Genomic DNA, 115,842 nt, shown 5'->3' with positions numbered 1-115,842 from the left:
TTCCTAACTCTTCTCTAAACCCCTACACCCTGATCAGAGTGGCGGTGGATCCAGAGTTACTCAAACATGTGAACAAATTCATATATCTAGTCCACCTACCATCATGTGTTTTTGCACTGTGGGGGAAATGGAGGGAGAGGGAGTGTGTGTGTGTGTGTGTGTGTGAGAGAGAGAGAGAGAGAGAGAGAGAGAGAGAAAGACAGATTCTAAGATGTTCACAGAAAAGTGTGCTGTGAGTAGCAGATCAATGCTCACAGACCCATATCCCCAACCTCCACTGCACAGAAGAGGTGTGTGGATAATGACTTTATTGATCAGTTAAACACCTTTTCACCAGTCATTCTCCACCACACAGCTTGCTGTCATGCTTACCTGAGTATGTTTGGGTGGGTGATGTATGTATGAGATATATATATGCTCAAAATGACATCACATACACACAAAAAACACATATGCACGTAAGTGATATATATATATATATATATATATATATATATATATATATATTAACACGGCCTTCACCAGATTGTATGTTTTCATATATCTGTTAAATTATACTAATGGTAAGAACAATAAATATGGAATTTCATACACAATTTTTGCTCACACCATTTATTAATTCATTCATTCATTATCTGTAACAGCTTATCCAATTCAGGGTCGCGGTGGGTCCAGAGCCTACCTGGAATCATTGGGCGCACAGGGCAACACACACAGTCACACATTCACTCATACCTACGGACAATTTTTGAGTCGCCAATCCACCTACCAACGTGTTTTTGGAAAGCGGGAGGAAACCGGAGCACCCGGAGGCATGTGAAGACTCCAAGCTCAACACGTTTGGAGAAGAACGCTAACCTCCAAACTTTATGTATAACAAATGCCCCGCCTGCTAGATATATGATAAGAAATAATATTTTGAAATTAGCATGTTAGTGTTGGTTATGTCTATGATCAGTTGGTGAGCAGTCAATCTGAAGACCATTACAACTCTTATTTAAACATGTAAAGTATATTTAAACATGTAAAAATCTGAAGAGCTGGATTAAAAAGGGCTCCTTAATAGACTGGCAGAACATCTTTAACATCTAGCACCAGAGAGCAGTGTAATGCTATTTGCGCAAAGCTTCTCTTTCGCCTTAACTATGTCCTTAGCAAACTGAAATCAGTCCCTTTCTGGCTTCCAGAGCTGTAAAATCTCAAAATGAAACACTCACTGAGGTCACAGTCATCCAGATGGCAAGTGGAGCTCAGAGAGTGTTAAAAGAAGATGAGAGAGAGAGAAAAAGGCAGAGAGACACCAAGTCCAGCCAAACACATTCTCATCTAAAGCCTGTCTGCAGGTATCATTCTCTCTCTCTCTCTCTCTCTCTGGCAGTGAGTTATAGGACTTTATGGCTGCCTGTTCAGCGAGAGAAGCCATTTGGACGTGTTTGTCTCTGAAATCTGTCGTCGTCAGCACACACAGTGAGAGAAAGAGTGAGTCAGTGTGGTGTGTGGTGTTCCACAGGCCTCAGTAGCTGGAACGACGTGGACAGTTATCAGCTGCTTCACATCAAAACCAAAACACTTTTGTTGAAGTTTTTTCCTATCATGTAGCAGGGCCACTCGTCTGGGCGAGCCAAAAGCACCTTCTTCCCATACTCACAAAACCATCCACCACTGCTTTTTAAGTCAATCATTATAACTCAGCCTTCTTGACAGAAGCCTAATGTTTTGACAGAGTTATGTACTAGCATATTAGCATGTTGCTAGTGCCACTTGACTAGCCAGAGGTTGCATTGATTTTGTTTGCTGTGGACACCATATTGGGGACGTAATGGTTTCAGAGCGCAGCACTAATGTATGCACTGGATAGTAAGGTTTGGTGTTATGAACCTTTCTGTGTTCCCTTTTGTTTTAGTTGGGTTTTCTTGTCTCTGTTCTTTGTGCTTCCTTGATTTGTTTACATTCTACATGTGCTTGCCGGTAGTCACACCTGTCACATGTCTGAACCATCCCCAGGTGCTTTCTGTTCCTTAATGGTTTGTATTCCTGGTTCCTTGTCCGTGTCTTTGTCGGCCATTCAAGGTTGTTTTGTTTCTGGTGGTAGCGACTCATGTTTCCCTAGCTTTTTCTATTCTGGCTTTTGCTGTGTCCCCATATTTCTGTCCCTCTCTGTTATGGTTTATGTTAGTTATGCTCAATAGCTGTGTTAGTATTTCTTTGTTTGTATTCTATGTTATAGTTATAGTTTACCATTTATAATGTAACTGATGATTTTGTCTTTGGTTCCCTTAGATCTCTCTGTTATTTGGTCTTGTTTGCATTTAACTTTAGTTTATTGTTTTGTCTGGACTTAATGGTTTATTATTTTACTTCATAGTTCCCTTAGACTTTATTCTTTATAGTTATATTATTATCTATGGTATTAATAAAATATCTCAGCTTTCTCAGCTTCCTCGTTCCTTATACACTTTGCGACAGTCCTACAACATACAGAAGCCCCATTGCTTCAGGGGATTAAGTATTCCATAGTTTGCATAACGAGGAGAACAAGACTTTTATCTAGTGTTAGCCATTTTAGCATTTTCATCATAGGATACTGTTAGCATGTTAGAATCCTGTGCATTTCTCTTCTCTTGTTACAGAATCTGTGTGAGTTATTCATATGCAGATCATATACTGTCATATGTATTTGTGTTATTTTAATCATGTTATGTTTTAGTGTGTGAGAAACTACTGACACAAGCCATGTATTATTTTGTCTCATTTTTTGGAGTTGGTCAGATACAGCCATTGACCAGATTCAACACAAGTGTAAATATGGTGTGGTTTTATATCTGCAAATAATCATATATACTGTTTTGACAAAACCAGACAACTTGGGAATTGTTCTGTTTGCTGAGCTTGTAACAAGGCATCACTGTGTATACTGTGACTCTCTTTTCTGCTGCTACAGCTCGACACAAATGTGTACTTTTTTCACAAAAGCCATAGCTGCACTTCTTCACAAATTGAGCTGAATATCTGACATCATATGCAAAAAAAAAAAAAATGTATTCTGTATGTGTATAAACCTAACACACTTCTTTCCCACCAATCCTGACTTCCTTCTGGTGTTCCAAACCCTTCTGGACTGTGGTGGAGCCGACCAATGCCCAAATCCCTGTGGCTGCAGCACACAGCCTTCTCCTCTGCTGATGCAGAATGTTCACTGTCTGTTTTAAACAGGCTCTTTTGTTGTTTGTAGCATGTAAAACACTGGTAATAGCGGAAACTTTCACAGTGGGAAGTGAAATGGAAACAACGTATGTGTTGACAAGTTTTAAATGGGAAAACTGGTCAAACTATGGACACTAAGTGTAAACAGCGGTTTAAATCATGTCACGTAAGCTCACCTGTTAGTCCTTGAAATTCTGAATGTGTTTAAAAAAAAAAAAAAAAAGTAAATGCACTGAACATGACCCTTCTTGGCCACTTGTGACCACTTTCCACTTTCCTCTGGACTCTGTGGTATCATTATACTTTCCTCCTCCTCATTCCATTTCACCACAGAAGTGGCATGGAGTTCATGACACATACTGCTATTTGGATATGGTGAAAAGTGAATTAAAAATGATGTTATTCCTTTAACATATTTCCACTTCATTTTTCGTTTCTTGCACCACATGCTGTGAGTTATGAGGTGAGAAGCTGGACCTGTAAACTGTTATGGCTGTCATGCTCTTCTGACCTTCATGTCCTCCCTGTTGTGTAAGTGTCTGTGTATGTATGTACACGAGTTCATATGTGTAGGTAGTTAAATGCATGTGTACTCAGCCAGTGTAACAAATCCAGTGGTGCAACTGTTAACTGTGTCGTTAGGAGCCTTCTAATTCAATCCAAGAGTCCAAGAAGCCTATCTATGAGTGGCTAAGTTTACCATCCCTTTCACCAGTCGCTCAGCAAGATGCTAGCTAATGTTGGAATTTGTTAACTAATGTAACAGAGTTGAGTTTTCTAAAGGCAAATTAGCCTAAAGATGAGCAAAACTCTCTACAGCTTAAGAATGTTTTTTGAATATTAAGATGCTTTTGGAAAGGCTCTAGGCAGTTAGCATTCTCCTACAAGCGTACTGAGCTGTTGAGTTGGCAACCTTTTAAAATAAAATAGTTGCTGGCTTCCCCAGTGGCTCTGCTATCGCTTTAAAATTCTGGCACTGCCCCACATAGCTGAGTTTTGAGTTTCATTCTGCTCTGAAACACCTGCTTCAGCTAATGAAGAACTTGATAATTAGGATAGATCATTAGCAGATGATAATAATGTGATGTAGCACAGTGCATGGCTCCCAGAGCTAGTTGCTGGTTTGCTAAGCCCTCACTGAATGTTGGCTGTCAGTATTATTGTCAGGATGATGTTTGTTTACCCTGTGTGGTTATAATAATCCTTTCCCAGACAAAAAATGACAGTCGTGAAAGAATTCGGAGTTGAAATTGGTGGTGTTTAAAAGTGTAATGTGTCAGGGTTCATCGTGGTCCATTTGTGTGCTTTTGTAATCAAAGACATCTGATGATAGAAATTTAAAAGTATCAGACAAGGAAGTGTAAGACATTTTAGGTCACAGTCTACCAATAGCATGCTGAAATGTAATCATCTCAGTTCCTGGGTTTAGGCAGAACTGTATGTGTGAATGCAAACACACACAACGTATGACTTTATCCTGCTGGCGCCCTGTGCATGTGTGAATAGAGCTTCTAATGTCCCAGAGTATCCCCTGCATGCACTGCACATGTGCCACCCCATACCTAATGCATGTGGAGCATTTCCCACAGCGAAAATGCATCTGACAGAAAGTCTGACACTGTTCTACATGTGTGAAAGGAACACTCTGGGACATCTCTGAATTTTGAAAGGGGCTATAGAGTTTGGAGGTGAGTTCAACTGCAGCATATCATACGAGGTCTCTTGCATTACTCATGTAAATATCACAGTTATTACTTGTGTATTACAGTGCATAAAAGGCTGTAATGTTTACTGTCAAATCTTTTAGTCAACAAAATGTAATTACTGAACATTGAAAGCGCAGAATTAAAAGAATTATAGAAAAAAATGCAAAATGCCAATCAAGAAAATCTTTAAGCACCAGGTAATGGGAACAGACTGAACCACTGGAAACAGGGATCATACTGAAGCACTGAAGGAACAATTGATTTCCAGGACATTCTCTGGAAAATGTGCTGAAACCTCTCTCTCTCTCTCTCTCTCTCTCTCTCTCTCTCTCTCTCTCTCTTACTTTCTCATTTATCTATCAAAATTTTTTTTCCTTCACACCTCAAAAAGATCTTTGTGTGTGTGTGTGTGTGTGTGTGAGAGAGAGAGAGAGAGAGAGAGAGAGGGAGAGTGGGGGAGACAGAGAATGTTGTGATTCTTTCAATAGTCACGCCAGTAAATGAGCAGTAGAAAAGGCTTGAGGTTCCAAAACACACACAGAATACAATTGAGATGTGGTTGTAAGGTGAGTTTTTGACAGATATTTGGAAGATCTGTGCAGGACCAAAATGATCTCTCTCCCTGCGTCTATCAATAAATCGTGAAGAGCTCCTTCTAAAATCTGAGTTCATATTATTTTCCCTTACAAACGTAATCTACGTACATTTGTGTGCGTGTGTGTGTGTATGTTTATGCTCCTAACGTTGCATAGTTGTAGCATACAAGAAGCAACATTAACTTTTAAACAGCCAGGATACTCAGAAATACAGTACTGGACAAATGTCAGCTTTGGAATATTTGTGTTTCTGACCAAAGCACAACAAAAGTAAATGTTGTGAACAGGGAGTCATTCATTGTCTGTAGCTGCTTATCCAGTTCAGGGTCGTGGTGGGTCCGGAAGCTACCCAGAATCACTGAGTGTGAGGTGGGGACACACACTCACACGTTCACACATATGGGCACCTTTGAGTCGTCAATCCACCTACCAGCGTTTGTTTTTGGACCGTGGGAGGAAACCGGAGCACCCAGAGGAAACTCACACGGACATGGGAAGAACACAATAAACTCCTAACAGCCAGTCACCCAAAGTTCCTTATATGGGATACCTTCAGAGGTATGTGGTCTTCAGAGGTATGTTTTGGAATGTTAACATAATAATGTAAAATAGGAAACTCCCAGGTCAGTCACTTATGTTCTCTTTAATTATAGGTTCCCATCACATGGCATCTTAAATTAATAGATCTGTCGATTTAAACTGAATGTCTTAGTGCTGCTTGTACAGCAGAGCATTAGAAAACAGCGTTTCCTTGAACTGTCTGTGTTGTGATGTTAAAGCCCAGGGAAGTGGTTCTGCTGATGTCAAGCTGTGGGTGCGGCTGGCCTGTGCTGGGCATCAAGAGACACTCTGCAGAGCAGGAAGTGACCTCATAGCCCCTTCTCTCCAAGGAGTAGGAGAGCAAGAGATTGACATCTCCATCTCGCCTTCAAAACATTCCTCTGTGGCCTGGAAGAGCTGTGTGGCTCTGGAATAGTTTCAGCATTATGACATTCAGAGCTGGCTTTTCCCAGGCCTGCTGTGACCTCACACTCAAACACATGTGCTGCAGAAACACATAAACACCAACGCTGCTAAAAGCTTAGGGCTTTCACATAAGCTTAGAATTCTGTTGCTCATTATGAGAAAGCTTAGAGGAGGGTATTCTGTTCTCAGTTTGTATTCTGTACTTGGTATTGTAAATAGAACTATCTGTTTAGCAATCAGCAACAGCAACCAAGCCACAGTAACCAAGCAACAGCAACCAGGCAACAGTATACAATCAACTGTAACCAGACAACAGTACGCAAGCAACAGCAACCGATCAACAGTAACCAGACAACAGTGTAAAAGCTACAGCAGCCATGTAACAGTAACCAAGGACCTTATTATGACTTCATTTTAAGGGAGCATAGGACCCATCCTCAGTCACAGAGGCAGCACGGCAAGAGAGACTTTAATTTGGAATATGTCTGAAATTGTTTATTGTTGATTTTCCTTCTCAGTGGGCAAAGGAAGCTTTGTATAAGAATAAAAATATTATAATAATGTTAATATATAATAAGGGTGGCACAGCAGGTAGTGTTGCAGTCACACAGCTCCAGGGACCTGGAGGTTGTGGGTTCGATTCCCGCTCCGGGTGACTGTCTGTGAGGAGTTTGGTGTGTTCGCCCCGTGTCAGCGTGGGTTTCCTCCGGGTGCTCAGGTTTTCTCCCACAGTCCAAAAAAAACCACATGTTGGTAGGTGGATTGGCGACTCAAAAGTGTCCGTAGGTGTGAATGTGTTGCCCTGTGAAGGACTGGCGCCCCCTCCAGGGTGTATTCCTGCCTTTTGCCCAATGATTCCAGGTAGGCTCTGGACCCACTGCGACCCTGAACTGGATAAGCGCTTACAAATAATGAATGAATAATATATAATAACATTATTAGAATATAGTTTAAATAATAAATGTGCAGGAGCAGAATCCAGTCTTTAAACTCTGAGGTGATTGTGAGCTGAAGGGAGTAAACTCTGAGGTGATTGTGAGCTGAAGGGAGTAAACTCTGAGGTGATTGTGAGCTGAGAGGGGAGTAAATAGCTATCACACAGCTCCAGGGTCCTGGAGTTGTGGGTTTGAGCCTCACTTCTGGTCTCTGTCTGTGAGGAGTCTGGTGTGTTTTCCCCGTGTCTGTGTGGGTTTCCCCTCACACTCCAAATACACGTGTAATGGCCATGCAAAAGTGTCCATAGGCGTAAGTGAGTTGCATCCCATCTAGGGTGTGTTCCCTCCTTGCAGACCCAGGGTCTTGGAGATGCTGGCCTGAATCCTGCTCCGTTGACTGTCCGCAAGGTTTTTTTTGTGTTTTCCCCATGTTGGCATTGGTTTCCTCTGTGTGCTCAGTTTCTTACCACAGTCCAAAAACACACATGGGTAGGTGAATTGGCTACTCAATGGTGTCCATAGGTGTGACATTGGGTTGCCTTGCAATGAACTGATGCCGCCTCCAGGGTGTGTTCCTACCTTGCATCCAGTGATTCCAGGTAGACTCCGGACCCACTGCAACCCAGAACTGGATAAGCTGTTGGATAAGCAATGAATGAATGAATGGTCAGATATTTATAAATAAGGAATGTTGGGCACATTTCTTGAATAAGTAATTCATTTTTACGGCTTTGTGCTTTTGTGTACAAAAATGTATCTCCATTTTTGTTTATTTTTAAATTTACTGCATAATTTTAACACAGCAGCTGTACTTCACATTATACTAAAATGTCATGAAGAATGGACCAATAGAAATGCTCCAGAATTACTTTGAATTAAAAATGTTTACAGTGATTTTCATTGAAACTTTAGAAGGTTTTTTCCTGTTCCTGTGTTACTATTTTTTCTCATTGGACAGTGACGATTTATATAGTTTCACTATGATTTCATATTTTTCCTCACACATATTTTACCATCGCCCACTATATCTTCTCCCCACCCTTATTCTTTCTCTCTCTCTCTCTCTCACCCTCCCTCCATCTCCCTTTTCTCCTCCTCTCACTCTCCCACCCTCTCTCTGTGTAATTGTGTAATGGGTTTTCCTAAGTCTCTGTGCTGGGTTCATTCCCCAGGGTCACTTTAGCCACTCCTCTCACTCGCTCTTTTTTTTCATCCTTTCATCCATCATGGCTGATTTCTTCCTTTCTCTTCCCCGTCTCCCTCTCATCACCTTGGATGTTTTGTCCCATCCCTTTCCCACCTGTCTCTTTCTTTCATTTTTTCTCTGTCTTTCACTCTCGCACTCCTTCTCTCATTCTTTCCTCACAGCTCTCACGCTCCCTCGCTCTGACCTGTCTTTTCACTCCCTCCACATTTCTGCCTCCTCTGGTCAAATCTATTTTCATTTTTACTTTTCTTTCATTTCTACTCTCGTTCTTTCTCAGTATCAATTGCACAGCATTTCTCTTTCTTCCCTCATCTCTGACACTTGTGATTCTCCCTCAATATCCCCCTGCTTTATCTTTCATTTTTGTTTTCTATCTCTCCTCCGCAAAATGCCACTCTCTTTCACAATTTGTTACTTCCTTCTTTTGGAGTTTCGCCCGATTTCTCTCTCTTATTCTAGTAGTGTTTTTACTTGTCTCTTCCTTCTCCTTTTCTTTTTTTCTTTCTTTATTTCACACTGTATTTTCTCTTTCTGTGTGTGATACTCTCCCTTTCCCCTTCACTTCTCTTTCATTCACTGTTTCTCTCTCTCACCTTCTCCATTGTTCTGTGTCTCACCTTTCTCTTCTTTCCTCCTTCCTTGCTATGTCACTCTTACACACACACAAACAGTGTCTCTCACTCTCTCTCTCTGCCCCTTCCCCCAGTGCAGTGGGTGCTGTGTGCCGTTGGTGCAGATGGTGTGGATGGAAGGTTGTGAGGGAGTGAGAGAGTGAGGAAGCGAGGGGTAGGTGATCTTGGTCGCCCCACAGCAGGGCTCTCTGTCCTGGGTAGCTCAGCACCAGCCTTCATGTTTTAACTGCTGAAACACCCCCCTACATACCCCAAACCCCACCCTCAACCCCACGACTGCCAGCATTAATCTACTAAACGATCCGCCAGGAGGAGGATCAATACTCATTTACAGAGACGCAGTCTGATCCCTTAATGTAGAGCATGGGGACGGCTCTTTGCCTCCAAACCTAGCCCCTCCCCTCCAGCCCCCCACCATCTGTGTGCTTCCTCCTATATATTACACACAAGGAAAATGTAAATAGAAAGAGACGGGAAATGAAACAGACATTTGCTAAGTCACCCACTGTACACTTCTTTACAATTCTTTAAAAGAGGGCATTTTATTACAAAACCTTTACATTATGGGCAGTTTCTTTTAGCCATAGCCTGTGTCTGCAAATCCCAACAGGACACTGCTGGTCCCTTGTGTGTCCCGTGATGGATCTCAGTGTTGAGCTGTTAATGAGAAATGAGGACTAAAATTGACACCTCTCCATAAAAAGCCCCACCTCTCCAGGTTTTGGAGAATAATTACTAGTAATACTAGAACAGAAAGAGCAATCTTAAATTAACAATGCAAAAATTGTTAATTAACACATAAAAAAATAACACCTAAAATCATTTTTCACTAATGCTATTTGTATTTATTGCGTGGGTGTCAAAGCTAATGTGTTAATGCAGTTATGTTCTAAAGAGCCCAGAATAACTGGGTTCAAGGCAGGAACACACCCTGGGGAGGGCACAAGTCCATCACAGAGCATCACACACTCACACCTATGGACTTTAAAATAGCCAATCCACATACCAGCATGGTCGTGCACAATGTTAAATTTAATGGCTCAGGGTAAAAATGCTAAACGTTCTAAAGACGCTCCAATGTCTGTAACTAAATGCACTTTCTTTAAACAGGAACATCTACCCAATAAACATTTAGCCGTTGATTCAACATTGAAATAACGTAATGACTGCCGTCTAATCAACGTTCTCTTAAGGTTGAAAATGAATGTTGAAAAGACGTCCAAACAACAGACATTGAAAAGACGATTATTAGACGTATTTTGGACGTCCACTGACGTTATTAATTGGTCTCGAAATAAATTACTTGTATAAAACGTGTTTTGGACGTCCATTGACGTTTAAAATATGACCTTGACAGACAGACTACTTTTAGACCTATTTTGAACGTCCAGGGACGTTCCTTGTTTACTGGGTAATATCTACATAAAAACACCTACTGCTCAATCGTATATATATATATATATATATATATATATATATATAACTAAATGTCCTCAAATTTTTTTTCTTTACAGAATCATTTACTGAGCTCCTAAGGCATATTTTTCCATGGTGTCGCTCTAAAGAATCCCTTCTGGAGCCTGTACTTTTACAAGTGTTTATGAACTGAATGGGTAACAGCCATGGATTGATCAAAGGTTTGTCACTGACAGATCAAACAGATCACAGTTTTAGTAACAGAGAGCAAAAGCGAATGGAACCAAATGAAAATAAAAATGGGAGGATGAGGGAAAGGAGAAAATGACAGAGGAGGATAGGAGACCAGTTCTCCTGCATTTTAACTTAACGCTGGTCAAAAAATAAGACTTTGGTCAGTGAAGTCATGGAGTGGCATCAACCTGCTGCTTTGTGTTTGCCCTGCACAGTGGGCTCAGGAGTACTTGGACAGCATGTCTAGTAATATTTTGGTCTTTTTGGGTGGTCCCGTCATCAACAGCTGTAAATAGAGGTCTCTGACATCTTGACTAGCACTTTAATAACCCACGGGATGTCTATATGCAGTTTCATATTTGTGGCGGCATTATTTTTACTCTTTGTTTTCCATCGGCAGAAAGAAATTATGACTTCATGCTAAAACAGCTGCGTCCAAGGAAAATGGGAAAAGACCGGACTTTCCATTGGATAATGGCGGTGTCTTTTTCCAGTCACTACGCTCTGTTCTAGCATGAAAGTAGAAATGAGAGTGTGTGTGGTTTGTGAAACACCTCCACATTGATCTCTTATGATGCCACTCTTTACCATACCACCTTTCCACTCGTTTCTCTCAGGGCCAGGAAGTCTGTTTTTCTCCTCTTGTGTTTTATGCCTATTGGCGGTCAGGCTCCAGGCCTGCTTCAAGGACCACTGCTCTATCTGCTGTTCTGCCCGCAGTCGAGCCCGTTGGACCTAAGCAGAGGCAGTAGGCTGCTCAGCAATGTAGCCACTGTGGTCAACTACACTACAGCTTCACCAAACTCCACTGTAATGGCCTTTACTTGACTTCCATATTTTCTTGTTTTGCTAGGTTGGTAAGTTTTAATGTAAAAGTAATGAATCTAAATTCATTAAAAGAGTGACATACACTGCTGGTGTTGGTACATTTTAGGTCATTGTTTTCCACTTGCATTTGTGTTAGTATTCCTGTAGGCCTCCATATGTGGTCAGTGTCTGTCAAAATTCCGGAAAGCTTTTGTGTCTGGTACATGTACAAATGCAGCTCTTAACATGCCACTGCCTTAATATCTGCACTGAAGTGGACCTGTGTTGGTATATTTCCATTAATACGTGACGAAGTGGGACTCAATCATATATAACCATATCAACCATTACAACCATTATAATTATAAGACTATTATAAGCATAATAAATCATGAAGGGGTTTCACATTTTCCTCCCTGAACCTTCACTGCTGAACTGCTGCTGAGCAAGGCATCGAATCCCCAGCTGCTCTCCAGGCACTGCAATAGCTGTCCAGTGTGTGTACTCACTGCTCATAATCACACGTGTGTGTGTGTTTTCACGGTCACACCCAGATGCTAAAATTCATTGTAATTCTAAATTGCTGAATAATAAAGGCATGGTCCACGACACATGAAATAATCTTGATACTAAATATTGCAACAAGTGGGATCTACTAAAACACATCAGCATTTTCATGGTAGACAAAATACAGCAACATCACCTGAGGTAAATTTACATGATCCTGAATTAATGATACAGAATTTCATACGACATCTCATTAGAAACCACTAGCTACAATAAAGAATAAAAAATAAATTGCCAAGCAAGCAGAATTGTATCACGAGTTTGTAGATTCAGACACAGGGAGAACACACCAGGAGCGGGATTTGAACCCACAACCTCCAGGAGCTGTGTGAGTGTGACACTACCTGCTGCACCACCGTGCTGCCCTATTAAAGGGATTTTCATATTAAATATGGTCTTCTCAGCCTTCTGTATAACTCTTCTGAGGTTTTACACAGCAAACTTTGGAACATGGCCATGCAGGTCTAATGACTTCCAGTGACATAAACATGGCCAAGATCCATGAACCTTAAGCTCATGTGTGGCTACTCCACTTCACATTCTACTGGTCAATGGTTTCTATAGAGTCAAAAACATCTCCATTTCTGTCCATTTGTAGTTTACTACATTATTGGAGCACATCAGCTCTCCTTCATACTGTGTAAACATTTAATGATGAATGGACCAAGAGAAATGCTTCAAAATGATTCATTCAATCATTCATTCGTCATCTCTAAACGCTTATCCAGTTCAGGGTTGCGGTGGGTCTGGGGCCTACCCGGAATCACTGGATGCAAGGCAGGAACACACCCTGGAGGGGGCGCCAGTCCTTCACAGAGTGACACAAACATTCACTTACACATATGGTGACTTTTTGAGCCATCTACTAAAGTGTGTTCTCAGACCCTGGAAGGACACTCGAGCACCTGGAGGAAACCCACAAGGACACAGAAAGAACACACAAAACTCCTCACAGTCAGTCACCAGGAGCGGGACTTGAATCCACAACATCTTGGTCCCTGGAGCTGTGTGACTGCAACACTACCTGCCGCCACATGCCGCCAAATTCCAAAATTAATTGGAAATAAATATTTTGCATTGACTTCCACTCAAATTTATGAAGCTTTTTCATTCTTTTGTAAAGCTGCTTTTTTGGAGGTACATGTTTTTCAGTGGACAGTGATCTTATGATATATGCCACACCAGTACAATTTAAGTCATTCATTCACTGGGTTGGGTTGTACAGTAATTAAACAGAAAATGTTCCTGACCACTGACAGGCCAAAGCATTAAAATCTTTGAAAAATTGATCTTGTAAAGGCACAATGGCACACGAAAGGGCAACACCTTCATTTGTTTCAGCCTCCATGGCTTTAAGCCAACTGTTATGTCTCTGTAATAACCGTGTCTCTAATAACCTAATAATTCAAAGGCTGCAGAGCGATCCAGCAGTTTAAGCATTAGCTCTGTCTTTGGGAGATAGCTGATTAGATCCCTGGTGCTGCCTCAGCCATCAGAAGCCAGGAGTCCTAAAAGGTCAAAAGTCCTAAGACAGCACAACTGGCTTCACTCCCTGGGTGGCCTTCCCCTCATCACATGGCATGGTACCAGCCAGCACAGGTGTCTGTCAGCTGATGTGACAAACCTGGACACTTGGGCCTATAGATAGATAGATAGATAATCTCATCCCATTTTTGTAGAATATATATATATATATATATATATATATATATATATATATATATATATATATATATATATATATATATATATATATGTGTGTGTGTGTGTGTGTGTGTGTGTGTGTGTGTGTGTCCAGTTTGGGCAACAATGAAAGGAGGTTGCCGTGGACAAAGAGCAATAAGAGACTTTATCAGAAGCTCAGAATGTTAATGCTCATATTATCTGTACTTTCAGACCACAACACAACCACAGAGCACTTTGTTCTGTTGAATTATTCACTGTGTGCAGCCACAGGCCTGGGAGAGCAAGGAAATGACGAGGGGACAGCCACCTTCCTAAGCCCCTCAGAGAGCTCCTGGACAGAGCTCCTGGGGAAAAAAAACTGGAAATAGCATCTGGACAGAGTGGCTGGATTGAGCTCCTGAATAAAAACCAGAGAAAGAACTGCTGGAGTTCCTGAGCAGACATTCAGGACAGAGTTACCACAGTTGGGAGTGAACCTGTGAGTGTGTGATGCCCTGTGATGGATTGTTGCCCTTTCCAGTTTGTGTCCCTGCTTTGCACCCAGTGATTGCAGGTGGGCTCCGGACTCACTGCGACCCTGAACAGAATATTACAGAATATGAATCGGTGAAGGAATGTTCTATAAAGGAATAGGACCATACTAGATATTAACCACATGGAAATAACTGACTAATTATGCTACATAATTAATTAATAGGTTCCAATTTATTGTAGTAGCACTCTTCTGTAATGGCTTTATAACATTAAATAAATAAATTCTATATTACAAATTTTACTCAGGTTAATCCCAACAGTATTAAATCGCTCTAAAGCAATCTATGTTCACTTCATAGAACATTGGCCCACATGCCAGTGTTTATGGGTGTTATACCACACTATCCCAGGCATGGCATTGAGCATGATGACCGTAACTCATATAAAGTTGCACACCTGTGTCAGCAATGGGTGCACAGTTAAAAATATATGGAAATCTCCCTTTAGAATTTGTGCCCTCACCATATGGTGTACTGAGCTGAACTCTAATATGGTAACTGTACAAAGAGAAGGCAAAAACGTTATGTATTTAACGTAATATACAAAGAGTTTCAGAGCAAGTATAGAACATTTGACCTAGTTCAAACATCTTATTAGTTAGGGTGACCAGACGTCCTCTTTTACCCGGACCTCTTTTCAGACTTACAAAAATGTCCGGGCGGAATTTCACAAACGTCCGGCATTTTGTTTTTCTAGAGTTTACATAGAACTTCGAGAAGCGTTTCGTTCACAAACTAGTCCCGCCCTCCCCTACTCCGATTGGTTCGCTTGAGTGAGAAGGGGGTGTTCTGAAGTAGCCTAAAATCTTCTGATTGGACGGTCTGACTGTAGAGCTACCGTTATTGGTCGATAACCTTCTCTATAAACATTTAATTGGTCAGTCTGCACATCAGTAGTTCTTGTTTACCTCAGGCAAAGCTCATGTACCTACCCTCATCTCGAGCAGCTATGCCGAAACGTAAATGTAAGTTTTCGGATGAATTAAATAAGAAATTCCCATGTTTTCCCATGTGTAGCAGATAAAGGTGTAAAGGACCTAAAAGCTCATTACGACCCCCCCACCCACCCACCACGCCAGCCCACAAGCCGAGACGTGTCTTCTTTTTCACCATCTCAGATCTGGTCGCCCTATATTAGTATGAGTACAGCTGACAAATTCAGTTTACGTCAAAGTGCTTATGGATATATTCTAAAGACAGCTACATACATTTTTTTTGCCCTTCTTCCATTTTCCTCCCCACTCTCCTTTCTTTGTATTTATGTAGTGTTCACACTAGGAACTAAGAACTGTATATGACACACTCTTCAATCTGGGAAAGAAAATCTTGAGTCTTAAGAGTGGAAAATAACAAAATACAAGTATTTACTTCCAACAGATTCAATATTTGTTCCTCCCAATCAATAAGGACTATCCACTGTAGACATGTACCACGCCCAGTTGAGGTCCGGCAGAAACCTGATAGTCATCAGCAGGTACAAGAATAGCCCAGCGCTGCTTTAGCCAGCACCACTCTGCTGCAGCACATGCTTTTGTGACCTGTCAGAGAAAATGACCGCAGACCTGAGCAACTTATAACTTCATACAGCACATCTGTTCCATTCCCATATGAACTCGCTCTCTCAGGTCCTGCCCGGACACCTTCATGCTCTCGGCATGTGACCAGAGGCTTGTAAAACTTTATCGAGGAATGTGTGTGTGAATATTTACATGAAAAAATCCTGGGTGTGCTATTGGACTTTGCAGTTAAGCGTTCCTGGCATCATGTCCTTCTAAATCCTCATCATTTTCTCTTTCTTTCTCTTTCTCCTTTTAGGTGACTCTCCCTCTCTTTCCCTTTCTCTTTGTCGTTTTCAACTCTATTCCTATCTGACCCTTTCTTACCTCTTGTGTGGAGTTTCTCTTGCTTCATCATTCCTCTACTCTAATCATTCTCTCTCTCTCTCTCTCTCTCTCTCTCTCTCTCTCTCTCTCTCTCTCTCTCTCTCTCTCTCTCTCTCTCATTCCTGTATCTGTCTCTTCTTGTGCTTGGGTGCAGCAGCATAAACAGTCCCTGAGGAACAGCAAGCCCTTTCTTTGGGTGGAGGATTGAATCATTGCAGAATGGGTCCCATGATCCTCCTTGTGCCTTGGGATACATCTCGCATTCCTCTTCCTCCAGACACACTCACACAGTCTGACCCACAAAACACTCACACAGTCTGCAAAACACTCCTAAACACGTAAATGTTTCATTATTGATGATGTATGTTGTACAGAATCAATTTAAAGGCTCATATCCCATATTTATTTGCAATTCTATTTTTCCCTGAGGTCAATTTACAATGTCTTATGTTTATATATATATATCTCAGTACTGACTGACTCCTTTTTGTCATACAGCAGTCTAACTTGATACACGTATAACTTTAGCATGAATGGGCCGGGCCTAACTGCTGCAGACTGAATAGACGGATGTATTGAATTGAGTTTGTTTTCATTACATTACAAAAACAACTCATTTCAGAACAAGCTGTTTTTGCAGCTTAGCTTACACACTACCAGGCGCTCACACTGTAACCACCTCTAGTCATTGGGAAAGGCTTTATAATAGGTTTTGAACGAATGCTGTGAGGATTTGCATTTAGGCCCCAAAACATGAGTGAAGTCAGGTACTGATGGATCAGAATGATTAACCCTGAGCCACAAACGCCACTCCATCTCAATGTAAAGGTAAAGATTGAGCTCCATCTCTCCATTGCTCCACTGCCCAGTGATGCAGAGTGATACATTTTTGTTGGTCGTAGGCTCATGTGCTTCTGTGCTTTTATGGGGAATATACCAGCTGTGTCAATGCAATTGAACTGTTACCTGTTAAAAGTGTCAGTAATGCACAAATATGATCAGAAATAACTCATTAGGAGAAGTGTCCATATGTATAATTGATTTCACGCAGAACATCGTCTGAACCTTTCAATCTGTTTCATTCTTTGCCAGCTGGGTGTATCAAGTGACTTTTCATTATACTTTGTAAATCCTACATAGATCTAACTTTGCAACTTTCTGTGTGTTCTTTAGCCTTCAGATGTCAGAAATTACCAAACTTTTACCGTATGTTTAAAAACACAAGCTGGAGAAATCAAAATGAGCTGAGATCCAAGTTAATAATTGATACATGAATGGCAGCACTTTGAAGTTCTGCCCACGTTCCTTCCATCTGAATACAGTCTAAATAAAAAGTTAGTTAGTGTAAAATTTATAAGATCAGGGGAATTCAAAGTGTCCAATAAAAGATTAAACCAGTCTGTAATATCCTGTCAGTTTCAGACATGTACTGTTACACTCTTCTTGAAAGCACAGGCCTACATGAGGCTTACCTGTTGTATTAAATGACACTACACGGATGCTTAAAAATGTCCGTGACAGTTCTGGCCTGAGCTGGGCCTAAGCTCCTCCGTCACGTTGTAATGTTGTGTTTAGTTCTTCTGGTTCAGTGTGCAAAGCCTTTTGTGGAATAAGTAACAGGCAGTGCACTGGGACTTAAATGGTATTTTGGCAAAGGAAAATGACTTTTAATCAGTATATATATTTTCAATTCCTTTGTGAACAGGGATTCCAAAATATTTTGCCTAGGGAGACCAAACTGTAATGTTTGTGGTGGGCTAAGGACCAAAAACCATATGCAAGTGCAGAAGGTAGGTAGTCAGCATAAGTCTAGTGGCCATCTTACCCAAATACAGTACCTTTTTAAAATAATTAAAGGACTGTACTGTATTTTGAACTCCAAGCCACAGAGGACTGCGGTATCACATGAGATATTTTGACCTATTGTGACCCTGAGGAGCTTCAACATGACTGTTTTAATCAGCACAAAATTAAAGGTGTGCCATGTAATGGGGACTTTTATACCTCTTTTCCACAGGTTTACACAGTTCTGAAAAATGTCTGTTGTGAAAATACTACAAGGATCAAGCAATCACAGGGGATTTCTTACCCTCAGCATCTGTTCCTCTATATTAGAATGAGCTTTCATTTACTCTGAATGTGAGGCAGACATGCAATGAGCAGAAATGCTTTATTTAATTGTTTATGTATTTGTAGGTGCTGCAGATCCCCACAAAGTTATAATATTTCACATTTAGAAGAGGTAAGTTATAAATATTACAGTAAAACTATAATAAATTAGCACCTTCCTAGATATTTTCAAATTATACTCAAGTGAATCAACAGAATTTACTTATCACTCGTTTGTCTCACCCTTACTCTATTAGAGTGTCTGAACTGCTTTTGACTGGACACACTGTTCACCCCTGAGTTAATTTAAATGCGCCCTCAGTAGATAAACATGGTCTGTAAAATCTAATTGTATATATTAAATCAGTATATAGAGGGAACATCTATGATTGGTGGGATTCACTGTTCTCTACGTTAAGAAACACCAAGATCTTTTAACGTGAAACAGTATATCTGAGGGGAAAAAATCAACTGTTTTTGTATGTGGCTGAAGAACTCATCCGTAAGTTTCACTATTAAAATTACCACAGAAACTCATTTGTAAATCGAGTTGTTTTATTTTTAACCATTTTCAGTCTGTGTTTTTACTTTAATGCCGTGAGCACTCTTATGAATTTAGAGTCAGTTCCATTTACAGCAAAAATACGTAAATTACACATGGAGGGACCAGGAATAGAGCAATATCCTGATCTCAGTTCATGCTTTTCAAAGTTTGGAGGGTTCTTCGCTGTCTAAAATGCTGTTTTTTTTGTTTTACCCATTTACAGACACTACAGCTTTGCACACACATTAGGCCGGTTTTGAGCACACACAAACTAAACGGACAGCTATTAAATGATGAGGAAACATCCTCAGAATTTTATAAAAATGTGTTTTTTTTTCATCAAAATCTCAAACATAACCTTTAAGGTGGAATATATTCACTTTCCCTGGGAAAAAAATGCATACTTGGCAGTTCCTTCAATTAAAATAATAATATAAAATGAAATACAGGGACTAAAGTTACTGACGTGCATCTGAATGTAACACTCCAGTGATATTGCCTGTATTCTAAATTGTACAGTGTTTATTTTTCCTGAGAGTGAAATGTACATCAAAGAGAAAAGTAAAGAAACTTGAGTTGCTGTGCTGCTAGATGCTGGGTCCACTAAGACGTTCCACTGCAGCTGTAAAAGTTTCACTACTCTTAAATGGCCAGGACCTAACTTCCATAGACAAACGTAATTAAGGCAATACAGTCATTTGCTCATTATATGTCTTGTATCATATAAACTAATTTAAACACAAGTTATTTTTCAAAAAGTTAATTTTACTTCATCATTTCACCATATATCTTTCTACAGCAGCACTTCTGAATTAAGGTGGAGCTGTGCAGAGTGTGGCCCAGGAGTGAGTACATAATTGGCCCAACACATTATTCTAATGTCATGCCAACCCCTTACCCAGTGACAGAACAAAATATTTTTATAACAAGTTAATAAAATACAGTAAATGTAATAATGTTATAAGATTTAATAAACTTGGAAAGCTACGTGCTTTCTTTCAGTTTTTAAGATACAGTACATTACCTTTTCTTGGGAGAAAGTTACTTTTAAAGCTTTGATTTTCAAAACAGAGGACTACAATGAAAAGTTCTAAAAGTTTCTGAGAAATTAAACGAATTCCACTGACTTTTTAATATTTCACTGACTTTTTAATAATCATTCATTCATTCATTATCTGTAAGCGCTTATCCAATTCAGGGTCGCGGTGGGTCCAGAGCCTACCTGGAATCACTGGGCGCAAGGCTGGAATACACCCTGGAGGGGGCGCCAGTCCTTCGACTTTTCAATATTTAATAGTTAAAACATAAATAAAGTCCTTCAGAGTAGTCCAAATAAAAAAATATAATGTGGCTGTATTTGCATTGGCAGTCGCAGTCACACAGGGACCTGGAGGTTGTGGGTTCGATTCCCGCTCCGGGTGACTGTCTGTGAGGAGTTGGTGTGTTCTCCCTGTGTCCGCATGGGTTTCCTCCGGGTGCTCCGGTTTCCTCCCACAGTCCAAAAACACACGTTGGTAGATGGACTGGTGACTCCAAAGTTTCCGTAGGTGTGAGTGTCTGAGTGAATGTGTGTGTGTTGCCCTGTGAGGGACTGGCACCCCCTTCAGGGTGTATTCCCGCCTTGCTCCCAATGATTCCAGGTAGGCTCTGGACCCACCGCAACCCTGAGTTGAATAAGCAGTTACAGATGAATGAATGAATGAATGAATGAATGAATGAATGTATTTGCATTAAGGATGTTGTGATGTCTGGTTCCTATCACTACCACTATAAATACATCCTTAATAGTCTTTAAAGAGAATCAATTCACATCAAATCTCTATTAATGGATTGTTTACAACAACAGAATAATACCACAACGTTTTAAATAAGTGATTTTCTGTTGGGTCTTTTGTTAGGGGATTGGACACACAGGTTAGGGGACCCCCATGTGTTCTCTGTTTCTTGGAATGTATGTTATCTTGTACATGAGAAAGTACAGTACTTTGATTTGAGTATGGCTTTAGGCAGCTTTACTCACCTCTGATATTTAACCATTCACTGACACAAAGGGAGTGAAATGGCATTTACTGATGAATCTATGACCCTCTGAATTATGACATTAATTAAAGCATATGCCTTTCATATTAAAGTGTGTGTGCGTGTGTGTGTGTGTGTGTGTGTACAGGTCCTGCTACATGTGCGCTGTGTGTATTAGAGCGCGTGCGCGTGGGGTCTCGGGGCGGAAGGAGCAGGAGCGCGTGGTGTGTAGGGTGAGGGGGGTAAATGAAGAGGGGGTAGGTGTAGAGGGGCAAGAAGGTAAATGTCGCAAAGCGCAGTGTCGTAAACCAGGTGCGGGAGGAGGGGAGGTGCAGCTGAGGGAGGGAGGGAGTGAGGGAGGTGTGTGGAGGGAGGAGGAGGAGGTGTGTGGGGGGCGAGAGGAGGTGACTCTCCGGCGAGCGTTTACACACACACAGCGAAAGGATCATGGCGGATGGCCCCAGGTGTAAGCGCAGAAAGCAGGCGAATCCGCGGCGAACGAACGGTGAGTTAAAAAACACGGTTCTCGGCTCTGTCTCCTATCACACCGACTTATTTCACCGGGTCCTGGAGGTCCGAGGTCCGCGCGCGCCTCTGTGTGCCCGATTGTTTTCTTTTGACTCAATTCAAACTAGTGGAAAAGTAGCGCTCGCGCTGGTACCGTTATACCTGCGGACCGTTAGACGGAGCCTCCGGATAAAACCGGCGCTGCCGTTCAGCTCCCTTTTCCCTCTTTTCTTTTCTCCTTTTCACTTTTAAAATAATTCAGCACTAAATCTATACTCGCCTAATGACTGCTGAACATGTTCATGTGTATTTTGGTCGTTTTTTCTCCTTCACTCAAAACTTGTTCGCTTTAATCATACCTGATTGTGGTCTACGCCCTGTAGACGTTACATACGGAGTTAAGAGGGTCAGTGTTGTCAACGGGTTTGTTTTAACGACTCGTTATTTAGTTGAACTTGTGCCGTTTTTGCTCTGTATAACTTCTCTATAACGGGGTGTTCCGCTGTAGCCTGCGTGGTAGCAGGTAACGGTAACATTAGCTAGCGAGCTAGCTCCCAGCCACTGTTCAGGGGAAACGACACTGGGTCCAAAAGATTCTCAGCGTTTCACTTAAGTTATTTTATTTACGCTATAAATAAAAGGGGCTTTTTCCGAAGTCGAAAAACATGCGTGTTTTCCCCTCGAAACCTAAAAGGTGGCTTTTTTAGCCGAGCCTCAGGGAAGGTTGACTGTTAACTGGTGTGAGAGATAACGGACACGCGTTGCTGCCGCATTGAAAACACAGAACAGCCAGAAACAAGAAGCAGGAGAGAAGAAAAACTCCGCACTGTGTTTATGTCAGACTGGAAAGTTTGTAGAAAGTTTTCGAAGCGACATAAGGGCGTGTTTGACACCACGCGCGTGTCTTTAAGCATCTTTTAAGCCTCTAAAGTGAGGTATATGCGAGAAGGCAAGCAACCTGTATTTCGTGGGCTGTAGCCTGCCACATTGCTGGGTGGTAACACTGGGGAGGGAAGGACTGAGTGTCCAAGAGCAGCAGCCTATATAAGGAATGCATCCATACTGATGGATCACACTCAGGCTTGGGCGAGGAGAGGCTCTTACAGCTGGACTCCGAACACTGCCATTACTGAACTTGGCTTTTCCTTCTGTTTTTTTTTTTCTTCTTCTCTGCTTGCACTCAAATCTGGCGTTCTCGCAGCTGCAGCTGTCGGCTCTCTCGGTTTAACTGTTGTGCTCTCACTATCCTTGACTTATTCTGCATTGTTTAAAGTTTTTGAGATTTGATGAGTCAATGCTTTGTTTCCGACTGCATCTAAAACCACATACAACACTAAAACCACATACATGACTTCTGAATGACGTGCTATTTTTGAGTCCATGTGTAATGAGCTAGTGCGCTGTTTTGTACGCGGCCGTGTTGATGTTGGTTATGCACAAGTTATTTGGAGGTGTATCGCTAGAATGAACTGCACATTTCTTCACCGCCTCTTTCGCGCTAAGGTGTCGCGCTCGTGCTCGTGTTGTCTTCACGGAGCCGTTCCGATTATATTTTTGATTACACACTTTCTTTTAAATCCACTTTCGGATTTTACACGTGATATGTTTCGCTCTTTCATCGATTTCGTGATTTCTGTTACTTTGTAAACGGGGATTGTTGTGAGAAGGCGACGAGCGCGCGGACTGCGTGCACCTGATCGGAGGGAGGTAACACCGCGGATGAGGGAGGGAGGTGGGGGTGGGGGTGTTCAGGATAACACATACACACACACACACACACACACCTACAGCACATAAAGCACCGCCAACACACTGCAATCGATTTTTGCTGCAGCTGAACTCACGGACGAAGGATCGGTTTCTCAGAAAGCTCGTGTTGATTTGTTTTGGTTTTTGCATTTTGCGTTTTCCGGCAGCTGGAAGGCGTCCATCGCGCCTTGCACCAATATGTCAACTTGTGCAGGTAGAAAGAAAATCGCGGTGTTTGGTGTATTTCGCATGCTGTCAGTCGCTGGTATCAGTGGTATCGTGTAATGCATCTGCTACTGAAAGGGCGTGCGGTTCGTGCCTGTTTAAAGAAGCTTTTACAGAACGCAGAGAGCGCTGCTTTACTGTTCATCCGCCCTCTTTACCTGCAGCTGGCGGTGAACGGAGACATGCTGGAGACGAGCGCTCCGAAGAGGAGGAGGGGGATGGAGTTAGCATGATGCACTTTAGCAATGCTGCGGTTTGGGTTCCTCCCTCAGTGCTTTTACTGTGCGGTTAAGCTGGGCAGTGGACATAGAAAGGGCTCAGGTATAGAGATGCACCTGAGCTATGCAAAGCACCTGATTGAGTAGTGCTATTTAAGAGCCATTTATCTAGACTGCAGTTTACTTTCATATATGACTGTTGAAAACTTCATCTTCCTGAAAGTGCATTTCATTTTCAACTTAGCAGAAATACACCCATTTTATTGCAGTTTCCATGGGGCTCTTGCATTACTTAAAAATATGCAACTTAAATAATGAAAAAGTGAAACTTTATTATTTTATTTATTTTTAATGTCAGATTTCTACTGGCCTGTGCCTCAAATCAAAAGGCGGAGCTGACATCTTTGGTTAAACCTCGGTTGTGTCTTTCCCTAATTAAGATAAACCCTGGAATGAACAAAAGGTTGCTGTGTGAGAAGTGTCCCTGTGTGTACATGGGCTTTTTTAATTTCTGTAATATTATTTTCAAACCTCAGAGTAAAACACAAAATTAGGGTAATTTACCATTGGAATTTTTTAATGGAGCTGCCAGATGTTCATAATCATATTGAACGGTGCAAGAATTAGAATTACAATACAGCCCTGAACCTTCTCAAAAAAAAGTCATAAGATCCACAAAGCCCATGTGTTTGTTGGTTTGGTGGACAGTGGGCAGTGAGAAAAACACCTCCCAAGCTCTCACAAGTGGTCACACCATGGCTGACTGAGCCTCAGGAGGGGTTCTGGGGTGTTTTGAGCTGTGTGCTGACAACTGACCATCTGATTCCCATTTGAAAACAAATCCTCCTTTAACCAATCCCAGGTCTCAATTATCTGGCGTAGTTTGCAGCATATATTAACAAGACCTTAATGCCTTACTTGTATTATTCGCCCAAGGTGGATCCTGAATTAAACTGTTAGTGGTTTATTATTCAAATTTTTGGAAGGTTATAATTGTAACTCTTGTCACAGAAATCCTTGCTAGAAGCAATTGAGGGAAAAGAGTAGATGGGGGAGGGGATATTGGTCCATTGGTGCTGAATCTCTGGCCCAAGCGAGAGTACATCTCCAGATTGAACAGGAGGTAGCACTTAGCCACCAGGTGAAAAATGTCTGGTGTGGTCGTTGCTTTGTGTGAGGAAAAGCTGTTTACCCTTATTTAGAGACTTGGGGCTGTTAGGCCACAGGTGAAGAATTTTTCAGCATGGAGAGACTTCATTAGAGCAGACTGTGGGAGTGCCACTTCAGGGTGTTCCTCGCACATTTCTAGTCCACCTGAACCACTAAAGCATTTTCTCCAAGCTCCACAACAGAAAGTGAAGCGCTATGAGCAACAGCAGACATAAACACTCTGTGAGACTGGATGATGTTTATGAAACTGAAAGCGTCTGTCAGGGTGTCATTATGACTGATTCAGAAACTGTAAAGGAACAGAAGGTGCTGAGTTAATTCAGCCTTGTTGGAGGTGCAAAGAACAATCAGCTGTCAACATGTGGACTTTCTGTTTTAGGGCTGAATGCTGAAAACGTCCTATTAACAGAATTTTAAGTCACTCCACTTGAAGTGTCCTGTGGAATTCAACAGTTTATTTCTGACGGTGTAGATATGCCTTCAATTAGGTTTGGTGCAATAAGGCCTAAGCAAGTCCTGCAGTTTCAGTTTTTTTTTCTGCTTGTAAAAAAAATTCTGACATTAGAATTAACAAATAATGATCATGTCCAAACCAACAAGATTTTCTTGATTGCAAAGTAGTTATTGATATCTATTTTTCTCAATAAGGCAGTGCCCACAACTCAGCTGCGCACATACCAGCTTTAACTTAATTAAGTATTGATTAGCTAGTTATGATCAATGCTTTTTTACTTATTATTTATATGTTAGTGGTTTTCTGGGCAAAAACTGCTTACTGTTCAGATAAATATATATATACACAAAGATCTGCCATTACATTAAAATGAAAGCCTTGTTTCTATCTGTTACATTTTATCATTTCATATAGGTGCACTTGTAGTTCTAGAGTTACAGGCTGAAGTTCACTGGTTGCTCTGCATACGTCACTAGCCCCCTTTCACTTCATTGGTTTTGACCTGAACAGGAACAGGAGCAGGTGATATTTGGGTGTTGCATCATTCTCAACATTGCAGTGACATGGTGGTTTATAAGTAAGTGTTGTGCTTTTACAAGTGTATCAGACACAGCAGTGCTGCTGGAATTTAAAATGTTGTGTCCACTCCTTGGCCACTCTATTAGACATTCTTATTAGCTCATCTGTTGCTGTACAGTTTGTATTCATCATCCTCAGATGCAGCAGTGATATGGAGATGTTGAAAAACTCCAGCAGCACTGCTGTGTCTGATCCAATTATGTACACCACCACCATGTCAGTCTCATTTCATTGCTGAGAATGATGCACATCCCAAATCTTACCTGCTGTGCGATGGTCCTGTGCGTGTCCTGATCATTACAAACAGGTTAAAAGTTCAGACAACAGGTAAACTAGAGTCTCTAAGTGGGCAGTTGGTAAAATGGATGGTAAGTATAGAAACAGGCAGGCCATTTTAATGTTTAGGATTATGTATATATATATATATATATATTCATAAACATTATAATGGGCTACCTGTTTCTATACACACCATCCATTTACTAACTCCACTGACCATTTACAGACTGTAGTTTAACAGTTGCTCTGCATACATTGTTATTGAACTTTTATTCTATATATATTTAGAAACATTTGAATCACCTGGTAAATACATACATATACACACACATATATGTTAGTATGTCTATATATGTATTTACCAGGTGGTCTGGTGGCACAATACTGTATGTATTCCATTAGCACCTGTCAGCTCATCTCATCTCAGAGCTGTTGGCATTTCTGACCATTTGGCCTTCCCCAACCACGTGATCTGAAAGGCAGGCAGAAGCGCGAAGCGTAACGTGGAGGTGCTAACGGTTGGCGAGAGCGACAGGTGTTTGTCGTTCATGGGGCAAAGCGCACTTCTTTATGCTCCCTTCCCTCCTTCCTTCCCTCCTCCACCTTCACGCTTGCAGGAATACCGCAGGGCAATCTGAAACCTCCCAGTTTGGAGCAGAGGAATGTGGCTGACCGGTATTAGCATGGCTAAGAAAATAAACAGGGCAGCTCTCCATGGGCGTGCTGCTCTTTGTAGTGGCTTTGCAAAATGAAGCTTATGTTTCAAAGGAACTTTAGCGAGGCTGTAGGTTTTTGGTATAATTTGAGATGCTATAAAGCCTTGCATTTCCACCTCTGACCTGAAACATACAATTTGACTCAATTGCTTTCACACATGGGAGCAACAACAGGTTCACAAACACCTACAAAAGCTCACCCACATTAGTTTTGAAACAGTTATTCTGTTTACTGCTGTTTGTTTTGGAGAGCCAATAGGTATGATGGACTTTATTTGGCTGACAGATTTTCATAGATTACTATGTTTGAATGCAGTACATTTCCCACCTGAAGTAAGAGCATGTAAACATTCAGGATCTAAAACTATAGAAGACAAAGAATTTGTCTTGAGGTTTTGTAATTGTTGAACTACAGTACTAGGCAGACCACTCTGAATGTAGGGCCAGAAGTTGTAGGTTGTATCATAGTGCTGAGAAAAGTGTGTATTTATCACTCTGTGTGTCATGAAGACTTTTGGGAGTGTTTTTAGGGGGACGTTTGTGTAAGATGACATGCTGTTTGAACATTTTAAAAGCCATCTGTTAACATTTAAAGGGTCTCCCCCTGGTGTGTGCAGTCAAGCCATGGAGGAAATTTTCATTTATCTGTTGCTTTCAGTGACTTCCTCCACAAGTCCATCTGAAATCTGCCGAGTCAGGAAAAGAAGGCTGACTCTCCATCCCCCTATTGCCAACCCACTTTTTTTTCTGGTCTGTTTTCACTCTGCTCTAACGTTTTTTCTTCCTTTCTTCAACAGCTGTCAGTACTGATGATGTTAGTAATTGAATCATTTACTGCTCTTATTAATGGTGAGATTGAATTAAAGGGACTAAACTAAACAATAGCACACCATGTATAAACCTTTAAAATTGAGGTCAGTATCTATATCTATATAGATTCAAAAGCTTAAATTATTGAAAATGAGTTCAGACAAATTGAAAGTATTTGTGCAAGAACCTGCACACAGTCATAGTTTTTTTTGTTTGTGTTTGCGATTTAGTTTGTGAGAAGAAAGGAATGCATCAGTGTAGATTTCCCAAAGCAGTTTAATATATTTAATTAATTTTGGGCTGCAACTGCTGTAATACAGCTCCAGGGTCCTGGGGTTGTGGGTTAATCCCCACTTTAGGACAGAGTCTGTGAGGATTGAAGTGTGTTTTCCTCGTGTCTGCATGAGTTTCTTCTGGAAACACATGTTGGTAGAGTTGGCTATTTAAAGTGTCCACCAGTCCGGGAGCGTGCTTTTGCCCTGTGCCCAGTGATTCCGGGTAGGTCCCAGACCCAACCGGGTGATGTCATTTTCAATAAATGTTGGGATATTATTTTATTTCGACGGGGAACTGTTGCACGGTGTTGAAATATGAACAATAATAAATGAATGAATGATTTTATTTATTAATTAAATTATAACAGATAGCCCTCTGCCCATCACTTCTGTCCTCATGTCTGACACAGTAGCAGGACCAGGCTGAAGTGACCTTTGCCATGGGCGGCCATGCATTGCCTCAAGTATGACTTCACTTTCTCCCCCTGTGCCATTGTGAGGCGTCCAGCGTAACAAATTGGCTGTGTGTTAAGGCTCCCAGCATGCGTGCACACACACACACACACACACACACACACACACACACACACACACACACACACACACACACACACACACACACACACACACTGTGGCTGGGTCTCAGCTTGGGGCAGACTCTGTTTTTCTCCTCTACTTACTGCCTTACCCCATTCAGTCCACCCCCTCCAGGGCAGCTCAGCGGTATGGAGGTCAGGAGGGGGAGGGCCTGCAGGAGGCAGGGGGTCAGTTTTTTGGAGGCCTGCTGAGGTGTCATTGAAGGGCTGTTGTAAACTGGCAGGCTAACTCCTCTCTCTTCCTGCGTTTTGCATAACAACATGGACGCCCTCTCGAGAAAGGCCCGAGTGTGAGAATGTGTGAGGCTGTGTTTGTGGAGAAGTGTAAACCTGAGAGCGCTGAGCACTGCAAAAAAGCTTGCTGGATGAAGTTCAGATTTGTATTCGGACCTTTGCGTATCGGCCCTTGTTTTGACTCACTTTAGTGTTTTGAAGAAGGAAATGGGCACCTTTTGTTTTGTTAATTAGAGTTGCTGAAAAAGGCCAGAAAGGGAAATGGGCCTCAACAAAGCTCCATTTCTCCAATGCCTAAGGCTAAAGCAATACACATTAGGCTACGCTAAGAGCTTAGATAGTCAGGATGATGTAAAGCTGACTTAATGTGGCCATGTGTATGCGTAAAGTCCCTGCTGCAGGTAGGGCTAATATCAGGCTCTGCTATAGCTCTTCTGTTTGCAGGAATTGGGCCTGAGAAGTGTTTTTGGAGGTGAATAGCACTTCAGCCTTGCCTGTATTTTGCGAATAGGGATTAATGATTAGCCCCGTTTCGACTCTCATGGACAAGGAGCAAGAAACCGTGCAAGAAAAGAGCTTTATTTCTCTTTCTCTCTTCCACATTCCCTCTCTCTCTCTCTACCTCTCTCACTCTTCTACAAAAGGGCCCACATCTCATGAAACCCCTTTTAGCTGTGCATGGTTGTGCTTTATTGGCTGATGTGTGTGTTTGTACGTGTGTGTGTGTGTGTGTGTGTGTGAGAATGCTTAAGTGAGCTATTGTGTATTAAGGCTTTAGAGAAGAGGAGAGAAAGGGGTCTCACTACCTATGCAGTGGGCCACTGGCGGCCATAGAGAAGGCTCAGCGGCGGAAGAAAAGCTCTATTGAAAGAGTGTGGAGAGGGGAGGAACACTCTTTCTCTCTCTGCCTGTGGGAAACTGCTGCCCATGCCGGGACGCCCATTTGCATATGACCCATTCTCTACAGCAAGTGAGCTTGGAATATGGAGGTGCTCTGATGTTTGCGTGTGTGTGTGTGTGCGTGTGAGCAAATATGCACAGGTGGATATTACAGTAATTATTTGCCCTTATTTATTACTGGCTTAGATTGACTTTGAATGTCTCCATCATTCCATCATTGATTCAGATGGACAGGATTTTGGAAGGAATGGATAGAAAGATGGTGGTGGTGTGACAGATACAAGTGAGAATAAATGACATTACACACATTAGTTGGCTCATAAACTAACATCCAGCAGATGAAATATATAAATGATTAGGTGTTTGGGTTTGTCTGTCAAACTCGACTCTGATAAGTAACAGAGAGATTAATGTAAATTCAGTAAAGAACACTGACTGAAGAACACGTTGGTTGGTTTTGGGGTGATGTATTCATGGATTAAGGAGTGTAACATATGGGCACACACACAACACATAGCTATAGTGAGAAACTCTTTGGTGTGAATGTACATTAGCCTTAGTTCATCATGCTCAATGCCAAACATTGGCTTGGAGGGCAGTGGTAATTCAGTTGCTGGAGTGGTTCTCTGGGACACTCAGTAATGCTTGTATGGCTGAATGCTATTAAATCGTCACAGCAATGTACCAACCCTTAGAGTAAAGCCTTCCCAGAGGCATAAAGATCTGCCAAAAACTGTGAATTAATACCAACTCTGACTGCTGAAAGTGTATGTTACTAGTTAGCCTGCATTATTAAATCCCTGTTTTTTATTTGTTTAAGAGACTTTGTGTGTGTGTGTGTGTGTGTGTGTGTGTGTGTGTGTGTGTGTGTGTGTGTGTGTGTGTGTGTGTGTGTGAGTGAGAGAGAGAGAGAGAGAGAGAGAGAGAGAGGGTGTATACCTGATAGAGCATTTAGTTTCTGTGTGTAGAGAGACTTCTCTCTGCTGTCAGTGTGACTCATATGGACAGAGGTGCATTACTTCATCTAATATAATCAGCCTTCCATCCTCCAGTGTGTGTATGTGTGTGTGTGTGTGTGTGTCAGCCAAGGTCGCAGGGTCAGTGCCACACCACACAGGAAATTAAGACTTCACCCCCCCCACCCCACTCTCAATCTCTCTCTCTCTCTCTCTCTCTCTCTCTCTCTCTCTCTCTCTCTCTCTCTCTCTCTCTCTCTCACTCCTAAGGGATGATATTAAGTTTGTGTGTGTGTGTACACCTGTCTAAATGACTCTGTTCTTTGGCTGACAGCTTAAGTGGTATACTCTTGAGGGGAAATGTGTGTGTGTGTGTGTGCACCTGTTGGTTTTTTTTTTTATTGAGTACACCTGAGAGAATAAGTAATTGCCCGTTGTGAGGGGTAATTTAGCGCACGTCTGTTTTGCTGATACACTCACTGTTTTTAATAATGTTTCCAGGGACTGAGCTTCAGCGCTGAACAAGTCCCTAAAGGAATCTCTCTCTATCTCTCTCTCTCTCTCTCTCACACACACACACACACACACACACACACAAACACCCCCCCCCACACACACACACATTCACTCGCTCTCTCTTTCTCTGTCTCACTCTCAGTCTCTGTTTTTATTTTTCTGTTTTTTTTTCCTTCTCTCCCCTTCAATCCTGTTTTAGTCTTATTTTTTGTTTACCTTTATTCTACTCTCTCCATCTTGCCCCTTTTATCTTTCCATCCATTATCTGTAACCACTTATCCAATTTTAGGGTCGCGGGGGGTCCAGAGCCTACCTGGAATCATCGGGCGCAAGGCGGGTATACACCCTGGAGGGGACGCCAGTCCCTCACAGGGCAACACAGACACACACACATTCACTCACACACTCACACCTACGGACACTTTCGAGTCGCCAATCCACCTGCAACGTGTGTTTTTGGACTGTGGGAGGAAACCGGAGCACCCGGAGGAAACCCACGCAGACACGGGGAGAACACACCAAGTCCTCACAGACAGTCACCCGGAGCTGGAATCGAACCCCTTTTATCTTTCATTCTTACTATTTCTATGTCACAGTGTCCTGTTTTCTCTCTTTTCCTCTCTCTGTCTCTCGCTCGCTCCTTTTTTCCTTCGTAATTAAGAGTCTGTTAGTCCTCCTCAAAACACAATTATTCTCATTTTCCCCAATCTTTCTTTCTTTTCCTTACTCATCTGCTCTTTGCTAGAAGTGGAGCAATAAATAAAAGCCCCTTTACAACCTCTATGTGTGGACCATGCCAAGATGAGTCCTTGGCACACACTTATCATCACCTTTCCTGTTGTCTCTTATCTCCACGTCAGGCTACAAGGAGAGTCAGTGAAAAAAACCACACCAATCTTATCACAGCATCATACGTATTCGAGGCACACACACTATGTTTTCCTACTCTTGGTTGAATTGGATAAATGAATGAATGAGTGAAAATTGACCATGCTGTCCTTCGGTTATGAGAGCCAGTGTTTGTGAAGATAGAAATAACATTAACACTAACAAGGTTTTCAGATGTTCTAGTGCTGTAAAGCAGTACCCCAGAGTTTTTCAAACTCATCTGCATCTACTGGACCCACTTTGGTGCACCGTAACAGCTTCTGATCTGTTGGAAGGCTTTACATCACTTGTTGGATTGGTTCTGGATCACAAAATTCACTCCAATTTATTCTAAACATATTGAATCGTGCACTATCACTCCAATGCTCCACAGAGCGATGTTGAGGGGCTCTGTACCCCTCTAGCTGACACGTGACATTGAATATGGAGACTTTAGTCTGGACAGATAACATTTTGTACTGGCCTCTTGGGTCTTCTGGCCATAATGTTGAAAATCTGGTTATCTTAGGTTGTATGTTTTATAGACAAACATGAAGCAGGCTTATTAAATTACCAAAAAGTCACATGTTGCTTTTTCTCAGACTACAGTAAGCCAGACTGAAGATTTGTATCATCCAGTTGACCCACGTCCGCCTTCATAAAGCTTTTAAGCAGTTGGCCCCTTGTTTTTTGTTTTCGTTGAGGACCATAAACACTATAACTTTGCTAGTGTTGAAATTTGCAGCTGCCATCATGGCCAGCAATGAAAAATACTCAAGTGTTGTAGAAGTTTACTTATGGCTAATGGAATGTGCTGGAAAATTTGCAGTTGGCAATTTCAGAAAAAACCTGCACTTATGTTTTTAGTTCTGTGTCCAGTAACTTGTGCGGGGTTTTAGTGAAATATCTGCTTCGTTGTTAACATTTGTGTGTATTTGTGAATGTTTGTAAATTTCCCAGGGCTGTTGAAAGGGTTGGAGAAGCGGTTACAGGCAAGAGGACCCTTATACAATCTTTGTATTTTTAGTGACCAAAATGTGAAATCATTTTTGTGGTCACCAGGCAAATTGTTTTTAGGCATTGTCAACAAACGTGTGGATATAAGTGTACAGGAGGTCCTCGGGTTACATGAGTCCTGAGTGACGATGTTTTGTGGTAACGACACATCTCCCATTTACTGTATAAAGCCTTGTTTCGACTTAAGTGGTTTTGCGTCGTAAACGTCGTAACGCGAACTTCGTGTTTGGTGTGGAAGAATACACGGTTACGCGGCTCGGGACCGAGGAGGATAGGTGTTAGGATAGGATAAGTGCTTAGAGTATGTTATTTACGTACAGTATGTACTTATATTCTGACTTTTTACGACGCGACGTAGGAACGGATCAACTTCGGAGCCCTTGTATATGAAATGGCACAGTGACACTGTCTGTTTTATGCAGGCCATCATTGTCACAGTATTACCACTCATTACACTGTTACACCCCTAGCATTTTGAATTTGAGAGTCGGGGTAAACCTGTTACAGAAGATGAATGAATGAAGTTTACAAGGAAGCACATGTAATTATTGGGTGTGTTTCAGTACCCAATTAGCCTCATTGCTTCCTGTCGCCTTTGTAAGGACCTCTGTAGCTTGCCAGCTTTTTAACAAAATCAAAACTGTCTAGTTGGACCGTGATTTAAATAAGCAGTCCATTACACCTTCACCTTAGTTTTCTAATCACCAAGCACAAGCCAAAAATGTGTTGGTTAGGATGCTAGTTGAAATAATAGCTAGTGTGGTCAAAGTGTCCAAATACATAACAAATTATAAAAATTAAATCAAATTTGATGCAGACCAATGGTGCCAAAGAAATCCGTTCATACTGGTTTTCACACAGGGATTGGATGCATCAGATAGGACAAAATATTAAGCGGTGAAATAATTAACAAAGTCAAATATTTGTTTTGCTTTTGCAGCTTCAAACTTAAGATAATGTCCAGTGCTGTGTATTTAAGAGGACAGAAGAATATCAGTACAGTGAAGTATGTGGTGATAAAGGTGGCAGGGTGGTGTGTTGTTGCTGTGCTGTATGAATAGAGCTCTTCTGGAGTGGAGGAGGAGGTGAGCTGATAAGGTAATATATCACTGTGATGTATGAAACGTCAAGGGAACAGCAGCTTTACTCTCCACCTCTGAGCACACATGTTACCTTTTGTCTAGAAACCAAAAAAGGGCAGTCTACTTTAATAATCTCTCACTATGAGAGACCTCCTGGAGCAGCGCAAGTGTGTGTGTATGTGTGTGTGTGTATCCTCAATTCTCTGGATCCCCAGAGGATTGAGTGTGTGAGTAAAATCTTAGGTCAGACTGTGATGCAGAGGATGCAGACACTGCTGTGGAAGAAACACTTAGTCACTGTATGTGTGTGTGTGTGTGTGTGTGTATGTGTGTGTGTGTTAGTCACACAGTGCAAGGCTTGCTGCTATGCTGATTGTCAGAAGCAGTAAACATCTTGAGAGGCTTGATGAGTGCAAAAAATATAGCCTGAGAGAAAAGGGGAGAGAATATGCTGAATAGGCCATACATATACGTATAGACCTGAGAGGGAGAGAGAGAGAGAACAAGAGTAGAAATAGAGAGACAGTAAAAGAACACAGGAGATGAAAGTGAGAGTACAGGGAGATAGAAAAAAAAAAAAAAAGACTGGATTTACCAGTTGTCATACTATTTAATGCAGCTATTTTTGACACTGCATATGCATTAAGGTTATTGACTATAACCTCCTCTATTCTTGCCTTTCATTCATTCATTCACTAATAGCTATTTTGTTTTGAAGGTAAACAGGTGAAGCGCCTGTAGGTAGAATTATCAGTGACACACCCTGACAGGGAAGTCCAGTCCAAAGGGAATAATTCATGACTGTGGCTATGTTTGTATTTGTGTGTGTTTGGTTGTGTTTGTTTACAGTATTTTGGCTCTGTTGCTGTCATGCGATGATGGATGTGTTTGGGAGGTGCTCAGTAAATTGTTTGTTCTTGCTATAGCGCTCCATATGTTAGCGCTGCTCCCCACAGGCTCTCTCTGATGTCATGTGCTAAACAGCTCACCAAGAATTTCTCACCTTCAACACTAGCTAATTAGTGTGGAGGCAGTGTGACGTTAACCCTCTCTTACCTCACGTAGAGTCAGCGATATATTTAGAGGCTTTAGCTTTGTCCCATTAAACTCACATTGAAACTCATTAAAATCTGTCGCCTGAGAACAGCTGTGTGATATGGCAAAATTACAGTTCTGTATAATATTATACTCAATGCAATAGAAGTTTTGATCAGTTTCTTCCAGGTGTTCTGGTTTCTTCCCACAGTCCAAAATCCCATGCCCATGCACGGTGCCCTGTCCAGAATGTGGTTATGAGTAGGCTGCGGACCCACCTTGACCATGAAAAGAATGAACTGGTTACAGAAAATGAATTCAGGATGTTAACATATATACGATCACATTGGTTTTCATTAAACCAGAGCAGGGTTTTCAGACTGGGTATGGAAAAACCAGGAGGAGGAACTAGAGCTTGTGTTTTCCATGGTATACAATGTTGTCTATTACTAAATAAAAGAGGCATATACTGCGTTTATTATTGGATGCACTATGATTGCCTGTATGTAATACTGAGGGATTATTTTGGTTGGTTTAATAATAAATAGCAGCTAATATATTTCTTAATTGTTTCTGATACATATGAATTTTAGCTTTGTTTACATCCCAAAAATAGTCATACGTTAAGGCAGGAGAGGAGCTGCAGTCATTAGTTACAGGTTGTTTTGTTTCTCTCTACAGAGAACTTCTGAACTTCTCGAAACTGCTCATGTAATTCATGTTGTGGTTTCTGCCTTCTTGCACTGCCCTACCTCTTGCCCTTCCTCATTCTTTTGCTCTGTCTGTTTCACTCTGTCCTCATGTACCTGGTACCTGTTGGTGCTGTGGACTCCCACCTGTTGTTTTGACCAGTGACTGTAGAAACCTTTCTAACCTTATGTTTGCAGTACGTACATGGTAATACAGTGAGAGTCAAGTAGCTGGACCTGGACAGTGAAACAGGTGTCTTGTAATACTAAGCGTAAACATTCTTCAGCTGTGCCAAGGTCAGGATATATATGGCCAAAAGTTTTTGGGCATGTGCTCATTCAAAATATCTGCTGAAATCAAGGGTATTTATAGTTAGTTTGTCTCTCTTTGCTGCAATACCAGACACTTTTCATGTGGCATGTACAATCACATTTCCAAAAATGTTGGGAGAGTTTGTAAAATATAAATAAAACCAAATGTTAGGATGTGCACATTTAAATGCTCTATTTAATGTAAATTAGTACAAAGACAACATTTTACATTTTGGAATTGAGAAGGTTAATAAGTGTTTATAGATAAAGTTAATAAATATTTTATTCAAATATTTGCCCATTTTGTATTTGATTGGACATGTTTACCACTTTGTTGCATCACCTCTTCTTTTAACAACACTCTTTAAGCATTTGGGAACTGAGAAGACCAATTGTTGTAGTTCTGAAAGTGAACTGTTTAAAAAGACATTGGTTTTGGGTAGTGTTTCTGAGCCCATTCAGTGATTTCCACTAATTCAGTGTCATCTGAGCGCCCGATGACCACAGGAAGCTAATTTTGTTTTAATAATGATATTATATGCCATACATGATAAAATCCCCAAGTTCGTAACTATTTTAAGTTGAGGATTATTTCACTGTTTGCCCGAGCAGTCTTTCTCAGAATGGTTGCCCCTCCCCATCTTTACTTCTGAAAGTCTCTACCTCTCTGAGATGCTCTTCATATATCCAATAATATTTACCCAATAATGTCACTGACCTGTTGCCAGTTCATTTATTTATTTTTTTGTAGCACTAGTTGTTCCTAACTTTCTGGAATGTGCTGCTGGCATCAAATTCAAAATGGGTAAATATTTTTCAGAAAAAGTAGCAAATTTCCCAGTTTCACCATTTGAAATATTGTCTTTGTTCAATTTTCACATTTGCACATCATTGCCTTCTGCTTTATCTTGCTCAGCAGCCTAACTTGTATTTACAGTACATATTGGAACATTGGTGTGACTGTTTAATTGTATTTGGCCACATATTCGTTAGCGAAGATGTGAATGTTCAATGATGTGCTTTGGAATACAAACAATATTCTATACTTATCCGAAAGGTATTTGACGTTGCTTGATCACTTCAGAAACTATCGGTTCACTGCTCCAAAACCGAGTGCATGCTGGGTAGCTTTATACCCCTCTAGCCAATGTTTGGTATTGGGAATGAAGCTTTTAGGCTTATGACCGCTCCAGAGCACCCCATTCTATTGGCAGTGCTTTGAAGTGGAGATTATGCAAGCTTTGTGTGTACAATTGTGTGTCTGTGTCTAATGGGAATAGGTAAATTCACTAATTATAAGGGGTGTCAAGAAACACTGGGCCATATACTGAATAATGTCTTAAATATTTTGTATGAATCAAAAGTTTACACTTGACAGTGTGTCATTAATAATGCAAATTAAACTGAGAATGAAGAACAATGCTTAGACCACGAGTGTGTATTTTATTAGTAAACTTCATAGCTACTGTCACTGTTATTAGTCATTGTAATAGTATTAGGGTTCTTTTTTTCCCCCTGTGTTAACATCACTGCACGAATCACATGAATAGGCTAAAGTCCTAATCCAGACCATGGACTCAGGTGTTTGCAGTCAAAATAAACTCTGGCCTTGCTGTGTTCACCTGTGTGCTGCTGTTTACCTGGTTACGACATCAGGAGGAGGTGATGAGCTGGAGACCACAGCAAAACAAAGGTCAAAAAACCTGGTCAGATCGGTCTTTGCACACTAGCTCTAATAGAAGTGATAACAAGGAAATCATGCAGACAACTGTTTTTTTAATCATTTTGATAACAATGAGGTTTTTTTTTGTTCAGCACTCAGTGCTTCTGACGAGCCAATAAGCCTCATGCTTTGTTTAGCAGCTCAGCTGAAAGCAGAGGCCATTTTCTGTTCAACTTATGTGACAGCAGTGATTACACACAAGCACGTCGCTCTAGCACCTTTTCCTTAGAAGATAAAAACCCAGAAAACTGTTTTTAAAAGCGCTCTATTTTGTTGCACGTACATGTCATGATTATCGTATGAGACTTATATTCAGTTAATTTCAAACATTTTTAGAAAGCTGTGAAAAGTATGACATCACAGATGATGAGCTAAACTACAGCTGACTCTGAAATCAACAAGGATTTGAGGTAAACTACTAACCCTTTTGATGAGTTGAGTCTCATGGTGTGTGCAATCAGTGCTCAGGCTGAAGCTGTCCTGAACATTGTCACAACACATTTATATTGTCCCCACAACGCTTTCACAACATTTCCTCAATGTTCAGCCTCCTAAAGCTTCTCGCACAAAGCCTCCTCAGTGCTCCCCCGCTGCCTCACAGCCTCCCACAACAAATCCACTGTGCTTTCTCAATATTCCTTTAATGTTCACAGGCCTCCCCAAATGCTTAGGTAACATTATCAAAACGCTTTCTCAACGATTCCCTCCACACACTCCCTGAGCCTGGCAGCTGCCTCTTCTCTCCCAATCCAACCAGAGCAGGTGCTGAGGACTCACAGGAATTCCGCTACACGACTCATAAATAACACCTGACAAAAGAGAGAGAGGAGACAGAGAAGGTTGAAGAGAGAGAGAGAGAGAGACAGAAAGAAGAAAGGGGAGAAAGAGAAAGAAAACTGAGGTACCTTTGATCATTTAAGAGGCTTGAAGACCTGAGCAGACATAATGTGGTGAATTAAAAAAAGGAAGAAAATGAAAGAAGCAGAGTGATGAAGAGAGAGAGAGAGAGCTGTAAAACAATATCAGATGGAGGAAGGTGAGGTAGGGAAAAGGCAGATGAAGTAAGAGTGTTTTGGAGAGAGGGAGACAGTGATAAAGCAGAGATCAGAGGAGCTGACATCCTCTGGCAGTGGAGCTGTAATGTTGCTATCAGGGTGTGTTAAACATGTTGAACATGAAGACACAGGTAAATCAGACCACACGCTGAAAGTGCCAGACAATACTACGTAAACACAACTCAGTTAAACTCTTTTAAATGGCCCGGAGACACAGGAATTATTCCAGGAATTAATTTCAAAATACATTTTCATTTCAGTGATTAAGAAGTAAAATAGACATTTATTTTGATTTGATACAAAAAGGTCAATTTCTTTAAACTGAAGTGATCACAGTAATGGTGATAGGAACCAGACATCCAGAGTTTACTGGCCCAAGGTTTGTGAAATTGTTATGAATACATACATGGTGTTGTCCAACAGGTTTGTAACAAGATTTTAGACCAAAAGCCAAATACCTTGAAATACATTGTTTATATCTATATAATTAAATGATACATACATTTAGAAAACAACTGGAATCCCTCTTTAAAAAATAAAGTCAGTTTGCATTGTTTTACATGTATTTACAGAATAATAAGTTATAGGCTTCAAAGGCTAAGCACCACTTAATGGACCTCCATGAATATTTCACATTATTGTAGTTACTGACATATATAAGTATGAATTAAAATGAAAATAGCAGCTTAATATGCTTTAAAACTGATAATTTTATTAAATTGACGGAAAAACCCGAGCTCGCTACGGAAATTCTTGAACGCAACCGCGACGTCACTGGTGGACAACAGCTGAACAACGCTGCGGTAAAACACCGTTATGACCGACTGTTATGACAGTATCTAGCTGATAGCTAAATAACCAACATTATTCATGACAATAGCCTAGCAATAAGCTAAACTCAAATTTAGAGGTACCGTTATTCTTGTAAATGTGATCGAAGTCGAACTCGAATTCATCCGACACTATAAACCTCCGTAATGCAGCTACGTAGCCGAGTATAATCTGAGCCACCGAGTTTAGCAAGTCAAGCTAACATTAACAACACCAACTAAAACAGGCGAAGTGAGTGTCCTTACCCTGTTTACCTCCATGTTACAGAGGCTCTTGAACACCTTTCGTTGGTGTCCTTACATGCCCATAGTGTTGGAAAAGCGCCAGTAAAATGAGCTACAGATAACGGAGTGAGCGGATGGACCTATCCAAAGTGCCCGTTTAAAGTTGACAAATTTAGTCCATTTTCTGGATATTCTGAGATCTTTGGGCCATTTGTGCACAGATGTCCCACTGTACATTGAATGATTGCAGCCAAAAACAACACACCTTTTCGTCATTTTGCATTAAATTAAGTGCAGCTTCTAGAGTTGTTGTCCACCATCTACGTCACAGGCAAGACGCCTATTAGAGTTTCCGAACACCGTTGGGGGGGGCAACGGTCTTTTAAAACTTATTCCTTGAATTAGTAAGAAATAACATGTTTTCTGACTATCAATAAACACAAGTTAGGAACTCAAATTCCACTGTATTTATTTGTTTGACACTTTCATATCGCTGGTGCTTAGCCTTTAATAAGCCTGGGATTTTAAAGGGTTATGTCCAGTCACCACAACATTTAACAAAGAACATAAGAAATAATGGTTATCTGGTCTGGAGTCACAAAATCTCACCATGCAGTGTGCACTGAACCATGGTGTTGTAGTCTGGCAGACCTATAGGTATCTCATTAGTCTGTTTGTTTTTGCTGTTGATTGGACATGCAGTATATATGTATCCTAAATTAATCCAGAATGACAGTCTGATAAAGTGCTTATAAATATTGATGCTTTCACAAACCCACAGCATCGGCCACTTCCACGTGTCCTTTTTATATATTTTCAACACGATTCACTTTCAGTCAGCAACACAAGATTAAAAGCGCAATTTATCATCTGCCTGTTTTTTTTTTTTTTTTTATGACATGTCCGTTTTATGTCTCATGCCCCTAATCTGTGCTTTTATGTTGGACATTAAGTGATACAGCAGAGGTCACCAAAAGAGACTTCAGAAGCAAAATGGATGCTTTTGCCTAATGGACACAAAAGAGAGAGCCCGGTCTGTGTAAAGAGTGCTTCTGAATTAAAATAAAAGGAGGGGGAAGCATTGTTCCACTCTCTCTCGCTCTGATTTAATAATTATAGCGAAGATAACCGGGCGAGTGTGTTAATTGCGATGTTAAAAGCCACCAGTGTCGTCAGTAATGACATTGAGTGAGTGTCTCAAAGTGGCTGGACAATAATTAAGATGGCGCACATTAATCATGTTAGATTGGACATGAATCAACACTCTAGTGCAATAAACTTATTAATTGAATTACTAGAGTGGGGGTCTGCTTTGATAAGATTGTGTCAGAGCTTATTTACACGGGTTGTAAATGGAAGAGGAAAGGTTCAACTTAAAGGAAAACTAAAGCAAAGCAGAACATCATTCATCAATCTGTAATGACTGGGTTCATCCTTCAGTTTTATTTAACCACCAGTTTCCAGCCTGACTGATACATGCTGATGGTGGTGATGTAAAATTGTGTTCATTTCTGTGGTCTTGGATAAGCTTTTAACTCTGGAATTCCAAATACATCGCATCAGTTCGCTCTTAATAACATTTGCATTGAATGTGATGCACAGATGCACAATGTTTTATTTTTGCAGTATTTCCTTTCGCAGAACTGACATCACAATAATCTGCAATATGCAAATGAGCCTCTAACCCCTGGGTCACCAATCTTATCTGCAAAGAATCAGGGTGTGTACAGGTTTTTGGCAAGTATTTCTGTATAGATGATACACATGACATTATCAGCTTCCTCATTTCAGGCCTCAAAAAAAAAACAACAACACATTTTAGCATTTAATAAAACTTAAATTTATAAAACCCCATTCTACAGTCAAATGTGTAATTAAACCTGTTAATTCTAACAGTAATGGGCAGACAGGACCTAACGGATAGGGAAGAGGGCTTAGAACTGAAAGGTCGTTGGTTCGATTCCCACGTCCGGCAGAAAAATTGGGGTGGTTGGAGTGAAGGAACAGCACTGTCCTCTTTCCTCAATCCACAGCTGAGGTGACCTTGAGCAAGGCATCGAACGCACATCTGCTCCCCAGGCACCAGGGATGGCTGCCCACGGCTCTGGGTGTGTGTTCACTGCCACAGATGTGGGTTAAATGCGGAAGACACGTTTCCAACAATTGCACATTGTCACATTACCATTACTCTCAATTTCAAATCCACACCCCAGTTCTGAGGCACGACCTTCTGTTGGGCCAATAACAACAACAACAAAAGGTGTTGAAAAAAAGGCTTCTGAACATCATTTTGTATACACTGCAATATTCTGGTGGACAGTGCGGCTAATTGAACATCAGGTGTGAGATTTTTCAAGTAGATTACAACATAAATATGGTTTATGAAAGAGTTTTAAATTTATGAATTGTCTTGGCATCAACATGCCCAAAGGGTTAAAGAATGAGACCAACGGATGAGACAAGTGGAATCAGGTGGGCTTCTGCTTGATTGGAATGAAACCCTACAGCCACACCGACCCATTGTGAGAAAGATTGGTTACCTCTTATCCAGCGCAGTCATTTCATGTTTTATTGTGTCCTCAGATGCTCCAGATTACATTTTATGCCTGTTTTGATGAATCAAAGCATTCACATGATCAAACAGAAGATCCATTTCAATCAAGAAAAAAAAACAGTCTAAAAGATTTGGAGCTTTCTTATGAATGTAAGCGTACAATAACATTATGGAGCCAATTAGAAACATGTACACATTCTTAATGTGTAGATCATAGGACCTACACATGTTCTGTATCTTTGTGCTATGTTAATTAGCGGGGTGTCCCTATTCTACAATACTCTTCCGAATGCGACAACAATTCTAAATGGTACACAATTAATTTGCCTCAGTTGTAGCCAAGGTGGAAATAAAAACATTGTCCATTTTTATGTTTGGAGTAATCCATATATTTTTGGCCTCTGAAAGTGTCCCCCATCCAATGCAAACAAAACCCGGAAGTGGACAAGACAGATCACCTATCCAGGATGCACTGCCTGCCTCCCTGAAAAAATAAGGAAGTGTGTATCCTGGTCAAAGTTAATCCCCCTCTTGCTTTCTCTCTCTCTCTCTCTCTCTCTCTCTCTCTCTCTCTCTCTCTCTCTCTCTCTCTCTCTGTCTCTCTCTCTCTCTCTCTCTGTGAAAGATTGAACCTGTGGACTCTATAGAGTCATTTATGTACCCCAGACGTCGAAATGAATCTACACAGTGAATAAAACTCGAGTGTTAAGTCATGCTGCTTGTTGCTTAAAACCACAATAAAAACCAGCTGTGACTACCCACAGGAGATTAAATGAGTGGATATTTGCATAACCCTTCAAACCTTGTTCAATTATTAGTCTAAAGGTATTATACAGCAACTACTGCAGCTACAAATGAAGATATATATGTGACCCCTGGACGCAATGCTTGACATTTTAACCACTTAAAGCACAAAATGTGAGAGCTGGAGATTATTTATATCTGTCTCCTGGGAAAGAACTGAAGAGTAGTGTATAAAGGTTTAATACGTAAAAACTAAAACAGTTGCTTGATTGAATCATTTTATGATTTAAAAAGTCCCTCTAACTCATATTGATCATCCCTTTGTCTTTCGCACAGAAAAACCCTCTCGATTCCGCTGTGTGAATTATCATGCATTTCCATCTGATCGCATTAAAACGTGGAAGTGTTGCGGTGTTGCTGTGTTACAGTGTTGCAGTGTTGCTCTTGTATTGACGCCGCCTGAATGCCAAGCAGCCTCTGTCCCCTTTGTGCTGCATTCACTCACTGGCCTCATTCATGCTCGTACCTAAATAAGCCTCGTTCATAAGCTCTGAAAGCCTGGCTCTGCCCTTTCTGCTGCTGACTGTGCCAGTGCCAGGCCCTCGCCATGCTCCCGCCTGGCATCCGCTCGTCCAGGTTGGCATTGGCGGCACATCTCACACAGGGGCACACTGACTCACTCTCACTGAATCTTTATTCCCTTAAAGGAGGCGCTTCATCCCTAACACCAGTGCTGCTAATGAAGAATAAAAGCGAGGATTGGCATTTTAGCTTTATGCAAATCAGAGCGCGACAACTTAAGCGAGGACCTAGATGTGGTTTTAATGAGTTGTTCTGGGAAATTGTTTGGAAAATTGGGCACGTTTGATTCTACTGTGAATTAATTATTCATTTCCAGTTCTGAAAGGCATTCCACAAAACCCAGAGTAAAACAAAAACATGATTCTTTTCATTTTTATTATATAAGAAATTATGCAATGGCAGGCACATGGATGTGTTTTGCTGCAGAAAAAGCGGAACACCAAAAAGCGCAGAATCTGCTTTTAAACTGGGGCTGTGACTCAGGAGTCATCCTTTTTTAGTTCATCTTGATAGGGAAGCTAGCTGACTTCCTGTAGTTAATGTGCCTGTTCTGCTAACAAGGAGAGAGAGAGAGGGAGAAAAAGGAGAGAGAGAGGGAGAGAGAGAGAAAAGGAGGGAGTGGCTGAAAGGAAGAGCACAGATGAAAACTGGATAAATAGTAGGGGGAGGAAAGAGAGGAAGAAGTGAAGAGGTGGATTGAAAAAGTAGAGAAGGGAGGGGTGGATGCTTCCATGAGATAACCGTGTGAGACTCACATGGTTGGCCTGTGTGACTCTCTGTGTGTGTATGTGTGTGTGTGTGTGAGAGAGAGAGAGAGAGAGTGAGAGTGAATTGGGTTTGTGCACGCATTCCTGACCTCCACCTGGATTTTGACCTGAAACTGAACTGGACGTATACATCTTGTTCTGTAGGCGTAAAGAACCCTCACAAAACTACACACACACACACACAGTGTTGTTTCTCCACAGCTCTGTGTTATACACCCTCAGGCAAGTGTGATAAGATAATAAAACTGCATGATGACAAGCAGAGGGGAATTTGAACAACAGGAAGAAGAAGAAGGGGGGATGTTGTGGGCTACCTTTGGCTCAAGAGGATGTGAGAAGGCTTTTTCCTTCAGTAATTCTTTAGCCTATGATCTACCCTTCTGCCACGTTCTCTCCAGAGTACATGTGGCTTTTGCTCTAAACCCTTTTTCCACAAAACCTTTCTGCCCTGTTCACTACACCTTGGCCTGGTGTTTCAGAAAATAAATAAATAAACACTGGAAAGCAAACTATCTCAGCTCATGGAAAATTGAACAGCCAACAATTAGATTTCAGTGGCCTCAAAACCTGATATGCCTGGAATAATGGGAATGATTAGGGATGCCGTCAGCCAAATTGAAATCTCTGAAGAGAACGAAAGGCCTGGGTCTTAGGCAAAAGCAACAGGGCCGGAGCATATTTAGCTTTTCATTTGGTCTGCAATGCAGCAAACATGTCCTGTGCTTGAGCCATCATTTAGAGCTAAGCCCCCCTCACTCTCCTAATCAAATCATGGCCTAATAAATCTATTAAATCAAGGAAAATGTCTTTAGCCCCAGAGACGCTGGGCATGTCTAGACTTTCATGGTCAACGGTGCAATGAAGATGCAGGAGAATTTTGTTCTACTGTCTTTATCTTAAACCATCCTCAGCTTAATCCTGACAGAGATTCCAATCTTTGTTACGCTTTGCAGATGGTAGATAGTATTAGTAGATAATGTAAAAGTAGATGATAAGCAGTCAGTAGGAGACAGATCAGACTTGTGACAACTGACCTATCCATGCTCCACAAACACTTTCTTTCTATCTGTCTCTGTGCGGCGACATCTCTTGGTTTACACTGGGAAAAATACAACAATATTGAAAGTTTGGAGCATAGATTTCGGAGGAAAATGATTATACCTTGCTGGACCATATTGTTGTTATTAATGGAACCTATGCAAGCTGGAAATGACAATGAATGTTCCATTGAATCTACATCCAATCACTTTAAATAATATGAATTTGGAAGGATGGAAGGATACATTTGTGGGTGTAGCATGGATGTCATGAATGACATCATCAGATCTGTGTTGTTTATAAACACACTCCTGACCATTACAAGTGAGTCAGATTTTTGTCAGTGTTTGAAGATGGCACTGTGGTATTCCATGTACACAGATTAACCTACAGGAGCACAGTGTGTCATACTGATCTCATGGCCTAGCTGGTCATTAATTCATAAACACGAAGGATTAATGTCTGGCAGCAGGCTCCATCTCAGATTAGTAGAGAGTAGGATGGCTTTAATGCTGCCTATAGTAAAGGCCTGATGCTATTTGCCACGCGCACACACACGCGCATGCACACAGACACACACATATACCTGAGGCGCACGAGAGAGAGAGAGAGAGAAAGTGCTGATTGGTTTTTGTGGTTAATCTTCTGTATTGAGGTTGATCTCTGTATGTCTGCTACTGCCCTTCCCCCAGTACACACACACACACACAAACACAAACATTACAGGCCGGAGCCAGCATGTGGGCACGCACATGCACCAACGCATACACACACTCAGACTTCCCCAGTCCACACATTTCAGTCCAGATGTGAAGGTAAACAACAAAACAAGTGGATATAATCTCTACTAGGTCCTGTCTGTTTCATTGTTTGGCCAATAAAATGGGCCCGTAATAACATTCCTATAGCATTTCCTGGGATGTACTTATGCTGATGTCTTTAAAGGCTAAGCACCAGCTCTATGAAAGTGTCAAACAAATAAATACAGTGGAATTTGAGTTCCTAACTTGTGTTTATTGAGAGTCAGAAAACATGTTATTTCTTACTAATTCAAGGAATAAGGTTTAAAAAAAGACCGTTGGTCCCCACACCCCCGCAACGGTGTTCGGAAACTCTAAAAGGCGTCTTGCCTGTGACGTAGATGGTGGACAACAACTCTAGAAGCTGCACTTAATTTAATGCAAAATGACGAAAAGTGTGTTGTTTTTGGCTGCAATCATTCAATGTACAGTGGGACATCTGTGAACAAATGGCCCAAAGATCCCAAAATATCCAGAAAATGGACTAAATTTGTCAACTTTAAACGGGCACTTTGGAAAGGACCATCCGCTCACTCCGTTATCTGTAGCTCATTTCACTGGCGCTTTTCCAACAATATGGGCATGTAAGGAAACCAACGAAAGGTGTTCAAGAGCCTCTGTAACATGGAGGTAAACAGGGTAAGGACACTTACTTCGCCTGTTTTAGTTGGTGTTAGTTAACGTTAGCTTGACTTACTAAACTCGGTGGCTCAGATTATACTCGGCTACGTAGCTGCATTACGGAGGTTTATAGTGTCGGATGAATTCGAGTTCGACTTCGATCACATTTACAAGAATAACGGTACCTCTACATTTGAGTTTAGCTTATTGCTAGGCTATTGTCATGAATAATGTTGGTTATTTAGCTAGATACTGTCATAACAGTCAGTCATAACGGTGTTTTACCGCAGCGTTGTTCAGCTGTTGTCCACCAGTGACGTCACGGTTGCGTTCAAGTATTTCCGTAGCGAGCTCGGGTTTTTCCGTCAATTTAATAAAATTGTCAGTTTTAAAGCATATTAAGCTGCTATTTTCATTTTAATTCATACTTATATATGTCAGTAACTACAATAATGTGAAATATTCATGGAGGTCCATTAAGTGGTGCTTAGTCTTTAAGTTTTATATAACTACAGAAGTGCTGCTGTAATTTGAGATTAACTTGTATGTGACTTGTTAATTGTTTCATTTATTTTTTAAATAATTTTTCAATAAATTGGATTTTGTCAAATCGGGTGAATACAACTCTATTGAAACGTTATAGATTTAAGAAAAACAGCTGACACTTTTGAATTCTGACTGGTGCTTTAGAGGCAGCTCATTCATTTGTCCAGTTCACAGATCAAACTGTTCATCAAGCTCCCTCTTAACTGACTATATCTTTATTTCTCAGATGTTTGAGCAGGAAGTATGATAATAACAAAAATCACGCTGACTCAGCCTGAGCGCTGCTGGCCTACACAAGCCTCGCTGAACTGAAGCCTGGCTGGACTGACTCCTGCAGACTGTAATGGAGGTTTGTAAATTGGACTTCTCACATCGGGTTTGTTAGCTGAGCTCTTTCGGCCTGAGTGGAAATAGAACCGATCCTCAGCAGGCTTCAGCGAGGAGACAATTATTTTACATGTCTTTCAGAATTCAGCTACTTCTGAGTTTAAGGAGAAAGGAAAATAGTAAAAGGGTTCATGATGGCACACAGTTGCTGCAGCGGTGGGTCTGGACCGGCTTGGCCTGACCCCGGCTAGCTGTAAGGCACTGGAGCACCACAGCGATTAGCTCCACTCTGTGCTTCTGCTTTATGGCTGAAATAGCTGCACAACCTCCTGACACACAAAAAATGAAGGCTTAACTTGCTAGCTCTCTCTCTCTCTCTCTGTGTGTGTGTGTGTGTGTGTGTGTGTGTGTGTTGGATCTCTTTCTGAAGCAGGAAACTTAAAAGATTATAACTACCATAAAACTACTCCCTCTCTCTTAAAGTTCTCTCTCTCTAACACCCTCTGTATCACATGTTTATTTTGATGTGCAGTTGCAGCTATCCGTGCTGTGTTCTTTCAAAGCTGCTCTTGCATCTTTGCACAAGCTTTATTAAATGACACCAAAAATCCATTTGGACCCTAGCTTAATTATATAAAAAAAACTTATATATCCGTATCCTTTGATCTTCTACGAAATAAAAAATAATTTGAGATTAACTTCCCTGTTGAAACCACAAAGCACTAAGCTGTGCACTGCAAATGCTTTTTCGTGTCCAACCTTGCAACAGCTGCTACACAAGAATGCATTTGTGGGTGGAATATGTCTAGGGGACCTTGTATGTTAGATCTACCCTTCCAATGGGATTGGCTGGGAGACATTATTTTGAGTACAAATATCTCCCTGTAATAGCAGTTTGACTGTATAACTCTGCCTTATTAGCTATTAGTTTAGCTATTACCTAGAAAAAAGCCACCAGCCACTGTAAAATACAAAAGCCACAACAAATTCTACTGGCGTTGAAAAAGGTACGTCCTAACAACTGACTATCAAGAGAAATCTGTAATAAAATTGTAGGGTTATTGCAGCGATACCCTCAGTGTCTTACTATGCCATATTAACTCAGGTGTGTTTGAAAATTGATATGTTTCAAAGGGCTCCCTCTTTATTATTCTCTGCATTACTCACTATAGAGTGCACTGTTTTAAGGAACTGAATTTCGGAGGGTAGTGGATGATCTTGGACACTACCTCATGCTGGATTTTACCAAAACAAACACAAAGACAAAACAAAGATGCTGTGTCTTTTGGGTGTCTGCTCTTTTCTAGGGGACATCAGTCGTACCCTGCTTACTGCAGTGCATTGTGGGATCGTTTGTTTTCTGATTCTACTACAAAATGGCGCAACCACACAATAGCGCAATTTATAGTGAAAAGGGCACAGTTCGGTCACAGCATTGGTTAGGAGCTGACTGTCCAGTCTGTAGAAAGGAGAGGAGAAGGCTTAGTGGAATGAAGAAAGAACTGAAGGCTATTATTGTGTGTTAAAGGAGCTTTGGCAACATGGCTGTTTGCACTCTGACCAGTCTATAACACTCTTATTTCATTCACCTACAGACCTACAAACAAACAAACACTCACACTCACAGTGAGAGAGTCATTGTGCCTGAGGACACGGCACAGGAGAGCAGGGTTGTCCTGGAAACAGGGCTTGATTGATTAAATGGTTATCACTCAGCGCATAAACCTCAGATGAGAGACTGTCTCTCTCTCTCTCTCTCTTTCCCCCCTCCCTCTCACGCTCTCGCTGGAGGATGTATTATAGAAGTCAAAGCTGTAATGCTTTATGATTTTCTCACAACAGAAGCAACATTTTACAAATTTGTATATTTCACAATGTGATGACTTTAGTCGGTGTGGTATAAATTTGGAGTAAAGAATGTAAAGATTCTGATCAGCAGTGTTGTTGTTTTGTTTGTTTTCTTAGGTTTAAGCAATGTGTGGTTTGTTTATTTGTGTGATTGGTAGGGCATCACCAAAAGAGAAAAAACGGAATAAGTTCTGTCACATTCTACCAGTGTTGTCTTGCCTGTGCCTGTTCTAGATTTGTCAAAGTCTGTTCAGCATCAGGTTTTGTACTTTACAGTACTGCCACTTTTGGATGATTTCACTATGGTTGAGAATCTCCCAGACTGCTTTGTTTTTAACACTGCACACTGTAATGTACAAATCACCTTAGCCATCATTTCAACAATTGCCCCCGAGGATTCTGGCAGGAGCCGCCACTGGCTGTAAGTACTGCTGGAATTACTGAACTTTGACCCTTTAGTGGGTTCCTGCTCAGTTTTGGTTCACATTAGGTTTGTTTCACATATACTGTTTCCATTTTACATTATGTAATTTTAATATACATTAAAATATCACAATAACTATTGGACAATATTTAAATCACTCCATGCACTGCTTTTTTATGCTGACTCTGTTTTGTGTTCCTTCTGTCTCTTCTCCTCTCCCCCAACACCCCACTACCCTATCTCTCTCTCTCTCTCTCTCTCTCTCTCTCTCTCTCTTCCTCTCTGCTGGAGTTTAGTCATCCATGGAATGTCATTCTGTCTCAGTCCAACAACAGCAGAGGCACTGTGTTTATATCACAAACATTCTTCTTTTTGCTTTTTTTATAATTTTTAAATAAATGTAATAATATCAATAATAATAATAAAAATAATAACTTGGATTTATATAGAACTTTTTAAGAATCCAAAGTGCTTACACAGATATTACAAAGAACAAAGTTCACCAAAAGACAAACAAAAACACAACAATACAGAGAGAACTAAACAGGACTGATAGCAGTTGTGAGAGTACATATCCAGACAAGCTCCCAAAATTGACTGTCACTGTAAATACCAGCAGTGTTAGCAGGCTGGGACCGGGAGACAGGCTCTCGTTTGATATTAGCAGCAGAGTTAGCAGGCTGCTAGCCACAGTCAGAAACAATGAGGACATGCTCCCTCTGTTAATATCAACGGCAGCTAGGGGCAGAGTTAGCAGTCTGCTAACTACTGAGTAACAGCAATACGGACACACTCCCCTGGCACATATAAACAGCATCTAGCGGCAGTGTTAGAAAACCTATACCCATCAAGCAGTGGCTATGAGGACACACTTCATCGGCTGTAAATCAGAACGCCAGCCACTGGCATTAACAATAGGCGCCCTCGATCAACAGCCCCTGCCAATGGAAGTGGCGAAAGCAGGCAGGTAGCTGCTGATCAGCAGTGACAAATTTAGGTTCGCCTAGTTAGCAGGCCTAGCCATTAGCATCAGTAATAACCATCAGTCAGCTGCTTAGATATTTTTTAAGATAGTTATAAATCGAACCAAAAGGTAAGATACTTTAATGTTTATAATCTCTGAATTGTGGCTCCTTACATGCTTTTGACTGTGACATGCGCTGACTTTATTGAGTCCAAATTGTATATACTGTGTTTAATGGCATAAATCATGACTCTTTTTTAGTTTTTTAGTTTAATTAATTTTATAGTAGTTTCTGACTAGTTACTGAACAATAATCACTGGGTTCCAGTGGTTAACTGAAGAAGTCGTGTATTTTATTTCCTGAGGTCAGTGAGAGAGCCTGTGGTTTTTGACCACACGCTGTATGACATAAATCTTAACCCATAACAGTGCGTTCTATTTACTTTCATTTTGTACTTAAAGCTCTCTAAAGTGACATTCTTTACATACACTACTGTAGTTCCCGCCTGAGTCTTCAGAGAAAATATCGAATTTAGGTTGGCAAATGTGAGTTAAAACATCAGTAATACACCTTTTGTGCTTCTGTATAGGCTTTATGATCATAAAGTCAAGATTTGATTTCATTTTTTATACTGTATGTGATCAGGTTTGATATGTATTGTTTTACATTGCTTATACAGGGGTTGGACAATGAAACTGAACCACCTGGTTTTAGACCACAATAATTTATTAGTATGGTGTAGGGCCTCATTTTGCGGCCAACACAGCGTCAATTCGTCTTGGGAATGACATATACGTCCTGCACAGTGGTCAGAGGGATTTTAAGCCATTCTTCTTGCAGGATAGTGGCCAGGTCTCTACGTGATGCTGGTGGAGGAAAACATTTCCTGACTCGCTCCTCCAAAACACCCCAAAGTGGCTCAATAATATTTAGATCTGGTGACTGTGCAGGTCATGGGAGATGTTCAACTTCACTTTCATGTTCATCAAACCAATCTTTCACCAGTCTTGCTGTGTGTATTGGTGCATTGTCGTCCTGATACACGGCACCGCCTTCAGGATACAATGTTTGAACCATTGGATGCACATGGTCTTACTGGTGCAATGTGCAATTAATGAAGATTGGCCACCAGGCTGCTCCAATTTAGCCATGAAACCTCCCACACTAAAATAGCAGGTGTTTCAGTTTCATTGTCCAACCCCTGTACATCAGTTGCACCCTGCATTGTTTTATATATAGAGGTATATTGTCAATACAGATATACATATGTAAATCTAAGTATACTGTTTTCAGTATTCTGTGAGTGTGAGTGTTAACTTCCTCTGATTCATCAGCATCTGAACACACCCTTTCTTCAAAATGCTTACACAGGACAACTCAAAAACATTCTGAGATTGAAATGTATTGTTGTCTGGATAATGTTCACTGGTCCATTCATTATAAAATATATGCACAAACAGCTGGTATTATTAAACTGTAAAATATGAGATATGAGTGTTTTGACAGTATTCTGTGCGAAACATGACCACGTCCTTTATTGTGTGTTTGTGTAGAAGTGAGGTGGCTCTTACTCCTCAGGGTTCAGTTTGATAGATCTCAGTTATTTCAGAACCTTGTCTTGCACTGTGTAGCTAGTGGAGATGCAAGTTGTCAAGTTAAGAAGACCTGTCTGCTCTGTGTGTGTGTGTGTGTGTGTGTGTGTGTGTGTGTGTCAGGTAGATCATTAGGTGTGTGGACAGGTCGTCCCTGAGGGAGGGAAGGGCCAGTCACTCTGATGTGAGGGTGCAGGTGGGAGTTGTGATTTTTCGGACGTCCTGGAGCACATCCAATTAACCACACACACCTCTACCACTTGCTGTGTGTAAGAGTGTGTGCGTGGGGGGGTTGTCAGGGTCTTTTACCTTCTCAAGGCCAAGGAGTGACTGACAGGTATGGCAGTGACATTTACATAACCCCTCTGTACAGCTTCCCAAGACTGACAGAACACTTGTCAGTGTGTGTGTGTGTGCTCACTCAGCTCTGTTTTTGTAGCCTCAGAAGTGGAAGACTGTGCGGAATGTAAATACACAAGCTACATAAACTGCCTTTATTGGGAGGAATGGATGTGTGTGTGTGTGTGTGTGTGTGTAGATTGCACAGTCATCATTCCATAGTTCATACTACATTAAATCTGTAGTAACATTAAAACTTTGTAAATACAAAACTGCAGCATGTGTGATGTAAGGATCATGTCAAATTTTGCTCATCTTTAAATTCTAACTCCACTATTCCAGAGAGAGACAAGAAATGTAGAAATTCGGATTCATTCAATTCTTAATTTTCCGGATATCTGTTTAAGATTTGTTATATTTTATTGTCATTCGTATGTGTCTGAAATGGCCTGATTAGAACTACACATCTTTTTGTAGGTCACAGTGAGATTTAAAGTTCCCCTGCATTGCCTGACCCTGAGTTTGTGCTTCACAGTGATTGAGTGTGAACAGGGTTGACATTTACAGATTAGCTTCAGTTGTCATTGAGTTATAGTAATAATAAATTAATTAGAAGTTGATATTTTGTCTCTAAGCAAAAGTGAAATTGCTGATGTTGTGGGACCCTGTGTGAGTGCGGAGCAGCTGTGGATCGTCACGTAATGGAAAAGCAGTGGGGAAACATTTCAGGTCGCAGAAAGTTCAACAGGAAGTCATGGGTGACTGTGCCAAGTTCATGACCCCGGAAGCAGATTATTTTAGATAAAGACTGGAGCAAATTCAACTATTGTGACCATGTCACGAGAAGGGAGGAGAGAGAGAAGGTTCTAAACTGTGTGTGTGTGTGTGTGTGTGTGTGTGTGTGTGTATGAAAAGCAGCCAAGTAGAGTCAAACATAGGATGCTCTGTTCTTTCTCCCTCACACACGAATGACATTCCTTACTCAGTGCCTTCAGTTTTAAGACCCAGCAGATGAACAGCAGAAAAAAGCTCTGCAGAAGAACAGCTAAACAATCTTCTCAGAGGAACAGCTGAACACTCTCCTCAGAGGAACAGCTGAACACTCTCCTCAGAGGAACAGCTGAACACTTTCCTCAGAGGAACAGCTGAATAGTCTCTGCAGAGGAACAGCTAAACAGTCTACTCAAAGGAACAGCTGAATTGTCTCTGCAGAGGGACAGCTAAACACTCTCCTCAGAGGAACAGCTGAACACTCTCCTCAGAGGAACAGCTGAACACTCTCCTCAGAGGAACAGCTGAACAGTCTCTGCAGAAGAACAGCTGAACACTCTCCTCGGAGCAACAGCTGAATAGTCTCTGCAGAAGAGCAGCTAAACAATCTTCTCAGAGGAACAGCTGAACATTCTGCTCAGAGGAACAGCTGAACATTCTGCTAAGAGGAACAGCTGAACATTCTCCTCAGAGGAACAGCTGAATAGTTTCTGCAGAAGAACAGCTAAACAATCATCTCAGAGGAACAGCTGAACACTCTCCTCAGAGGAACAGCTGAATAGTCTCTGCAGACGAACAGCTGAACCATCTCAGAGGAACAGGTGAACCATCTCAGGGGAACAGCTGAATAGTTTCTGCAGACGAACAGCTGAACCATCTCAGAAGAACAGCTGAACACTCTCCTCAGTGGAACAGCTTAACAATCTCTGCAGAGGAGCAGCTGAACTGTTGATTGAGATTGGCAGGTTAATCTCCAAGACCAAGTGTCGTCAGTCAGTCATAATATGTCATGGCTGCTTTGTTTTTTTCCTTTAAGTTAATTTAGCTGCGTCATTCTGCATCTGCAGTGGTTCGCTGTCTAGTTAAGCAGGAACTTCCTGGAAGGGTTCAGGGTGAATTCAGGTCCCTGACCAATAGTGAAGCTGCTCTGTACGCTCTCTGATTCTGTCTGAGCCAGCATGAGAGTTTCGGTTTCAAAAAGGGAGATATTATACAAATATTTCATGTGGATTAAAAAGTACAACACAAGCAAGAGTCACACTATACTCCGGTGTTCTGTCGAGATGAGCAACCTTGTCGGGAATGTGCTGCCATAGTGTATTTTTAAAAGTATGAGTGTCTAAGTAAAACAGTAGGCTAAAATAAGCATATCAGAAAATGCTCCCAACAGAAGTATAAAAAGGATATTTAAACAGTCTACCTCCCAGTATGAGGAGCACAACACCTGTTTAGCATTTGCAGACATTAATGAATTAAGTAAAATGCTTCATTTTATGTTATTGGCTGCTATGGGGACAGCTTTTTATGTTAACTAGCCTGAGCCTGGCATTTATGCTAAATCTTTCATTTGTTCAGATTTCAAGTGATCTTATACATAATGGGTTGGTGACCACTGCTGTAAAGAACAGCTGAACCATCTCCTCAGAGGAACAGCTGAGTAGTCTCTGTAGAGGAACAGAACACCATTAGATCTTTATTGTATAGTTCTATAATGAAAGTTTAAAGATGTTCACCTCCCTCTTTCTGGAGAAGAGAATGCAATGTACCTTTAGGGAACACAACTGGACCTTTAACCACTGTTGTACCCTTAAAGGTAAATTTACATTGTATACCTTCAGTGACAATGCTGTACCTCTACCGTACGTTTATGCTAACCTTTAGTGTGCAGTCTCTGCAGAGTGGTCTCTATAGACGAACAGAGTTGGAGACTCAAGGTTTTGTTCCAACAGTGATGTGATGTACTAACACTGTATAAAACAATATCAATTTAACTTAGTGTTTTTTCCTTTTCCATCTCCCTTTTCCCAATATTCACTTTCTCTTCCTTCCCTTTATCTCCTTTTTTTTAAATGTATGTTTTTCTGCCCTCCGTCTGTTTTTTTTCCTGTCCTCCCCTTTTCGTAATTTGTTCTGGTACATCAACACAAAGGCTGATTTCCCCTACACGTGTTTTCAACAGCAGGTGGGTGGGTGGGGGTTGGTACGGTGTGTTTTTCTTTTGCAGGTTTCATACACCCAGGTGGTGCTGCCATGCTCTGTCTAAACTGTGAGGTTTAGAAATGAACTGAAGCAAATGTTTTATGAAGTTTATCAAAGATATTGTAATAAGACACAGTAGAAAGAGTCACTGTGAAGTGTAAAAATATAAAAATAAATCTGGATTATTAGTGACTGCTTGCTAATCAATTTTAATAATAAACTGAACTGAACTGAACTAGTATTTAGTGACTTGTAGAGTGTTAATGTTTAAAAGTTCAGGTTTTGTTGTGTTCAGTGCTGTGTGTACGGGGATGGCGTATTGCTCCTGAATGATGATGAAAACAAAGATTTCTGTGGATGTGTTTGGTGGCTAAGCTCAGTGTCAAAAAACTGTTTTCACTTCTCACTTTCGTGCCTTCTGAGACTTAGGGGATGTAGAAGCATGTTGTTTATGGTTCGCCAGGTTGCCATGCCTTGGCAGAAGTGTGTGTTGTGTGTTACACCAACAGCGGTGGTATGTGCAGTAGCCAGAGGCTGGAATTTACCAGCAATTACATGATGAGTAATGGGAATCTTATTAACTATTTAAAAACCTTTAAAAAGACTAGGGGTTTGTGTATGGGCTCAGTCTCTTTCTTAACTACGACATTTTCATGTTTCATAATAGTTATAAAGTCATTATCATTTATTGTCACATCTTTATATGATTGCATTTTAATATATTGCATTATATTCATAACAAAGGTAATTCCGTGTTTTAAGGGGTTGATCCTGTCATTACCAGAACTCCCACACACACTTAGACACTTGTGTGTAAGTTGTCAGGTGATAGTTTTGGTCCTGGATTTGTCTAGAAGTGATTAGTCACAGTGTGCGAGAACATGAGCCATTAGAGAATATGTGTGAGGGTGTGTGTACCCTCCTCCTCACTTTATTACTATCTGTTCAATTTCTACAAACTCATCTGCTAACTGCTAATGGGAAATGATGAAGAAAGAGAAAGAGATGTAGCCTCAGGTAATGACAGAGAAAGAGAGAAAAATGGGTGTAAAAAGACAATACAAAAACATTATATCAGATACGGTAGTGAAGGATTTTAAAGGTGACTTTATGCTCATTTTTTATTTATTTATTTTGAGGTTGTAAAAATTGTGTGTGCTTAATTGTAAATTTGGGTTCAGATACAGGACCTTAAAGCTGTGAAACTCACATTATTAGTGGTGTCTACAAATTTTTGGACATATTGTATTAGGCCCAAATCTTACAGAGCTAATGGGGTGATTATGTAGTGTTTGTATTTAAGGATAATTAAAGAGAGAGAACAAGCAGGTCAGCTTTTTCCTTCTGGAGCAATGGAATGTTTCATCCATATTTCATTTTGCATTTTACACACACACACACATCCACCCTACACCACAACACATGGGGGTGGGGGGGTGTTAAAATGTTTAACTCGGAAGCTAAGTCACTGTACTTTTCTACTAGTCTGTTACTGTCATCATCATCAGCTTTTCACTTGTGTGTTACTATGCAGTGAAAGATATATGTGTGTGTGTGTGTGTGTGTGTGTGTATGTGTGTGTGTGTGTGGTATTGTTGATAATCCCTAATCCCTATGTTGTCTGGCTGGGCTGTTTGTTTCAGATTAAGGGTTTGTTTTCCACTATTTTGTTCCTCAGAACTCTAACTCTAACACTAATGGTGAAACCTGCTGTTTTATCCGTTCTTAAATATCGATGCCTATCACTGACATGGTAAACAAGAGGAACCAAATATGTTCTTAATTTCACTGTAGGAATGTCCAGACATTTTTACCAAAAAGTACCAAATGGTGCCTATTAAACGGATCATATGCTATGTCGTTTTTTTTCTATCCAGTACAGTTCACATGATATGAAGGATCACACTTCTTTGTAGTCCATCAGTGAACCGGTTTATTCTCTATGGAGTGGGCCTCACCTTGGACCACAGATAGTGTGATGTCCAGGTCACTAAGCATCAGGGTAATGGCCGTTACACAATGTGATGAAGTATCCTTGGAGATGGCAGTTAGCAATTTTAATGTAGAGTATTGAAGATACTTTTGGAGCATGTCTATTGGCCCATCATTGGATACTCAGTGTGAAGGACAGCGGATAGTGTTTAATAAAGTGTATATACAGGGGATCCTCGACTTACAACGTTGATCCGTTCCTACGTCGCATCGTAAACCGATTTTTGGTGTAAGTCGGAACATACGTACTTACTGTACATAAATAACATACTGTAAGCACTTATCCTAGCCTCCTCGGTCCCGAGCCGCGTAACCATGTATTCTCCCGCGCGCACACCAAACACGAAGTTCGAGTTACGACGTTTACGACGCAAAACCACTTAAGTCGAAACAAGGCTTTATACAGTAAATGGGAGATGTGTCGTAACCACGAAACATCGTAACTCGGGACTGACGTAACCCGAGGACCTCCTGTATTTTCATAGATTTATTTTACCATACAGTATCATCACAATGTCTAAGGATCATTTTACAGTAAACAAATGACAGTTGACAGTTTTATTAGTTTGAGAATGACTGGTCCAATTTTTTGAACTTATAAACACCATTTCTACAGAAAAAATATGAGGAAATGGAGTCTGCTCATAACTAATCTGTTTGGACCTCAAGGTTGAGTCCTCAGTGTGTGTACTTGTGTGTTTATGTTCCCACAAGGCACGTTATTTAGCCTGGCAGGTGAATGTCATGTATGGGAGTGTTGCCTAGATACAAAATTCAAATGTCATTATCCAAATGAGCAAAGGAGTCCCTCAGATTCCTCCCAAATTTCATTTCTCCATAGGCCTCACTACCCTGAAGATTTTGCTTCAGTCTTGGTTTTTTCCACTCCATTCTTTTTCTTAATAACACACTTCAGCTGTTTTATTTAATGCTTTACGATTTTTTTGTGTGCTTTTGCTGATTTTTAGTGCCACAATAATAGCATACTGCAAGAGGTCATATGATACTGACTGGTTTTGAGAGATGCTTTATGGTCAGTTTATTGCAGGATATTTTAAAGCTTTTCTAAGTGCTCTGTGTTTTTATTGGTTATTATGTAGAGAAAATGGTATATTCGGGAATCAGATGTTCGATTGGAGCCACAATGTGTGTTTATGTGTGAGTACACTTGTGTTATATAGGAAGGCTACATTTTTACATGAAAAATTGCTTGACATCTACAGAACAAATGTATTCAGTTACTTTGTTTACATCTTAACAACTTGTTTATACAGCTACTTTGAAGAATCAGTAGAGTTCCCCTTTAACCCTTAGGAAATCTATGGATTCACAGTAATGGAGGTCAATAATAGAAGTCAATGTATTCCAGCACTTGTCCTTTGGATTATATTATCAATGTTTTAAGCTGTGCAGACTTTATGTTGATTTTCTTAGCTCAGAGAAACAAAGTATTTGGATGCTACAGATTTTCAGATCAAGTTGAAAAACACAAAACATATTCTTTAAGACTAAGAACTGAATAATGAAGTGTGGAGTTCAGAGGGTTAATGTAAGTCTGGATGTGTGAAGTTCAGCAGCTTTGAACTCTCTGGCGTGTATCTGGTGTTGTGATGCTGTAGGCTTTTTCTTATCATCCAGTGGGATGCACTTGGCATAGGGCCAGATCTACAAAGCCATATTAAATGGGACTTGTATAGATTTTTTTTCATCTTTCTTCCTGCACTGCTTTTTGTACCAAAGTTAAAAAGAATCAGGGCCAAAATGACCATCAATCAGTCACACACCAGTCACACACACCTACCTTTCTATTGCGTCATACCTATTGTGTTTATTAAAAGCCAGTGTGTGTGTGTTGGTTTCCTGAACCGTCTAAGGACCTCCAAAGTAAAGTACAGGACGTTAAACACATTCAGTATGCACTGTAACCTTGCACAGGAAGGGCTGTGTTCAGGGTTGTGTTGGCTAATAGATTTATCCCAAACAAGGCGTGTAGTATCAAGGACAGGTAAGTGAAAACATGTAGGGGGCGGTCTGGCCAAAAACCTTTTAGTTTATCATGGTACAGTGTGTGTATTACACAGTATACAATTTTATATGTTTATAATTTACTACAATATATTATTAAGAACAAAACTAATTTAAAACCCTTTTCTAGTTTGACCTGTTCAACCATCTATAAATACAATCTGAAACCCAGCTACTCATGCCTTGCTCATTTTGTTACTGTAGTCCTCTTACTCTAATAAAGCTTTTAAACAACACTTCCAATTTACAGTTCTACTGATACAAATTATTTGTTCTAAATTTCCTGCAAATGTCTGTTAGAAAGACTGCTGCATTTCCATTTTCTATGTTACAATTCATCTTTATCTCAAAGTACAACAGGACCAATTGTTGAGTGGATACATCCAATATTTTTAATGTTAATGCATTTAAAATAATATAAATTAATCAGCGGATAGTAATTTTATGTATCACCTTGATTGAAATTAGGTGAATGAAATGAAACAAATACACATTTACACCATACAAATCACTGAAATCCACAAGGAAATGTTTTACTAGACCTATGTTAATTTAAATTTGCTCATCCTGCCCAGATAATGAAAAACATACAAACTGAAAAAACAACAACATTCATTCATTCATTCATTATCTGTAACCCTTATCCAGTTCAGGGTCACGGTGGGTCCAGAGCCTACCTGGAATCATTGGGCGCAAGGCAGGAATACACCCTGGAGGGGGCACCAGTCCTTCACAGGGCTACACAGACACACACACATTCATTCACACACTCACTTTTTCAGTCACCAATCCACCTGCCAATGTGTGTTTTTGGACTGTGGGAGGAAACCCACGGAGACACGGGGAGAACTCCTCACAGACAGTCACCCGAAGCGGGAATCGAACCCACAACCCGTGAGCTGTGTGACTGCGACACTACCTGCTGCACCACCATGCCGCCCAAACAACAACATAATTCTCTTAATATAAACTAAATAATGTATTCTGTGATACGTGTTATAAATACAATCTTAAAATATAAACATCTACACAGTGGCAGGCTCTGCTCCAGGGTCTAAAAACACTACATTTAACTGCGTCAGAGGGCAGCTTTCTGGCGCAGCAGCTAGCGTCGCAGTCACATGCCTCAAGAGACCAGGAGGTTGTGGGTTCAAGTCCTGCTTTGGGTGACTGTCTGTGAGGAGATTGGCGTATTCTCTACAGATGCTCCCACGGTCTAAATACATACGGTGTCATTTTTTTAAAATAAATTGGGATCTGCTAAATTAGCTCATAGGCTAAAACACCAAAACAGATCACCTCTCTGCTGTCAAACAGCAATTATATATATAATATGTTTACCACAAAACCGTTTGCAGCACTATATTTCCACTTTTGGTTTGAACAGTGCTTGTCCTGATAAAAACCACTGAGACGATAACTGTTTTTTCCACTGTTCCTTCTTTGGAACTCCACACAGTTCAAGAAGCTGCATGCTTCCAGGTGATTGGCTGTTTGTGTGTCACTTGTAGCATGGTCCATAATGAATGGATCTGATTGGCTGTTTAAGATCCATGACGGGGGCTTTTGTTTTCATATGTGTTCATAATGTCAAAAGAGGCGTAATGTCATGTGATTTTACCTGGTGGTTTGCATTTAATGCATTTAAGTGAAACTCTCAAAACTTCTACTGAACATTTTTCTTAATGTTACTGATGACGTGTCTTTTGTGATACACATTGCTATCATTTTATCACCCAGCCCAGTGTTTCAGCTAGTAAACCTGATATATATATATATATATATATATATATATATATATATATATATATATATATATATATATATATATATTATTATTATTATTATTATTATTATTATATATAATATATATAACCCATCACTGCTATTTACATGTCAATGCTCAGAGAGTGTTATTTTTTACTGTGTCACTATACACTTACAAAAGTTAGGTTACATTTCTTTTCTGAATTCAAAAGAATTTTAACTATTGGTTGCATCATTTGTGTGATTAGCACTGACCAGTACACACACACACACACACACACACTTGTGTGTAGTAGGAGAGCATGTGAGTGTGTGGACGTGTGTTTAAGTAGAGGACTTTAAACCCAACACAGTGATCAAAGAAATAGCAAGATAACTGCCCCCAACAGCATTTTAATTAGCTACAGTAGTACTTTCACACTCTCTCTCTCTCTTGGATTGGACCGGCTGAAGTTCCCTATTTCTCAAGCTTAGTTAGTTTTACAGACCCTTAGTAACATGCTCCACCAAACGCACACTCCCCTATTCTCATGGCTGGTTAAGCTCTGTGTGTGTGTGTGTGTGTGTGTGTGTGTGGATGTATTGGTCAGAGGTAATAGAAAATGGCTCAGCGAACTCCAAAAGGGTGGACCCCACTCTAAAGCTCCCTGCTGAGTCTCAAAGGGAAATTAGTGCAGCTGCTGGAAGATGAACATGACTGTCATGCACGGTTGATCTGGTGATTAAGGGTATAGATGGTGAGCAGTACTTACCTTAACTTAATGTAGTTAATCGCCCAAGACGTATTTGTTATCCAGAGTTTGCTTTGCTACAGTTGAAGTAGCACTACAAGTCTAAAGAAGCTAATAGCAGTAGAAGCTTATGCAACAATTACTGTTGCACAAACTTCATAGATTCATAGATATCCTTCATTACAATGCTCAACCTCTAAGGGCTGTTTGACTTTAATTGAATTGAATTAAATGACCTTTATACAGCTTTAGGCAAGTGCGTGATTTAGGCGTACATTTTACATAATGCACATTGTTGAGCCTTAGCTTCTTTTTGAGTGTAGTGTATAACAACATTTATAATCTGGTTTAATCACGATATAAAAATGCATTTTATGTCATTATACAACGTACAATGACATTTCTTCTCTGCACACACACACACACACACACACACACACCAGTGCACCAGGGACAGTGAGCATACATACACACCTGGAGCGAAGGGCAGCCATACCCAGCACTCAGCAGGTATCAGTTAAGGATAAGGTGCCTTGCTCAAGGACACCTCAGACATGGATGTGAAGGTAGGAAAAGGCACTGCCTGACCCTGAGTTAATGTCCTACTGCGATGCCCTGACTCAGTATGTTATTAATTATAAACAAAAGATAACTAACCTGATGTCCTTTAATATGTATCCCAGTATGATGGCTACTCTACACTGTGACGTCACCTGAAACACATGGGTATGTGTGACATGTTTGTGTGTGTGTGTGGGTGTGTGTGTGCCTCCCTGTGGCATCTCTTCACCTCTGTAAGTGTCAGGCTGTCTGACTCTTCTGCTTTATGAGACCTGACCTTTAAAAACAAGAGCAAGTACATGCGTGTGCACACAGACAGACCCCATTCTTCCCACTTTCTCCATCGTCTCTGTTTTGGTCTCCATCTCTCTCTCTCTCTCTCTCTCTCTCTCTCTCTCACTGTGAGTGCGAGTGTGTGTGACAGTGTCTTGCCTCGGGCTTGAGCTCTCAGTAAAGATGTACATTGACTTTGACAGCGATGCTTTGTCTTTTTAAGTCATTAGCAGTTTTCCTACATGCTCCACTCTCTTGGCCCTCTGTCTCACTGTCTCTTCTCCTCTTTTCTCCACATTCATCCAGGCCTCATAAAGACCCACTGGAGTTGGAGAGCTCTATGTTTGTGCTCAGTGGTATTGCATTTGATCTTGCTGTGCCATCTTGGGCTGTGTGTGGATCTTTATGGTCTGAGCCCAAATAACTTCATTAACAAGCCTGATATTGTAAGAGATGAGACTCGGTTTTTCCACGTGTGATTCCCTGTGAGCTGAAGTTGCTGTGTCTAATGTCTGAAAAGATGCTGTGGCCTGAGAGTGTCCTGAAATGTACACCATAGCATGTAGGAGGCTTTGTACAGGCGTTGTAACTGCCTGAAGCACTGAGTGGGTTCGGTGAGCTCAGCCCAGCAGCTACATTTACAAAACATCATCGAGTTTACAGACAATACATTTGGTATAAATGAGTGTATGATACATTAAATAAACACTGAACATTCCAGGTGTCTGTTTTCACTAATCACTAATGGAGTATATTCGTTAACAAGGAAAGTCCCATTGAAAATATGCCATAGAAGGCACCTGTTTTCAATGTTTGTGCTTTCATTTGAGAAAAAGCTGCATACTTCCTGTATGTTCAGTATTTTCAAGTGTTTTGTTGCAACATTCATTAAAAGCCAATATACGTTTAAGCAAGCATTCGTTGTTAGTGAAACTATTTGCTAGTGAACTAAGCAGATAATTTATGCATGAAAAATTAATATCAACTAAAGTCTTTAGTTTTTTTCACAGTGGTTAATCAAATATACTATACATAAACGCACAAATTCTCCTTTGCCACAGAAGAGTTCTCATAGTCTTGACCTCATTTACCACCAATACTGCTTAAACTGGAAGTGTTTGTTGGAGGTTAACTCTTTTCCAGCATGAGCTCATTATCACTTATGTTATCATTCTTGATCTGTTCTGAAATTGTGAAATATTCATCACAGAGCGTGTAGTATCTATTTCCACAATTTAAAAATATCTATAGGTGTAAGATATACTTGCTCTTTTTTAAGTATCATGGTTGCACCAAGCTTATGGCTGCAGAGAAGTCAACACCCACACACACAATCACACACACACTCTCTCTCTCTTGCTTGTATTATGTAAAGATGCACTCTTGAAGTGCTCTGGGCCTGTGTCAAGGATGACTCTGTTGAAGAGTTGGTGCCTATAAGCACAAATAAAAAAAATGAAAAGCTGCGGCCATATCGGCAACACGGTGGTGCAGCTCCAGGGACCTGGAGGTTGTGGGTTCAAGTCCCACTCCGGGTGACTGTCTGTGAGGAGTTTGGTGTGTTCTCCTCGTGTTCGTGTGGGTTTCCTCCCACGGTCCAAAAACACACATTGGTAGGTGGATTGTCGACTCAAAAGTGAATGTCTGTGTTGCCCTGTGAAGGACTGGTGCCCCCTCCAGGCTGTGTTCCTGCCCTGCACCCAACGATTCCAGGCTCTGGACCCGCCGTGACCCTGAACTGGATAAGTGATTACTGACAATGAACTTATAGCCTGATGTACAAGAGGTGGGACTTTTCCACGTGTGATTCCCTGCGAGCTGAAGCTGTTGTGTCTGATGTCTGAAAGGATGCTGTGGCCAGAGAGTGTCATAAAATGTACACTATGTAGATGGCTTTTGTACTGGCAACGGCCACATTTACAAAATCCCATCTATTTTTTAAGAAGGAAGACATCAGTTTACACAGCACCTGTAAGTGTTGGAAAGTACACGGCAGAAAAATACCACATTCCTTAAAGCAGTTACATGATTCATCATATGTATGACAGTACAGGGACCTTCATTTCCACAGAGGATCCGCGTGATGAAAAATGCTGTTGTTTAATGCTCTATAAAAACTGACCGAATGTGACAGAATTGATTAAAATAATGATAAAATAACATCATATTCCACACTTCTGAAGTAATGGTGTGTATTTAAACTTTGTACCGTTACTGGGGGCTTTTACCTCAGGAAGTCGATTAACTGTAACTGGCATAGGTGCACAGTCCACAAAAACACAGTGACACACTCTGCGTTTACACTTATGATGCACACATGAACTCATAGCTCTTTCTGTATCAGGACAGCTCTGTTGTGGCTGAAAGTGCTGTGTGTGAGTGTGTGTGTGTGTGTGTGTGTGTTAAAACACTAAAGGGCAAATGAAAGTGTGTTACAAGCACACAGCATGGTGTGTGTTGAAGAATGTGTTCTGTGGCTGGCAGCTCTGTGAAGAATAAAGTACGTTGACGTGTGTATTCGACACAGTGTTTCCATCCGCTAAAGCAAGGCCTGACAGGACCTTACTCTGCTTCACTTCTGTTTTCCTTTCTTTGTCTGAGTCAGCTCACCTGACGTGGTACTGGGGAAATGCCCTGCAAGCACACACTCTCTCACACTCTCTCTCTCTCTCTCTCTCTCTCTCTCTCTCTCTCTCTTCCCCATTGTGAGTAACTCTGCTTTCTTAGTCAACTTGTAAACCAAAGCACTGTGTATGTGCAGCAGTAATTGTATTTGTCTCAGTCTCTGTGTGTGTATAAGTGTGTGTCTGTGCAGTGCTCTTTGGATGGAATTGGACAGAGAAAATTTCATGTCTAGACTGGACAGCCCTGCTGATTTGCTTGCTCATTTATTGACCATTTCTGCGCCTAGAAATGGGCAGAAATTTCCCCTTAAACTACATAGTGTAAAGTGAGTAAGTACAAATAACACATGCAGGCTTTACATAACGGGACAAAAAGGACTTATATATTGACAGGGTTTTTTTGAGAGAAAGAGAGAGATAGAAAAAGCATCAATCTATATCTTCAGAGATCAGTGTTGCAGTATTTGTGTCTGTGGGGGAGAGAATTCCCCATTTCCTGTTTACACAGGTGTGTGTGTGTGTCTTTGCCTTTGTCTGTCCATTTATTCTCACACATCACTTTGCTCTTTATGTGGTTGTCACTGTTAATTTCAGCAGATTTACTGGGTTTCCCCTTTTAAATTCAGTTTAAATGTTCAGTTACCAGAAAACATATGTCTTTAACTTCATGTTCTCACTGAGAGCTATAATAGATCATCACTGTCCAAACAAAAACATGTATCTCCAAAATACTTTTAATGGAAGTAATTTTGGAGCAAATCTATTGGTCTGTTCATCATGAAACGTTGATAGATGCTGTATTCAGATGATTAAGTAAAATAGAGATACATGGTTTTCTTTGGACAGTGGTGATATGTATCAAAACAATTAGGTCTTATAATAACCACAGTCTATGTATTATGGGTATATTACTGGTGTAGAGGCTTTCGAATTATCACAATTACTTAAAAATATGAAACAGATTTCAGTTATTCTTCCTGAGAACTTATTTATCTTTTTAAACACATTTTACCCTGCTTCCACCGTTCGGAAACATAGGGTATGAGCATCCGTGTTAGCCACTGATCAGAATCTGAGCGTGGTGTGCCTTCATTGTTGCCTATCACTGTATAAAACATGCACAATCCATTATTAATCCATATTTACACGCTCTTTTAACAATGCTGATGAAAGATGGGTTATTTACTTGACTATCAGTAAAAGAATGAGGAGTTGTAGAGCAGTCTGTATTTGCATGATGGAAATTTCCTTGAAAAATATAAACTGGAAGGTAAACTGGAGTACACTTTACATGAGGAAGTACAGAGGGAGAGAGAGAGAGAGAGAGAGAGAGAGAGAGAGAGAGAGAGAGAGAGAGAGAAGCGGTAGCGAAACTGAATGATGGGGGTTGTCCAACTTAGTGAAGCATTGCTACAGGTACTGCACTGACTAGAAGGCACAACAGATGTTTCCTCACTTTACCTTTAGAATACACACACAAAGACACACACATGGAGTGAGCAGACAGAGAGCAGCCGTCAGTGTGCTGATAAAATAAGGGCCAGGGCCAGGGTAACATACCTCCAATACCTCAGAGCAGCGGCTAAATGCACTTTCACCATGTTCGTCAGCTACACCATATATTTCTCACTGTCTGTGTGGCCGTTTTGTGAGTGTTTGTATGTGTGTGTGTGAGAGAGAGAGAGAGTGTGTGTGTGTGGTACTGCTCTGTGCAGGAATGGGACTAGTCTCACCTCAAACGTAAACACACCAAACTCAGTGCTGCTGCTCCTGGCTGTGTTATCATAGCGCAGGTATGACTGCTCTCTCTGGCCTTATTTAGAAGAGCCCAGTGGAGCCAAGCAAGATTAGCTCAAAATACACACTACACACACACACACACATACTCACCCATGTGTGTGTGCATAATATATGTGCATAACCTTTCATCTCTTTATATATCAATCCTTGTATCTGTAGTGTGTGGAAAATGTCTAGCAATTCCATCAGTGTTTGTGTGTGTGTGTGTGTGTGTGTGTTTATGCACACACACACACACACACAGTGTACGTTAGCGACGAGGAGAAGGAGCGACCTGCCGAGACTAATTAGCTTCTCAGCTTTGGCTGGAAAATTATACACATGTGAAGTGACACTATTAGCAAGGACAAGAGCTCCTCTGACACCAGAGAGAGAGAGAGAGAGAGAGAGAGAGAGAGACCCAGACACACACACACACACACACTGACTCACACCTACAGAAAGTGAGAAAGAATATAGAAAAGAAATGTTTGAATACACAACAGAGAAATTTAGCAGACACTCTAATCACCAGCTTGTATAATTCCAAGTGAATAAAAATAAAGGTGGAAATTGTCATGTAAAAATGAATAATGACTAAATGATATTGATCATGGAATGAGACAAAAAAGAGCCCCTTTAGATTTCACCATAAAAGTTCTAAGGTTGCATGAGAACATATTTCACAGGCCTCTCTTCTACCGTGTGTTAACCCGTGTGTGAGTTGTTCTGAAGGAGAGTGATGAAGCCACTGATGGTTCAGTGCAGTGCACAGCAGGTTAACTGTGACTAGTCCTGAGTTATCTGCACCAGACTGAGTCTCCAGGGAATAAAGCACCCCCTACAGACCAGAGCAGGTTCTACAAGTGCTTCCTGAAGACTTTAGGGTTGTTTTTGCTGCTGGTGCGAGAACTGACGTTTCTCTGAAATACACTAGCACTGAGCTCAAATAGATAGCATGGAGGTGTGTGTGGTAACTGGCTTTTGTTTGATGTGATGGCTCCATCGTCTTGTGGTTAGCAAGTGTGTGTGAGAAAGAGAAAAAAAGAATGTTGGGTGGGGATGTGGTTAAGGCTGTAAGTGTTTTTGTGTGTGTGTATGAAAGGAATGCTTAAATATGTATGCCTATGTGGTGTAGACTAAGTGACGTCCAGAAGGTCTTTGTTTTTTTTTTTGTTTTTTTTTCCTGTGGTGTCTTTCTGACGGAACAAAATGGAAACGAAATCCACTGCATACTTCATGTATGTCTGTGTGTGTGTGTGTCAGGCCGAGACATTTGTTTACATCTGCAGTTAAGGGTTTCGTTTCTTTCTTACCTCTGCTGCTACTGTGTGTGCTGTTATTGAACAATGCACTGAGTTTCAGACCTACGGGGTCTGCAATTACAGTGGTGCAACTGTTACTGTCACAGCGCCACAGCTCCAGGGGCCTGTATTTTTGGGTTCTATTCTCAGCTCACTCTCTGTGGGGAGGGGCTGTGTTCTCCCTGTGTCTGCGTGGGTTTACTCCATTTGCCAGAGAGATGCCCCATGATCCTGATTGGGAAGATGCTGTTGTATGGATGAAAAGATGAAAAATACATGTATTTTTTCACACTGTTTTGGCTATCCCATGCTTTTGTTTATGTCATAGCAAACTGTAAATTGTTTTTTGCTTTTGTCTGAGGCAAAAACAACTGAATAAATTGACCTCAGACTTGCTGCTGTATCCACAGGGCTGTGCCCAGCAATATTTGTTTTTATCTAAGGTGTTTAATTTGGCCACTTTGACTTATAAGTCTCTGTACTTAGAAATTATGCTGTATAAAATTATTTATATTCGTTTTAAAGGCACGAGCTGCTCATTAATGCTTATATATAACAATAACCTATGCATAACTTGCAAATAAATAATTAGATTTGATTCATACTCAGAGTAACCACTACAGCACTGAATGTTGCACTCAGGTCATAATCATATCACTCCCACTCATAAGACATCTTTACCTTTGGCCTGTAATCAGACCATTGTGTTATGTTGGTGCTGTGATGTGGTTGTGCTCTTGTGTGGTGTGTGCTGTAATGAAGGTAGGAAAAGCTGACACGCTGAACTGTCGCCATGACAGAGCCTCTCTCGGAAAGTGTTATGATTGGACATTCCTGGCATAGCTACACTCCCCAGGGCAGGACAGAGCTCTGTGAGCAGCCTTGGCCCTCAACCACTGACCCAACAGAAAAACGCTTTAACCCTAACTCTCGTGCTGTAGACATGTCTCTTACACAAACACACCCATATTCCCCCTGAAATTAAAATGAGCCCAAAATTAAGTTTGTAATGAAAGTGCCAATATGACGTATCCTGTTTTACACAGGACCGTTTAACCTGATAACACCCATGTGATTTGACAGCATAACCCCAACTAAGTGTGTGTTCAGATTGTCAGCTTTGGTTGGACTGTTAATGTGATTTGGTAGAGTAAGTGTGAATGCTCCATTACGGACTTGTACGCACCAATCAAGCGGACACAGACCACACGAGCAGTGTGAATGCAACTTCAAGCAAAGGCATAGAAACGAAACTAACACAAGAGATAATGTCTCAACATTTATGCGATAAAAACAAATAATGCTGTCTTCTCTCTGTTGCTGCCTGTCTTTAGTTCAGGAAGTGGAGGTGTTGTTTGACTCCTGGCGGCACGGTGGTGCAGCAGGTAGTGTCGCAGTCACACAGCTCCAGGGACTTGGAGGTTGTGGGTTTGATTCCTGCTCCGGGTGACTTTCTGTGAGGAGTTGGTGTGTTCTCTCTGTGTCTGCATGGGTTTCCTCCGGGTGCTCCGGTTTCCTCTCACAGTCCAAAAACACACGTTGGTAGGTGGATTGGCGACTCAAAAGTGTCCGTAGGTGTGAGTGAATGTGTGTGTGTGTGCGTTGCCCTGTGAAGGACTGGCGCCCCCTCCAGGGTGTATTCCCGCCTTGTGCCCAATGATTCCAGGTAGGCTCTGGACCTGAACTGCCACTGTGACCCTGAACTGGATAAGCGGTTACAGATAATGAATGAATGAATGTTTGACTCCTTGTATCCATTTTATCCTCTCTTGCTTTGTTTCCAGTTGGTAAAACCAGAGCCGCTACTCTGGTAAAACGACCACACACAACTCTGATAGGTGCATTAAGCCCAGTTAATGACTACGATGACTGGCAAAATAAAAGTCATACTTGCGTCATGCCACTTTTTTTCTTACTGTTGTTCAATTGTAAAAGTGTCAGTGTGAACGCTAACTAAACCAGGACTTAAATATAACTTTGTACCCTTTTCTTGTTTGGTACAGAGCAAGGGAACCAAACTACCGGTCTGAACACACCCTAACTTGGTTGTGTGAAGTCTTTAAGCCCTAGGCTGTGAAATTTTCATGTTGTGGTCTTTTGGAGCAAGAACCAGGCCAGAAAAACAATCAAAGTTTGAGCAGTGCTCACAGTATTGACCAGAGAAGTCATCATTCGATAATATCTCAAATCATTAAATATAAGCTGAGGGTGAAGCTGCAGGTAAACTGTCGGTAAAAGAGAATAAAGAATAAACAATAGATCAACTAATTTGTTGCAAACGAATTCTTACAATCCACATTTATCTTGTTTGTCAATTAGTTGTTGCAGCCTTAATTCTGACCAAAGTTCTTTTTTCCAGACAGTGCTTTTGAGGTTTCAAACATATTGACGTCCTCTTAGTAACAAAAGCTGGCAGGAAACTCACAGCTCGACTTAATGCCAAATCAATACTGTCTGTTTTTCTCCAGTGTCTTTTATCTTGAGGAAAAATATTGGGATGAATCAATTTAGTGTTGTAATGCTGGTCCTTGTGGTATAATGATTAGCGTATGAGTACATTGGTCTAGACGGTGTATGTTTTTTTAATCTGGAGGTGTCTGCTGGAGTTCTGTGTGGGATTATGCAGGTCCCAGGTTGGATGGCATTTACCGGTGGGCCGTGGCAGGTGCCGGCCCACAGGCCTGATGCTTTAATGGGCACCTGAAATGCAGAGACTCGTGTTGGCTTTCATTAGGAGCTTCAAAGGATGAAGATGGGTGGAGATATTTTGGGAGCAGGCTGCTTCAAACGCAGAGTGTAGGGCCAGTTTTATAATCTGTAACATTGATGATCAATACTAGTTATATAGAAGCATCAGTTTGTTCATTACAGCTAATTACTGCATTGGGATTGGAGTTGTATAGGGTATATGAAGGTAGAGGGTATAAAGACGTACCTTCCCAATAATGTCACTACTAATGATACTGTTGGTAGGAGTTGTTCGTCTGTCTCCAGCGGTGGACAGAGCAGAGGAGGGCTTTTAACTAGTGCAGGAAGAGGCTTGTCAGTAAAAGTGCATTTCTGTGGTAGAAGCAGCTGATGAAATGACCAGTGAATGTTAATACAAAGTAAGTAAAAACCAATAAACTGGCAAACTTCATTCATTTCATAGCATCCTGTGGTTTCCACCGGGAGACATTCTGGATATTGTACTCAAACATGTCAGTTAAATTACTCTGTGTGTACACTAATGTTACTGTGTGCCCAAATTTCTTCTCTTCTCTTGAATGAACAATCACCTCTAGAGTGTTTTGGAAAAGAACGACTGCTGTAAGGTGCTTTGTTGTGTTTGCCGGCTTTCTGTTGTGACTTCCCATTTCATACTCGTAATTAGTGTGGTGCTTAATGACCCCAGTTTTCCATCGAGTCTTTGTAGCTGTCCCTGTGTTTGTCTCCAAACTAATGTTGGCCATTTCTCTGCTTACTGAGTGTTTGTTTAGTCACTTCTCCTGTGTGCAGCTCCCGCGGGCAGTAATGAAATCTCTCAGGTGTGACAGTGGAACAGGACTTGTGGCGGTTTGTCACGGATCACTCCCATCAGGCCCACCCTGCACTGACTCCTGGGTGTTTCATGCCTATTGACTACTGCTGCTTTTTGCTTGGCTGCACTGCCTGATGGGATGTGTAGTTCTAACTGATATTTGAAGCTGACAAAGGAATTAGGGTGGGTTCAGCCAAACTCCAGGTAAAGTGGGGCAAAAAGTTGCAGGCTGCTTTGCTTTTTTGAGTGACAGGAGACAGTCAAATGTAACTATCAGGAGTAGTGTATCATTCAGCAGATGTCATCATCCTTGTGGGTGTAGTCCTAATTAAAAAAAATAAATTGAAACCACAGGGCATGCCGTGAGTGGGTTTATAAGTCTGAATGCAGATTGTACATATACACTTATATATGGTTAGGACTGGGTATACGTTTGCCAGGTATAATGCAGTCCAGTCTTAAAAGTGTTTTATATCAGGGTCTCACCAGTGGGTCTTTAGCAAATTAAGAACAAGACAGAGAGAGAGAGAGAGAGAGAGAGAGAGAGAGAGAGAGAGAGAGAGAGAGAGAGAGAGATGACGCCAACTGTAGTGTTGGCTAGATTTGCTTACAGTACTAAAATGAATGAGAGTACAGGGTAGAGAGGGAGAAAAGGATTGAAGCAGAGGGCGTGTTAGAGAGTGCAAGCATAAAAAAGCACAAAATCAGCTTAATGTAAATGTACTAGATAGGGCCAACAGTGCAGAGATATGGTGTGTGTGTGTGTGTGTGTGTGTGTGTGTGATATTCAGCTCTATAGCCAAGCCCTGTGCTGACTTTGCTCCTCTCAGAGGAAAATTGATTTGGCCAGGCCAGAGAGAGAGAGAGAGAGGTACTTAGACGAGTGGAAAAGAGGGATGAGATGGAGGGGGCTGGGTTGGAGGGAGAGTGTGGGTAAAGAAGATGGAGGTACTTTGGCATGCCTTCAATTCTTCAGCTTCCTGCTGGAGGAGCCCACACACCTGCCTGATTCCACAGCTTTAAAGGGGACATGTTATGGAAAACTCACACTGTTTTTGTGGTGTGTGTTAACTTGCACTTTTTCCTCCTCTGCATTTCACCACACTGGATCACTCTGCTTGCCACATGTGGGGGTGTCTGTGACATATCTGTATGTAAATAAAGGAACATATTCTGTGTTGGACACTTGCCTGATATACCATGCTGCATTTGCCTGATTGGCTAGACGCAGTACATTCATTGGCATTAAGTTGAAGTCTGCTGGCGAGACAGCACTTGAGACGAGTGGGCAATCTCTCCATTAAAATTAATAGGACGACGCAAGGCGAAGCATCTAATAGACGCATAGCGTAAGTTAGAAAGCAGAGGATTCAACAATCCATTCAGATTTGACTTACTTCCTTATGTATTTTAAAAGCTTGTTGAAATAATACTGTTCCTGTCTGAGTAACTACGTTTCTGAAGGTTCAACAATCACTAGACCCACTAGCATTATGGCCAAGCTATAAGTATGGGAACTGCTTTGTTTTTGTCTACAATAACCAGCTCAAACTGCTACATCAGCCCCAGCCTCAGAGGACAGTTGCTTTATGCTTTAAGAGAGGAGAGGCTAAACACATCTACAGCGCCGGAGACTACCTCTTAGACCTGGCTGATGTTAGCTTCCTATTCACATTTCCTATTGCACAAAACCAACTCCTCTTTAGTGATTGGCTCATTATCATTTAAAAGAACACGCACTGAAACCGGTTGTTCTAAACTGGGCTATTTAAACAGGTAAAGAATAGTGCTGTGGTGTTGGATCCTTGTGTTGTTTTGATCAAAGTGAGGAAATACTTACACCAACAACCAAACAACAGAGGGGCATGCAGTGATATCATTCATTCATTATCTGTAAGCGATTATCCAATTCAGGGTCGCGGTGGGTCCAGAGCCTACCTGGAATCATTGGGCGCAAGGCGGGAATACACCCTGGAAGGGGCGCCAGTCCTTCACAGGGCAACACAGACACACACACACATTCACTCACACACTCACACCTACGGACACTTTTGAGTCGCCAATCCACCTACCAATGTGTGTTTTTGGACTGTGGGAGGAAACCGGAGCACCTGGAGGAAACCCACGCGGACACAGGGAGAACACACCAACTCCTCACAGACAGTCACCCGGAGCGGGAATCGAACCCACGCAGTGATATCAGTAATTGCTTAAAAAATTGCTTATAAATGTTTAGTAATCTTGAATATTTTGCTAAAATGTTAGCATTGTACTTATTTTACTGCATTCATAACATTATAGAAATAAATGCTTCATTTTAAATACACAGATGATATATTTTATATAAACAATAACCTGTCCAAAATATGTCTTTAGCAAAGATGTTTATTTCTTATTGATTTTACTCAGGAAAACCTCCTTGTTGTGTGTTCATGGTGGTCTTTTATTTTAAGTAACGTGAGGAGGAACCATTGATACATGGAGAGGAAACTGAACATAAAATTTGAGCCCGAGAAATTTTTGAGAAACCTCACCGAACCTCGCTGTGAACAGTGGGGTCCCATCAGGTTTAGAGCAATATTTCAGGTTCTAATTCACACCTCTCTTATTATCACAAACACATTCACTTAGAATTTCCACTAGGGCCTGGTGGGCTTTTTAGGCACTGACTGTGAGAAACACCTTGGCAGACTTTGTTATGGAGAAATATTTTTGCCCGTTATAGTAACACCATTATGTCCCACTTCTTTAACACAGGACTCGAGGGTGGGAGCTTTAGTGAAGGAACGGCTTTCATTGTAGGTGAATTATCAGGGTTCACCCACTCACTTTATCTTAAAGCTGTGCTATCACACACTCACACACACCGTGTGTTAAAGACAGGCCTACATCCTCCCCTTCCTCCGGCACTGTGTCTGAATATCCACATCACTCTCTTTCTTTTTACTATAGTCTGATGTTGGGTCTGTAAACTGAAAATTGGGTGGTTTTCCAAAGTAGTAAAGATGTGAATTCCTTGGCTTGCCACAAACGCCTCTGTGCTGCTTTACACTCTGCAAAAGTGTGAGAATCTAACAGTCAAAATCCCCACATTTGTACAAATCCAGTCTGCTTTGGAGGAAGGTTTCTCCAAGTGTAAAGGTAGTCCTACTTTTTTTCTAGTATTTTTCTAGTGCAATTTTAATTTTAAGTGCAGTCTATTCTATAGAGGACAGTATATTTAAAGTAACCATATTTAAGAGAATGACTCTTCACTGGAAATGACTAAATATCTGAAAAGACGTAGAAACAAAGCACATTGTACAGGATCATAAAATAAAAGAATGGTAATTTGCATAATTTCTTTAATTATTGTAATACTGGATCGTATAAATTACCTGTCCAAGGCTAGTCTATAGCTATGTATTTTTGTGGTGCGTACAGTTGTTCAGCGCACTGTAAGTACTGATTATAACTGGGGTAAACTCGAGAAAATACATTGTGAAGGAAATAATGATATATTTTTATATTGCCCACTGCTATTTTCCAGACTTGGTTTCATTTGAGTTTACAGCAGAAGGCTGGATAGGACATTCCAGAATACCATTACTTCATATGATAGTGGCCTATGTCTCCACCCCTCTCTCTTTCTCTCTCTCTCTCTCTCTCTCTCTCTCTCTGTGCTGACTCTGGTTAAGATTCTGACTCTTTAAGCTTGATTTATGCTGCCAGTATTAGTGGCTGTGTTCAGGCAGCACTTACCTTAACGAATGAGAACTCGTTAGGCCAGGCAAGCGCTCCGTCATTTACTCGTCTAATAGAATGTCACGTCACGCTGAGACAAGCACACACACTCCTTCCTCCTACACACACACACACAAACACAAGCATGTCCACACACATTGCTAATTAAGGTCATCTGGCTGGCTACAGGAAAATCAATGCTGCTTACCCTTATCTATCGTCCCCTCAGGTGTACAGCTCAGAGATGGAGGTCACACAATTCTTTTATACTAAAGAAGGGAAAAGAGACATTAGTCGTAAAACAGAAAAAAAAAGCTCAGATCAGATGTGAAACTATAAAGACAAACCAGTCGGGAATATGTCTGGAACTTTCCCTAAATGAGGTACCCACCCACATCTCTGTGGGTTTGTGATATACCGTCTTTGTTATAGTTTTATCATATTATTCCTGTTTCATCGTTCCGGGTCATGGTGAATTTCATCACTGTTTAAAAAACATTGGTTTCTGATTTGAATTTTTCACATCATTTGAACACAGATGTCCTTGGGACCAAGAAAGTCACCAAAGCATCAGGTTAGAAAACTCAATATGCCTTCAAAACAGAAAATGCACAACAAAACAAATGAAAAACAAATGTGTGGAAAAAGGAATCTGTGTTTGTGGAAGAACTGTAAGAATGGGATTTACATTTTTAAAAAGCCAAATTAAAACCAGTCCTAGAATCTGAACGCAAGGTCACCTTGGGCTAAAGAGAAGCAGTCGTTGGACAAAGCCGTGTTTGGACGATTGGATGAAAGTGGTATTCGGTGATGAATCATAAATCTGCGTTGAACCCGAGGAGATGATGCGGGAACTTTTGTCTAATGCTATTCTAATGAAACGTACAAATGACTGTCTGAAGAAAACAATCAAATTTCCCAGCTCATGCAAGTGGGGTAAAGGACAAAAAGAGCTGGTAGTCATTACTTCATCAGTCAATACACTGAAATCCAGTACACTTCCTATTCCATCAATAGTAAATGGGTTTGACGATTACGTAATTTGTGAGAATGAATGCATCTCGCCTCAGAGCAGGAATTATTTCAACTAAAATCTTATATTCTGTGAGCTAAATGAACTCATGCTGAATGCTATGTAAATTAACATTTATAGCCATTACAATATTAAAAGTGATACAGAATTGACAGTTTGTACATGACAGCTGGGTTATCTTTTTAAATAATGTAAGTCAATATAAATTTAAAAGTAAGTGGTTGTGGCATGCATATGTATGCTGTATTCATATTATTTACATCATAAAACATATAGTTCAAAATAATAGCTGTGTAAAACATTTAAAAACATGAATAAAGCTCAGAATCCTTAGAATGTTTTTTATTTCCATGCATTGGGAACACTGCACGTTTTATTTTTAACCAAAACATGAAGAAAAATGTATATATTTTTAAATTAATTTACAGAAAATGAAGAAAAATTAATATTGGGCTGTTCACAAAAGAAGCAGTGCTGGCATTTTTCTTTACAAATTAGGGACTTGGAGGTTGTGGGTTCGATTCCTGCTCCGGGTGACTTTCTGTGAGGAGTTGGTGTGTTCTCTCTGTGTCTGCGTGGGTTTCCTCCGGGTGCTCCGGTTTCCTCTCACAGTCCAAAAACACACGTTGGTAGGTGGATTGACCTGTGAAGTGTCCGTAGGTGTCTGTGTTGCCCTGTGAAGGACTGGCGCCCCCTCCAGGGTGGTGCTTGCACCCAATGATTCCAGGTAGGCTCCGCAATTCCTCTGAATTTCTTGGTTTTACCCCAGAAACAACTATCTGGGGTAATAAATTAAGGTCCAGGGATTGGGCTGGACACTCTATAACTTCTGGAACCAAGCATAGTGCTCGCTTACAGGTGTGTTTAGGGTCGCTGTCTTGTTGAAACACCCATTTTAAGGGCATTTCCTCTTCAGTATAAGGCTACATTATATATAAAGAGGCCCGACACCATAGTAAGAGAAACATCCCCATATCATGATGTCCACACCACCCTGCTTCACTGTCTTCAGAGTTTACTGTGGCTTGAATTCAGTGTTTGGGGGTCGCCTGCGGCCCTTGGACCCAAAAAGAGCAATCTTAATTTCATCAGTCCATTTCATGTCATTTTTTTAATAGTGGGACTTTGCGGGGACTTCTTGCTTCTTACGGGGAAATTACTCACAAGTAACTTCAGACCGTCTTTGATCTCCCTGGAGCTGATCATTGGCTGAGTCTTTGCCGTTCTGGCTGTTCTTCGATCCATTCGAACGGTAGTCTTTCATTTTTTTTCCATAGGATAATCTCTACCAAAAACAGTGATTGATCAGTCTTATTGGACTGCTATTATTTTGAACACATCTGTACCGTTCATTTCTACTCGTGCACTCCAACCACTCTGGCTCCCACTCTTTTTGTCTGTTTTGGTTATTTATGTATTCTTTCATTTAACATAATATTGTTCCTCCTGTCTGCAGAATGAAACCTAAAATTAAAACCCAGTAAATTATAATAAAAACAGACCTAACTGCCAGGCAAACACACCCAGTAAACGCGACTTTATTGCAACAGATGAGTTGAATCAGGTGTGTTTGAGTAGGGAAATCAGCTAATTGTGTTGGACAGCCGTTCTGTGGGTCCAGGACCACGGTTTTGTGAGTCATTTCATTAATGACTCTCTCTTTTTAAAGAGTTAGTGAACGTGCTGCTAGTTTATGGGAATGCTGATGGCCCGGTCAATTTACAGCCTGCCCTCTGTGTTTGACTGATGTAATCTCAAGGCTTTCTGTCTAACTCGTCCTCTGCGTCTCATCCATTCTTTATTGATAAGTTCAGTCAGGCACTGCCCGCTGCTCCATGACTGAGGAAAAAAAATTGCTACCTGAAGCACGGTACTCCATTTCTCTCTCTCTCTCTCTCTCTCTCTCTCTCTCTTACACACACACACCATTTCTGTTTAATCATTAGTCTATTTTCTTTGCGTTCTGATCATTTACAACCCCCTGTCATCCCCCCATCTCAGTCGTACCTCAAGGGTGTTGAGGGGCAGATTGGATGAAATCATTGCTCTATTGTTACCCATTGTTACCATTGTCTGTGCTCTCCAGCATTTCATCTTCTCGTTTTCTTCACTTTTATTTTAATTTTAAGCTAACTTAATTTGTGTCCACATTTTTTATTTGTCTCATGTATGTGCTGTGTCTGTACCCACTACTGCATTATACTGCATTATACTGACATTCATTCATTCATCGTCTGTAACCGCTTATCCAGTCCAGGGTTGCGGTGGGTCTGGAACCTACCCGGAATCATTGGGCACAAAGCGGGAACACACCCTGGAGGGGGCGTCAGTATTTCACTGGGCCACACACACACACACACAGACTTTTGAGTCGCCAATCCACCGACCAACATGTGTTTTTGGACAGTGGGAGGAAACCGGAACACCCGGAGGAAACCCACATGGACGCAGGGAGAACACACCAAACTCCTCACAGACAGTCACCCGGAGTGGGACTTGAACCCACAATCTCTAAGCCCCTGGAGCTGTGCGACTGCGACACTACCTGCTGCACCACAGTGCCGCCCTGTACTGACATTATTACTATTAATACTGATATGAATTAAATAACAATAACTCTCTCTCTCTCTCTTTCTCTGAGCAGTGAGTAACTACAGCCATGTACTGGAAGGCCAGTCAGACTCAGACGATGAAGATAAGCTTCACATTGTGGAGGAAGAGGGGAGCCCCCTGGACGGAGCCGACGGAGACAGCATCGCCCATGATGATGACCCCAATGGCCCTGAAGACAGATGGGATGAAGGTAATGTCCCAGCAGGTCGTATTTCTACAGAAGAAAGTACATATATAAAAGTACAGGGACACATGTGGCAACGGAAGTGTGTGTGCGCTCCTCGATAAACGAATCTTCAAAGGAGATCTTGTAATGAATTTTAGGTTATGGTCAGTGAAAAGCCTGTCATGATCATATATTTGTGCTGTCATTAATAGCTGTATAACTGTGATTAATTATTTCATTTTATTGCAAGCTTATAGTGACAAAGTATTATTCATTATTAACCACAGCTGTCTGAAACTGTCAAACAACTTTCAGTGGTGTTGTTTTTTTTGTTTATTCTTTTTTTTTTTTGATAGAATCTATATCATGCGTCAGTATTTACAGATGAAAATGTTTGGAAATTCATATTGATGCAACATTATGTAGTAATTAGTAACAGGGAGGTTTTGAGCCTGTCGTAAGAAAACATTTTCTATTACGTGAATATTCCAAGGGGGGGGCAGCAGGTAGTGTCGCAGTCACACAGCTCCAGGGGCCTGGAGGTTGTGGGTTTGATTCCCGCTCCGGGTGACTGTCTGTGAGGAGTTTGGTGTGTTCTCCCTGTGTCTGCGTGGGTTTCCTCCCACAGTCCAAAAACACACGGTAGGTGGATTGGTGCCCCCTCCAGGGTGTATTCCCGCCTTGCGCCCAATGATTCCAGGTAGGCTCTGGACCCACCACGACCCTGAACTGGATAAGGGTTACAGATAATGAATGAATGAATGAATAATCCATGAAAAACTGACTGCAGGAATATTTGAAGAAAAGCTTGTTAAGATTCTTTGTGTTAAAACATGTTAGTCTTTTTCCTACTACTATAATGTTACAGATATTTGAAGTTACAGTATTTTCTCACAAAAGAAATTGTTAGTGGTTTTAACAAACTAACCCATTAGGGCTGACTAGGGCCAACACCACCAGCTGCCACCACTGTGAGTAGCCTTTACATACAATGTGCTAAAAACACCTTCCCCATGCGGAGGATGCTTGTTTTTCTTACAGAAACTGAAAAAGCTGAGGAGAAATTTCTGGGTGGTTCTGATCGTGTCCTTAGGTAGAGATTGTGAGACAAATGGCCTGAAGCACTGCTCAGATGAATTCCTGATGATTAGCTGTAAGCAGATGGATGAGGTAGTGTGGAACGTGTGTGATTAGGGCAGTTCTGCAGGAGATATGAACTGATATGACTGATGTAGTGATGCTCACTGCTTGCTCTGGAGTGGAAGTATAAATGTGTTCAGCTCGTGTGTGTGTGTGTGTGTGTGCGCTGCATGAGTGAATATAGGATATTAAATTTAGTTTAGCAGCACACAGACATCAATACAGGTCATATACTGGCATTAAAAACACTGCAAGTCAAGTGCAAAACCTGCTAACTCTCATGCACTCTCTTTTTCACACACACACACACACACACACAAACCTCAATGCAGTGTTCTGCAGAGGGAGTTCAGAGTAAAGGAATGTCATTAGTTTTGGCTGAGCTCTTCTAACATTAAACACTTCACAGAAGTCTGGGTTATCTAAGTCTCTCTCTCTCTTTCTCTCTCTCTCTCATGCATACACAAACACACACACACACCATAAAAGAAGGAAAGTGGCTTAGATGTGGGTGATGTTATGATAGAAAACATATTGCAAATGACGAATAAGGCTGAATTAAATCTGTTTTGTCCAAATGCATGTATCTATTTCTCATTCATTTAAATCTGATTAGTGCACAGTTTGAATGAGTGATAGGTTATTTGTGATGCACAAAGCATTTTTCTCTCTCTCCCTCTCCTCCTCTCTTAAGGCCGTGGCTTTAGAGGCTGTAGATGTAGGAGATATTAAGCGTGTCACAGAGAGAAATTGGCCTGTCGAGATGTAATGTGCATTGCACTCTGCTCCCATATCACAAGTCTGAGATATATACACCTTTCTGCCTACACTACCCATAATTCATAGGCCTCCAGGCTGTAAAGCAGTCAATAGCAGTATCAGCTCCTACAACATCAGCCTAGCCCTCTTTTTCTTTTTTCCGTTTATCTCAGATTTCAGTCTCTCCCACTCATTCTTTGTCTGTTCTATACGCGCTCCATCCTCTCTTTTTTTGGTCTGTGTTCTCCACAGCACCACCTAGAACAGAGCCAGACAGACTGACTCTCTGTGGTCTGTGTGTTTGTTTTAAAACCTTTTTCCCCCTCAGTACACCTCCACTTCATCCTCCCTTCTTTACAATGGAGACTCACTCTCCCGTTCTCAGCCTTCATGATTAGAAGCCATCTCTGCCTGCTTGCACACTGTCGGCTCTCATTTTCTACGGAATGAAAACGCACCACTCCCATTCTCAGTGAAGCAGTTCAGCCATTACACTCCTCTATTACCAAGGCCCTGCTCTCGTTCATACATTACACAGCACTGTCAGCCTGGAATCCAGCCTCGAGTCATTGCACAAGCATTAGGACTGCGCCCACTGGACCTTTTTGGGAACAGCAAAAGAAGCTAGTGGCCTGAGGTCCAAAAAAAAAGGTGGTTTCTTTACAGTCATGCAAAACCAACTACACTCTTAGAAAATGGGGTTCTGTGATGTGAAAATTCTTTTGATGCTGTGTGGAGCTATAAAAGTTCATTTTAACACCACATGCAACAGGTACTCCATCATGGAAATTATACATGGAAGTAATATGCCAAAGAAAAAGGTTTGTCGCATTATAAAATGTAAAATTGAATTTGTTCTGTCCGTCCTTAAACTGGGAGAAGACATCTTCACACTATGACTCTGAAAGGATGGAGTTGTCAAGACATTGTTATTATAATAATGAAAAAATCGTGAAAAAGGCAACAGACAATGGCCTGGTCTTTCCCAAAGGTGAGACCTCAACATTATTAATTGATTACTTGGATCAAGGGAAAAATAAAGATCACACAAATATATAATTTATATATAATATAATCATTAATATTATAATGAACTGATTCATTTACCATCTCAAAAGCCCCACGAGGGGTGTTCTTCAGTGCTTCATATCAAAGACATCAAGTGTTTCCTTCTTGAAGCTGTTATTTCTGTCCTAAAGATTATATGGACTTTTTTATGTGTGTTTATTTATTATATTACTAACAACGCACCTCAGAAACACCCTTTTTTTGCTCTCAGTTGGGAGAATTGAAGCGCAAGGAGAATTTTGTGTTCTCACTTCTCACCTCCACCCTTCTCCAACTTGGATGTCTTTTGGTGCTTTCACACTTGGCTCATAAATGTGCTTCCCTGGTGTGCTGCTTTGGAGCTTTTGCAAAGATTTTACAAATGTTTCACAATTCATTCTGTGATTCATCCCAGAGCCTATTTGGCAAAGTGGTCACGCTAAATGACCCTGCCCCATCCTGTTGGTGTGATTGGGCAACTTGCACATATCTTAAGCCTTCACAGTACAGTAACACTGGTAAATACAGGAGTGGAGTCTTGGAAACATGGGTTTAGTGGGTATGTGAGTGTTTGTTAAATATGTGTTTTTTACGGCTGATCATTTCCAGATTCTCCAAGAAAGAACAACAGATAATGAAAGTACTGTACGTACCTCAGTCTGTTCTGACTTGATAAAAAAACACAAGCAGGAGTCAGTTTAGATCTGGCCATTTAAAAAGCTACAAAACGATGGAGATAATTGTTAAATGTCCTACTTCAAAGGAGAAATAATACAACCCCTTTCCACAAGTGCGCACGGGTCCCTGAGGGTCTTAAATGGAACATAAAATGAAGGTGCATTAGTGCATTAATTTGGTACCTAACACAATCAAGTAATAAACAACCCATCCCCAGTCTGAGGTCATAGGATGGTTCAGATTTTGTGTTGGGTGTTACATACGTATCAGGCCCAAAACAGCAAAGAAGAGGTTAAATGAAGCAAAACAAACACAGCAAAAGCAAAGAAATGAGAACTGAGAAGAAATGGAACAAAGTGAAAGTGACTAAAACCAGTGTTTCTGCTACAGTTCTAGAGCTGCGCACCTCACCTTCGATTTACACAGGGTCTTGCTCACAACAGGGGCTAAAACTGGCTGTTCACAGTGTGAAATGTCAAAGACCCCAGAGAACTGTGTTAACTTGTGGAACGGGGGTATAATAGGTCCCTTTAAAAAACATCTGTGACATGCTTTGGTGGGTAGGCAGGAGAATTCTGAAGTGCCTGAGGTCTACGTCAGACACAAAATCAGATTGGCTTGTATAATTCCATGTTTTCAGACTCCATTTAAACCTTTTGATATCAGAATTCATAAGAAAACAAATCTATCAGCTGTTTTTGAAGCACCTGTGGGACATCATTTTCAATTTTGAAAAAAGTCAAAGCATAAATAACAATTTGAAATGAATTAATCTGTGGAGCAGATGCCGTGTTTGACTCAGTTTAACAGTGAGAAAACAGTGCTGTGCCATTGGTCCCTTGACTAAACACAAGTGTAAGCAGCTGAGTCATAGGGAACTTCCACTAAGACCTGTATATACAGTGATGACAGGTCATTCTGGGAATTGTAGTGCTAGATCCTGGCCTCATGTGCTCTCTATATGTGCTTAGGAATTGGGCAAACCCTCAATACCCTCCAACTGGTTAGTGCATTTGACTGATTTGGGTTTACAAATAGTGTCAGATCAACCTTTTTATTCTGCACAAAGTTGAACAAGCCCATGATTACATTTTCTTCATGACAAACACACACTTCCCCTACATTAGTTTCTGGGAATGAAACAATACAAAACAAAAGCCAGATGACCAGATCAAAACAAGAAAAAAAACTGTTGCAAAAGATGTTTGGCTTCCCTTCTACACTTCCATTTTGAGAAGAACATAAGGAGCTGGAAAACTCTTGGTACTTTCTGCCTTAGTTAAGAGTAAAGCCTCACACTGGTGCGCTGACTCAGGAAAATGTAATTGCATCATATTGAGTGACCCTCCAATCATTTATTTGTTTTTTCCTGTGATATGGAGGAAGTGTGTGTGTTACTTCAGCTTTAAATTCAACCATATGCTGGAGCACTGGGTTCTTCTTATTAACTACTTTTGAGGTACTTTTTGAGACACCTTTGTTCTTATCATTCAGTGTCATGACTTAAGATCACATTTAGTTAATTAGTTCAGATTAAACACTCATGTTGGTACAAAGACATCATAGCTTCATATTGACTGAAACGCCACTGGTCCCCGTATCACATCTTTTACCAAGCTGTGTGATTTAAACAGTGAAGATTACTTTTTTTATTGTAGTTGTAATGTTTTCTCATTCATTGTCTGTAAATGCTCATCCAGTTCTGGGTCACAGTGGGTCCGGAGCCTGCCCTGAATCACTGGGCACACTAGGGACACACCCTGAAGGGGGCGACAGTCCTTCGCAGGGCTTACACATTCATTCACATGAATTGCGTCACATGATGTCAGCAGGTTTTGGTTACTGCTGATTTTTCTAAATGTTCTACAGGCTGTTAACAATTGTGTGTAATTGACTTGTTCAGAAAACACAGTTGAGGATGAAGACTTATAAAAAATTATCGTTTTTTCTTTTGTTTTTACGTTTTGAAACTTGCAAATTATGACTTAAGGGAATGGTACGGTGCGGCACGGTGGTGCAGCAGGTAGTGTCGCAGTCACACAGCTCCAGGAACCTGGAGGTTGTGGGTTCGATTCCCGCTCCGGGTGACTGTCTGTGAGGAGTTGGTGTGTTGTCCGCGTGGGTTTCCTCCGGGTGCTCCGGTTTCCTCCTGTTTCCTTCCTTCCTGTCACACCTATGGACACTTTTGAGTACCAACGTGTGTGGGCTCGAATGCACAACACCAGGACCCTGGAGCTGTGTGACAGCGACACCACCTGCAGCACCACCGTACCATTCCCATCCATCCATCCATTATCTGTAACCGCTTATCCAATTTAGGGTCGCGGGGGGTCCAGAGCCTACCTGGAATCATCGGGCGCAAGGCGGGAATACACCAGTCCTTCACAGGGCAACACAGACACATTCACTCACACGGACACTTTTGAGTCGCCAATCCACCTGCAACGTGTGTTTTTGGACTGTGGGAGGAAACCGGAGCACCCGGAGGAAACCCACACGGACACGAGAACACACCAACTCCTCACAGACAGTCACCCGGAGCGGGAATCGAACCCACAACCTCCAGGCCCCTGGAGCTGTGTGACTGCGACACTACCTGCTGTGCCACCGTGCCGCGCCGTACCATTCCCTTAAGTCATAATTTGCAAGTTTCAAAACGTAAAAACAAAAGAAAAAACGATAATTTTTTATAAGTCTTCATCCTCAACTGTGTTTTCTGAACAAGTCAATTACACACAATTGTTAACAGCCTGTAGAACATTTAGAAAAATCAGCAGTAACCAAAACCTGCTGACATCATGTGACGCAATAAGCAATGAGACATGTTCCACAAATGGTTCAGCCCTAGGAGGAAGTGTCTTGTGTGTTTTACTTCAGCTTTTAAACCACCTTCCACTAAACCGCAAGCTGTAACTGTCCCAGTTCGCTCTAGTTGTTCAGTTGATGCTGGAGACCTGGTCAGAGATTTCCTGTTTGTGTGTGGCGTCAGGCCTGGGCTGCTGTAATATCCAGTCTTTCATCTTCTCCCTCATAAGGTCTTGTGGTTGATGAAATGGGTTTCAGCAGAGTATTGTGGCGGGGCTCAGGGCTGGTAGGTGCTGTAAATAGGAGCTGGACAGAACAGCTGAGGATTACACAGAGGAGTTCCAACAGCTGCTACACTCTCTACCTCCTCCCTCACTTTTTAAAAAGAAGGAATATAATCCATTCTTAAGCAGCATTCATCCTTCTCTTTCTAGTCCTACCGCTGGTGTGGTCAGCCCACTGCGGGGCGCGCAGTGATGTCATAGGTGTGTGTTAAAGGAGAGCACGGCCCAGAGAGAGAAAGAGAAACTGCTGTGAATTTTAGCTCCTTTACTCCACGGCACAAACACCATTAATGTTAAATCTTTTAGGCTGCTTTTGGGAAAGGGATCCAAGCCTTAAACAAGGTCAATATGATGTATATTTTTTAATCAAAACCTGTCTAATATTCTGAGGCATAAGATACAACTGGGCTCCTTTTGAAAACAACCGTTCAAAGTATAAAACAATTTCGTTATGACATTTTCTGTTGCTTTTGTATTTTGATGACCATGCCTCTTACTGGCTGTCCCATTAGAGGTGTGTACAGAGTGCAGTCAGTGGTTGCAGCAAAGGTTTTAGATGCTGGTTACATGTTCATATTTTTGTTAGATCTCTGGTGATGCTAAAATCTCTATAGCTAGCAGTCACCAAATCCTGATGTTTATTTACCATGATGTTTGATGCTAGGAAATGTTGTTGTCTCTATGCTAAAATAATCGAAGTGGGTAATCTGAATTTTTCATGTAAGTTACTTTTGTTTAACGGTAGCAGAAGTAATACTAATTTACATACTCGCATATTTACAGGGGGTCCTCGACTTACGACGTCGATCCGTTCCTACGTCGCGTCGTAAACCGATTTTCCGTTGGAAAATCCCAGTAAACAATTAGCCGTTGATTCAACGTTGAAATAACGTAATGACGGCCGTCTAATCAACGTTCTCTTAAGGTTGAAAATGAAAGTTGAAAAGACGTCCAAACACAGACGTTGAAAAGACGAATATTAGACGTATTTTGGACGTCCATTGACGTTATTAATTGGTCCCGAAATACATTACTTGTATAAAACGCGTTTTGGACGTCCACTGACGTTATTGATTGGTCACCACTTAACTAACTTATTAAGATTAATTTTGGACGTCCATTGACGTCTAAAATATGTCCTTGACGGGCAGACTACATTTAGATCTATTTTGAACATCCAGGGACGTTCCTTGTTTACTGGGATACCTACATAGTGTACGTAAATAACATACTGTACGCACCTATCCTAACACCTATCCTCCTCGGTCCCGAGCCGCGAAACCGTGTATTCTTCCGCCGCGCACACCAAACACGAAGTTCGCGTTACCACGTTTACAACACAAAACCACTTAAGTCGAAACAAGGCTTTATACAGTAAATGGGAGATGTGTCGTAACCACGAAACATCATAACTCGGGACTGACGTAACCCGAGGACCTCCTGTATTTTTCCCTCCCTGTACTAGAAGAAAAAGTTTCACACCACAAACTAGTGTGACGTATCACTATGTCAAACACGTACCAGCAGTAATCAAAACAATATGGCATTTGCTCATTTTTCTTTTTAGTGTTTCATCTGAGCCTAATCTAAACCATTTAGTTGGGTCTTGATATGTCTGCCAGGTGGCATGTGTCTGATATGGATTACGTGTTGCTGTCATGTTTATGCTATTCATATGTAGTATCTAACGTGAAAAATCTGAATTTTGTTGTATCTGTAAATCCTTCTTTTCACACTGTAAGCCTTTAGGGATTGCTGGCATTCTTCTTTATTTCTGGAACATTAATTTACACACTGCAAACCCTGCCACTGAACATCAGCTGTCCTCCATGGAATCAGCATAGCTGACAAAGGAAGAGTTATCTGAAGAGAGAGGGAGAGGCAAAAAAAAGAGATTTATTTTGCTCAATTTGTTTACCTCAACCCCCTCCGACCCACCCCCACCCAAACCTTCATCTTTGTAAATCGTTCTGACACACAAATGCACAAATGTCCTCAGGTGTTCCGAATGTTGTTTTGAGTTGCGAACGAATGCCATTAGTTGTAATTGCTGACATTGCGGACTCATTTTGAGTGTGCACGCATGAGAAAGTGCACAGCTCAGGCAGAGGTATGTACGTGTGTCTCTCTCTGTGTGTGTGTGTGGCCCCGGGGCTTGCTTTTTTCCCAGAGCCTTCATTTCCTCATTTGCCCTCGTTAGTAGAGCCAATCCTTCGTTAGTGTGCGATAAAGAAGTCGAATGCAGTGCTTCAATTAAGCTGTTCGTTTTACAGGAGGTTGAGCACAGTTTGCGCATTAAGGCAAATTGGGAAATCTAGAGATTGAATTTGTTATTTAGGATTAAATTGTTTTGTTTGCTTCATAAGTGAGCTAAATATGCAATTGAGAGTAAATGTCTTCTGGTTGTTCATTTGCCTGTGTGATTCTGATATTATGATAATAATATTAGAGTTATGTCCATCTAAACCTTACAAGCTCTTAGAACAGTGCATTTCATTTTCTATCTGTAAAGCCTTGCTCACGGGTAATGCATTTCTATGTAGTTTGTTGGAAACTGTACTATGTCTCTTTATGTATGCGAGCGCTTATATTGTATTAACCTGTTTGAAGAACATCTGTTACATTTAGTGTTGCTCACTAACAGACTCTCCACTTTGGCTGTGTATATATTCATATATACCCTCTTGAACAGTATTTTCAGAATGCTAAAGGCACTGTGTTTGTGGCATACCCTTTACTATTACACATTGAGTCATAGGTTGTGTTTTACTGCTGTTGAGACGTTTATTTCCAAGTTTTTGATCTCACCCAAGAGTAACATTTTCTGTGATTTCTAAGCAATGTTTAGGATTTTCTGAATTTTTTTCATGTTTTTGTGCATTGTAAAATCTTTGAAATGAAAGATGTGGATAGAAAACCCTTAAGTGAAGCAGGCCCTCACTGAGCACCCAAGCCTTTGACTAAGAGAGTAACGACATGCACCTGAAGTTCATAAGAAAACCTATAATGAGCCATTTCCTGCATTGTGTGTGGGGAACTGAATGAAAAGAAAACACAGAGGATTAGAGGGATGAATATAATTGGTGGATAGATTGCCCCAATCCCCCTCCAAAGAGAGTTAGTCTTGGCTTAAGCAATAGCTTTATCTCAGCCCAAGGCACTTATAAAGCAAAGCTAAAAACAAAACGGATGCAGAAGAAGCTGATATACGAATCCATTGTACTTTCATGCAGTAGTATAAAATGTTCAATTGTGTCAGTACTAGAAGAGATATATAATAAAATCCATGGGGAACTCTGAACTGCCCTAGTGTTTTGCCACATTAATTATAGATGTTTGTTCCAGCTATGGTTTTACAATACTTATTGTTAATTAATCATTATTGCTACATTTGCTGTTGCAGTACAACCATTGCAGAAGGCTTGAAAGTACATTGAGACTAATAACTAATCACAGTGTATTTTATTGCATGTATTATGAAGAGTATAATTAGATTTGGATCATTTAGAAAGGGTTAGTTTATATAAAAATGTAGATATAAATGCACAGAAGCCCCATTTAAATCAGACTTCTGATATTGAGGTGTTGTTCTAGAGTCTTGAGCCCTGCAGTCCTCCTCAAAGTGCTCACCTTGTTGATGTCTTCTATGTATAAACCTATAAGACTAAATACATAAAGAGGGCAGGGTTCGTACTTGTCGGACTATATACAGTACTGCATTTCAGATTACATCTATACACCAAAGCTACATCACTACACAAATGCATTCTTACATTTGAATATTTTCGACTCTGCCCTGTTTCTCAGAGAGCTGTAAAAAACATTCACACTCATTGGTCCTTTCTTGCATCTGAAGGAATTCTGGGTAAGAGGCCACTTTTAAGTCTGAATAGTTGAGTTCCTTGCTGGAGACTATACAGAGGGGGCATAGAGGGAGCTAGTGAGCACCCACTTAGACAGCAAAATAAGAAATAAAACATCATAAATCAGTGGCCATACACACTACTACTGGAAATATACCCTTCTGTAAGTATTAGCTTCAGCCGTAATCAACCCCAACTGATACCTCTGAGTACAGCCTTTAGAAGTTCTTGATTAACTGAATGAGGTTTGTTAGAAGTGAAAATTCCAGGAAGGAAGATATGTAGGAGAAGAGTTGGTGACCAGTGGCCTACAGTCTCATGGGTTAAGGGCCAGGCCATTTGGGACAACCCCTTGTAAACACATGTGATTACACCTTTTGAGAAAACAATACAGATACAAGTAGCATCAAATGGCCAGGTAGAAAAGAATTACAGTGAATAACAATAATATTGTTGATGTAATTCAGCAAGCATCTAAATAGTAAACATCATTCCCAAAGCAGAACCCACTACTTGTTCATTATAGTGTTGTAATATACAGTATTGTAATTCACATAACAATATGTAGCAGTATAATAACAATACTAGTGTTTGGCCCAAATGGTGCAGCTGTAGTTCCAACTGTGCAGAACTCCACCTGACTTCACTAATTATATCTCCTTTCCAACAAGAATGGAAACCTAATTAGTTAAATCAGGTGGGTGGTCAGGACCAATAGCTGTTGAATCTGAAGCTCTCAATGGACTCAGCTGAGTTCCCATTATATATTCCTAGATATTTATGGTCTTGCAGAGTTCAGTTCCCATTCTAATGAAACACACCTGCTTCTGTCAGGCTGCTGCTCTTGAAGACCTTGATTAGCTGGATCAGGTGTGTTTGATTAGGGCTGGAATTAATACACCAAAATCTTACTGTGGGAGAGTCCCTGAGATGGGTCCAAGCATCTTTGTTAAACATCAACACCTCATTACACTGCTTTTCATGATCTGTAGAAAACATATGTTTTATGTTCCCAGGCTGAAAATCATTTATTTTTATATAACGAATAAGTTCTAAACCTACATGGTGCCCTTGTTCATCCTTCTGATGTGTGAATGTGTGTTGCAGTAAAAGAAGAGTGCTTGTCAGAAGAGGATGAGAGGAGTAGGGATGCTCTGGTTGAGGAAATGCTCCAACAGAGTGACACAGCAGTCATATTTCCAGAGGCACCAGAAGACGAACCTCGCCAGGGCACACCCGAGACCAGTGGCCACGATGAGAATGGTACATAATACGCATAAACAACCAGAAAAAATATTAAAATGACATAAAATGCTTTTATGTTGATCTGCTGGTGTTGGCAGTGTCGCAGCCTCCGTGTAATGAAGTTCTTTCCTTATATCAGAGGTGAATATTTGTAACAGTAGATAGATACGAGACTCTACTTTTCTTTTATAATAATGACTCCTTTATAGACCTCAACATTAACTAACATATTGATTATGGTATTATATACACAACCATTCACACAGTACACCTTTGCCTTTGAAATTTTCCCCTTCATTCACCTGTTTGAACAGACACTGAAAAATTGCACCTGAGCAAATCTCTCACACCTGAGAGACTTTCTCACGTTCCTCACGAGTGTGTATGTGTTTCTGTCTGTGTGGGTGTGTTGTGGGAGCCTTTCACCTGACCAAGGGAGAAGTTTAATACATTACCTGTTAACAGGTAATATGTTACCTGTGTGAAAGTTAGATGGAACTGTTGCCCAGGTGTGCAGGTTTCAGTCTTAGTGCCCCTGTGAAGGCCACTGCAAGTGAATGCAAATGTTTTATATGAATTTCCTTTGGCAGATATGCTTTTCAGCAGTTGAGCGCTCTGTTGACAAAAAATCTGGAAGTACAGTTATAGCCTATCATTAAAGTGGAGCACCAGTTAAACTGATATTAAAATAAGGGATAAAAATAAGATCAACGAAGAGTTTCCAGACATTTCTATGTGTGAATGCAAATGTCAACATTTGTACTGGACAGTGCCCAGACTGCTAGCCCTGTACTACAAACTCTGTGTAATGTTCCGCTAATATTACAGAGCATCATACTATGCCAGACAGGGGACGCTACATGCACACTGCCCCATGCCTAAAGCATGCGGAAACAGCTGTGAAAATGTGTCTGATGTGCAAAATCTCTGACTGTACCATAAATTATGAAAGGAAACTCCGTGGTATTACTTGCAGCTAGCTCATCTCTCTCTAGCTAGTGTTTTGGCTCCAGTGTAGGAGGTGAGGGGCGGCATGGTGTGCGGAGCAGGTAGTGTCGCAGTCACACAGCTCCAGGGACCTGGAGGTTGTGGGTTCGATTCCCGCTCCAGGTGACTATCTGTGAGGAGTTGGTGTGTTCTCCCTGTGTCTGCGTGGGTTTCCTTCAGGTGCTCCGGTTTTCTCCCACAGTCCAAAAACACACGTTGGTAGGTGGATTGGTGACTCAAAAACTGTCCGTGAGTGTGTGTGTTGCCCTGTGAAGGACTGGCGCCCCCTCCAGGGTGTATTCCTGCCTTGCGCTCAATGATTCCAGGTAGGCTTTGGACCCACAGCGACTCTGAACTGGATAAGGGTTACAGATAATGAATGAATGAATGTAGGAGGTGAGCAGACATATTTACCACAGGTAGCAGGTTTTACATTTTTTATTCTTTATGGGCTGACCCTTTAAATTATATTATTATTAGCACAAATCACCAGTAAATTACAGTGGATCAAATTTCATCAATATCCTATAAAAAATAAATGTTTTTAATTAAAAACTCATTAGTAAAGAAATAAGAAAATAGTTCTTCTTCAAACCAGTTCCTTGTTTCTACACTTATTGGCCATTCTCGCAGCTGTACTAACCACACAGCAGCACACTAGGGCTCCACACTGATGTGGTGGTGTGTTGTGCTGGCACAAGAGGATCAGACACAGCAGGGCTGCTGGAGTTTTTAAAACCCTCAGTGTTGCTGCTGTTCTCCACCCACAGAATACTCCACCATTTAAGAATATTCAGCCAACAGTGTCTCCTGAAAAACTAGAGGACAACCAACACAAACTGTGCAGAAACTCTCTGACTGTAGTACAAGGTGGACCAATGAGGTAGATGTATCTATTGAAGAGGACCGTGAGTGGACACAATGTTTAAAACTCCTGCAGCACTGCTGTGTCTGATCCACTTGTACCAACTTCCACCGCGTCGGTGTCACTGCAGCACTGAGAAGGACCCATCACCTAAATCAGGGGTGGGCAATCTTATCCGCAAAGGGCCAGTGTGGCTGCTGGTTTTTGTTCCAACCAACCAGGAGGTCACATGATCATTTGTTTTACGCAAGCCAACTAATTAAAGGAGTGAAATCAGGTGTGCTTGAGCCTGAATGGACTTAAATCCAGCAGCCACACCAGCCCTTTGCGGATAAGATTGCCCACCCCTGACCTAAATAATACCTGCTCTGTGGTGGTGCTTTGGGGGCCCTGATCATTGAAGAACAGGGTGAGAGCTCAGTAAGAATGGACAATGTGTACAAAATATTCAGCAATTATTAATAATCAGAATTCAATTGAAATGTATTGTCATGTGTATAAACATATATAAGAATATTTCACATGGTACGGGCAATTTTATAATCTGTTGCAGAATCATACAATGAATTTTATAAAGCTGAGATGAGGACTGCAGTGTATACCCATAATAACCCTCATTAAAGCCAAGATGGCACTGTTCCCTTGCTTTGAATACTGTAACTTTATTCATTTATTAACAATCTTCTTAGGTCTGTCACTCATTTCCACATGTTGACAGCTGCTTTTTTTTAACCAGGCTGAAAGAGTGCTTTCCTCTGCCGCTCATTGTTCAACCATGTAATTATTCACCTCGTTGCAGGTGGTGTTGTTTTTGATTATCACACTGCCGTTTCTTTCTATTCTTTTTTTTGCTTTTCATTTCTTCGCTCCTCATCTCTGATATTGTGCTGAAGATGTGTGGATGGAGAAATTTGTTGAGTTGTGCTGTAGCACATCAAAGGCCTCTCCATATTACAGTGTGTGATTGAAGTTCACATGTTCTCCTACTTCAGCTCGCACTCCTCAGAACCAGTGTCATCAAAACGAGTGCAATAACACACAGACACACAAACACACACTTACACTCTCTAATACATTCACACATCTCTGTTAGCAACAAAGTGGGTTCAGGGTTACTCAAGTGTTTCGCTGCATTTTATTGTGCACATTACATGCAGTGATACGAATTATACCAAAAGATTGTGGGCTGTGTTATGTCCGTGTCGTACTCATGAGATTGTCTCTGTAATCAGCACTTTCTTTTCATCTGTTTCATGGTATCACAGAAGTAGAGTGTGTTATTTGTGTGTGAGTGTGAGACAGATGAGCTTAAACATACACCAGCCTTCATCTATATACTTCTACATCTGTCCTTGTATTTACCTCTCCGTACCCAACCCACCTCTCTCTCTCTCTCTCTCTCTCTCTCTCTCTCTCTCTCTCTCTCTCTCTCTCTCTCTCTCAGGCACACCCGATGCTTTCTCTCAGCTCCTCACCTGTCCGTACTGTTCTCGCGGCTATAAGCGCTACACGTCTCTGAAGGAGCATATAAAGTACAGACATGAGAAGAGTGAGGATAATTTCAGCTGCTCAATCTGCAGCTACACCTTCGCCTACCGCACACAGCTTGACCGACACATGACCGCACACAAAGCAGACAGAGACCAGGTAATCTACAGCAAGAATGAAACCCCTTCACCTGTTACTTATCTGGGTCTTAATCCTAAAACTAGATGTGCAGTTAATTTTCATTTATATACATTATTTACTCTTATATCTACATTATTTATGTATGTATTTTATGTAATTTTTGCATTTTTGTGTTTGTTCTGTTCAAGTTCATCAGAACCTTTAATTAACTGATTCATATTTTTTTGAGAAAATATATTGAAAACGTTTTGAAAAAGCATTCAAAAAAGTGTTATATACCTTTGTAATATTGCCGTTTTCAGAGAATATATGAATTCTTCATGTCATTATACACATCACAGTATGTGCTTTTTTCTTATATATTGAGCTCTCTAAGTTTACAGGAATTTATATAAATGCACACACACACACACACACACACACACACACACACACACAGTGTAGAAATAACCTGCACTTTTTTTTTATTACTGTCATTTTCTTTTTCTTGTGTAGCGGCATGTAACCCAAACAGGGGGAGGAGGAAACCGTAAGTTTAAGTGCACTGAATGTGGCAAAGCCTTCAAATACAAACACCACCTGAAAGAACACCTGCGCATCCACAGCGGTGAGTGCACTCTGTCTGTGTGTGTACTTTGTTTCTGTTAATAAGGTAATTCAACATCTGTATTCTCTATCAAATTCCTGCAGATGTAATTTCTGGCTAACTCTCAGAGGTATAAAGCTTGATTGTGTTTATTTTGGCTCTGTATTGGACCTGAGTGTACAGCTTTTCATTTACGTAGATAACAAAAATCAGGCCTCTATTGGAATGCCTCCTTTATTTACTTTTATTTAACTATTATTAGATATATGAATTACTATACTAATTAGAATTAATGTTTAGCCTTCGATGTCACTTTCATAACAAACACAGTATTGCTTCATAAGTATAAACACAGAGTGCATAAGGCTTCAATTTTTATGAAATGTCAGGGACTGTATTTAGTCTTTGAGGTAAAGTTGGGTCGGGGGGTCGGGCGGGGGTTGTTTTTCCCTGCACTCGATCCAGTTAAGATACTATCAGCATTTGGCCAGGTGCTAAAATGTTGTAAATTAAAGTATTATCACATTATAATTGCAAAAATGTGGATAGATACAATGGTTTTCTGATTAGACTTTAAGTAAAAGATCAGATATTGCTTGCAAAAATGTCCCCTGGTCAAATTACATGTGTGAATTTTCTTAGTGGAGGGTTAACCCCAAGGTAAATGTACAGAAATGTGTTGTCTGTAAAGGATGCATTTGTCCATTTTCCACTGTGAATTCAACATTTAATTTGATCAGGGACCGTCAAAATTTGAAAATATATGCTTCTAAAAGAGAAATGTGCTTCTTGTTTCTCGTAACGGAATGTGTCTGTGTTTTTCCTACAGGAGAGAAGCCATATGAGTGCTCTAATTGTAAGAAGCGCTTTTCCCACTCCGGCTCCTACAGTTCCCACATAAGCAGCAAAAAATGCATCGGCCTCATCTCAGTCAACGGTCGTCCACGGCCTTCGACGGGTAGTGCCAAAACCCCTCAGTGCCCTTCCCCATCCTTGCCCTCGTCTCCCGTCACTGCCCGAATCCAACTCAGAGACAAACTGGACCACAGCAAACCCCTGCAGGAGCAGCTCCCCCTCACGCAGATCAAGTCTGAGCCGCTGGACTATGAATACAAGCCTGTGGTGGTGGCGGCGCCAGCTGCTGCTGGAGTTAACGGAGTCTTCCAGGGTGGAGCTGCAGCCCCCCTGCAAGGGGCAGTGCAGGCTGTGGTTCTTCCTACCGTGGGCTTAGTCTCACCCATAAGCATCAACCTGGGTGACCTGCAGAATGTGCTGAAGGTGGCAGTGGACGGCAACGTGATTAGGCATGTGCTGGAGAACGTCCAGACCAAAGGTCAGCCGACAGGCCCTGGGAGAGTGGCTATAGCCCAGGCTCCACAACAAGTTATCCAAGCCATTAGTCTTCCAATAGTGGACCAGGATGGAACGGCCAAAATCATTATTAACTACAGCCTGGATCCTTCGCAGGCTCAGGTGGCTTTGCAGAACTTGAAGAAAGAGCCGGTGGGGAAGAGCACTGACGCGTGCAAGGCAGAGAAACTGCCTGAGGACTTGACAGTGAAAAGCAAGATATACAAGGACAAGACCACCATCACTGTGGGTGAGGACAAGCAGCAAGAGAAGGGCAACAATGCAACATCCAATCACTGTGGTAAAGAAGGACAGCATATCAACGGGATTCACCCGGAAGAGAAGTCTGATGCGGATAACGGACCATGTCCAGGGCAGCCCCCACTGAAAAACCTCCTGTCACTGCTAAAGGCTTACTTTGCCTTAAATGCTGAGCCCACTAAGGAGGAGCTGGCCAAGATCTCAGAGTCGGTCAGCCTTCCTACAGAGGTGGTCAGAAAGTGGTTTGAGAAGATGCAATCTGGGCAAATTCCTGTGGAACCGTCTACTCCTGCACCACAGGACGAGCAGAATTCTGGTGAAGATGCTGAAGCGACACCAGAGGAAATCCTCAAATCTTCCCTGGAACACAGCGAGGAAAACAACTCTGAAGGGCAGGAGAAGGAACTTCAAAGCCCAGCAGAGGGCGCTACAGCTGGACCCAATGGGACAGAAAGTGGCCCAGCGTCTCCTTCACCACTAAACTTGTCTGCAGACGGGCCTGTCCCAGCCCGGACTGCGGAGGAAGGCGAGGGACCCCTCGATTTGTCTCTGCCTAAATCTGCAGCCTCAGCTAATGCAGCTGGCACTCACGCTAACACTGTTTACTCGGCTCAGGATGAGCCGCTGAACTTGACTTGCACAAAGAAGGAAGCGCTTGGCATTGCAGGTGCTGCCGTGTATGCCAGCCAAACAAGTGCCAATCCTATAAACATTGTGACCACTCAACTGCCCACACTAGTGGCTATTGCTGATCAAGGCCAGGGGCAGTGTCTTCGCGCCCTTACCACCACTAAACAGACCATCCTGATCCCACAGCTGGCCTACTCCTACACCACTACAGCCTCCAGCCCAGCAGGAGGTGACACACAGCAGAAGACGATTCTGCAGGTCAACGGCATCAAGGTGAGAACGCACACTTTTAGAAACATGAGGGTGATATATGGTGATTTCAAGAACAAGCATGAATGTTATTCATTAGCCATTAATAAATGATCCAGTGATTCTCCAAAGTGGTCCTCAGGGTTGTTTTGATAGTCACTTGGGAATAACAATGTGCTCCAGTCATGGGGCTGGTTTGAGGACCATCAATCTACATTTTTCGTTTTTATTTAATTTGTATTATTTAGTTTCGTTTTTACTAAATGTATATTGTTCCATTCATCAGTAAATGCATATGAGATAAAAATGAATACAAGAGCCCTCAAAGAGTCCTCAGAGCACAGTCAGCCTCACTCCCTCTCCTCATCATACGGCACAGTGCAAGCCAGCGGTGGTGTCTTTCATTTGATGTGATGGACTTGGTCCTTCAGCGTGGACCTCGTGTAATACTGTATTAGCTTAGCAATATATCAAAACCTAATGCGTTTGTGTGTAGGAAGAGAAGCAGGAGAACTGTTCGGAGGTGGCTTCCGTTGTGGAGGAGCAGACAGACTCCGACTCTGGTCCAGTGAGGAAGAAGATGAAGAAGACTGAAAACGGCCTGTACGCGTGTGACCTGTGTGACAAAATCTTCCAGAAGAGTAGCTCGCTTCTTCGACATAAATATGAACACACAGGTATTCTTCATGCACACACACACACACACACCAATATTAACCAGCCCCCGATTTCAGCCTGGCTGAGACGTTCCCTCACCAGTTAGCTGCTGGGCCTCCACTGAATTATGAGGAAAAATGAAAGGGGAAATTATGACAGAGCAATTTAAATTGCACCATTATTACCTATTGCACATTTAACAGGGTGGAATTCACATTTCCAAATACTGTTACATGTGTTTAGGGTGCGGTGAGTTATTTTTCCCTTGTCATTTGCTGGCCAAAAGCATTACCTTTTAACATGGAACCTAGGCTGTTACATCAGAACTCTGTTAGTAATTTACACTCTTGCTCGCTCTGGGAGTTATAAGATCTTATCCAAGCCAAAAAGCTGTTCACCTCTCTCCCTTTCTTTCTTTCTATTCAGATTCAAAGCCAAAAGCTAGCTGCCTACATCCAAATGACATCACTGTGCCTTGAACCATGAGCTTGTACTTTCTTATCCTTCCCTCCAAAGCCACAGTTTATAAAACTCTTACATCCAGCCCACGGTGCAGCAGCGCTGTCTCACCCTCTGTTGCTTATTTTGATTCATTGTTTGGTTTTATTATCCATGGATACATAATGACACGTAGCACTTAATCCTTTGAAGCTGTGTGTGCGCGGGTTGGGAAAGGCAGGCTTACGGAGCGCTGTGGAGATTAATACAGAGGTATTTGTCACTGAGGAGCTTCATAAGCTCGGGCTGTGTACGGTGGCTTTTAAACTGCTTGTGTAACGAGCTCTGAAAAGCTCATATTTCTCCTCACATAAACACTCATCTCTGTAAGTTTCACAGCATGTAATGGGGGCGGTAATCCTGTGATAATTACTCAATAGAGCTAAAGGGGAAAATAAATGTACTGTGGTAGGGTGCACGCGCACACACAAACAGGACGTGGGATTATAGATATGCCCCGAATGTATTTTATTTGTACATAACTACCTACATTCACTGTCTACTGTATTAGGTACACCTGCCTTACACCTGTACTGCTCGCTCATTTTTATCAGATCTAATTCATTCAAAAAACATTCATTCATTCATTCATTATCTGCAAGCGCTTATCCAGTTCAGGGTCACGGTGGGTCCAGAGCCTACCTGGAATCATTGAGCACAAGGCGGGAATACACCCTGGAGGGGGCGCCAGTCCTTCACAGGGCAACACACACACACACATTCACACCTACGGACACTTTTGAGTCACCAATCCACCTACCGACGTGTGTTTTTGGACTGTGGGAGGAAACCGGAGCACCCGGTGGAAACCCACGCGGACACGGGGAGAATACACCAACTCCTCACAGACAGTCACCTGGAGCAGGAATCGAACCCACAACCTCCAGGCCCCTGGAGCTGTGTGACTGCGACTACTCCACCGTGCCGCCACCCACAGAGAAAGAGATCAACTAAAAGTCTATAACTGTGGATAAACAGATTTGATGGAATGGAGATAAAGCAACTACTGCACCACAATAATGCATTAAATACATTATATGGATACACCTTAATAAAATGGGAATGGCTGGTGATATTAACTTCCTGTTTGTGGCACATTAGTATATGAGAGGGAGGGGGGGGGACTTTTCAAGATGGGTGGTGACCATGGCGGCCATTTTGAAGTCGGCCATTTTGGATCCAACTTTTGTTTTTTCAGAGGGTCATGTGACACATCAAACTTATTGGGAATTTCACAAGAAAAACAATGGTGTGCAGTAACTTAACTAAGAAACGTAACTTTATTCTTTCACAAGTTATTTACAAGTTTCTGATCACTTATAAAATGTGTTCAAAGTGCTGCCCATTGTGTTGGATTGTCAATGCAACCCTCTTCTCCCACTCTTCACACACTGATAGCAACACAGCAGGAGAAATGTTAGCACAGGCTTCCAGTAGCCATCGTTTCAGGTGCTGTTTTAGATTGTTTAAGGCAATCTCTACACAGTCACATCAGTTTACCATCTTAAATAAACCTAATAGGTTTTGTTTATGTCACATTTTCCAGTCATTGTCATTTTAAACCACAAAGTGTAGTCAGACGTTGCAGCAGTACACTCTCGGTTCAACACCAAGCTCTACCTACAAACACAGTCATTGTCTCATGAGCCTCAGGCTTCCATCTTTTCACTGGCTCACTTCTGAAACAGCTACAGGAATAACATGTGCTTCATTTTAAATATATGTAGATGAGGCACTGGATACTGGGCTGGCACTGAATATTATGCACTGGACCTCAAATCTCATTGTTTCCATGTTGTACAAAAACTTCATGATGGTTCATTCGGCTCGGCCAAATCCGTGCTCGGTTTTTTCTCCTTTTTGTGGAGCACGGGCCAAATAATGTTGATACAATCCAAGAGTTTTAAGGTTAGAGTCATAAGAATGTCTGTATATTGACCCTTAATCTCCATCTGCCGCAGCAGTGTGATTACCACACTTCCCTGGTGCTGATAAAGTGTTAACCGTAAACACTGGAACAGTTTTAATATTTATATTTATTAAATTATTCAATTAACTGCTGTTTTTTTAAAAAAAAAAACAATTAATAAGGTCCTATAATTAAAAGAAATTATTAACTGCTCATTTTATCAGTTCAGTGTCAGTTAATCAATGAAGGCAGTGGTTCCCAAACTTTTTCTGCCGTGCCCCCCTTTTGCAAATGAGAATATTTTCGCACCCCCTTTCATCCCCCACTCCATACTGACACATGTACACAAGCAGTGCTCAAACCTGCGTAACACATTTGCCTTGCTGTGCCCCGCTGCAATAGCTCCCCAGCACTTTGGGAACCACTGAATTAAGGGATCTAAGAGACATACACACACCACACACAAACACAAAGGGATGCATTAAAACCCATACACAGACTGACATGTGAAAGAGAAATCAAACCATGCTGTGATCTGTCCCTGTCTGTTTCCGTAGGTAAGAGGCCTCACGAATGCGGAATCTGCAGCAAAGCCTTCAAACACAAGCATCACCTGATCGAGCACTTGCGCCTGCACTCAGGAGAGAAGCCGTATCAGTGCGACAAGTGTGGAAAACGCTTTTCTCACTCAGGCTCTTACTCTCAGCACATGAACCACCGCTATTCATACTGCAAGAAAGAGCCTCACGGACAGAGCCTGATCCAGAGCACCGAGGAAGAGGAGCAGCACAGCGAAGAGCAGCCTCCGCCCGAGAACACCGCTCCATCACCCCCATCGCAACTGGACTCAGATGAGAGAGGAAGCAGTGCCAGGGAGGACGAGGAGAGCGAGGAGGACGAGGAGGAGGAAGAGGAGATGGGGTCTGGCAGCGTGCTGGATGAGGACGAGATCCAAGTTGTCAGGATTGGAGAGGAAGGAGGAGAGGATGAAGAGGAGGAGGAGGAGGAGGAGGAGGAAATGGTGAGGGGAAATGAAGGACAAGAAAAGATGGAAACACTAGAAGGAGAACAAGGAGAAGAAGACAGAGATGGAGAGATGGTGAAAGTTGTGGTGATGCAGGATTGTGAGGATGAGGGGGAGGAGGGAAAGGAAAGAGCGGAAGAACAAACGGAAAACACAGAGCCAATGGACATGCAGGAGAATGAGGTAGAGGAGGCAGGAGGGATGGAGGAAGGAGAGGAGGAAGGAGAACTCATGAAGGTGAACGGTGTAAATGAAGAAAAGACATCCAGTGAAAATGGAGATGTGAAATGAAAACAAAAAAAAACATCAGGGCTTTTGTTGCCCTTATCATTTGCTACGTCATTTTACAAGTGTTACTAATCTGAAGGAACAAAAGACTGCAGATGCCGTCTCTTCCAGAGTATTGACTGTGCAGTAATGAAGAGAGGAAGAGGAGGAGGAGGAGCGCTGGAGCGCTGACGCTGCATTTTAGCCCACTACTGTGTATAAAACCCCCTGTTGTGCCTGATTTAAAAAAACAACAACAACAAAAACTAGTTGCTTTTACACATACGGATGGTTTTCAGTGTCGGTGGTTTGTAAAGATACAAGTTTAACAAAAAAAACAAAACCCTTCATGCATATATGGACTGAAAGCTAGACAGACATGTTTTAGCTAATAATGGTTTATTACTAAAACACCTTGGGTCAATTTCTTTTTATCAGTGTTACTAATTTTTTGTCACTCTTGTTTAAACCTTAAAAAGTTGTACAGTTGGGAGAGAGATTTCTATATGTTTTTATTGCCAATGAACAAAACTCAGTATTTTATTGCATTTGAAGGAGAAAAAAAAAATCCTGTGCACTACCATGCTCCCAGTTTACCGATGGATCACTTCTGTGGGCCTTGCGTTGTTTAATGTCTACCTTTCAGTATTAGCACTCTAGCGCTAACCCTTATTCCATGCTAGCCTGCACTAGCTCAACATGTTTCTCTTTTCGTTTAGAAGTGGTCTGTGAGCCTTAAATATATAAAAATACAAACTAAATATATTTAGAAAAGAAAAAAAAAAAAAAGATCTACACGGGTTCGGGTGGGTGGCAGGATCCTAATCACGTTATTAACTCCAAAATGAAACTAATGATTCTGAGAAAATCCCCAGATTTTGGGGCATGAGGTTTCACAGAACTCAAGAGTTCACCTTTCTGTCTGTGAGCCCCCACCCTCCCCTTATGCAAAAGCATGCATGATGAAGTGCCATTGGACAGTGCTGTGGACTCTGTCACTGGGCAGCATGTTGACCTGTGGGCTGGCGCTGTCTTTAAAGTTTTTACATGTGGTAGCAAACCTAAAACCCCTGCACCTGAACCACTAGTCCTCACCTGAGGACAAGACTGCCTCTTTTCTAAAGACATTCATTCATCAGTTCAACAAAGTTCATCAGTTCAAAAAAAGCAATCAATCAGCAACAGAACGTTTCTTCTTTACTGGCCTTGAAGTGTTTATCTTTTCCCCTTGTTTGGTGCACTTGTTTTTCTCATTAGCTGCACACACACACACACTTTTTCTTCAGGTAACAAACATAAGCAAATATGAACCCACGATAACCTTCACCTGTAGGTTTTTTTTCTACTTTTATAACAGTCAGTATTACATTTTTGTTGCTTCTGTTTGTTTATTTGTTTGTTTTTCAGTGAAACATTGTGTATTGTTTGTTTGCAGTCATGGCAGTATTATTCCCCCCTCCCCCCCACACCCCACACCACCACTTTCACCAGTATAACTTTTGTTTAGTTTTAGAGACCTTTTATATTTATGTGTCTTATTTTTATATTTTTCTTTATGGTTATTTATTACACAATGTAGTGTACAATATTGTAGTTTGTATTAATACAATAATATATTTTAGTATGAAGAATAATTTCGAAGATAAATGAATACAAAGCTGGGGAAGAAACTCTAGCATTTCAAAGTGTTTTAAAGCAAAAAGAGTATTATTTTCAAATTTTCAATTATTTGAAAAAATAAGAAAATTAAAAAAAAAAAAAAAGTGAGAGAGAGAGAGAGACCGCCCAATGAAGTATTGGACCTTTATCTTCTCATGTTGCCCGTTCTCATGTTACTGTCTCTTCCCCACTAGACTTTGAGGCTACTGAACATTGATAAAGGAATTGTATGCTTTACACGCATGAGTCTTTGCTGTTGTACTGAAGGATTGTCCTTAACCATGAAACTGTGCTGCCCTTTTTACCAAGCCAAAATGTGGATGTCGACTCTTACGTTTAATTTTGTGCCAATGTGTTCTTCATTCGTCTACGTCAAGGCCACAACTTGTTTTATATGTCCTTGTTTTAATCTATGGTTATGTATTTTTTATAGATAGTTTTTTGTTTGTTTGTTTTTTTATGACTCCCCATCTCACAATAAAATACATCCAGAATTGAACATGAACTGCTCTGGACTGGAATCGTTCACAAAGCTTTAAACTCTTGTCCTTTACTGAAAGAGTTAATGAGTACATGACACATACCTGGCGCAGCAGGGACCTGGAGGTTGTGGGTTCGATTCCCGCTCCGCGTGACTGTCTGTGAGGAGTTTGGTGTGTTCTCCCTGTGTCCGCGTGGGTTTCCTCCGGGTGCTCCGGTTTCCTCCCACAGTCCAAAAACACACGTTGGTAGGTGGATTGGCGACTCAAAAGTGTCCGTAGGTGTGAGTGAATGTGTGTGTTGCCCTGTGAAGGACTGGCACCCCCTCCAGGATGTGTTCTTTCCTTGCACCAAATGATTCCAGGTAGGCTCTGGACCCACCGCGACACTGAACTGGATAAGTGCTTACAGATAATGAATGAATGAATGACACATACCTAAACTGCTCATCACAAGTGACATAAACCTACGTAAAAGTCTTATGCCAATAAGTTATTATCACAAACATCACCTTCTGGAATAAGCCTTTTTTTAAATGTTAACGCAGGGTTATGTCATTTGTTATAAAAAGCTTATAAAGTGGCCTTAAGGGCGATGTACACTCAGGTGTAGCTCTCTCAGTCCTGCACTCGTATAATGCCTTCAACAATATTTTTTCTGAGACATGAAAGATATAAAGGAAATAACAGCCTTCCCACAAATAAGATTCAGAGTGGGACCCTTAGAAAAATGAAGATGTGAAAGAGAATAAGAGGTGGCCTGACCTTGAGAAGAACCCCTAAGGTTACTGGCATTGATCAGGATTGGGTATCAGCTTGGCGTATGGGCCAGAGAGCATGAATTAGTAATGCACTGGAGCACAGATCTATAATCTGATGAAAAGTCTGTAAACGATGCTACCCCAGCCTCTTCTCTCTGATGGTGTACGTCTAAACGCTGGATGACGTGCTGCTGCTGTGTGTGTGTGAGCTGAAAGAACTAGCTCTCCCCTGAGAGTTTGTGTTTGTAGATGTCTGAGCCATTGTTGAACGTTGTTTTCAGTGTGTGAACGTGTTGATCATATTTTAAAGATCTATATTTTACCAATATTACTAATATTGCCCCTATATTTTAATCAACGTTAAGTCAGGCACATTGCCATATGTATGTGAGTACGTGTGTGTAGACTGTACAATGGGCCTTTGATGAAGAAAGGCCGGTAAATATGCAACTGAGGCCAAGAGAGGAAGCAGATACAAAGCAGAGCATCCCCTGGGAAATGTAGAGAAAGCATGCACACACACACACACACACACAATTACCTACATGTACATACCAGCCTCATTTACCTGAACAGGAACAGTAAGAGTGAGTAAGCGAGAAAGAGAATAATAAGATGCTGGAATACTGATTGGTTCGTGTGGTTTGTGATCAATGGCGTTTCCGCTCCTGCTGTCAGTAACTCTATCAGAACTGCTGCTGTTTATTCAGATATAACCCCCTCTGTCTTACACAGCACTGATACATTTCTACTCAAATGAAGGAGGTTGTGGGTTCTAGTCCCACTCCGGATGACTGTCTGTGAGGAGTTGGTGTGTTCTCCCTGTGTCTGTGTGGGTTTCCTCCCACAGTCCAAAAACACACGTTGGTAGGTGGACTCAAAAAGTGTCCGTAGGTGTGTGTGAATGTGTGAGTGTGTGTGTTGCCCTGTGAAGGACTGGCGCCCCCTCCAGGGTGTATTCCCGCCTTGCGCCCAATGATTCCAGGTAGGCTCTGGACCCACCGCGACCCTGAACTGGATAAGGGGTTACAGATAATGAATGAATTTAATTGTAATTAATTTCCACCATTTGTTGTAAAAACGGATTCTAATTTTATCAGAATGGAACATTGCTACTAAGGTTTGATTGCATTCAGATGCATAAACATTAGTGAAGTCTGTTACTGATGAAGGATGATCAACAATGCAAATCCATCTCATCTCCAGAGAACACATTTCCAGTGCTCCACAGCCTACGCCCCACCCTTTCCCTCTCTTTCTCTGCTCCCTCCCTTGCAGAGGTCTAATTCAATCAAATGCGAATTTAAAGCATGTTTCAGGACACCTTCCTCTTCCAGACACAGTCTTGAGGTGCTCTAATGTGCTGCATCACACTGAAACCCATGAAATTACCAGTTCTTCATTCGACAGTGAAAACACAGCTGAGGAGTGGTGCCCATTGCAACTGTCCCCCGCCCCATTTCCAGAGACTTTTTTTTTTTTAACTTAATAATAGTATTAATAACATGTGATTTCTTCGTTCTCTTGAAGCTTTATTAAAGTGACCAATGCACCGAGAAAAAATCCAATGTTTTCCCCAAACACATTTGGACTAAGGCTTGTTTTCCACCGTGTTACAACACCTTTACTTTTAATAACAATGTTTTACTGAGGAATCTTAAATGGTACAGTTTTGTAAGTGAGAATTTTGCACATTGTCGCTTGATAAAGGTTTCATCTCATTAACAGATTAATATAGTTGCCGTTACCTGATTCTCTTCTTGATGATGTGCCATAGGAGACAGATGTGGATCTCAGGCAGGTCAGTAAAACACACACAGACACACACGTTTTCTATGAAGACATGTTGTTGAATATACAAGAGAGGCCTAGCATGTCTGGCTGAAATAGCCTTGCAAAAGATATCATACTGATGGCAGCACATGTCCCTCTAAAACCCAATGTTTGCCTCCACATCTATAAAAATATCTCACCAATGTCACCAATGCAATGGTCACTGGTACAGCCGCCTAACATGAGAAGTACTGGCTTTTGCACCAATCACAGATAACAGTCTGGATGATCACGTTCATCATTAGCACCGAAAATATTCATTCATTCATTCATTCATTCATTCATTATCTGTAAGCGCTTATCCAGTTCAGCGTCACGGTGGGTCCAGAGCCTACCTGGAATCATTGGGCGCAAGGCAGGAATACACCCTCACACACATACGGACACTTTTGAGTCGCCAATCCACCTACCAACGTGTGTTTTTGGACTGTGGGAGGAAACCGGAGCACCCGGAGGAAACCCACACAGACACAGGGAGAACACACCACACTCCTCACAGACAGTCACCCGGAGGAAACCCACACAGACACAGGGAGAACACACCACACTCCTCACAGACAGTCACCCGGAGGAAACCCACACAGACACAGGGAGAACACACCACACTCCTCACAGACAGTCACCCGGAGGAAACCCACAGAGACACAGGGAGAACACACCACACTCCTCACAGACAGTCAGCCGGAGGAAACCCACGCAGACACAGGGAGAACACACTACACTCCTCACAGACAGTCACCCGGAGGAAACCCACACAGACACAGAGAGAACACACCACACTCCTCACAGACAGTCACCCGGAGGAAACCCACACAGACACAGGGAGAACACACCATACTCCTCACAGACAGTCACCCGGAGGAAACCCACGCAGACACAGGGAGAACACACCACACTCCTCACAGACAGTCACCCGGAGGAAACCCACACAGACACAGAGAGAACACACCACACTCCTCACAGACAGTCACCCGGAGGAAACCCACACAGACACAGGGAGAACACACCAACTCCTCACAGACAGTCACCCGGAGGAAACCCACAGAGACACAGGGAGAACACACCACACTCCTCACAGACAGTCAGCCGGAGGAAACCCACGCAGACACAGGGAGAACACACCACACTCCTCACAGACAGTCACCCGGAGGAAACCCACGCAGACACAGGGAGAACACACCACACTCCTCACAGACAGTCACCCGGAGGAAACCCACACAGACACAGGGAGAACACACCACACTCCTCACAGACAGTCACCCGGAGTGGGAATCGAACCTACAACCTCCAGGTCCCTGGAGCCGTGTGACTGCGACACTACCTGCTGCACCACCGTGCTGCCCGCACCGAAAACATGACATACATTTTTCATGAAAACAAGCTGAAACATAGACTCCTCTAACAGCAACGTGTGTTTCTAGGGTCATTTGAACCATCTGCGATTAGATTGGGATCAGAGAATTCATTGTTTGCCATATCCTTGTGTAATGTTTCAGGTTGCATTTCTTGATGCTGTGGCAGATTGTTAAGTGACAAATGTTTTTCACAGTGCAATAAATATATGGCCCTATAGCTGTATTTAACACTGTAGCATGACAGTAACTTAAGCAGTGCCATCTGAGAGCTTGACAGACACACATTCATTGTATACATTGATACATGGACATGCGTTTCTCCAGTTTTCCTGAAATATTTCACAATATTAGGTACGGTATGTGATAAAAGACCTGAACCCTTTGCAATCTTGCATTAAAAATGTTTGTTTTATCTATTTGACCATTTTCTAATGAGTTTTGACACAGTGCTGAGAGGAGATCAATTTTTACTGGTAAAGACTGAGCCTGGTTAATGCTACTCTTTTGCTTTTCATATTCTCCTGTTTATAGTGTAATGCTTCAAAAGCATGACTTGTTTTTTCTATACATTTTTCACTTTTCCCTTTTCCCAACATTTGAAATCTTCTTTGTAATTTTGTCAGTTAAATAAATCTTCAAGAGAATTTACAAATCACAGATTCTTGGTTTTATTTTACAAAATGTCTCAATTTTTCTGGAAATGGATGTTGTACATCAATCCTGTGGAAACTCGTAGTTACAAAACAACAGGAGTTCAAATGTAAAATAAGCCTAGGGTATTAAAGAGTTTCATCCATCCATTCATTATCTGTAATCCTTATCCAGTTCAGGGTTGTGGTGGGTCCAGAGCCTACATGGAATCATTGGGCACAAGGCGGGAATACACCCTGGAGAGGGCACCAGTCCTTCACAGGGCAACACAGACACACACATTCACACCTACGGACACTTTTGAGTCACCAATCCACCTACCAACGTGTGTTTTTTGGGCTGTGGGAGAAAACCGGAGCACCCGGAGGAAACCCACGCGGACACAGGGAGAACACACCCATCTCCTCACAGACAGTCACCCGGAGCGGGAATCGAACCCACAACCTCCAGGTCCCTGGAGCTGTGTGACTGCAACACTACCTGCTGCACCACCATGTAATGTTTAAAGGCTCTTAATTCTTTTTTGAGCATTTTACCCACTCACACCTTCAGATCCATAACTCAAACCCTCTACCAATGGTAATGTAATCACCTCTATGTGACGACAGATTAGTCCGTGTCAGAGTGTGTGTCAGCGCTGGTCAAAAGATTACTCAACTCTGATGCCCATTAAAAGTCATAAATGGGTGCTGACCATTTGCTACAGAGAAGGGGTTGAAGGGCAGAGATGGGTCAGTTAACACTTCCCTTTGCTCTGACAACAACTGCTACAACACAGAACACAGAAAAACAGTCAAATCAATGTAAACACCCAACGCCCATCTGCACATCAGATTTTCGGATTCACTCAATATTGGTCTCACAATCCATATCTCCCTTTCTCTCTCTCTCTCTCTCTCTCTACAACTCCATCTCCTCCCTGTGTCTCTATCCATATCTCCCTTTTTCTCTCTCTCTCTCTCTACAACTCCATCTCCTCCCTGTGTCTCTATCCATATCTCCCTTTCTCTCTCTCTCTCTCTCTCTCTACAACTCCATCTCCTCCCTCTGTGCCTCTATCCATATCTCCCTTTTTCTCTCTTTTCTGCTCCATGCAAAATTCTGAACTCCCTTTCTCTCTATCCCTATCCTCTCTCTCTCTACAACTCCATCTCCTCCCTCTGTGTCTCTATCCATATCTCCCCTCTCGTTCTCTCTCTCTCTACATCTTTTTCTTTCCCCTCCTCCCTCCATGAACATGCTGCACTCAGAGCCAGATGGCACAGAAGAGAAAAATCAATTAGGGCTCCACCTAAGGGACAGGGGGAATTGAGCCCTGCCCACCACAGCAGCCCCTCCTCAAACCTGGCCACAGCAAGATCACTTTCTCTCCTGCTCTTCCTTCTACCAGGCCTCCTTTACCTACACTAATCCACTTCTCCATCTCTCCACCCACACTAACCTGATTACAGCAGGGAGAGAGAGAGAGAGAGAGAGAGAGAGAGAGAGAGAGAGAGAGAGAGAGGGAGGGAGAGAGAGAGAGAGAGATGGGTCCTATTTGGAACAACATGAATCACCAGAGCTCTGCTAAACACTGAATTACAAGCACACAGGCATTCAATTGGACAGCAGTTGGAACGATAAGGAACAACAAGCCAGATTTATTCTGTGTTGGTAAACCCCTGTCAGGAAGAGAGAGAGAAAGGAAGAGGGAGGAGAAAAGAGAGGAAGGGAGTGGGAGGTGTAGGTGGATTTCTGAACGAGGGATAATCTGAGGAGAAAGAACAGAGCTGATTGTATGGATTACGGTTCCGTCAAAAAAGGATCATAACATGACCTTCATTACACCCTTGTGGCAGCAGAGGAGCATTACACCTTTTCAAATTAACTTTCAAAGTAATGTTTTTTTTTTTCATATTCCTCAAGTCCAAGTTAAGTTTCTTAAGGGTACACCCTAAACACTTGGAAATGTAAATCTTATTATTTACACGGCACCTTTCCAACATCTATTTATCCATTGGATTCACTGTTCCTTTAACGTGGAAACACACTCTGCCCTATTCGCATGACACCTGGCTCAATCCAAAAGTATCCAAAGCTGAAACTCTCATCATCACTTCAGTGTGCACAGTCAGACTGAACTGCTGGAGGCCATATATATGATGTGTGTTCTATAAGGTCTTGAAATTGGTAGGAAATATATATTTAAAAAAAAATTTCAATGGATGTGAATGTAAATAGATTTTGATTCCAAGCTTTTCTATTGGTCCATTCATTCATTACCTGTAAGCGCTTATCCAGTTCAGGGTCGCAGTGAGTGCTCCCTGGAATCATTGGGCGCAAGGCAGGAATACAGCCTGGAGGGGGCGCCAGTCCTTCACAGGGCAACACACACACACTCACTCACTCACTCCTACGGACACTTTTGAGTCACCAATCCACCTACCAACGTGTGTTTTTGGACTGTGGGAGGAAACCGGAGCACCTGGAGGAAACCCACGAAGACACGGGAAGAACACATCAACTCCTCACAGACAGTCACCCGGAGCGGGATTCGAACCCACAACCTCCAGGTCCCTGCTGACTGCGACACTACCTGCTGCACCACCGTGCCGTGATGAACAGCTGCTTTGATGAAACGATGTAGTAAACTAAAAGGCCACAATATAAAATTTATTATACAGTGATGCCCCGGAAGTCGACGGTAATCCGTTCCGGAACTCGCGCCGACAACTGATGCGGTCGAGTTCCGAATCGAATTTCCCCATAAGAAATAACTGAAAACCGATTAATTGGTTCTCGACCATCAATTTTTTTTACCATAATTTTCCCCATTTCCCTACAAAAATGATCAACAGTTACACTCTTAGGTAAGTAATACTGTATAAAGCTAATGTTTTAACAACATATTCAAAAACATATCCTTGTTTGGATGGAGATAACAACAGTGAACAGTGGCATGAATCTAGAAAAAGGAAAATGTTAAGGTTGGAATAAAGGAGAAAATAAAGGTTTTATAGTGACAAAGTTTCACTACATACTGTACACATTAAAATAGTTTTTTATAATTTAACAACACTTACCTCGACATTGAGGAGCTTCCAACCTTGCGGAACGACGCCGTAAACTGACGCCAAGTAGCGTCGGTTAAACTCAACACGAGCGGCGTTTGTTTACAAAAGTCGCGTGAGTCGGGTTCCGAGTTTTAAGGTCGACCTCCGAGTCGAAATTCTCTCGACATTTGGCGTCGACTTCTGATTATGTCGACTTCCGGGGTACTATTGTATTTTTATTATTCAGTGCAATCATCTTTAAAATGATCATTTTTTACCTTCGACATAGATGTTTATTCAGATTGAGTAACAGGTGTATAAATAAATAAATAAATAAATCAATCAATTCTGAGCTGGAAAACTATTGTCTTACATATAGTGTGACTCATAATGGTTTAGTTTCTATAGCGATCAAAATGAGCTGATGTTTCCTTTATATCCCTCAGAATGTGTCACTTCCCAGAACCATAGTAAAATCGCCTGCAGGAATAGCACACTGTACAGGAAACGTATCGAATGTCCCTCATGTACTCCTTGTAGTCGAGAGGGAGATCATTTTAGTAAATGTGTAGTGTGGTATTTTTTTTTTATCTCAGTGTAGTTTTGATGATGAATCATATTCTGAGTAAGTTTCAGGGAATCGTTTGGCATTGAAGATGACGAAGCTCAGACACAAGCTATAATGGAGGACATCACTGCTAGTGCTGAGCAGTTCAGGGCTCAAACTAACACTTTAACTGATGTGGAGAGGGGGCAATCCTTCTCACCCTTGGAGCAAAGCCAGTTAAACGCTCTGGGAGTCCTGACCTCAGATGGGTGGAGTAGTGCTAGGAAGTGACCTCAGAATCTCCCTCTCCTAGATCCGTCTATTAAACACCTTCTTCGCTTCACTGTGATGTATACTACAGCAAAGTAAAAGCAGGGCAAGTATTCTAGAGATCCCCTTTGAATATTTTTCCCCTGAGCTGGGCATATCTTCCAAACACCTCGCCCAAAATCATATTTACAATTTATTCAAAAGGTACCAGCATCAAACTTTTTATTTTGCCAAGTCTGGGGTTTTCAGTGCAGCTCAGCAGATTCAACACATACATTTGATTTTATACCACAGACACGTGATAATGTGTTTCAGTGAGTTACTTCAGTCTGGTACTAAGTTACTAAATAAGTAAAGGCTCTGGCAATGTTCTTCCAAACCTACAAATGTTTAAGGTGGTAAGACTGTTTAAGAGAATGCTGCCTGTAACCTCATGGGTGTTTTACATTGATTTGCAGCTCTGAAACACATTCCTCATAGTCACACTGCAGCAGCATCAGTTCACACTGAGCCTACTGGTGCCCCCATCATAAATCACCTCACCAACAAGGAGCCTGTGTGTGTGTGTGTGTGTGTGTGTGTGTGATGTCCCTGGGTGGGCAAAGAGTGTAAAGTAAACTGTAGGGAAAGGCAGTCATAATACCAGTGCAAACACCGCTCATTTATCACTCAGAAGTGTGTGCATGCACGCACACACACACACCACCACCCTAAGAACCCTATGATTTTTCAGACTTTAATTAAGAGGCACATGGCTCTATATATAAACATGATCGTCACTTAGTAGCACTAATAAGGAGGTTAGCTGTTGAAACACATATCATTAACTCTCACAGGCTCTGTTATTGACTCCACATTCTAATAAGCTGCTGACTGGAACTAGCACCAGTGCTGGAGTCTGAAGAGGATTCAGCAGAGAGAGAGAGAGAGAGAGAGAGAGAGACCATACCGCTTGCCCTGCTCAGGCAAAAGAAAGTAAATTAGTAGCTGAAGACAAACTAATTAGCATGTAGGAACAATCTGAACCAGTGGAATGTGTGGAGAAGAAACATGCTTTTAAATCACAGTAGAATCACAACACTGGCCCTTTCTCCCCACTGAGTGAGGCTGCTTCAGGTGAACTAGTAACATGCCAAACAAGTTGGCTCACAGAGCTGCCTCTTCTGGCTGAATGTTGGGAGCTCACTTGCATATCTGAAGCAAACAGGCTCTGTCCTAATTCTTCCTCTAAGCCTAAGGCTCTCTTTGAAGTGCACACTTCTGTGATGTCGTTGCAGGGTGAAAAGGAAAGCAACGTGCTCAAGGCGTTGGAAGCCTCAAAATAGAATGTAGGCACACTGTATTCATGCCTCCTTTAAATGAGTTAACCTCATTAAACAGTGCTAACTCTCCTAACTTTAAATACAGGACCCTCAGAAACATTCCTACTCTCAATTTTGACCAATTACATATATATACACACACATATTATATATATATATATATATATATATATAGGGTGGGCCATTTATATGGATACATCTTAATAAAATGGGAATGGTTGGTGATATTAACTTCTTGTTTGTGGCACATTAGTATATGGGAGGGGGGAAACTTTTCAAGATGGGAGGTGAACATGGCAGCCATTTTAAAGTCCGCCATTTAGAAGTCAGCCGTTTTGGATCCAACTTTTGTTTTTTCAATGGGCAGAGGGTCATGTGCCACATCAAATTTATTGGGAATTTCACAAGAAAAGCAATGGTGTGCTTGTTTAACGTTACCTTATTCTTTCATGAGTTAGTTACAAGTTTCTAACCACTTATAAAATGTGTTCAAAGTGCTGCCCATTGTGTGTGTGTGTGTGTGTATATATATATATATATATATATATATATATATATATATATATACGCTTATATATTATACACATATATGCTTCACATAGGGCCCACCCTGCAGTCTTCCTACCTGCAGCCACAAAATTTCTGTTGTTTAAATCTTGCACCTAAACCTAAACCTAAGGTTGCTGTGGCTGTTTATGACCCTACCATCCAAACCACCTTCTTCATCGCTAGCTCTTCAAAGGGGCCATCAGGTAGCCACCTCCCCTCATCTGTGTTTCGCTGAATTAAGCCAAATGACACCTCCGTCCCAGACCCACATCCTTCCAAGCCAGCTTTACAGTCCTACTTTACCCTTAACCATCAACAATCATAACTCCACACTGGTCTCCTGGTGACCAACCCCCTGTA

At 41.5% G+C, this 115,842-nt stretch overlaps 1 protein-coding gene across 3 annotated transcripts; it reads left to right on the top strand.

The window, feature by feature from the left end:
- Nucleotides 1–21,452: 21,452 nt before the first annotated feature.
- zeb1b (zinc finger E-box binding homeobox 1b) lies at nucleotides 21,453–105,302 on the top strand. 3 transcript variants are annotated; one of them, XM_066664428.1, is made up of 9 exons: nucleotides 75,886–75,897; nucleotides 77,018–77,053; nucleotides 80,157–80,315; nucleotides 91,975–92,130; nucleotides 95,409–95,611; nucleotides 96,089–96,200; nucleotides 97,009–98,693; nucleotides 99,166–99,346; nucleotides 102,291–105,302. In XM_066664428.1, the coding sequence occupies exons 4-9, from the start codon at nucleotides 92,034–92,036 to the stop codon at nucleotides 103,046–103,048; spliced, it is 3,036 nt and encodes a 1,011-aa protein (XP_066520525.1). In that variant the 5' UTR covers nucleotides 75,886–75,897; nucleotides 77,018–77,053; nucleotides 80,157–80,315; nucleotides 91,975–92,033; the 3' UTR covers nucleotides 103,049–105,302. The 3 variants fall into 3 exon arrangements, with proteins under 3 accessions (XP_066520523.1, XP_066520524.1, XP_066520525.1); XM_066664426.1 differs by lacking the exons at nucleotides 75,886–75,897; nucleotides 77,018–77,053 and adding an exon at nucleotides 21,453–21,549; XM_066664427.1 differs by lacking the exons at nucleotides 75,886–75,897; nucleotides 77,018–77,053 and adding an exon at nucleotides 51,297–51,407.
- The last annotated feature ends 10,540 nt before the right edge of the window (nucleotides 105,303–115,842 follow it).

Source organism: Hoplias malabaricus, chromosome 3 (assembly GCF_029633855.1).
Source record: "Hoplias malabaricus isolate fHopMal1 chromosome 3, fHopMal1.hap1, whole genome shotgun sequence".
Lineage (NCBI taxonomy): Eukaryota > Metazoa > Chordata > Actinopteri > Characiformes > Erythrinidae > Hoplias > Hoplias malabaricus.
This window is presented reverse-complemented; position numbering and strand designations above follow the sequence as displayed.

Coding starts and splice junctions, on each gene's coding strand:
- zeb1b (XM_066664426.1), top strand. CDS start 21,492: ATGGCGGATGGCCCCAGGTGTAAGCGCAGAAAGCAGGCGAATCCGCGG. Junction 96,201..97,008: donor ACACCTGCGCATCCACAGCG/GTGAGTGCACTC, acceptor TTTTTCCTACAG/GAGAGAAGCCATATGAGTGC. Junction 99,347..102,290: donor ACATAAATATGAACACACAG/GTATTCTTCATG, acceptor CTGTTTCCGTAG/GTAAGAGGCCTCACGAATGC.